The sequence below is a fragment of the Vulpes lagopus genome, chromosome 10 (assembly GCF_018345385.1).
Source record: "Vulpes lagopus strain Blue_001 chromosome 10, ASM1834538v1, whole genome shotgun sequence".
Lineage (NCBI taxonomy): Eukaryota > Metazoa > Chordata > Mammalia > Carnivora > Canidae > Vulpes > Vulpes lagopus.
This window is the reverse complement of record NC_054833.1, coordinates 19497610-19641788: the sequence shown is the minus strand read 5'-3', so window position 1 is coordinate 19641788 and position 144179 is coordinate 19497610. Positions and strand designations below refer to the sequence as shown.

The following is a 144179-nucleotide window of genomic DNA, read 5'->3' as shown; positions in this document are numbered from 1 at the left end:
TCTAAGTCACTGCAAGATTCAATAGAAACTCAAAGGGAACTAAACACTAATGGATTCTCAAAAGAAAAACACATTATAATTGAACCATCCTATTCCTTGGCACACATAACAGTTGGTCTGACCCCACGTGGAGTATTATGTTCGATTCTGGCGCCATGTTTTAAGAGGGACAATGATAAACTGGAATACATTCAGAATAGTGCAGCCTTTTCTAGAAACTATTTCATGTGATAAATGGCTGAAAGAATTACTGATCTATATCCACCAGTGAGGGAAATAAGATAACTGTCTGAAATAATAGGAGTGGCTAGCAAGTGGGATTAGAGTTATAAAGAATGGATTAGACCATTAACCAAGGAAAGAAACCTAATAAAAAAATGCAAATTAAAACGATAGTAAAATACTATTTCCACATTCCTGCACCTCAGGAAATTGGGGTATACAAGTACATATACTTATTTTTTAGTGGAAATGTCTAGTGTTTCACTGGTAGGAAAGGTAGGAAAAGCTTTTCTGGTAGTCAGTTTGGAAAAAAGAACCAAAAGACTTAAAATTGTATGTACCTTGTCACCAAAAGTCTTCACATCTAAGAAGTAATCTTAAGAAAATAACCAGAAATGGGGCAGCCCAGGTGGCTCAGCGGTTTAGCTCCATCTTCAGCCCAGTGCCTGATCCTGGAGACCCCGGACTGAGCCCCACGTCAGGATCCTTGCATGGAGCCTGCTTCTCCCTCTGCCTGTGTCTCTGGCCCTCTCTCTCTCTCTCTCTCTCTCTTTCTCTCTGTGTGTCTCTCATGAATACATAAATGAAATCTTTAAAAAATAAAGAAAACAATCAAATGTTTTCAAAGACTTTTGTAAATGAATGTTCATCAGAACATGAATCATGCTTACAGAAAAACAGGAGAAGTTCCTAAACACTCAGTAAAAATCTCAGGATTTTCTACACTCATAATTGTATAGTGTTTATAATTTACCAATTACTGCTAAATATTTTTCTCATAACTCAGTAATCCCACAAAAGTCTTCTGAAGAGGATATTATTAAACTCTTTTTATAGAAGAGGAAATTTTATTCAGGGTCTCACAGACAATATGTGGTAAAGTCAGAATTCCAAAATAGGCATCATGTCCCATACTCTCTACTCCACCAACACTATACTAGCTTGGTAACAACTTGGTTAAAAAGTCATGGCATGTTGGGAGGCCCTGCTGGCTCAGTCTGCCTTTGGCTCAGGTCATGAATTGAGGGTCCTGGGATCGAGCCCAGAGTCAGGCTCCCTGCTCAATGGAGAGTCTGCTTGTCCCTCTCCCTCTGCCTGCTGCTTCCTTTGCTGTGCATACTCTCGCTCTCTCATTCTCTCTCTCTGTAACGAATAAAGTCTTAAAAAAAAAAGTCATGGCATATAAAAATATGGACTATCATCTTTAAAAGTGAAAATTTTTAAAAAGGAATATACTATGCTGGTATTAGTCATTAATATCCACCTTAATTCCCTTTTTAGAAAACCAAGACCACATTTACCTTCTTCAGTCTTCTGGTCCCTGTCTCTCTCTCTCTCTCTCTCTCTTTTTAAAAGATTTTATTTTTTTTATTCATGAGACATAAAGAGAGAGAGAGAGAGAGGCAGAGACATAGGCAGGGGGAGAAGCAGGCTCTACATGGGGAGTTTGATGTGGACTCGAACCCCAAACCCTGGGACCATGACCTGAGCCAAAGGCAGACACTCAACCGCTGAGCGACCCACGCATCCCTCACCTCTGTCTCTAATATTTCAAAGACTTCACCCAAATCCCCTTCCAGATTCTTGAGATAAAATTCCTCCAGGACAGAGTGTCAGCCCATTGAAGTAGGAACTTGCTCAGTGTCTTTGGCTAATTTTTACTTTCTTCTTTCAAGGGCTAATGTTCTACAGGATCAATGGACACAAGTCGTTGTTTGTTTAAAACAAAAAGGTTTTCAGGCAAGTTCAAAAATAAGTTAATCACGGATTGTTGTTTTTTTCTTTTCATTTAAAAATAATTAGGAAAAAAGAAATTGGACGGTGGATATAATTACCAAAAAGAAATTTTAAAATGACCTAGGTCAATCTCAAGCACCTTTCAAATGAGGCCACGATTTGCATTCTTTTCCCTGGTCAAGCTGAATTGTTCCTTGCTATGCTGTAGAGACAAACAAGAAACACCTTGGATGACAAAAAACACAAATGCAGTTACTATTTCTTCTGTATTGGAAAATATCTTGGTTTAATTTTTGGCTCACTTGTAGATGTAAGCACATGTTTTAAAGTCATGCTATTTTTCTCCAATTCCCATTAAGGGCCAGATAAAAACATAAATGAGCAGATGGAGGGTTTCATAAATCTCTTTATTAATATCAATCAGAAGTAGAAAAAAAATACATAGGTGGAATTGCTATGAATAATGCAAAGAAGTTTGTTATAGCAAAATATGTATTATATCAAAAACGGTTCTGCTTACTCAGTGTTCTTCCAAAATCTGCAAGTTTGATGAATAGCCTGTGAGAACTGGCGAGAGCCAGGACTTACCCTGATTGTTTAGTTCCTTTGGCTTGAACAATGTCAAGATTTGTGGACAGTCTGATGTCCTGCCAAAGACTTATGTGACTTCCCAGGAGAGCCTTTCATTCTCATGGTTACTCCTGGCTGAAAGCACTTTATTTCTACAGAACTAGTTGTAAATGTGAATCTTATCATAATTCCCTACACGCCCTTCTATTCTGTACCAAATTAATCCAGATATGGAAATGGTGCTTTCTTTTTCACAAACAAAACTCACCAAACAAGCAAGTAAGTTAAACCATACTCACACCAATACTTCATGTGACAGATTTTATTAGAAGTTTGGGAATGTCAAAGAAATTTATATTACACCAAAGCAAACAACAGAAACTGAGCAGAGTATAATCCTTTTTCCAAACTGCTTTTGGTGGCCTGGTCATGAATTGTTCACTGGTTACACTAACACAAATAAAGTTCTGCTAAAACTCTCTCCTTCTCCTTACCCAAACCCTCTCTCACAGCAGCATCAGTGTTTTACTAAAAATGGGTTATTTCTATCATAGAACATTTAGCTCTTTCATTTCCTTTTCTCTTGCTAACCTCATATGACTTATTGTGTTTTTTTTAACACAAGGCATTTCCCTCTACAAGAATGATAATGTTGCTATTAATAATTTATGTCACACACAAAAAAATAATTTATGTCACTTCAGTTGTAATCATAGAATCTTAGAAGTCATGTAGGCCAAGACCCTTATCTCAGTAGATGAGAAATCCCTAAACAAAAGACCAACTGACTTAACCCAAGGTCTTATACCTTAGTAGTGGCAGATCTAGTAGGAAGAAAACAGACAAAAAACAAAAAAAACATATTCTGATTCTCTCTGGTGTGCTAAATACAAAGACTAAAACATCTTAATATTTACTAATATTCACCAGTGGAAGAAAGTGTTAAGTTCTATCTATCTATCATCTATCTATCTATCTATCTATCTATCTATCTATCTATCTCATTGTAAAAATAGTAGGACACTTATTTCATGTTCAACGCATCCCAGGAGCTTTGAATCATCAAATACTTTGGAGCACATAGGTGCACTACATTTCAATGTTGATATGAAGTACTCAGGTTGTGTAAAATGTCTTTGGCATATAGATCCTCTGTATCATGACCCCAAACTTCCTTTCCTAATCTACGGCTATAAATACCATCTATATGTTGGTGACTATCCAAATTCGGATATCTCCACTCCTGACCTCAGCAGCAGACTCCATACTTGTGCCCCTAAATGCTTTCTTTACAAAGCCAACTGGTTGACTGGTAGGCAAAACGAAATTCTTAAATATTTTCTCAGCCTCTCCTTAAATAGTTCCTTCTTTGAATTCTTTATGTCAGTAAGTAGCATCACAGCTGCCCAGTTGCTCAGGGTAAAAGTCCTTTGAATTATCTTTGATTTGGTCCGTTCAGTTGTAACCTGTGCCTACTCTATCAGCTCCTCTTCCAAAATACGTTCTGAATCTATTCCCTTCTGTCACAATCATAACCATTCCATCCAAGCTCCAGGATCTTGTGACTAGACTGCTATAATAATCTCCTTACTAGTTTTCTTCCTCCATTCCTACCCCTTATCTGTTATCTAATAAGACATACAAAGAGATTTTTCTTAAATATAAATCATATTAGGGGTGCCTGAGTGGGTCAGTTGGTTAAGCCTCGGACTCCTGATTTTGGCTTAGGTCATGATCTCAGGGTCATGAGACTGAGCCCCACATCAGGCTCCATGCTCAGCACAAAATCTGCTTGAGATTATCTACCTCTGCCCCTCTTCCTGATTGCTCTCTCTCTCTTTCTCTCTCTCAAATAAATAAATAAATACATACCTACATATGATTTTTTTAAAATATATTTTTTATCCTATTATAATAATCTTCTATTCAAAACCCTCCAATGTCTTTCCATGATACTCAGTATAATAATCAAGTTCATTTCTAGAGCCTACAATGCCCTTCATGATCTGGCTCTGCCTCTCTCTTTGTGGTTAAATATATCCACCTCTTCCTTTATGAGCTTTATTTTATATCTTGTTTAAGAAATCCTAGTGGAAAAAAAGAAAGAAAGAAAGAAATCCTGGTGGAGGAAGGGAGGGCTCCAAGCTGCCAGTATAGAAAGATCCTAAATGTACCTTCTCCCATAAATGCACCAAATCTATAGATACATATAGGTCATTTCCCTCTGAAAAAGATCTAAAAACTAGATGAACTTTTCTCCACAAAAAAGGATTAAAGGTCACATTGAGATCAATAGGAGAATCAGAGAAATGATCTCTCTCTCTCTCTCTCTCTCTCTCTCACACACACACACACACACAAAAAAAAAACAAAAACCCACTCCTGGTGTGGCAACATACAATACAGAGGGATCTCAACAGACAAGGGCTTCTCCAGGAGGAATGAGGGTTTGGGCATGCCAGCCCCTAGAATCTGCATCAGAGAGATGAGCCCCTGAAATTATTGGCCGGGAAAAATCAGCAGTTTAGGGGCTAATACCAAGGTTCCCAAAGTGCCATAGAAATTCCTCTTGGAGGGTCCACATGTGGTCTTGCTCACCATGAGACTCACCAGTTTGAAAAGTACCTAGTTTGAAACAGTACCTAGACTATACTTGAGGGACATTTATTTGCTGATGAGGGAGTGATGGCTGGAGGGGTGGGGGATCATGAAATGATCGGTGGAGATGGAGACACTGGAGGACACCATTGTTGTACTCTACATAGAGCAGGCAGCACAGGAGGGTGACTCAGACCCAGCACCCTTTCCAGGTAGGTGCCAGCGGTCTCAGCACTTGCTAAGGTCATAGAATGCAGGCAGTTGTAGTGCTTCCCTATCATCTGGCTGGGCTGGAAAACAATGGTAGTGGTATTGTCCCACTTGCAGCCTGAAGCCAGCAGAGGCACACAGACATGGCACTCTCTCATGGCATTACTGAAGCCATTGGGCACACACAAATCAAGACACTTTCCCACTGTCTTTCTGAAGCCAGCTAGCATGCTCTGCCCTCTACACCTCCCCCTGCCTCTCTAATGTCAGCTGGCATGGGCAATCCACTCAGGGCACAATGCTTGATCACCTGGCCCTGGTGGTCAAAAGGGCTGACATTTCAAAGCTCCACAGGACTGTAACAATCAGAAAGGAAGTTCTTGATAGGCCATGCCCCCCCTGCCCCCCAGGGCCCTGCACTGATAGGTCCTTGCATACCCCAACAATGGCAGCATACTAAGAATAAACCAAGCAGTTTAGATAATTACAAAGACCGAGAGACAATCAAGAGCTAGGGCTAAGTTAAATGAGAAGAATCATCACCTATAAGGCCACTCCTTCAAGACTGAGAGAGCTGTTTTTGCCTAATACATTCAAACACAGAGAATCAAACAAAACGAAAAAGCAGAGAACTATGAAATTTTTGTTGAACTATAAAACATTCCCAAATGAAAGAAGACAGTGCTTCTTGCTTGTCATTTTTAATATGACCTTAATGATTTGAAGTAATCTACCTGATAAATAATTCTAAGGAATGGTCATAAAGATGCTCCCCAAACTTGGGGGAAGAATGCATAAACACAGTGGGAACTTCAACAATGAGAGAAAATATAAGAAAGTACCAAATGGAAGACACAGAACTGAGGAGAGAATTGGAAAATACACTAGAGGGGTTCAACAGCAGACTGGGTGAAGTAGAAGAATGGATCAGTGAGCTGAAAGGTAAAGCAAGAGAACTCAACCAGACAGAGCAGCAAAAAGAAAAAAATAATTTTAAAAAAATGACAATAACTTAAAGGACCTCTAGATGATAGTTCTTTGAAGTTTTTCTACTTGCTCTAAGGACTATTAAATACCATGTTTTTGAAAATGCTGCATGTGCTCTTGAGAAGATGTGTTCTCCAGTTATTGGGTAGAGGACTCAATTTATATCCATTAAATCAAATTTCTAACAATGTTTTCTCATCTTCTCCACCTGTTTTTATGTATTCTTCAAATACTAGAGAGGTAGTTTGAAATCTTTCACTATGACAGAGGATTTTTCTATCTCTCCTAGAACTTATATAGTTTTTGCTTTCTACATTTTATATCCACTTTATTACTGCTTATAAGTTTAGAATTGTTATGTACTACTTGTAAATTGACTCTTTTGACATTTCATAGTTAGTCTCCTAGCCTTAATAATTTATGTTTTGCTTAACACAAACACAAGTACCCCGGAGTATTTTGTTTTGTTGTTATTTATGGGGTTTTTTGGACTTCTGTTTGTTTGTTTTGGCCTGGTTTATTGTTTTCTTTTTACTCTTTATATGTCCTTAATTTGTAGATTTATTGTTTCCAAAATTCAAATAAGTGGATTTTGTTTTTTACCCAAACTGATTATGCTCTGCCTTTTAATTGATAATGTTAGTCCTTTTTATTTATTGTAATTATGGAAATATTTTGATTTATCCAACCATTTCATACCTTGTGTTTCCTAGTTTTTCTTTCCTTTTATGCTTTTATATTGATTTAGCTTTGTTTTTTTTTCTTATTCAATCTTCCTTTCTGCTAATTTGAAAATTATAAACTTTATCTTTAATCTCTCAGTGCTCACTCCTGAAATGTCAGAATCTAATCAAATCTCTACCTTCCTCCCTGAATAGACACTTTTCCAAAGAAGACATACAAATGACCAACAACAGATCATTGTAAACACTTTTCCAAAGAAAACATACAAATGACCAATAGGTACATGGAAAGGTGCTCAACAATCATAAAGGAAACACAAATTAAAACTACATTGTAATATTACTTCACAACTATTGAAATGGGTGCCATCAAAAAGATAAGAGATAGCAGGTATTGGTGAACATGTGGAGAGAAGTGACCCAATCCTTGTGCAGTGTTCATAGAAATGTAAATTGGCACAGCCATTATGGAAAACAGTAAGGAGATTCTTTTAACAATTAAAAATAGAACTACTATTTGATCCAGTAATCCCACTTCTAGGTATATATTCAAAAGAATTAGAATTACTATGAAAAAGAAATACCTGTACACCCTTCCTTGTTGCAGTATTATTCACAATAGCCAAGACATGCAAACAACTTAAGTGTCCATGGATGGGAAAATGAACAAGGAAAATGTGAGGTAGTTAGATATACATATACATATACATATATATTATATACATACTTATTCATTGGAATATTTTTAATCATTAAAAAAGGAAGTTCTGCCATTTGCAACAGAACAGATGGAACTTGAGGGCATTATGCTAGATGAAACAAGTCAGAGAAAGAAAAATACTGTATGATCTCACTTATATGTGGAATCTAAAAAGAGCCAAATTCATAGAACAGAGAGTAGAACGATGGTTGTCAGGAACTAGCAGAAAGGAGAAAATGTTGATCAAGGGTACAAACTTCCAGTTATAAGATGACTAAGTTCTGGGGACCTAATATACAGCATAAACTATATAGTTAACAATACTGTATTATAAGCTTGAAAGTTGCTAAGAAAGTAAATTCCTAAATATTGACAGCACACACACACACAGATTATAATTATGTGAGGAGATGGAAATGTCAACTAACTTCCCTGTGATATTCATTTTGAAAAATGTATGTATATATCAAATCATTACATTGTACACTTTAAACTTACACAATGTTATATGCCTTTTATCTCAGTAAAGTTGGAAAAATATTCCTACCCTCCTCCTGAGAAATACAAAAACCTTAACTTCATTCCCCTCCCTCACAGTTTATATGCTATTGTTTTCCATTATTTTAGTTTATCCAGTTTTTTCAAAACCCCACAAATAAGATATTATTAACATTATTACTTTAAGCTGCTAATCACTGGCATTCTCCTGGTATCATTTTCTTTCTAAAGCATCCTTCAGAAATTCATTTAGTGTAAGTTTCTTAAAGCTGAACTCTCTGTATTCTTGTTTTATTTAAAAATGACATTATTTTGTGCAATTTCAGATGTAGTTTTATTTGAATTAGAATTTTAGGTAGTTATTTACTCATGTCACTTTGGAGATTTTGATTTTGATTTTTTACTGTCCTCTGATTTCCATTGTTCCTGAGAATTCAGATGTTAACAATTTTCTGTATTTTGTAGATGATTTACCTTTTAAAATTTTCTAAGATTTTTTTATGTTTTATACTACAATCTATCAATTGAAATACTGTAATAAAATATATTTTATTTACCCTGTTTGACTCCCCTATATTCATGGAAAAAATAGCTTTTATCATTCTGGAAAATTTTAGAAATCACCTCTTCAAGTATTGCCTCCCACCCACCATCCTCTCTATTACCTCATATGCATTCTGATTAGACATATGTTAGACCTTTACATTTTATCCTCCATGATTGCATATCTTTTACCTATATTTTTCCCCTCTTTGCTCTATATGGCTGATTTATCAGAAACATTCCTCTAGTTAACGAATTCTTTTAGTTTGTATATAACATTAGAAATATACTTTGAGCTCTAATTTCAATTACCATATTTTTTAATTTCTAGGTTCTGTTGGCTAATTTTCAAATCTTTCTAGTCATTGTTGATAGTCTCTTTTTCTTTTTTTAAAGATTTTATTTATTTATTCATGAGAGACACAGAGAGAGGCAGAGACATAGGCAGTGGGAGAAGCAGCAGGACTCGATCCTGGGATCCCAGGATCATGCCCTGAGCCCAAGACAGAAGCTCAACTACTGAGCTACCCAGGCATCTCAATAGTCTCTTGTTCTTAATTCATTTTCATGATTCCTTTTTTTATTCCTTCAAAGTTTTCATATTTTATTTTCTATATTTGAGCAATAGAAAAGTTAAAGTAAATTGGTGGTTTAAATCTGTTGTTTACTTCTGCTAATTCTTATTATCCATGGCTTGCTGACTTGAGTGCTTGTACTTTTAATTTTGAGCTTATATTTAAACCCTGGGAATTCAGAGAGGCTTGTAGAGGAAGGTGTCTCCCAGGAGGTATTTGTGTTTCTTCCGGGTGCCTGGAGGCCCTCAGATGAATACGTGTCCGCGTCCATGACATCTCCACTCACTCTTAGATCCCACCGTCACTTACATTGCAAACACAGTTGCCATTCAGAAACTAAAATATTCTGTCCCTGACAATTATCAAAGCCCTTTTCATTTAATGTCAGACCTAGTCTCCTCTAGTTACCTCAGAGGGAAATCTGGATCTGGGTATTGTCCCTCTTCTCCTTCACCCCCACCCAGGCATCCTTCACCTACCAGAATTTGCCAGCTTTAGTCCTTGATCCTCCCTGGATTAGGACCAAGGGAAAAGGGATTAGAAAAAAAGAACCATGCAGGAGCAGAGCCATTTTTGTGCTGTATGTGTGGCTGGATGCTTTTTTTCCCTCATAGACATTTTCTTGGGCACTTGAAAGATTCCCCCATTGGGTTTTTCCAACAGCAATTCCTGACCCATGGATCTTTCTTCCCATCTCAACTGGCTGTTTCCCCTCAGCCCTGAGTCCTCTGGCAGTTTGCCTTGCACAGACTCTCACAGTTGGAATCCATTATTTCCTCCAGCCAGGCCTCTTGAGCAGACCTTAAAAAATAGCTACGCGCCTGCTCTCCCTCCCATGCAGACCACATCTGGCCCAAGAAGGGCATCCTATGATCCTCAAGGGAAGCACAGTCATCTCCCCCATGCAGCCACAACTCCCCTTTGCTCCACCTCGCCTGCCAGTGTCTCTTTCCCTCCTGATTTCTCACCTGATAAATGTGGACTGAATACAACACATTGTGTTGTACTGCAATAGGCTATCTTTCTCCAGAAAGACTTCATTTGGCTTGTGGCAAAAAATCAAGTATATGAAAGCAGTCTGTCTACATCCTGGCAAGAATCGGGCCCTTTTGAACCCTATGCTGGATGTCCCACTCCTATGGCTTAATCTTTAGGGTCTCAACTGACAGTTCAGCGTTTTACAGGACTACTCCTCTTTGGTGGTCTGAGCTGAAAGTCAAGTCTACCCAACCCCAAGAGCACACCAGCAACTTTGCTCAGCTTTTAAGCCTCTTAACAGCTGCTTTTGTTTCCTTGCTTAGCCTTTCACTTTTCACAGGCACAGCTTGGAAATCTGGAAATGCCTTGAAGAGGAATTGCCTGCAGATTCAATTCTCTCTGGTTCCCTTTACCCTATGTTCATGGCCCATCAAGTCCTGGCAACCTTCTACTCTAAACTTCTTTGTGGCAAGCTATGAGCTACCACATTCTGTCTGGGTTCTGCACTCGTGACAGGACCTGAATTGGCAAATGCTCCAGGGGAACAAAACAGCTGTAAAGAAAAGACTCACTTCAATGCATTTCTCTCCTGTCTAGCATCTTGATCCTTTGAATCCTGGCAACCTTGATTGTTCTTTGATGCTTTCAGACTATTTTACATTTCATTTTATTCAGCTTTCACCATTCTTCAGCATGAGGGTTATTCTGACACAAACTACTCCTTCACAGAAATGGAAATCCCCTTCAAGCCTTTGTTTTGTTTTGTTTTTCCAAGAAATGTACCAGGTCATATATTTTCTTGTTTAATAAAAATGTCTTTCTGTTGGCTCTCAATGTGGAAGATAATTTGATGCAGAACAAAATCCTTGGTCCACGTTTCCTCAAAATTCTGTAGATGCTGGCCCATACTCCTACTGCATTTAGCATTTCAGAGGAAAAACTCCCCATGGGAGTTGGATTTTTTATTGCTTTATAACAGGTGTTAAAATTAATTACATTAATATTTTGGCCAAGACACCAGAAAGAACGATAGCTACAAAGCAATGTTTACACATATTTTCTGAGTAGGTGCTTAAGAAGGGATTTCACCGTTTGAACCCTCTCCATAACCGGAGGCCAGGGGTATAAGAAGTTGGGATGAATTGTGAGGAAGACCTTCTGGGATGCGTTTGGAGTGTTGTGAGTCCCAAAGTCTTACTGGTTCTCTTACTTCAAGTGTTTGGGGATAGGGAAGCTCATTGAACCACTCAGAAACCTTGAAATGCTTCCCATCTTTGAGATTAGGAGACCCTTTTCACATAGCTTTCTAGTAAAGCTTGTATACTCACCATACCCAATAATAAGTATTATATGGTCTCAATGTAATCAAACATGCACAGGAAAAAAAATGTTTTAAGGAAACACACCAAAAGAATTATAATGTCCTTGGAATCTGGGTGCTTTTTATTTTTGTCTTCATATTGTTCCTTATTTTCCAAAAATTTACAAACCTATATACTGCTTTATATAATTTGAAATTGTTTCTTAAGTACATAAATGTAAAAATTTTAACATACACTGTGTATGTTACATACTTTGCATTTTTAACATACAACTACAGCAAAAAAACTTGAACCCACCCCTACCCCACCCCACCACCAAACAAAACAAAACAAAAACAAACCCGAAAAACAGTGCTTTTCTCTAGATAATGATTTTCCTCTATTTAGCTGTATTTTTTTTTATTTTTTATTTTTTAAATTAACTAATCTCTACACCCGAGGTGAAGCTCCAACTCAACCTGGAGCTCCAGTCACACGCTCCACCCTCTGAGCCAGCCAAGCACCTCTATTTATCTGTATTTCCAAACTGTTATATAATGAGGGGGAGGCGGGACTTTAAGAAAATACCAGTTCTAGACACACAGTAGGCCTGTGTGAGGAGCGGCGCGGGGCTCTCTCCCACACCAACCCAAGTCAGACCTAGTCCTTGGTCTGCCTCTTGGCCAAGTGTTCAGCTCCTTTCCTTCCCCTTCACTACCTTCTGTACTCGCCCCCCTTCCCCCCTCCGGACCCCTGTGCTGCTCACAGTCAGGCCCACTTAACTGGCCCTGGGATACACACATCCTCAAACATCTTCATTCCATTGTTTCACCCTCACTTTAGGAGTCTTATTTCCCCAGGAGCTAGGACTCTCCTCCTTGAGGGCAGGGATGCAACTTCGCCCAAGCTCCTGCTCTAAGCTGAGCTCAGGTGGGGCTCTGCACTGACGCAGGTGCATTAAATGCAGCAGGTGCTTCTGCTATGCGGCTCTGCACTGACGCAGGTGCATTAAATGCAGCAGGTGCTTCTACTGTGCCTTTCTCCGCGGGCACCACCACGCCTGGGCCCTTCCATGGAATCCCCAGCCCCGGCTTTCCTGGGGAAACCAACCAAGGCCGACAGGGACCAAGAAGCGCACTGATGTGACCACCACGGTCCCTCCCGCGGGTCAGTGATTAGCGCGGTCGGGGGAGGTCCTGCATCCCCCCCTCCCCTCCTTGCGCACAGTCGGTCCTTACAGCTCCAGTCCCAGAGGCTGCCTTCAGGGAATCGCGTTGAAACATTCATCAGCCTTCCCAGGTGCACGGCCCAGACGGGCGCAGAGCACCTGACCGGGCAGGGGCAAGGGGCCCTTGGAGCTGCCGGGGCCGCAGATGAGGGGGAGGGTGCACAGCGCTTGCAGGGAGCGTGGGGCGCACGCGGGGAGGGAGCCCCAGGCCGCAGGAGCCCGCTCGGGCCTCGCGGGAGCCCGCCGCGCGCACCTGCCCAGGAGCGCACCTGCCCAGGAGCGCACGCGCAGGGGATGGGCCTGCGGGGCCGAGAGCCCTGGCAATTCTCCAAAATACCCAGGAGAGGCACGCCCTGGGCTGCCAGGACCCCCGGAGTGCGTGTGATTCGGCCCGCCCGGGGTGCCTGGGCCTCCCACCCGGCACCTCTTCCCTCGCCACCAGGTCCTGCGCTCTGGGCGCACGGGCCCCCTGGGGGTGCAGCGCGGCCGGAGCCCGAGGGCCCGCAGCCCTGGAGCTGGCGCGCAGAGGGAGGGGTCGGGCCAGAGCCGGAGAACTGCCACGGAGCCGCAGGTTTCTGGAGGCCTGTGCGGCCGCTGCCATCCGGGCCCCGCGCGGACAGATGCTGCGTGGGTCCCGGGAGCTCGCCACCTCCGCCAGCCACGCCGCTGCAGCCTCGGGAAGGCTCCACGTCGGGGGCTGCGGGGGGGGGGGGGGCAGGCTCGCCTGCTCCCCAAAGTCTCAGCATTTTGAAGTCATTTTCCCAAAATCAAACTTTAAATAACCACCAGTGACTTGCCTGTGGGCCGCGCAATACCGTGAGGAGCTCTACTCCGACCTGGATGGGATGCGCAGTATTTTTTTTTTTTTTTTTTCCCTGCTGTTTTGCTTTTGAATCAAACGCAGTGATTAGGGAAGTTTTAAGATTCAGGTCAGGTTTTCCTAGGACCTCCAGGCCAGGGAATGCGCTAGATTTTAGGGCAACGGCGCCATCTGGTGCTTGTGGTGCACAGGTGCGGGCTTGCGCGGGGAGCCCAGGCAGGTGATGTAATGGTCCATGATTGTCCCTTAGAGAGGGCTCTGCAGCAGGCCCTGCACTGCCAGGCAGTTTGTGCTTGATTCTCTTGTAAATGAGCCAAGGGGCTTCTCCAGTGGGCCACTGTTATGTGTCGGAACTGAAATTTCCCTCTTTGACTGCAATCTAGTCCAGAGCTACCAGATTTGAAAGTGAAGGGGACGTGGGGGTCACAATCCAACTTCCTGGATTCACAGCCGTGAAGTGGGATGCCGGTGACCTTTCCCATGTCCAGCCAAGTCAGGAGGTGAAGCCATGCCTTCGGGTTCCAGACTGAGGAATTGTTTCACTTTGCTACATTCTCTTGACCACCACCAGCTCTTCCATTCCCTCAGGCCTGAAGAACGGGCTCCTGACTTCCTGAAAAAAATTGGGGGATGTGATTGGAACAAGGCTCTCCTTCAGTGCCTCATCTTACCTGGGCTAGCTCCCTGTTGCACACTCTGACCTCTCCGCAGTTCCTCTCCTGTTCACCACCCGCCCCCCCACCCCCACGCTCACCCCCTAACCTTGGCTGACATCCTGAGCTGCATGTTCATATCTGGCACTTCATCCGGCCAAGACGAACAGGAGGTCACCATGCTGGGGACTGGGCCCGCAGCAAATTTAGGCTATTGGACTTTAGATGAACCCTCATTGCAACTCGGGGCTTTCAACATTTGTTGATTCCTGCATTGCAGATATTCCAAATGGTTTCTTCTGATCTGCAGCTCTTGCCCTTACATGCCTCACAGTTTGAGAGACAAATTCTCCTGCTTTCCAGAGAGGAAATTTGCCTCACAGAGAGCTTCCCTATGTTGCCTCTTTTGCACTTAAACTCTTATGTATCATCCTCTATCTTGTTGTTCTCTCTTACCTCAGGGGATAGAAGTCCTTAGTCTTTTCCAAACCAAATGCATCTACTTTTACTCCTAATATAAATTATTGAGCCCAAACAAAACAGAAGAAAGGAGGAACTTTGAGAAAAATATAAGAATCTAAGGGAAGCTTCAAGAAATAATCAATAATATTCTTGGGATAAAGAAAAAGAAAAGGTATTGCATCCCTGAGAAAAAATGCCATGAAGAAAGGATTATTCAGAGGTTGGAAAAGATGTCTGGGAAATTAAAAAATATATATATGATAGCAACAATGAAAGATTCAAAGAATTAGAATAGAAGTTTAGAGAAGCCCCCAGAAAGTCAAACACAAAGGCAAAAAGATTTAATTTTTTTTAAAAAAAGAAAATACAGAATTAGTCCAAAATCAGAAGCAGAAATGTAATTTGAGGGGTTTAACACAGAAGGGTAATGTAGAGTCTCTTATTTAAAAATCACTAAGCATTTCAAGATGGCTACAGCAAAGTGTTAACCCAAGCCAAGGGTTGGTGCACTGGGCAGTGTTGTCTGGTCCCTCCTCATTCCTCACAGTTCAGGGATCTCAGCAACCTACACCATGAGGAACCCTCCTGGTCAGAGTTTTGAGGCACAGGATCACTGCATTTTAGACTGTTTGGGGGTTGGTGGAAGGTGAGGGAACCATATCAGCCCCATGGACATAAAGCTCTACTGTCCAGCACAGGAGCCTTAACCACAAGTATTGAGACTCAGGTGTGGCTAGTCTGATGGACATGTGCTCTAAGTCCAGAATACCACTGGATTTCAAGAATTTATGTGGGAAAAAAAAGGAATGTCAAGTATCTCATTAATAATTGCATTATATTGGGCAGCCTGGTTTAGCACCGCCTTCGGCCCAGGGCCTGGTCCTGGAGACCCGGGATCGAGTCCCACGTCAGGCTCCCTGCATGGAGCCTGCTTCTCCCTCTGCCTTTCTCTCTCTCTCATTAATAAATAAATAAAATCTTTAAAAATAATAACAATAATTGCATTATATTGGTTACATGTGGAAGTGATAATGTATTGGATATGTTGGGTAAAATATATATCATTAAAATGAACTTCACCTGATTCTTTTTATTTTTTAAAAAATGTGGGTGCCAGAAAAAACGTTTTTAATGTGGCCCATGCTATATTCTCTGTTGGACAGCACTGGTCTAAAAAGGCTCATTATTGAACCACAGTCACAAACCTAGTTATGTCTGTGTTTTATTTCTTGCCCTCTTGTTGCTGGGTTTCAGGGCAGCAGGCCTGGACATGGCTGTAAGAAAGCAGAAACTCTAGGTATTTCAAAATGAAGGCAATCTAATATGAATAATTAGGCTACCAAATAGTTACAAGGACTGGAAGGGTGAAGGGGGAAATTGGTGTTTCCAGAAATCCAGAACTGCAGAAAGTTGCTACCACTCCCTATAGGTGCCCGTGCTCATGTGAGCCCACACCACTCACCCTACACTCTCGTGGGCAACTCCAAGAGCTCATAGTCATATTCTGGCTACTCATAGCAGGACCCTACTCACTACAGCTCCTGGAAGTAGTATTGAAACTGTTGGCAGTATTGGAGGAGCCAACAGTCACCCTTTGCTGTCACTGAAGGGGAGTCCCTGACACTATTGCTGAGAGAGGACCTGCCATAAACATAATGGCTTCTATCTTTTCACACCTTCTAATTTCTGTGAATGGCTGCAAGCTGGCAGACATAAAGTAGAATTCATCTAGCAAAGGAGTTGGAAAAATGTGGTTTGCAAGCTTCTAGTCCAAGAGGTGAGAAAGAAAGGATAGTAGGATGAGGCACAGAGATCTTCTTTAGCATGTTTTCTAGGAAATGAAACACTAAATGTAGTTGAATGAACTGGAAGGAAAGCCATTGCCTGAGTGGGAATGAATTGTTGATAGTGAAACAAAAAACTAGAGGAGCAAAAAAAAAATTTTTTTAATAAGTCAATTATAAATTCCACGGGAAAACAAAGAAAGTCATACATTAAAAGAAATAAAATTACAGTGCACTACTTGGTTCAGTTGTAAACAATGTTTCTGTAGACATAATAATACAAATTCTGAATATTAATTTAGCAAACATTATGCATAATTTTATTGGGATATTGAGGCAAGCAAGAGAGTGCATGTGAGGGAAGTAGGTGAATTCATTCTAAATCTTAATCTGCCATGATAGTAATTGAATACATACATTCACACATGGGGGATAAAATCAAGAAATATAAGTTGGCTATGTGTATGTTTGAAAGTTTATCCTTTTAAAAAAACAGAATAGTTAAAACGGAGAGTGGGAATCTGGAATGAGGTGTAGGCTAATGGCACAGCTCTACAGATTTATATAATTTGCCTTAATAATGTACATATATTCTTTTGAAAGAGATACAATTTAATAAGAAGTTTTTATTTTCATAAATAAGGAAGTCCCCTGCACCCAAAAAGCCCCCAACTTCTCATAGAGCTTTCATTGTATACACAAATGTATGGTAATGGTGAAAAGAAAATGCCATCACTGTCAGAGTAAGGCAATGCTTGACAGCTCTGAGTGGCATGATTTATTTATGGAAGAAAAAGTTGACTAAGCAAGAACTAATTATTATCTTTAGCCAGTATTCTGTACCATAAATTCACATAAGTTTTACTATTCTTTAGATGAGCAATCATGGTTGCAAATACAATTGGCCTTTGAACAACATGGGTTTGAATCGTATGGATCCACTGACATGCAGATTTTTTCCAATAAATACCATACTGTAAATGTATTTTCTCTTCCTTATGATTTCCTTAATAATGTTTCCTTTTCTCTAGCTTACTTTATTGAAAGAACGCAGCATATAATAATGCATGTAACATGCATCATATGTTAGTTGACTATGTTATTGATAAGGCTTCTGGTCAACAGTAGGATATTAGCTGGTACATTTGGGAGGAGTCAAAAGTTATACACAAATCTTCAACTGCCAGCACCCCTAACCCCTACATTGTTCAAGGATCAACTGTAGTGTTTCGTAAGGATACATGGAGCATATTGTTTTAGTCTTCGGCAAAGCCAAGATTGTTAGATAACTTTGAAATCTAAGTCCATTCTTTGAAGCAAAATTATATCTGGATAGAGATATTGACTGCTCACTGTATTACCCACATTCTTGTCATTAGGTAGGACCATGTGACGTTATAGCCAATAGGCTATGAATGGAATAGATTTGTGTCCCTTCTGAGTCAAAGCATTTAGGAGCTAGTGCTTAAAGTTTCAGCCCTCTCCTTCCTAGCTTTGGTGATTATTGAGGAGAATATTACAAGATGTTGGCAATATCTTGAGTTGCTGAGTCACCACGTGAAGGATGGTTGCCCTACAAATCACCCATCATTCAGTGGATGTTGTGTAGTTGAAAAACAAACCCTTATTGTTTTAAATGCCTGAGATTTTTTGGCATTTGTGTTAATGAGACCTAACCCAACCTACCCTGACACAATGTTCTCTTGTATTATTTCATTTACTGTATAATTTTAAAATGTGCTATATAGAGAAATAACTTACTGATCTACCATCATAAATCCATCACTAGATGTATTTAGGCCATACTTCTAATAGGAGCAATGGGCTATACTGAGTCCCACACACTCCCTTATAAAAGGATCCTAAGATTACTTTCTTTACAGCAATCACTGGAAAAGGGAAATGCAGCAGGTGGTCACATAACAGACCTCTCCTCCGTATGAATTTAACTCAACTTTGAGGGAACGGAACCCAGAAATGAATGACCACCGTGTTTTACCTGACAACTCACTAAGAAAACAGAATGAAAGAGGTTGGGCTGTAGACTGAGTCAAACATTTCAATCAGTCAATGCATCAGTGCAGAGCCTGCTGAGTTAAGTGTGTTGAGCCAAGTACAACATGAGACTGAAAATGAATGGGAGATATATTTATTCCCCCAACACAGGAAAGAAGAAACACCATGGGAAAGCAACGTTAAACATTTATATGAAACGGCATCTCAACAAATACACAATACTGTACTTCAAATTGCATGCTTGTGCTGGGGCCAAGGAATAAAGGAGATGATAGAAGTCAATCAATGGAGGGTGGTGTTTCCAGCTGGGCTTTGTAGGAGGCAAAGACAAGAATTAGTAGAAAAGTGAAAAGGATATATACCAGATGAAAATATTGGCATATAAGGAAGTACATGGAAGAGCAGGAAATGTGAAAAAGACAAGATCCATGTGGACAGAGGGAGAGTTCCCACAGGGAGACAAGAAAATGATATAGGGGTAAAGAGAAAATAGTGAAGGACTTGGAAAGCCAGTGATACACAAACTGTTAAAAAGAATTGTTTGCGTGTCTTGTATTAAATGATCTGGAAAAGAGAGACACTATTGATGGGAAGAGAAGATGTATTAGGATTTAATGCAATGAGTCAACTATGAAATTACGAAATAATAGTTTGGGGTTTAGAAGGGAAGGGAAGAATTCAAAAGAAGAACTCTGAAGGATTTGAAGATGGATTATATGGGAGGGTTAAAGAAAGAGGGATGATATGACTTATTCCAAGTTTTCAAGTTTGGGAAAAATGGTAAGTGGTCTGCTTTGGCGTAAATAAGGAGCCTCCAAATTCAACACTAGTATTCTCCTATAATCCCAAGGAGAATAAATTAGACCCAAGGGATAGATAGAAAAGAGCATTAGGAAATGGACCCTAATATCATTAGCTTTTTGAGGTCAATGATCATGCTTACTTATCTTAGTATCCTCTTCATGCATCTATTACAAGAGCCAGTACCTGAAGCCAACTAAAGACTAGTTAATGAGTGAAAGAATAAATTGGTTTAAAATGTATGCTTTAATTTAGCTTTCCCATATACCAAACCTGTCAGCATAATCTCTAACCTCTCACTACACAGCGTGGGTTGAGGTCTCTATTCAGGGATTACCAAAGGATTTCTTACGAGAAACTCTCCCTGGGAAAGAAGCCAGGCTTGCCAAGATTGACCTCATATTAACACCCAAGTAATCAAAGGGAAGTTATGATTCAGGGTAGATGGTTAAGTTGTTTCTTACAATTAGCTGCACACAGCTCTGAATCCTGGACCTTGAGTGGTTGAGAAATGAACTCTTATTGTTTCAAACCCCTTGAGATTTTGGCATATGTGTTTCTGAAACATAACCCAACCTAACTTTATACAATGTGCTCTTGTGTTGTTTCATTTACTACATAATTTTAATACTTGCTATTTATGAGAAATCACTACACCACCATCATAAATCCATCACCAGATGTATTTAGACTGAAAGGGCTGCTTCCCCATACAGCATAAATACAGTCTGTGATATTCATGTAACTTCAGTGGCTCAAGTCCTGGATTGGCCATCACGGAGGCATGAGAAGCTACAGTACCCAGAAGAGCAACCAAAATGAAAACATTCTGGCCACTTGGAAGAGTAACACGTCAGTAGCCTTGTCATGGAAATATGGAGACCATGGGAATATTCATAAATCCATTTGAAAATTCGTCCACGACCTCGCAGAAGTACTTGCAGAGGTGGGAGATCTTGCAAGGAGTTGAGGTCCAAGCATCAGTAAACTGAGGTCGCATGGGACAAAGTCAGGACATAGAGCCTTTGGCCGAAGTTCATGAGACTGTGACGGACGGCAGCAAAGCTGGTGCACATTAAAAACACTTGAAGGCGCATTCCAGCCCAGAGGGGCCCCCTCTGACCTAGGAAAGGAGAGGGATGCATTAATAGCCCTCCAAAGCTTCTGATTGGTAAAAGGTACCCCATATGTCATTGCCAATCTCTTACCAAAATAAAAGGAAATATGCACAGAATTGGAAAACAGTGAACTGCACCACTGAAACTATTGTACAGACCTCTACTCTCACTTCAATTTTAGCCTCTCAACATGCCTTGCACTTTCTTTCCTGTGCCTGTCCCACCATCCAGTCTCAGCCTCTTCTTTACCAATAGAGCCTCTGTTTTGTTCTGGGTGGTAATGTGCACAGCTAGTGCTTCCAGCTCGTGTGGGTGGGAAAGGCTACATTACACATTTCTAGGAGGATGCAGAAGTCTCTGAGTGATGTTTCCTTAGCAGCTTCATAAAAGTGGAGACTCCACTGGTATGTGCCCTTGCCCTTTGTCCTACCCCTTCTTGCTCTGAATGTAGGTCCCCAAGCTCACCCGAAATAATCTTGTGAATGCAAGGCTAAAACCCATGAAGACTAAAGCCTTGTGCCTAGGGGGGCTGAATAAAGAGATAGAAGGAGAATAGGACCCGAGTGACACTATAGAGCCACTATATCGACCATGGGTTGCCCACCTCAAGATTCCAGGCTATGAGAGAAAAATAATACTCCAATCAGATTAAGCCACCTGCTGGGTTTCGGTCACACATGGCCAACACAGTCCCTAACTTACCACTGCCTTTCCCTCTTTCTTAAGGCAGTCACTCCAACTGTACTGCTCTATTTCCTCTTCTCAACTGATGACTCCTTCATATGCCACTGCAAACCCCCCTCCCTCCCTGGCCTTCAGTAGCAGAATGATCTCCCTCTGCACCTGTTCACTGATTGTGGCACATGAGTCGCATTTCTACTTCCCTGTATTTCTATTAACATTTCCTTTGTACATGATGCACCTTCCCAACTACATTCTGATGGCAGAGATTATGTCTCACCCATTATTGTTTCTTCTTGGATTTCTTTTTTTCAACTTCTGCTTTTTGAATTTTTAAAACTTTTTTCACTTTACACTAAGCAGAACTTGGTCCAAGTGCTACCCTTATGAAATTCTGGTTAGCAATTTTATACTTGTTTAAGCAGTGTAGAGGGTGGGGGCAGGAGTGGGAAGCTTGTTTAAAATCTTTTAAAAATGTAATTCCAGAGGACTTTTGCACTAAAGTTAGTTCATGGGCTCTTTGGTCTCAACTTCAAATTTATAGTACACTAATTATGATTCATTCAGCATAATAACGCCAGACGCTGGCCCACACACACAGCACTAGACACAGCCAGCTACTACCAAAGCTGCTCAAAACACCATCTCGGGGCGGGCGGGGGGGGGGGCGTCCTTTATTTGAGCACTGCTAACTATTCCTGAGGAAGTGTTGAGTGACTCATCTACTCCCTTCCAACACCTCCACCTCTCCATCCTGTGCCAGGTCCATCTGGCTTCCTATGGTCAAAATAGCATCCTGGGATGACTGTCCTAGAACGCACCAAGATGGATAGACAGAATGGTGAAGGCTCCTCAGAGGCACTCAGGTGGTTTCCTGGAACAGAATCTTTGGTTTGACAGTGTCATAAAGTTTCCCTACTGCCCCCACCAGGTCCTCTCCACTGCATTATTTCTCAGTAACTGTAAAGTCTGTCCAATGTCCATCAAACATATTGGTCAAGAACTTCAATTTGTCTCTTCAGGTGTTCCTCTCCAAAGTTGAATGGATTGCCATGGTGCAAGTTGGTGAGGGTATTAGATACCTCCACTCATCTATGCAGCAACACAGCTGCTACTCAACTGAGGAGAATTATACCGGGGCCTCATCAGCCCTGACATGTGCAGCAGCACTTCCCACTGCCCCAGATGCAGAACAGAGCAGGCTCCCACCTCAGGACATCAGCTAGCAAAGCCAGCCAAGCCTGCCTCTTGGTTCGCCCTGGTGTCCCACCCTACTACATTAAAGTTGGACTCAAGTAGGGCCTGCATTAAAAAGTCTCTAAATTATTGGGTATGTGGCCCTCCAGATATTTGGATTGCTGAGATTCTAGGGGCCTTGCAAGCAGCTGCAGACCACCCAGATAGCCACTAGGGGGTTCCCCACTAGCATCTGCCAGAACCAGAGGGCTGGGTCCCTGGAGCTTTCTGGTATATTAGAACTTATCAAACTGCTATTTTCTCCTTCCATTAAGATTCAGAAAGCAATAAGAATGTGTAGATGCCAAATGTGGAGGAACTTTAATTGTTTTACTTTCGTTTGCTCATTTGAAAAAAAAAAATTAACTTTGGCCAGCAGTATCAAAGCAGGGTGGGGGTAGCAAGAAAGCCACCAGAATGGCCCTCTGATTCTCAAAGTGTAGGGCACAGGGATTTCTCTGTCTTTGAGGAAGCAGGAATCATGTTAGAGCTACCCAAACACAAGATTTTAGTAGGGAAGTCTACATATTCTTTTTTTCTAATTCAAGTTTTTATTGAGATAATCATAGGTTCACATGCAGTTTTAAGGAATAATGCTAAGAGACTTCACGTCTGCTTTACTCCAATGGTAACACTTTTCAAAACTATAGTAAACACGACAACCAGTATGCCGACACTAATACAAGCCATTGATCTTATTTAGATATTCCCCAATTTTACTTGTAATCCTGTGAGTGTGTGTGAATGTGTGTGCCAGTGGTGGGGGAGGGTGTTTAGTTCTATGCAATTTATCATCCGTAGGTCCATGCATCCATCACCCCAGTTCAAGACACTGAATATTTCCACCACCACAAGGTTCCCTTATGTTGTCTTCTTAAAAGCTCACCCACATCTCTCCTGAGCCCATGACAACCACTAATCTGCCTCCATTTTAAAAAATTTGTCGTTTCAAAAATATCATATGAATGGAATGATATAGTTTGTAACTCTTCAGGACTGGATTTTTTTTTCCCAGTATAATTCCCTGTAGATTCATCCAAGCCAGTGTGTGTGTGTGTGTGTGTGTGTGTGTATTCCAGTAAGCTTACTCATTCACTCGTTGAAGTACATCTGGGCTGATTAGAGATTTGGCTATTATAAAACTACTACAAACATTGGTGTTTTTAGCAGAGATGCTAGCTAATGGTGTTAAACATTTTTACATGCTTACTATTTAACTGCACCCCCTCTACAGTGAAATCTTTTCATGTCTCAAGACCATTTTGTGAGTAGATTGTTCATTTTCCGACTGTCTGGTTTCGAGACTTCTTTGTATATTCCGGTTGATAATCATTTGTCAGATATGTCTTTTACAAGTATTTTCTCCCCATCTGTGGTTTATCTTTTCATCTTCTGTATACGGACTTTCCCGTAACAAAAGGTTTTTTAAGTTTAATGAGGACTAATTTATCAATATTTCCTTTCATGATTTATGCTTTTAATATCAAGACTAAAAATTCTTTGCCTAGCCCTAGATCCAGAAAATTTTTTCCTGTTTTTTCTAAAGGTTTTATTATTTTATACTTACCTTTAAACGCATCATCCTTTTTGGTTAGCTTTAGGATAACAGATTTAGGTCAGTGTGTGTGTGTGTGTGTGTGTGTGTGCGCGTGCACACACCACGTATGTTGTGCACCTTGTTGAAAAGCTGTCCTTCCTCCACTGAATTGCTATTGTACCTTTTCCAAAACCACTTGGGCATATTTGTGTGGATCTACTTCCAGGTTCTGCACTTTGTTCCGTTGACCTATATGTTGAACTCTTCACCCATTCCACGTGGTCTCGATTATCATGGCTAGACAGTGAGGCTTACTATCAGAAAGATTGATTCCACCCCCCCTCTTTATTCTTCATCAAAGATGGTTTTACCTAGTTTTCTAAAGTCCATTGTGCTTTTCCACATAAATTTTAGAATAAGCCTCTTTGTTTCTATAAAAAGTTACATTGCTGATTTTGATAGTATTCTCAGTTTAAGTAGAATTAACAACCTTGCTCAACTTTGTTGAGGCTTCTAGTTCATGAACTTCTTTCCTTAGCATTTTTTTAAATTGTCAGCCTTTCCAATAGCATTTTTAAATTGTCAGCCTACAGATTCTATACTTATTTTTTATCACTAACCATTTCATTTTCTTCCAAATGATTGTAAGTGATACTGTGTTTCTAAGTTCAGTTTACACATGTTCATTGCTAGTATATAGAAATGTGACTGATTTTCATGTGTTGATCTTATATCTGGTGGCCTTGCTACATTCACTTATTTGACCTAGGAGTTTGTTTTTCATAAATTCTCCAGAATTTTCTGCAGAAACAATGATGTCATCTGCAAATAGTTTCTTTTTTTTTTTTTAACCTTTTTACTTTCCCTTATTTTTCTTGCCTAATTCCAGTGGTTAGAACTCCCAGTACTATGTTAAACAAGCATAGTAAGAGCAGACATCTTTACCTCATTTCTGATCCCGGAGGGAAAGCATTCAGTGATTTACCATTAAGCTTGATGCGAGACATCGACTTTTTGTAGATGCCCTTAATCAAGTTGCAATAATTCACCTCCATCCCTGCCTTGCTAAGAGGTTTTATCATAAAAGGGGGTCATTTTTTTCTACATCAATTGATATGATCATATGATTTTTTATCATGGTGTGACAGATTACATGATCAATTTTCAAATGTTGTACCAGCCTTGTGTAGCCATAATAAATCCTACTTGGCCAGGGTACATAATTCTTTTTCTACATTATTAGATTCAGTTTGCTAATTTTTTGTTAGAATTTTGCATGTAAGTTCATGAGAGACATTGGTCTATAGTTTTATTTCTTTTATACTATCTCCCTGGTTTGGGTATCAGGAAAATATTCGCTACAAAAAAAAATGAATCAGGAAGTGTTCCTTTCTCTTGTGCTTTTTGGAAGAGATTGTGTAAAATTGGCTTTAATTCTTCTCGGTTGTTTTGCAGAATTCTCCAGTGTGCAGGAAAGAGTTAACGTCACATACCTGAGATTGTGTTCCTTAATAAGACCTGCTTGCAAGGTTGACCCTTGACTGGGTCTAGAAACTTGGGTGGTAAATAGTTTCCTAAAGTGATAATACCACTTTCCTTAACTGCTAAGGATGCTACCTAAACTCTTCGTGTGATATGGCTTGTGTTAAACCACTGCTTTCCTTCTGGGCATCTGGAACCTCAATAAAAACCTTACTCCTAGGCTCAGATGAACTTCACGTGTGTTGTCATAACTCTTTGTTGGAGGAATTAAAAACTATTTCACTCCACTGAGAAGTGACTCTTGGAAACTTGCATTTGGATTCCTTAAAACTTCACCCCACGTGCCTGTCCTTTTGCTGATCTTATTCTATATCCTTTTGCTTCAATAAATCTTAACCATGAGTATAACCAAATGCTGGGCTCCTGGAGTCCTGCTAGAGAACCTGGGGATAGTCCTGAGGATCCTAAATACATGCTGTGAAACCGTCTTGGCCTAAGCATTTCTTTTTCAGGATGCTTTTAATAGAAAATTCAATTCATTTAATAATTCTAGGTATATACAAGTTAGCTGTTTTACCTTGGTTGAATTTTGGTAGTTTGTTATTTTCAAGGAAACGATCCACTTAGGCCAGATTTTCCATTTATGAGCACAATGTGTTCATAGCATTGCCTTGTTATCTTTTCAATAGCTGCAGGATTTATAGCGATGTCACCCATTTCATTTCCAATGTTGGTTATTCACTCTTTCTATTTTTGCCAATCTTGCTGGAGATTTTTTTTTTATTTTATTGAGTCTTTTTAAAAATACTAGTTCTTTTAATTCATAGATTTTCTCTATTATTTTCCTATTTTTTACTTCATTGATTTCTGTTTATTATTTCCTTCATTGTTTCTTTTGGGTTTGTCTTGCTCTTCTTCTAGTTTCTTAAAGTAGAAATATAGATTATTGTTTCAAGACCTCTCCTTATTTCTAATGTAAATATTTAGTGCTATAATTTCCCTCACAGCACCATTTTAGCTACATCTCACTTTTCTTTTTCTTCTTTTGTATCTTGTATTTTCATTTCTACCCAGTTCTGTGTTTCTAAAATTTTCCTTTGGAATGTCCTCTTTGACCTATGGGTTATTTAAAAGTATTGTGTTTAATTTCCATCTTCCAATTTTAGGGATTTTCCTGGTATCATTCTGTTATTGATTTCTAGTTTTCTTCAATTGTAGTCAGAGAACTCTATAATTTCTTTTTTTTTATATAATTTATTTTATTTTTATTTTATTTATTTATTTATGATAGTCACAGAGAGAGAGAGAGAGAGAGGCAGAGACACAGGCAGAGGGAGAAGCAGGCTCCATGCACCGGGAGCCCGATGTGGGATTCGATCCCGGGTCTCCAGGATCGCGCCCTGGGCCAAAGGCAGGCGCCAAACCGCTGCGCCACCCAGGGATCCCTATAATTTCTTTTAAATTTGCTGATACATCTTGGTGAATATTCCAAGAGAGTTTTTTTTTAAATGTGTATTCTGTAGTTGTTGTGTGAAATATTCTATATATGGCACCTAGATTCCGTTGATCAAATACCGTGGTTCAGATGTTCTACATCCCTACTGATTTTCTACTAGTTCTATCAGCTGTTGAGGAGGTGACGTTGAGGTCTCCAAGTATAATTGTGTATTTTCTATGTCTCTTTTTATCAGTTTTGATTCATGTATTTTGAGGCTTTGTTTTTGGTGCATGCATATTTAGGATCATTAGGTCTTTTTGGTAGATTGATTATTTTATCATTAATGTTATCTTGTCTAGTAAATTTTTGTTATGAAGTCCACTTTATCAAACAATAATGTAGCCACTCCTGATTTCTATATTACTGTTTTAATGATGTATCTTTTTCCTATCCTTTTATTTTCAATTTATGTATTGAATTTGAAGAAGTGGCGTTCTCAGAAATAACATATAGATTGGGAATTATTTTTTTCCTTTATTTACTCTACCAACATCTGTCTTTTGACTGATATGTTTGGACCCTTTACTTTTTTTCTTTTTTAAAAGATTTTATTTATTTATTCATGAGACACACAGAGACACAGGCAGAGGAGAAGCAGGCTCCATGCAGGGAGCCCGACGCGGCACTCGATCCCAGGTCTCCAGGATCACACCCTGGGCCAAAGGCAGCGTTAAATCGCTGAGCCACCCGTGGCTCCCCGACCTTTTACATTTATAGTAAATATTTGTATGTTAGTGTATAAGTTTGCCATTTAGTTATTTATCTGTTTGTTTTCTTTGTTTCTCCTCTCTCTCTCTCTCTCTCTCTCTCCCTCTCTCTCCCTCTCTCTCTTGTTTTCCTGTGGGCTATGTGAACACTTTATACAGCTCCATCTTTATTTCTAGTGTCTTTGAGTGCATCTCTTTATCTTGTTTTCATAGTGGTTGCTCTGAGCGTCATACATATATGTCTTATAACAATCTACTGCTGTCAGTATAAACACTTGGAGTGAAATATAGAAACCTCAGCACTATTTATGCCCCTCTGTCTTCCTCATTTTTAAATATTATTGTCTTGAGTATCAGATGGTATTATCATTTTTATTTCAACCCTCTACTATGATTTACACAGAGTCAGGAGTCCCCATCTTCTCACACTGACTACAAGTTTGGGGATTCCTGAAACCACATTTCCTTATTACACTAACTTCTAGTTTGGGCATCTCCAAGACTGTAGCAGACCTAAAAATTTTATACTCACAGTTAGTGTTTATCAGAGCAAAAGGATACAAATTAAAATCAGCCAAGAAAAGAGGTATATGAGTGGAGTCCAGGAGAGTTCCATGTGCAGAGTCTAGTTGTCATCTCCCAGTGAAGTCATGGAGAACTCTTAAATTCTCCTAGTAATGATCTGTGTCAACATTCAGAGTATTGCCAGCAAGGAAGGCTCACCTGAGTCTTAGCGTCCAGAGACTTTTTTGGAACTTATTTATATAAACTGGATGGCTGCTCTCAGTCTCCACCCCTTGCAGAAGTTGAACTAATACCAAATGTCCCAAGGCCTCTGCCACAAATCACTGTGAGCATAGGCTATTTGATGTGAACCAAGGTCCCAGGTAAACAAAAACACTCTTGCTAGTTAGGACATTCCAAAGGCTTAGAGAGTACCTCCAGGGGCCAAGTACAAAAGCCAGACTTCTCTTTAGGTAAGGTATATACTTTACCACATAATTTGCAAAACTATATACTAAACCTGTACTAGAAGATTACTACATACTCTTTACTACATAATTTGCAAAACCCTTGAGAAAAAAAATAGTCTGTGCAAGTATTTATATTTCTACTTTTTCTATTGTTTCCTCTTCCTTCCTGATGATCCATGTTGTTTTTAAACCATTTCTACATGGAGAATTTTCTCCAACCAATCTTTAAAGGTGGGTCCAGTAGCAACACATTCCTTTATCCTTCCTTTGTCTCAGAATATCTTTATTTCTTCTTTATTCCTGAAGGATACTTTCATCAGGTAAAGAATTTGTGATTGACAGTTCTTTCCATTCAGCACTTGAAAAACATTATGCTACTTCTTTCTGGCCTCCAAGGTCTCTGAAAAGAAGTCCACTCTCATTTGAATTGGTGTTCCCTTATAAATAATCTGTTGTTTGGTATGCTTTCAAGATCTTTCCTTTGTCTTTCATTTTCACAGGTTTTAATTATGGCATGTCTTGACATGGATTTCTTTTGGCTTATTCTGTTTGGGGGTTTTCTTATCTTCATGGATCTGTTCCTTTGTGCCCTTTGCCAAATCTGGGACATTTTTAGCCATTATTTCTTCAAATCCTCTTCTAGTCCACTCTCTTTCTCGTCTTCTTTCTCAGACTCCGGTGGTAAAAATGTTGAATCTTCTTTTAAAGTCCTATACTTGGAATCCCTGGGTGGCTCAGTGGTTTAGCGCCTGCCTTCAGCCCAGGGCGTGATCCTGGAGTCTGGGGATCAAGTCCCATGTCAGACTCCCTGCATGGAGCCTGTTTCTCCCTCTGCCTATGCCTCTCTCTCTCTCTCTCTCTCCCTCTGTGTGTGTGTGTGTGTGTGTGTGTGTTTCTCATGAATAAATAAATTTAAAATCTTAAAAAAAAAAATCCTATGCTCCCTGAGGCTCTGTTCATTTATGTCAGTCTGTTTTTTTCTTTGTTGTTTGTATTGGGTGAATTCCGTTTTTCTGTCCTCAAGTTCATTGATTCTATTCTCCATCATGGAAGAATGTTACCCCTGTTTGCTTATCATAGGTGGAACTCCTAATGGCCAGTAGTACTGAGCACATTGAATGTAGTCAGAGAGACTCTCCTTTGATGTGGGTGAGGAATCAGATTCCTGAGTCTACCTTCCATTGCTAGGATGGTGGATGGGAAATGCCAGATCTGAATGGCCTTCTGTTGGCCCAGAGACATAAGATGCTCTGTCTCTGTTTTGTTTTTCCAATCCTGGGACCTCTAACAAATTCATCTTCTCTCTTTCAAAGTTTTTCACTGGCGATCTCTTGCATTATTTCCAGAGCTTATAATTGTACATCAATGAGGAGGACAGGGCAAAGGGGATTTGATCGATTTTTGACATCCCCTTAAAAACCTAAGAAGGGCTAAGCAGAGATGCCCAGAGACCAGACTGAAGGCCTGTTGGTCAGAAGAGTCACTATAATTGTGCTTGTGTAAGAAACCAAACACACAGAAGAAATTTGATTGGGTAAAGAAAGGAATTAGAAGTGACCCAATAGCCAAATAGCATAGCATGACCTATGGGTTACTGGGATGTATTTGTGCATAAGGAGAGTAGTGGGGAAAACTTATTTGAATGGGAGAAGAGGGGCATCATGTTTTTACAGTTAGAAACTTCAAAAGCTATTATTATACTACTTTACCATTTATAAATAGGGAAACTGAGGCTCAGAGAGGTCAGTTAACACTTCTAAAGTGGCAGAGCTGGACTTTAAAGCCAGGTCTGCCTGTGTCTGGAATGCATACCTCTTTCACTGCACCTTTCCACCTCCCGCAAATGGGTCTAGACCTCTGTTTTTGGAGTCAAAGGCACTTCTAGAGCTAAATGAGCCTCGGTTCTTACTTTCATTATTCTGTCCCTTATTCAGACTTGGCAGCAGTGAAGCATTTGGGGTAAAACCAGCATAAGGAAACCGTAAACTTTCTTTAAAACAGCAGGGCTGAAGCAACCCACCTGAGCAGTATTGACCCGCAGTCCTTCCTCTCTGCCCACTGTATCCTCTTCTCTTTCAAGCACATGATGGGACCACTTCTGGAGTAGCGTGGGATTCTCTTCACTGTCCGCCTGCCAGCCTTCCTTAGTAAAGACTCCTCACCTTTGGTGCAAGCAAATACAGATAAATAAATGTGTCTGAAATTGGAAAAAAGCTGGATGGGGTGGGGTTGCCATGAGGAAATAGCTTAGACTGGCATGAATACAACCTGGCGAGGAGGAAGGAGAGGTCTGATTCCTTAGGATCATTTGTTTTATTTCTTATAGTTAAAGTCTGAAAAGGCTGAGTTCACTGAGACAAATTCTCCTCCCTTCTCATCTCCACTAAGCCCAAATTGAGACATTTATTAGAACTGAATTTAAAAAATTTTTAAGTCTCTTTCATCCTAGAGAGAAATAATTGTGTGTAGCTTGTGTGCCCTACAATAATAGCTGCAATTAATCTGTTGAAGGTCTGTACAATTCAAAATGCAATAGATGGGAGTGATGGTTGCTCCTTGGTTTTGTAGCCTTTGGCTTTGAAACAAAGACTGCAGGTTTGAGGGGAGATGATACAGCATAAAACCCAAGAGCCACCTCTGTCAGCAACTCTGCTATGTCTTCATCTACAATGTCCTGTGGATGTCAACTTTGGGGGGAAATGTTATGGTTTAAAAATCAACTCTCTCAAGTTTGACTATAAATCTCTTATGGAAATTAAAGATGAAAAACACATTTCTTTTTCACTGGTCTCATTTGTCTAATAAATGCCTTAGGGACTCACAGCTCAATCAATGCTTCCAATCTCCTGAATTAAATTATCTTCCTTTCGTGAGCTAGATAAAAATGATTTAAGTAGGTGGAATAATCTGGCTTTTATCTTAGTGTTATTGACTGAATGACAGTATCATCAATGTTTCTTCCCTCCTGTGTTATTTATTTCAAGAACACTCTGGAATTGCTGAGGGGGGGTGGGAGATTGTTTCACTGAAGATTATGTCTCCAAATTAGTCAGACTCAACAAATAAAGAGTGTTCCCATTTATCCTTTGGAGTAAAAGTCCAAACTTGAGGCCAGTGGCCTTCCTCAAACAAAAGTAGATTTAGTGCTCTTCAAATCAGAGCATTCATAATACATTTAAGAGCATTCTTATATAAAACAAGAGAGACACAAATTAGAATTACAGAAGAAACATAGGAAAATGTCTCCATCCTTCAATAAGAATAGTTTATCTTGGTATATTTCACTTATTTGTTTATTATACAAACATTTGTTTAGCAATCATTATGTACTAGACTCAAGACCAGGCTATGTGGGTGTAAAAATGAATAATGCAGGGGCTTGGAATTCATTCACTTTACAGATGGAGAAGAACCCATATAAATAAATGATGTTGATACAGTGTATAAATGCTGTAGCTGAAATATACAACTGTGTCCTATGTGGTTGGGAGTTAGGATAGGAGCAAACCTTCATGACATATAATTTAAAGCAACTCCATTCAATAGAAGTTTCTGGGATGATGGAAATGTTTGATTTCAACAATGTGTAATAGGACAGCCACTAGCGGCGTGTGGCTATTGAGCACTAGACATTTTTAGTTTTATTTCATTTTAACTACTTTTAATAGGCACATGCAGCTAGTACCTACCATCTTAGATAGCATAATACTAAAGCAGAGTTTCTCAAGCCTTCAGTCTTCAGCAGAACCACCTAAAGACCTCAATTCTAATTCAGTAAGTCTGGGGTAGAATGCAAGAATTTACATCCCCAGAAGCCCAAGTGACCCTGATACTTCAGGTCCATGGATCTCACTCTGGGAAGCACTGTTCTAAAGGACTCAAGTCCCAGGAAATCAGCACAGGGCAACACTTGTTCTTTGCTAGATAGACTTATGAAGTTAATGATTAATGAGGTGGGTTCTAGGACCCTCACTTTCATAGCCCCTTTCAACACCTATGAGAGGTTTCAGCAGTGTGTCCCTCAGGTCATAATTTATAAAATTTATAAAACCCAGGATTGGTTAAGACCACTCTGACAAACTCTCCATTACCTTTCCTTTTCTGTTGGGTCATGTGAAGGGCCCAATAGCATTTTGGGGATGGTGCTAAGGGGAGATTGAATTGGACATCTATTTTTTTTTCACTAAGAGGAGTATATTTTTGTGGTTTCCAGCCATGTGCATGTATGGAATTACTACAGGTGGTTCTGGAATACAAATTTTATTAAGAGTGCTCCTACCACTCACTCTGCTGACCTGGTGGCACTGAGCAGGAGGCCCAGGCCTATAGGTTGTTGCCTTATGTCATCTTTGCAGCACAAAATAGAAGTATGTGAATCATGGGGGGAAACAAGGTTAGAAATAGAATCTGTAAGAAATATTTTCAATCATCAGACATTTATAATTGTAACTGGAGGGTTCAGTTCTTTTTTTCTTTTTCTTTTTCTTTTTTTGGAGGGTTCAGTTCTTAAAGGCACCTAGTCAAAATGGAAGCTCCCTCCAGAGAAATATATTGATGACTCAGCAAATACAACTAAAAACAAACCATTCTCTTTTGCTTTATTTTTGGAAAGAAAACAATATTTTGATAAAGCTTGAAGATACTGTTTTATTTGTAATGTGGCAAGAGGTTTTAGGGTAGATCAACAAAACAAGTGAAAAATTAGAGTCCCAATATGGATATACAAAAGGGATATTTGTTTTGGTCATCATTACATTTACTTATTAAAAAACTAAAATCTGGATCCCTGGGTGGCGCAGCGGTCTAGCGCCTGCCTTTGGCCCAGGGCGCGATCCTGGAGACCCGGGATTGAATCCCACGTCGGGCTCCCGGTGCATGGAGCCTGCTTCTCCTTCTGCCTATGTCTCTGCCTCTCTCTCTCTCTCTCTCTCTCTCTCTCTGTGACTATCATAAATAAAAAAAAAAAACTAAAATCTAAAAATCCAACCAAAAATGAATGGAATGTAAAATTTATAAAGATGAGCACTGTGTTTAGTAAGGATTATTATGATATTGAGAAGTGATTTATAGCAAAAAAAAATATTCCTTATATTAAACCAAAAGTAGAAATTCATTTAGAGAAAGCAATACATTTTGAGTGGAAAATCAACTATGAAAGCTAAGAATACTAGACCAAGAAGCTTGGTACCATCCTGAGGGCAGAAAAGGGCATGCAAAGTGTTCTGTGCTTTGTTATCATGATATTGAGAAGTAATTTATAGCAAAAAAATATATATCCCTTATATTAAACCAAAAGTAGTAATTCATTTAGAGAATGTAATACATTTGTGAGTGGAAATAAAGTATGGGGTCTTTGGGTTGTTTGATATTCTAATTAATTAAGAAGAGCAAGCCCTACAGAAAAATGGGAAAAGACTGAACTCTTACTGATTTGAAACAAACCATGGATATTACCAACAAGAGCCTAAAACTCATAAGAAGCCACTAAATAAGAACCTTGGTGACAAAATATTTTATGAGTGTTGCCAATTCACAGATTTTTTTAAGAGATTAATCTCTGTACCAAAAAGAGTTTAAAATTTCTTACATTTCAGTTATTGTATGAAAAACCCAATAGACACTTTTCTAAATTTGACACTAATTCTAAAAATTTGCCAAAACAAATTGGGAAAATAAATAATCTTTCTTTTTTTTGTTATACTCTCAATCATTCAAAACAACTTCAATCAACAGTGCTAGAGGAGAGACTGAATTATCTTCCTAGTTTCTTTATAGGAAAATATTACCAAATTGCCATTTGAAGAGACTGAAGCACAAAGAATCTAGGAGAAACAAGTACTAGAGGAGAATCAGCTAATTAATTAAAAAGTTATTTTTATTTTTGTAGTGTTTGTGGTATTTGTCCACATTTTAAATTTAATGATTTTAAATTTAATGGTGCATTATTTCCTTTGTCATTTTAAATATTTAATTTAAATATTCATTTGTATTTGCAATTTTGTATTATTTTTTTCTTCAAGCAGACCCATGAATTATAAAAGCTTTAGGCCCCATGAAATCCAAATTTAACCCACCTTTTCCAAATATCTATGAAGTGAGTTGAAATAACACTTCTATGTAAATGGACTTAGGAAGAGCCTTCTTCACTACTTCAATGCTTACCACAGTGCCTATCACACAGTATCACAAAAATTTTTTAAAGAATAAACGAAGAGTAAAATTCATGTTCAAATAGTGGTAAGCAATTATCTGAGACAGAGCTATGTGCATCGAGAGGGGGATAAGAGATGGGTCAGGGGAAACTTTTTTTTTTTTTTTTGAACTTCGTATTTTGATGCTCTTCAGGAATTCAGACTTAATGATCTTGTGAAGGGGACTCTGCTAGATTTTGTAGGTCTAAAGCTATATTTGACAGTTCCTCAAGGAGCTCTAAGTCCAGATGAGGGAACAGAACCTATGTAAAATAGAACTCACCCTTCATTAAGTGTCATTGGGGTGGTAAGATAGTGCAATGGGTATTAGAGGAGAAAGACCACTGGGAGCTGATGTATTTGGGACAAGTTCATGGAGAAGTAGCTCTGAAGCCGAGAAAAGGCGAGGAGGTCAAAGGCTGGGAAAGACAAGTGATGGAGGTGGGAACACATGTGGTCTACTTAGAAGAGGACAGAAGGCAAACCACTTGGTTAATAGGGAGATTAGACAGGAAAGTCCTGAAGGGGAAAGCTGGAGCTACTTTGAGAAAACCAGCTATGAAAGCCAAGAATCCTAGACCAAGAAGCTTGGTACTATCCTGAGGATAGAAATGACACACAAAGGAAAACAAGTGTCTAGTGCAGTTCAGATCACTTCGTCCCTATGGCATAGAGGCGGGCTTGGAAAGAGAGACTCTAGTCAGTGAGAAGACCAGGTGGGAGGCGACCCCAGAAGCTCAGGCAGGAGGAGACACAGGACAGGACTGAAGAGTAACACAGCAGAGGAGGGATGAAACTGAGAAATGGGTCTGGGGGTTTTACAACCCTCACTGAATGTCTAATGCACAGCAGAAGCTTTTTTCTGGACCACTTCATTTAATTGTCAACAACTATCAGAAATAAAGGCCATCACCCCCACGATAGGGGCGAGGACACTGGGGCTCAGTGAGGTGAAGATGCTCATTACCAGGTAGGTAGATCAGGCTCTGTATTCCACAAACATGTCCTTCCCATATACCACATTGCCACAAAAGGAAAGAGGGAGGTAGAGTCAGTCACAGTTTCTAAGTTTGCATCATGGAAACTGGGATGAGTGGAAATAAAGAAGCATCTGTTGGAGAGCTGGTGGGGTTGAGAGAGGAGGAGAGGAATGGCCGGATTTAAAGGAAATCTTTTGTAGGCAACTATTTCTATGATTTCTATTTGAACAGCTGGAGGACAGTTTCTTTCTCCTTGTTCTCCCGGCCTGACAAGTATTTGGAGCCCTGGGACTTTGAGAGAATCACTCTGCAGCTGTCCCTGACATTTGAAAATCTGTTCCCAGTTTGAATTAAGTGGAGTCTTCAGTCTTGGTTATGAAAGCTATTGCAAAAAAATGCGGTAAAGAGCAGTTTATTTAAGCTTTTCTTCCTTGTTGCAACTGACCTTCTAAATAAAAATACGCAATCCAAACAGGCCTCTCTGTCTCTAGGGAGGGAAGGGCTAGGAGGTAAGATCCAGAGCCAACCAAAGTTCAGAGCTTCGTATCTAACTCTGCATTTCTCCCACACCGTGGTCACACTTGAGGTAAAACTAATAATATATGAGTACTGCTTCCATGTTATGTCCTCCGTTTTCTCTGTCTGAAGCTCTGTCCTTGAGGAAAATTCAAATGCTAGGGTATGCTCATGAGAGATGTGTTCCTTCTGTTCAGTAAAGGGGTAGGTATTTATGTATTTCCACAATTTACATTTTAACAAAGACATGTTGATTCATTTGAGTGTTTCCTGACTGGTCAGTTTTCTGTTTATCTTGTGTTCATCTTCCAAGGACGACTCACCATAGCAGCAAAACATCCCCCTCTTAACAGAAATTTTTAAAAAGCTGATCACTTTCAAAGTTCCTCTTGCTACTGAAAGTGTGAAAATCAGAGAGAAACACCAGTGCTTCTACAACAGGAAGCTGAGTTTGAAGACACTGTAGATATCCTCCTTGGTTGGAGGAAAAGATATTAAAAGTGAAAGTAACAATCTCTGCTTGCACCAACTAGTCAAACACTGTTTTAAAATGTTCTTCTTAAATTGCACTAGTGCTATGTGGTCACTGTAAAAGACACAAATGTTATAGAAATATACTCCTAGAATATTCCTTCACTGCTTATCACAGTTGATTAGACTGTTGTGAAAATGACATATACACATTTCAACATAAAATGTGTAGTATGTATTCCAGGTATAATGCAAAGAATTCAGACAGTGTTGTAATCGATCACTCTGGGCTCTGTGCTACTATAAAATCACCCTGGAATCATCAGCTCAGCTCAAAAAACCTTTCTGAAGTGATGGGCAAGGATTCTGATATATCTGTTCATAGACATGAGGAAGTGTAGAAAACGAAGCATTTTTTTTCCAGGCCCAAGCAGAATAAAAATAATATAAAGTCAGTGTGAGGTTGCCAACTGTCTTGATTGTAAAGAGCTCTTTTTAAATCTGCGAATGTGTCTTTCATGTTTTGCTGTTAAAATATCCTTTCTTTGAAATAATTTATACCCATAATAGATGATAATTTGGGTTTTTTTCTAATGTCATTTATTACAAAATAAAAAGTTAGCAACACTAGTTCAGTTTTTTAACCATTTCATATCTTTTAAGCGTACAATTAAGTGCCATTAAGTACATTTACAACGTTGTGCAACCATCACCACCATTCCCAGAATTTATCATGCCCCCAAACAGACAGACTGTACCCATTACACAGTAGTTCCCCATTTCCCCCTCCCCAGGGCCCTGGTAACCTCTCTTCTATGTTCAGTTTCCATGAATTTGCCTATATAGGAGACTCATAAAAGTTAAATCACAAATTTGTCCTTTCCTGTCTGACTTATTTCACTGAGCAAAATGTTTTCAAGTTTCATCCATGTTGTAGCCCGTGTCAGAATTTGGTTCCTCCTTTAAACTGAATCATACTCTATTCTGCGGATGTTCTAGTTGGTCTGTCTATTCATTTGTTAATAGACCTGTGGGTCGCTGCCCCCTTTTGGCTGTTATAAATAATGCTGCTGCAAACCTTAATATACAAATATTTGTTTGAATCTTTCAAGTCACTGGGCTGTATACCTAGAAGTGACACCACTGGATCATATTGTAATTTTATGTTTAACTTTTCAAAGAAATGCCAAACTGTTTTCCACAGCATCTGCACCATGTTACATGCCTGCTGGTGTGCACAAGGGTTCAAATTTCTCTACATTTTCACCAACACTTGTTATTTTCCACTCTATCATTTTATACATATGTAATGTCATTCTAATGTGTGTGAAGTGGTAACTCACTGTGGTTTTGACCTAAATTTTCTTTTTTTTTTTTAAATTTTTTTTTAAATTTTTATTTATTTATGATAGTCACAGAGAGAGAGAGATAGAGACAGAGGCAGAGTCACAGGCAGAGGGAGAAGCAGGCTCCATGCACCGGGAGCCCGACGCGGGACTCGATCCCGGGTCTCCAGGATCGCGCCCTGGGCCAAAGGCAGGCGCCAAACCGCTGCGCCACCCAGGGATCCCTGACCTAAATTTTCTTAATGACTAATGATGATGAGCATCGTCTCATGTATGATAGATCTTCTTTGGAGAAACACCTATTCAGGTCCTTTGTCTTTTTTTGAATTGATTTGTTTGTTTTGTTGTTGAGTCACAGGAGTTCTTTATATATTTTAGGTAGTATTCCCTTATCAGATATTTGATTTGCAAATATTTTTCTCCCATTCTGTGTGTTGTCTTTTTACTCTATTGTTAGAGTACTTTGATGCACTTTTTTTTTATTTTGAAGAATTCTATTTGTCTAATTTTTATTCTTACCTGTGCTTTTGATCCTATACCTAAGAAACTATTGCCAAATCTTACGTTATGAAGATTTCCCATCATGTTTTCTTCTAAGAGTTTTATAGGTTTTGACCCTACATTTAAGTCTTTGATCCACTTTGACTCGATTTTTATATATTATATAAGGTAAAGGACCAACTTCATCCTTTTCCATGTGAATATCTACTTTTTCCAGCATAATGTGATGAAAATCCTGTCATTTCCCTATGATTGGTCTTGGCACCCCTGTCAAAATTCACCATGTATGGGAGGGGATTTTTCCTGCAGTCTTTATCCTATTCCACTGGTCTAAATGTTTGTCTTTATACTAGCATCACATTGTTTTGATTACTGTGGCTTTGAAGAAAGTTTTAAAATCACAAAACATGAGTCTTTTAGCTTTGTTCTTCCCTTTTAAGATTGTTTGGCTATTTAGGTCTCTTGAGATTCCGTATGAATTTTAAGATGGGTTTTCTATTTCTGCTGAATATGTCATTGGGATTTTGACAGGGATTGCACGGAATCTGTAGCTCCCTTTAAGTAGTACTGACATCTTAACAATATTAAGTCTTTTAATCCATGAATATAGGCTGTCTTTCCATTAATTTATGTCTTCTTTAATTTCTTTTGAAAGCTTTATGGAGTTTTCAGCATACAAATCTTGCATTTCCTTGGTCAAATTTATTCCTAAGTGTTTTATTCTTTTTATGCTGCTGTAAATGTAATTAATTTTTAATTTTCTTTTCAGGGCATTAATTGTTAGTGTCTAGAAATTAAACTGATATCTGTGTGTTTATTTATATCCTGTAACATTGCTGAATTCATTTATTAGCTCTAACAATTTGGGGGGATATATTTGCATGGAATCTTTAGAGTTTTATACATTTAGGAATATTACCTATAAACAGATAATTTTACTCCATTCTTTTCAATTTGAATGACTGTTATTATTTCGTCTAATTACTCTAGCTAGAAGTTTTGGTACAATGTTGGATAGAAGTGGTAAAAAGTGGGAATCCATGCCCTATTCCTGGTCTTAGATTAAAAAAAAACTTTCAGTCTTTCACCTTCGAGTATGATGTTACCTATGGAATTTTCATATATTGGCTCCTGATTTTTACAAATTTACTGAGCTATGGAATCTACCATCCTGGAACTACTGGTATAGGGAAAGTACACCAGCTTGGAAGTCAGATAGACTCAGATATAAATAAGCCAATCTTCCAAAGCTTCTAGGGGCTTTTTGCATTAATGGAATGATGAACATCAAATTTACCAACTACTCTAAACAATTGTAAAGCTAGATAAGATATACAAACCAATTCTTTTCAGGAATTAGACAACAGGCAGCTTGGCACTGTGGTGCTTGAAACAAAGAAAACACAGATAAGATCACATCTCCCTGGTTTTCTATTGAGGAAGGGGAATACTTTCTGAATGGTGGCACAAGAGAACAGCACTGAAAACAGAGAAAAACAGTTTCATTGGCATAAGAAATCAGAAATCAGAATTGGGGCATGCTGAAGTACTAGATTTTCATGGGATCCTCTTAACTTTGTGGCCAAATACAGGGTAAAATTTTACAAAGCCTGGCAAAGAAAAGCTAAGGAGAGATTGAGAACTGATACAGATTCTGGCCATCTCATTGTTTTGGGAGACATTAGAGTTTGACCAGCCAGAGTGGAGAGACTGTTAGAATTCAACTGAAACCCTAAAAAAAAAAAAATATCAGCGACCAAACTTCCCTAGCCCCTGCAAGGCCACCCTTAAAAAAAAAACCTAAAGCCAAATTTTGACATGATCAAGCTGAGCTGCAGTGAGTTACTTGCTCAACATGGTTTTATTAACAAGTTTCAGTATTATTTGAAGGAGGTCAATGTAATTCAAACTCTCAACAATATAGTAGCCACAATGCCCAGCACAGATTAGAAAGTAATTAAACACTGTAAAGAAGCAGGGAAATAGAATATATATATATATATCAATTAGTAGAAACACCTAGAAATGATTCATATATTAGAATTAGCTGGGAAGGACTTTAAAATAGCTATTATAAATATGATTAGGTACTTTAGGGAAATTATTAACATAATGAGATTAACAAGTAGGTAGTCTCACCTGAGAAATGGAAATTATAAAGAGGACCAATATGGAAATTTTAAAACTGAAAAGTATGTTACTGAAAATAAAAAATATTAGATTTTGAATTTCAAATAGAAACTTCCTCAACTAAAAGAGATAAATAAGATGGAAAAAATACACAAAGCCTCAGTGATCTGTGTGGTAATACCAAATAGTCTAACATATAAGTACTCAAAGTACCAAAAAGAGAGGACAGGAGGAAAAAACGTAAAAATATTTTTTAAATTAATGGCTTAAATTTTTCCAAATTCTAGGTAACTTAACTTACAGTCCCTAGAGATTCAAGGAACTCCAAATGGGATAAATACAGATAAAACCATAACAATTCAAATTGGTGAAAATCAAAGATAAACAGGAAATCTTAAGTGCATTCAGAGTAAAAGAAACATTACACAAAATGAAACAACAATAAAAATAGTCCCTAACATTTCATCAGACTCAATGTAAACCAGAGGATAATGGAATGACATCTCTAAAGTGCTATAAGGGTAACTGCTACCTAAAATTCATTTTTTTAAATTTAAGTTCAATTTGCCAACATACAGTATAACACCCAGTGCTCATCACATCACGTGCCCTCATAATACCCATCATCCAGTTACTCCATCATCCCAGTTCAGGTATCCTTCAAAAATAAGAATGAGGTACACCTGGCTGGCTCCGCCCATAGAGGTTACAACTCTTGATCTCAGGGTTGTAAGTTCAAACCCCACTTTAGGTGTAGAAATCACTTAAAAATAAAATCTTAAAAAAAAAAAAAGAAAAGAATGAAATAAAGACATTTTCAGATGAACCAAAGCTGAGCGAATTCATTATCAGAAGATCTGCACTTCAGGAAATACTAAAAGAAGTTCTCCAGTTTGAGGTGAAATAATAATAGATGGAATCTAAGATTCTCACAAAAGGAAGAAGAGCACCAAAAATGGTAAATGGGTGGATGAATGTAAAAGATCATTTTTTTCCCACATTTCTTCATCTCTTTCAAAGACACCTGACTGCTGTGAGAAGAGGCAATCTGCCATGGGTTATGAGCACCCATGGAAGTTCTTACTGCATGTGCTAGATGGCAAGGCTTATCTGCCTTCTGATGAGGAGTAGCTAAGATAGCTAATCAAAAAGGCAAGTAAGCAGGTCATGGCAATGGTAGTAAATACTAGAGAATTGCTCACCCTACCAGCAGTAGGAAGACTGGATTATTCTGTTTTCTATGTCTTCTGCAATGTTTACCTCTTGCTCAAAATGTGCTAAGCCCTTGACCATGGGTCCTCTAGCTGCATCACAAATACTCTGGATGTGTCGCGTGCATCTGGGCTCACCACACTATGTGAGACTTAGGGACAGGAGGAATCAATGAACATATGCTGATGCTAATACCTTATACTATGAGTGATAAAGTCCTAGATCTCTGACCCAGAAGTTTCATGTCTTCTGCCAGCATTCATGAAACAATAGCAGGTTAATTTATTAGCTTGCGAGTAGGGTGATATCTCTGAAACTTCACAGTTCTTAACATCTGTTTAAGCATAAAATAAAGACTATATTATGAGGTTTATAACATACGTAGAAGTTAAATGTGTATTATAGAATAAAGAATGGGAAGAATTGAATGGAAATGCATTAGTGCAAGTTTCTTACAGATGCATACTAGAATCCCTAGAGTAGCACACTGTCTAATAGAAATATAATAAGAACAAATGCAAGCCACATATGTGATTTTAAGTTTTCTAGAAGCCACATTAAAAACATATGATAAATTGAGAAAGCTAATTTTGGTATTTTATCTAACTCAGTATCTTCAAAATATTATCATTTCAACATGTAGTTCAACATAAAAATCATTACTGAAATATTTTACATCCTTGTCTTATATTCATTTTCCAGAATAGTGTGCATTTTAAACCATCAGCACATCTCAGTTAGTATAGTCACATTTCAGGTGCTGATGGAGGCAATGGCTAGCCTGTTGGATGACGCCACTCTAGCACAACTACTAACAACACAGACAAGAAGGGATAGCTGAAAAGCCAAAAGATTAGATAAAATGGAATACTAAAGAAATGCTATTTTAATCCAGAAGAAGTCAGGAAAGAAAAAAAAAAAGTCAAAGAATAGACAGAACAGAAATCATTCCTAGCTATGGTAGGTTAGTCTCCCATCAGGAACAGCGTACAGAAAAGGTAAGCAAGAAAGCTCAAGTAGTGCAAATAGTTTTGGTCCCAAACCCACCATAATAAGCTTTGTGAATTTATTCCTTTACTAGAGAGCTTGTTTATCTGTTTACTGCAGCAGCAGAGTGTTGTAGTTGAAAAGAAAGATTTGGATCTTAGCCCTAGATTTGAGTGTCAGCTCGACCATTATGCAAATCTTAGACAAATTACTTGATTGCTCTAAACGTCAGTTTCCTTATCTGCATGATGGATATTATGTGATAACTACCTTATACCCATGTAAAAAATTACCTGGAAGCTCTCAAAAATATTAGTTGTACATTATCATCATTATCCAGGCAGCTAACTCTAAGGACCAAGAACTATGGGCTAGACACCATTCAAGACAGCAAGGATTCAAGGATGAATGGCAAATTATCTTCTTCAACACAGAAGTGGAACACATGATAGCTGACAGCCTACTTAAATGGCCATCATGAGGTGGAAGTGAGAGGTAGGGGGAAGCAGTAGAGTAAATATACAAATGTTGCTATGTCAGTGCTTACACTGTGATGTGTAATGTGTTTTCCTTGACAAAACTCAGTAACCAAGGAGCCTGGAAAAACCATGAGTATAGTTCTGTTACAGTCATCCTTTCCAAAAATTAGCAGGTTTTATTCTACCAATGAACGGAAAATAAATCATTCTCATTTAATTTAAAAGAACAGTTTCTACTTGTTCACCAAAAAGTTTAAATATGTTTTTATCTTACTATTAGGAACTAATATTTTATTGATCATTGTCTCCAATAGAATCTTTTTTCAAAAAATATGTTTGTTCGCACTATGACCCAACTCCTAATTTATAGAGGGTTATTCCTTAATGAGGACTACTAGGCTTTTAGTGCCAAATGTATAACAAACATTTTCCATACACATTTAACCTAGTTTTGTGTTCAAGCCGAAACATGGTGTTAGAAAGCTGCATTTTACAGATGACAGTCTGTGATGTGCAAAGGTCACATAGTGGTCAGTGTTGGGGCCAGAATGCAGTTGGTCCATCTTAATTCACTCACATCATACAACCTCTCCCTTATAGAAGTTCCTCTTCTGGTGGGAACTTAGGAGAGAGCAGTTGTTGAATAATAGTATTTCCTATTTGTTCAAAATGTAAGGAATTGGTCACACCTCTTCCACTGTTCTGACACAATTTTCAGAGGCTCTCCGAGGAGACTACACTTTCCAGGTGAGAGCAGCAGCCTGGGATCATGTGTTCACTGTCAAGAATGGCAGCTGAAACAAGGTAGCTGAGAATTCCTCTTTTCTCACATGACTTCTAAGTTAATCATCTACAAATATAAAGAAATTATCTGAGCTAATACAGTATCTTATATAAATACTCCTTTTTATGTATTTCTCTTTTTTTAATTATTTATTTGTGAGAGAGAGAGAGAGCATGAGCGGGGAAGAGTAGAAGAGGGAGAGGGAGAAGCAGGCTCCCCACTGAGCAGGGAGCCTGATCCCAGGACCCTGAGATCATGACCTGAGCTGAAGGCAGATACTTAACTGTACCACCCAGATGCTCCTGTATTTTTATATTTTAAGCATTGCGTATTTTACTAAGTCTGTGTCATCTTCTAAGTAAACTTAAGTCTCCAACAAATCTCATGGCAGGATCTCTACCTATACTATCTCGTAACACAGTTTATCCAAGGATAAAGAGCACCATGCAAAAAGGTAACAATAAATGTTTGTTGATTGGATTTTCACGAAAGCCTAAATTCAACTGTCTCTTACTTTCAGTTTCTTTTGTTTAAATTTGAAATCATAATAGAAAGATAGGCAATAGTCATGTGCAGGCATTTACAAAAGAGAGAAATACAAATGACTGATAATAATGTGAAAAAACATTCAACTGTATGAACTGAATGAAAGAAACATATAAATACAAGGAAAACCCAGTATTAATCTACTCAATTGACAAGAACAATTTTAAATAATAATGCCTAGCTGCTGATAAGATGGTTGTATTGTTCAATGTATCTGGAAAACAATACAGTAGCCTGTATAAAAAGCTTTCAAAATTTGGTAGTTCTTTACACCAAGCATTTCACTTTTAGGAATTTGCCTTAGGGAAGTGATCATGGCTGCACAAAAGTATAACAATAAACAAATTCACTATAGCATTGTCTCCTATTACTTAGCTATTAATAGTCTAAGTGTCTAAAGTATAAATTGATTAAATAAATCATGGTCAATCCATACAGTAGAATACAATGTAGTTTTTAAAAGTTGTGTCTTGGAAAAATTCCAAATGATCAGTATGAGTACTGTAGTATGTGACAGTAGGTATGGTTTGTACAATATGACAGTGTGTGTGTGTGTGTGTGTGTGTGGACTCAAAAAAGATCTCACAAAATATCAGTAATGTTTATCTCTGGGTATTGAGATTATGTATGATTATTTTTCCTTTTTCTTTTGCTTTCCTGCCCTATTTCCCTAAAAGGGAGGGTTATCCTTCATATCCCCAAAGTCCTTCAATTAGCGTATATTCCTTTAGGAATAAGAAGCAAAAAGAAAGAAAAGGAAAATGTGATATACTTTTGGAAAAAGATGGCATCATACTTTGCTAACTTCTTGAGGATAATAGCCTCTCAGAGGAGGCACAGAGCTCCTTGCTTTGCCTTACTTGTGAGAGCCCACTAGGTCCAGAAGCCCAATCAGCAAGGCCAAAAGGACAAGATTTCTGGGCCATCCCCCTCCTCTTCATTTCATCCATTCAGTCTAAAATATTTTACTGAGTCCCTATTACATACTAAGCCCTAGATGTATTATTATAGCCAAGGGGGAAAAGAGAGAAGGAGAAAGAAGGAAAGATTCACCTACATTGAATGATGGCCTATGAATAGTGCAGTGAAGAGGTGAGGTCCACAGACTTCAAGAGCCTACATCAGGGCCTTGCAGGACCAGAGAAGCTATCTTCAGGAAGCCAGCATTAAGCTGAGTTCCAAAGGAAGCATAGACATTAATTAATTAATTTAATTTTTAAAGTGGGGGAGGGACAAAGAAAAGGGGAGAGAGACTCTCAAGCAGACTCCCCACTGAGCATGGAGCCCAACATTGGGTGTGCCATCTCAGAACCCTGAGACCATGACCTGAGCTGAAATCAAGAGTTGGAAGCTTAACCAACTGAGCCACCTATGGAGCTCCAGAAGCATAGGCATTAAGACCAGGAAAGGGGTAAGAGAATTCCAGGGCAAGGTAACAGCATGTACTAGAAATGTGGGACAAGAAAGAGCCAGGTTGCTATAGGAACTGAGAGAGGGCAGGGGCTGAGTAGGGAAGACCAAATCAGGCAAGACCTCATGGACATATCCAGGGGGCACCACTGAAGGGCCTTGGCAGGGAGTCTCTTCACAGAATTGCATCTCAGCATGAAAACTGGGGGCCAACTGGAGCATGGATTTGAGGGGGGGCTGGGGTGGAGACCATGAGGAGCCTGTCTAGGGTGGCAGCAGTCAGGATAGACAGATACAGATGGGATGAAAGATTCTCATGCAATCAAATGGAAAGCCCTTGGTGATGGACAGACTATTTTTAAGTGACTTCATCTTTGACTCCCTGATGGGGAGTCTCCAATCTTCTGGTTCAAAAGCTTGAGCAAAGGAAAGACCAGCTTTTTGAACAAAAAGTGACAACTCGGGGCCATGGCTTTTAACACAATTAAATTCCAGGTGTGCAGAGGCCATAGCCATGGAAAGCACTGTTTTGCCTGAAAAGTACAAAGTGCCTTTTCCCCCTGCTTTATTCATCAATAACCTTACAATTGGAGCTGACATATCCAGGCTTCAAAGAAATAGCAAAGACCTCAATTTCTGAATATTAAGGGGCTTGCCATGAAATCATCTGACTCTTTGTTTCAGCAGTGTCCAGTGGAGAGAGGAAAGGTGCCATTCATTAGACTCTTTCAGGAGCTTGCTATTTCACTGGTCACCTTCCATGTCCTCTCTCTTCTGGACTTTGAAGGTCCTGCTTTCTATTGTCATGTCACATTTCTAATGGGAAGATATTCTTCTTATGAGAGATATTTATGTCCCATATAGGTCCATCCATTTAGTCACTGGCCATGCAGGATAGGGCCTGGCTTTGGCTGAGGAGCAAAGTATGCAAACAGTTTCCAAGTAGTGCAGATCATTTGTTTTGATATCACTAGAGGGAAAAATAAGCAAACAGAAAGGCACAATAAATAGTAAAGAGGCCTGTTTCTCAAGGGTCAATAACTTGGGTTCTGGATCCTGATTGGCTTTCAACTTGGCCCTACACATGTGTGATTTTGAACCAGTTATTCACTATGCCTCAGTTTCTTCTCCAGAGAATGAGGATCATCATAGAACAAGTTCAGAATCCCATAACTAAAATTTTTGTGTACAGATGTATTTTAAAATTCAGAATTTCTTGTAGAAAAGTAGTAAGATTTATATTTAGAAACACTTTCAGTGGGGTCTGGTCCCTGCACCCATCACACACTAATCAATCACAGTAATGTTTCTGCAGTGAAATCCAGGTAGGATAAATTAAGACTTTAAATTAAGACTACTGAACTGATGAGTCTATAAACTCTCAGTTTAGATCAGATACTTTACCAAAAAAATTTAAGAAGTTTTTCAAGACGTTGAGACTTTCAAGTTGTGGATGAGGATCCTAGAACTACAGCTTCTCCTTAAAGCTGTTATAAGGATTAAATAAGTAAGAAGGATCATATATTCAAGTTCTTAGCAGAGTACCTGGCACATAGGAGAGGTCCAGTACATTTGGCTATTTTTATTTGTTCCAGAGGAGAAAAAAAGCACAGGTTATCTTAAAGATTATTATTAAAGTTACTGCTGAGGAAGCTTACTAATTTAGGGAATAGAAAGCTCTCCATGATAACTTCTCCAGAAGAATTTTAGGTGCATCTAGCAGCCAGTGCCAGGAGACAGAAGTCAAGAAAATCTCCAGGGATCTGATACAAAGATAGGCACATTATTTTATTCCTATTACCACCTGCCAGTTCAGCAAAATGTACTCTCAAAGAATTTGGCTTAAATGTAATGAGTGTAAATCCTATAATGATCAGCAGAAAGTTCTAGAACCAGTCACAGTTGGAGGTACATATTGAAACCTGAGCCTAGGGGTCAAGCTGTAGCAGCAAATCAGGACTTCTCCTCATACTAGGTAAAAGAACTCCATCCCTCACCACATATCTGATTTCCTCTCTAATGCTTTTCCTTTGGCTTATTAACGTCACTTCCATCTTAGTAGAATGAAATCTTGAGTGTATTCTCAATTTAAGGACAGTTTTAGCTACAAGCTCTTCATTTATCTCATGCTGTAGAGAATTTAGGGGCAAGGTGCATCAGCCCTTTCAGACTAGACTTGACCTTTGTGGATCTTGGACCAATTTCTTCTGCCTTAAGCAGACATTACAATTTGTTGACCTTTCATTATTGGAAATTGATCAGACTGACCTAGAAAGCCCATCTTTTCCTGGGCTCACTGTACATGTTCCTCAGACAAGCAAAAATCATTTCTGTTTATACTTTGTCATAGAACTTAAAAACCCATTTAAGAACCAAATGTTTTGTATATTATGTCCCAGAATAGTTAAATAGTAATAATGAGAATACATGGGACAATACCAAGGAAACTAGTGGGGGAAGGGGCAGTATTTCAGATAGGTTTACTACACTTTGTCTGTGGGAACAAACAGTTATTGAAAAGCCTTGATAAGCTGCCTCATTTGTCTGGGGCAAATTAAACAAACAAACAAAAAAAAAAAAACAAGAAAAACACAAGGCTTAATGTATATATATGTAATAGCTGGAAATACTTCAGAAAACTCAATCCAATTTTTTATGTTGAAATCCAAGCAATTTTTCAAGAAGCAAAGTCTCTTTTATTAAACAATAGTACTATATTGTCTCCTTCCACTAGAAAGCAAGCTCACTGATAATAGAGACTGTGTTTGCTACATTCCCAGATCTTGGAACTGTATCTGGGATGCTAGTGTGCTTAATAAATGTTTGCTGAATAAATGAGTGAATGAATCTGAAGCAAGTAGACAAATAGCTGAAATTTCCTCTGTTTTCCATAGAAAGCAGGCTGTCTCTATACTTTTCTATATATGCATTCTATACATGCATACACAAAATGCATGAAAATAAAAATCCAATGGGGTTTCATGGGGAATCTCATACTTTCCCTGGGATGAATCTTCCAGAAGTCCGGGAGACTGTGGAAAGACTACCAAAGTTCAGTTGGCTGGAATCAACTCTTCAGCTTTTATGTAGCCCACATAATGATGGGTATGAAAATAGTGAGAGAGTAAGACCTCAGCAGGCAGCTCAGGAGGCTGCTAAGTGATGTTACACAGGAAGTAGCTTCCCAACTTCTACACACTAGCCATTTCTAGTCTTCGCTCAATCTGGAAGACAAAAGCAAGAAGAGATGAAACCTGACTCGTCCTGCTATAGTGTGGCAGAAACACGGATACAGGCCACAAAGAAGAGGAGCAAAGTGGCAGTACAATACAACAGGGAATTGTTGCCTAATGGAATGGATATTGGGGGGTCACTGAAGGAGAGCAACCATAGTTGAATACAAGTGTTGATGAAGACACATTTGCCATTGGAGGCAGTGCCACAGTATCAGTGCTCAATGAAAAAGGACAGGTAGGGCTCTCTGCCATCTGCTGGCACTTGAAATGTAGACAGAATTGCCCCGGAGCCCCTTCTGTGTACTGTGGAAGTGCAGTGCCCACCCCAAGATTGAATCACTATTCCCGTGTCCTCAGAGTCTTAACTTTTACTCTTCAAATCCCTGCTTAACCATTAAGGGTTTTCTTCGGAAGACCACTTACAGTGATAGCTATCCTAATAACAACATTTTACCTTTCAAGAAAAGAAACACAGAGGAAGAGGATTATTAAAAAAAAAAAAAAAAGTATAGCTTCTTTAGCTACAATTGATAAGGTGTTGGAAGTCAGTATGAAAGCCTGACAGTATATTTGGTTACCATTTACACATATAAAACCATATTTTACATAACTATCATAAACAGGTTCTAATTTTATTTAATAGTTATGAAATAAGATACTGTTAACAAGCTCTTTTGTGGTCTTTATAAAGCTTCTAGTTAAAGAATTCCTCAAGACATTTTGGATTGCTTGAACTTGGTGAGACAGAGCTGTTGATTTCAGGCAAATCCTGGTTCTTAGTAAGCAGAACTCCGTAGAGTAAGTGGCTCACTCTATGTTGGGTGTAGACTATGTGTTATACAAAATATTGTCTTCCATTTAGCACAAGAGTATTTTGATAAGAACTAAGATGATTTTAAAAACAAGGCAAAATTGTATACTCTACAACAGACTGTCTTATAATTTGGAGTAGCAGCGGTTGTCAGATTATGGCCCCTGGACCAGAAACACTGGCATCACCTGTGAACTTTTTAGAAATGCAGGTTTTCAGGCCCCACCCCAGACTTCCTGAATCTGCAATCTAGAAACCCTGGGGAGGTGTTAACATGCCCCCCAGGTGATGCCCGCTCAGGTCTAGCCTCCGCTGCTGTATCATTACCGTGCCTCAAGAGCCTCGCAGTAGTCCATTTGAATATTTCCAAACACCAATACAATTCCTGAATTATGCTTCTTTTCACTGCTAGGTCCTTTTATTCACAATCTAGAGCCGGGTCCTCAGATGATATGGTTTCCCTGTTGGCAGCCACTCACAACTCTCTGCCAAAATATCTGCTCCCTGCTCTGGGGTCCTCCTGGGTCCTTCCACTGGTGTGTTGGTCATGCTGTGCTCTGCAGGGGTGGAAGGGTTTATTCTCAATTACTCTGTTCATTCACTGTTCAGAGCTCTTGACACCTTCTGGGGCACCCAAAGGTCCCTAGAGACAGCTTCCATGTTCCTATCCTAGAATTACCAGTAGGCTTATTAAAATGCAGAGCCAGATCAGGGAAATAAAAATCTAAACCACAATGAAATACCTTACGCCTGTTTCACTTATAAGTGAAATTTAAGAAACAAAAGAGATGAACATAGGGGAAGGGCCTGGGCCCCACTCCAAAGTTTTTGTTTCAGTTGGTCTTGTATATAGCCCAAGAACTTGCATTTCTAACAAGCTCCTAGGTGAAGTTGATGCTGTTGTCTGGGGAACCACATTTTGGGAATCACTTGAAAGCCAACATCACTGAACTTATTTGTAGGTGAGTAAAAAAAAAAAAAAAAAAAATCAATCAACCTACACCTGCCCCTTCCCCCAAATGACCACTCTGTGATGTTTGCTAAGAAATCCTAAGTATTCGTCACTTAAGTCAGTTTATTTGCTTTCACTGGTAATTAAGTTCCACTTACTTCAAAAAAAGTTCTGAGGTAATGAAAGTTACCTATCAGCAGAAACAGTCAATTTACCCGGTGAGCTCAGAGAAACGCTTTTCCTCCCAGGGGAAATAGTGTTGCTATTCTGTTGTTCCTCCAATCTGCTGCCCTTGGCCCTGACTCTGATTCTCTTAAGCTAAGGTGAAGTGGGGTGGAGGTGGGGAACCAGGGCTGAGAAATTTTGTTTTGTCATGATGCAGGATGACAGAGGTAATGGAATAGGGGGACAGATTCTTAGCTTTGAAAAGCAAGTGGGATGTTAATTAATAATCCTGCCAATGACTAATACAATTAACCCCACACACACATATATACCATCTTAAAAGGGAGTCCCTCACTTCCCCATCCTTCCCCACCCCTTCCACCAAGCCAAGGCAGAAATAGAACACAGCTCTCCTCTCAGGGACATTCTCTCCACCTCATCTCCAGAGGCCGCGTCTGCTGCTCCCAGAACAAGCTCTGTTCTCACAGCTGCACAATTCACTGCTGAAACCCTATTCCTGAGAGTGAAGCTGGAGCCAGGCACAAGAATATGCCAACAGGGCAAAAGCCTCATTCCAGATCCCAAATGTTATTCTGCAGCCCTCAAAATGGCAACTGCTGCCTCCTGGCCCCAGCCAGGTCCCTGGTCCACAGCCCACATCAGGAGCCTACAGAGACATGGGGAGCTGCTGATGAAAACCACAGGGTGGCCTATGGGTGTTTTGCTTTCCTGAGTTCACGACTCCACCTGGGGGTGGGGGCTCTAAGGAGGCTGTTTGGAGGAGGCCCACGCCATAAGGTCTTGCATCACTTACTGGTTCCTCCCTGTGAAAACAGAAAGTTAACATCAAGCCTGCCCTAGACATAGGCTGTCCTCACCCTGCAGATGCAAGGGTCAAAGGTCCTGGGGGAACAATATTCAAATGCTTCTGCTAACTGCCTTTTGCATCTCACAGTGGTTCCTCAGGAGCATAAAATTCAAGAAGTGAAACTGAACATTCACCCCTGTTCAGTTGCCAGAGGAGAGGAGGAGCCCCGAAGGCCCATTGTATCGCACCCATTACTTTTCTGTCAGTCACACACTAGGCCTGGCCATGGAGGGTTTCATGGTGGCCCTCCTCATCTGGACTCTGATTTCTCCCACCAGCAGCAGCAACAGCAAAGCCTGGCCCACACACACAGTCTGCCGGGAAGGGAACTTGGAAGTGTTCTACCAGAGTTGTGGTAAGGTCTTTCAAAATGTGGTCATTTGTGTTTATGGGGAAATGAAGGCCACGGATGGGGGCTGAAGTGTTTAGTTGGGGTGAGGAACCAGTGAGAGGACCAGGAGCCAAACACTTTCTCCACTTGCAGCAGGTCTGCAAGGCCATTGAGAGCCCTCAGGAGAAGGAGGGGTACAGGGTGGAGACTGAGAAGGAGCCTGAAGAGAGCCATAAAGAGGACACGAAAAAGGCATTGAGTCTAAATGGAGCAAGTCACTAATACTGCAGTCAGAAAGCCCCCAAAATGACCAGGGAATCTACCAAATCATTACACTTTGTTAGCTCCCAATTAAGGAAAGGTGCTTCCAAAAGTCACCACCTCCCTAAACTGGACACCTGGGCTGCCTTTTCAGGTTACTGAGTTTGCAAATTGAACGAAAAGATCACGTATGTCAGGAGAGAAGCTTCCTGTCCTTCCTATGACACTCTTAGGGCGACATTGCTCTTTAATTCAGCACTTACTTTGTGGCTGTCAATGCCAGGGTTGTTTCTAGGGCCAGACATAACCAAAGAGCATAAGCCACGTTATAACCCCAGTGGGCCCAACATCTTTACAACAAACAGTGCGATTAATGAACAGAATGCAGGCAACTTCTATAGTCAGTGTCTGAACCAGCGCTTTAGGGTATATATTAGTCTACAAGGGCTGTTAGAGCAGAGTACCACAGACTGGGAACAAAGGTAATTATTTTTTTCACAGTTCTAGAGGCTAGAAGTCCATGATCAAGGTGTCGGCAGTGTTGGTGTCTCCTGAGGCCTCTCTCCTTGGCTTGTAGATAGCTGTCTTCTCCCTATGTCCTCACGTGGTCTGTCCTCTGTACCTGGCTGTGTCCTGATCTCTTCTTGTAAGCACACCAGTCCTATTGGATGAGGGCCCACCCATAGGACTTCATTTAACCTTAATGACTTCTTTAAAGACCCTATCTTCAAATAAAATCATATTCTAAGGTACTAAGAGTTAGGACTTCAATATATTAATTTGATCATGGCAGGGGGGACAGTGGTTTGCACACTTCAGTCCACCACAATGGGGGCCTGCGTGGGGAAAAATGGGCTCAGCTTCAGGATCACATCTTGAATGAAGATTAGAGGGATGGCCTCATGGAGAAACATGCCAGTGTGAAATGTGACATTCTGGAGATAGGCAGGAAGCAAAATGCACTTTGGACTGAAGAAGTTGGAAAAGTGATGCCCTTTAAGTATTTAAATTGGCTGCAAGATAAACTGGAGAGCAGTGGAGATATTGCACTTGAGCAGATAGATGATCCTGCAGCTGCCACCCAAGGAGTTGCCTTGGAGAGGCTGGGATGGTCAGGCTGGTCTCCAGGGCCATTTGTCCAACTTGATTTTACTCTTTTAAAAAGAAGGAACACTGAACATTGAAATGCACAAAAACTTTTTTTTCCCTAATGTAAAAGAGAATGAATGGCTAGATGCTGTAGATATTGATCTCATTATTCTTGCTCTTCCCATGGGGATGGGATGCTTTCTGCTGGCATCTATGCATTGTAGGTGCAGGATGAGAAGCAAAAGTTGAGATGAATGGACTGCTCAGGATTTGTTTTTCCAATTCATCCTCCCATAAAAGGTTGCCATGGCTGGTCCCTCCCCCAGACCAGCCTGCAGCCTGCAGCCAAGCCTGGCACAGTCTTTCAAGTTGCTGCCAAGAAAGGCAAGAGAAGCGGATGCATCAGGAGAAGAACAAAAGCATATCACTGCCTCTGGGGCTAGCTCCCCGCTCTGGGTAGCTGCTCCATGGAGTCAACAAATGTCTGCACAAGCTCTGCTCTGGGCACTCAGAGAAAAAGGATAGAGGAGACACAGTTCTCATCGAAGAGTAGTGGGAGGATCAGACAATTGAACAAGGTAAATACTCTGTGAAGGGCTGAAATAGAGCTACCTGTCATGCACCAGTGCTCATGCTGGTTGGAAAGGGTGAGGTTGGGGTCTGAACCTACCAAGGGAAGGGTCATAAGGTTGACCTCAACCTCAAAGAATGATAAAAATGGTGGGACACCTGGGTGGCTCAGTGGTTGAGTGTCTGACTTTGGCTCAGGGTGTGATCCCAGGGTCCTAAGATCGAGTCCCAGTCGGGGTCCCTGCAAAGAGAATGCTTCTCCCTCTGCCTCTCTCTCTCTTCTCTGTCTCTCATAAATAAATAAATAAATAAATAAATAAATAAATAAATAAATAATCTTTAAAAAAGAATGATAGAAATGGTAATTATAACACCTTATGCTATGTCCATGGAAGGTTTATATATGCCAGGTACCATGCTAAGTACTTCCTATGCATTATTACTTTATGGATGTCTAAATGGGAGTTAGAGATATCAGGCGACTCTTCCGAGGTCACACAGGTAATAGTAGCAGAATTATATCCTGGGAGTGCAAAGAAGGTATGGAGTAAATATCTGTGGAATTGAAATGACTTGATCACAAGGCCCAGCTGACTCCAGAGCCTGTGCCTTAATTTGCTGTTATCCGGAGTTTTGTCAGAAGGCAGGTGGATAGAGGTGAGGAGTGGGGAGGATACCACCAGCACAGAGAATGGGACACACGAGCCTACATAGGGTTCAGGGCGCTGCAGAAAGGCTAGAACACAAGAAATGAGAGATGAGGCAGGAAATGTGAGGAGAGCTCAGGGTGATGGTGAACTTATGTGTCCCTTTGGGCCACAGGATGCTCAGATAGCTGGTTAGACACTTTCTGGGTGTGACAGTGAGGGTGTTTCTAGAGATTATATTGAATTCAGTGGCCTGAGTAAAAGCAGGTCACCCTCCCCAGTGTGGGTGGTCACCATCCAGTCTGTTGAGGGCCTGAACAGAACAAAAAGGTGGTGGACAAAAGGATTCACTCTCTCAGCCTGACTGTAAGCATGGACTTTGACCTCCTGCTTAGAGTACTACAGGCCGTCTGGCTCTCTCATATCCTCAGATTGTACCACCAGCCTTCCTGGGTCTCCAGTTTGCAAATGGCAGATCATAGGGCTGCTCAGCCTTCATAATCATGTGAGTCAATATTTATGATAAATCTTTTTTTATTATATATATATTTTTCTAACATATGTATTTCCATTGGTTCTGTTTTTCTGGAGAACCCTAATTAATACAGTAAGAAACAAGGTTAGGCTGCATGCCTTTGGCAATGAGGAGATTGCATGCGAAGAGATTCTCTTAGGGAATGGGTAGAAGCATGGGTATTAGATTGAAAGCTGTTCGAGGCCATAGCCAGGGTTTGTAGCCTATAGAATCAATAATCCAGGAAAGAAACAATGGCAGGCCAAACTAGCATCATACCAACAGTCTCAACCTCAGAAAGAATCTTTGGTTTTACCTTGGGGTCAGCAGAAAAGAAAGTAGTGGGTGGGTCCTTACTCCAAAGGTGAGTCCTGTCTCATCTTTTGAGAGCCATTGAGTGATCAGGGACTGAATGGTCCCATACTCCTCCCCATATTGAGGTATGGTGTAGCTGGTGGGTTCACAGCAGGTTAGCTCCCCCTCAACCTCCAAGGCTTTCTCATTGATAACATAGAACAAAGGCCATGTGTTGAGACCCTCTATCCGACCCTGGTGTTCGGATTTACTTAGTGCATGTCAGAGACTTCTAGAATCCCAACACGCGCCCAGATATGGGGGCATCATCTGACAAAAATAAAGGATCTGCTGTGTCCTGGGTTTAGTGCTTCATTTTTTTCCTTCTTGTGTTGTTTTATAATTTTAGTGGGAAGGGGAGCTCTTAGACCAGACACTGTTCTAAATAAAACAAAAATCCTGGAGGAGAAAGAAAGAAAGAAAGAAACTCACAAGCAGTTGCTGGGCTCTGAATATGGACCAGGAAGTGAGCACAATTTTCTGAAAAAAGCAGAAGTCCTGCTCTGTCCAACTGTTAGTGCTACAGTAAAGAAAAGAGTAACAGCCTTTACAAAAGCAGAAGGGGGAACAAAAGCAGCCTGGGGCCTTTCTTTTGTTAAATCGTAGGACAATTCCCAGGGCTAGCAAAAGCCCAGAGACCTCAACCCTTCACATGACACAAATGTCCAACTTTATATGCTGCCTCTATCACACCAGCTCACAGGGTGGATTACAAAGGTCCATAGGATTGGAGGAGGGAGGAGGTAGTAGGAAAGCAGGGTGAATGGAGGGAGGGGAATACTAAATCCAGGAGAGATCAGGACACATATAACAGAAGAGCCAGTGTGAGAAATAAGATCTGAGGGTCTGAGGTCAACAAACCTCATTCCAGCCCTTGGACAATATTCTCTGTCTCCTACCCTTGATTGCAAAGTGGGCATATGTGAGTTTCCTATGGATGCACTAATGGCTACCACTTGGTGGCTTAAAATGACACACGTGTATTTTTTTAACGTTCTGGAGGTCAGACATCTGAAGTCAACTTCACTTAGTGAAGGGCCATGCTCCCTTGGGAACTCTAGGAGAGAATCTCTCTTCTAGCTTTCTCCAGCTTCTACAGCTGCATTGCTTGGCTCGTGGCCCCTTTCTTCATCTTCAAGGCCAGCAGTGTAGCATCTTGCTTCAACATCTTGTTATCACGTTGGTTTCTTCTGTGTCTACTCTCCTTCTGCCTCCCTCTGATGAGGACACTAAGATTAGGATAATCTCCCCATCTCAAGATCCTTAACTTGATCCCATCTGCAAATTCCCTCTTGCTATAAAAGGTGACATTTGCAGGTTCTGGGGATCAGGATATGAATATCTTTGCGAGGCATTATTCAGCCCACTATAATAAGAATAATAATTTTACCTACCTCCCAGCACTAAGTGAAAAGGACTGTATGAAAAGTATTTAGTACATACTTAGTATATAAATCTTTACTGCTGAGGACTTGCAAGGTGTTTTCTAGTCAATAGAGATATATTTGACTATGAGCTTCCTTGAAGCCAAATCAAACAAGGAAATTACATTGCTTACAAAATAAAATCAATTTTTCGGATGTCTAGTCTTTCTTAATATTGGGATGAGCCTTGAAAGGAATTTCTCCCTGGAGAGATGTGACTCCCATCCGTAGTTTATCATGGAAACAAGGAGCAAGGTTTCACCACCAAAATGCAGCTCAAGGTCAGTTTTGCAAAGGGCTGCAACAAAAACTTCTATGAATGGAGCACTTGCAGGTCTGGATAGCTCAAGGGAAAGTTACATTGCCTATAGGACTGAATGAGTCACATGTACTCCAGGCAGCCAGCCATGAATAATGTTGTTACCATTTGCTGTTTTGTTTTTGTTTTCTTTTCTTTTTTTTTTTTTTTGATAAGGATTAGAAAGCAGAGATCTAGGTTATATTTTTGACAAGAGGCTGGTGTGAACCTCACTGTTGTCATTTAACATACTTTGATATGTTTCACATGCTTTGACATCAACCAGGAGTAGAAGAGGGACATAAAAAATAAAAGACTAATGCCACATGCCTAAATGACTTCATGTCTCCCTTTTGATATCTCTGATATAGTCAATCTGCCCTTACCAGTGGCTCTGGGGAGTAGTCTAGGACAGGCATTGGCAAATGAAGCCCACAGGCCAAATCCCACATGCGGCCTCATTTTATATGGCCCATGAGCTAAGAATGGTTTTTACAGTTAGATGGCTAGAAGATTCAAAAGAAAAATTATATTTGTGACATGTAAAAATTACAGGAAATGCAGATTTCTGTATTCTATGAAGTTTTATTGGAACAAGGCCACACTCATTTGTTTCTGTATTGTTTATGGCTTTTCCCATAATTAGTTCAATAGTGACTATATGGCCACAGATCCTGAAATACTAACTATTTGGCTCTTTATAAAAAGGGTTCCTGCTTCCCTGGTCAAGGTTTAGGAAAGAATCTCTCAAGCTTTTCACTGGATCAGAGCCGCCAGTTCTGTGTCTTTTGGATGATTCTAGCTGTAGAGAGATTGTAATCTTGACACCAAAACTATCACGAGTACAGGAATTTGTAAGATATATTTGAGAGCATCATCATTTCCATAATAAACTCCTGCTTCTGCCTAACATTTTATAATTTATAATGTCCCTCCATTTATAAGGTCTCAATCAATCCTTATAAATAGTCCTATGAGGTGTGTAGAATGTTTATCTCCATGTTCCAGATGTGGAAACTGAAGCACATGCATATTAACTATCTTATCAGGTAACATACCTGAGCCATGATACAGCCCTAAGTGTCTGGCTCCATGCCCAGTGACTGAAAACTACATTGTGGAATTCCAGTATGGAGCCACCCAAGCCATCTGTTCCCAGAAACATAGGGTAGGGATAGGGAGAAGAAACAGCTCAAAAACTAAGACTTGGGTGAAGAAGTGAAAATGCTACACTAGCAAAAGAAACGGGAAGAGGAGGAAGGGAAGAAAGAAGGAATGAAGGAGGAAGAGGAGGAGAAGGCAGAAAGAGATTTGCCTTCTGGTTCAAGGATTGTTCCATCTTCCCACACCCCAGCCTCCCCTCTCTGCATGCATTCAGAGCTGGGCCAGTTTGGTGCCTCCCAAATATCTTTCAGGGACCTGTAACCATAGAGGAGAAGGAACACTCACATCTATTTTTTGAGCCATGCGTGCCAAGTTCACCTGGCTGTGAGGTGAACAACAAAGTGAACTGGAAATGACATCTATCAATTTTTTTAAAAAAGCAAATGAAAGGTCATTCTCTTACCGGCGTATTTTTCACCTGGATCCCTCCTGTGCAATTAGCTTACTTATTTTATAGGGAAACCCTATTTCCCCCACATTTGATAGCAATTTTCAGTGTGGAGAAGTTGGTGAGTGGGGAGGGGAGGGCTCCGGAGGGCTGGAGCCCTATATCTCCAACAATAAGTTGAGGGCTTTGGGTGGTTCCAAGAGACCAGGGTCAGCCACCTGGGAGGTTTCAGGGTCAGGGGACCATGGCATCTGGTCACCATGCTTCACACTTAATCAATACTGGCTCTTCTCTCCTTGACAGCAATCAGTCTTGTCCATATCTCTCTGAATAGGTTTTGCATGTGTGCTGAAGTTGGCAGCAGGGCAGGCACTTTATCTGACCTCCAAAAAAATCTTTAATTACAAAGTCAAAATCAGGTCACATGCATCTGAATAATCCATCAAGATAGTCAAACAGGACAACTAATCAGACTTTAAAAATGCAAAGCAAGGCTGGCAACAACTCCTCCAAAATAAAGCGTAAGCTGCAAATGACCTGGCTGCAGAGCAAAGCATGTTGATAAAATGTTCGTAGAAAAGTTATTTTGAAACTGCCCTTGGAGGAAAGGGAGGGGAGGGAGGGGGAACTGCTTTCCTCAAAGCCTAATAATTCTGAAATAAATGAAGCATAAAACAATACAAAAGAAGAAACATTATTAAAAAAATAATAGTAGTAATGGAAAATATCACCCGCCACATAGTCATTTAACAGCACTTTAAAATATTGTACACAGAAAGCAATTTCTCTCTTAGTTTATTTTCCTGGATTCATAGGAATATAAATACTGTGTAATTAGAGAAAAGTAGACAAATAGGCAGGGAGACAAGAATGCCATTTCAAAGGGATAAACGGGCCCGCAAGATTAAACAGTTAGCTGTTAGAGACATAGCGAGGTCTTTTTGCTCAGACTTAAAGACAGAAAGTTGATTTTAAAAATATATATTTGTAAAAATATATATTTAATATATATCATATATAAAATATATAAAACATTTTAAATAAATAAATATATATATATATATGAGTGTCAAAATTGAGACACAGATATTTAAACATGCGAACAGAAAAAAGTTGAAAGTGGACAGCAGCTAGAGGAGTGCTTGTAGGTGTGCTCCTGCCACCAAGCCCCTGAGCTCCCCCCACTGCTGTGAGGTTGTTCTCGCCAGACCTCCCAAGGTGTACTAATTCTCCAAGTACTTTAAAGAGATGCTGAGCCCCTTAGTGAATAGGGACCCATAGAAGGGAAAAAGGCCAAGAGCCTGTAAGTCTTGGAGGCTCTTCTGTGTGGGCAGGAAGTGCCTTCCTGGGGGGTGTTCATTGCTCTTTCCACCTTCAAGCAAAATCATGAGAAGCGGCTTTGCCCACGTTTTGGAGTGGAATCTTTGAAGAGGTAGAGGTAGGGGAAGACTGTCATCCAGCTCTGCAGCTATTTTTGTGCAAACTTCAACACAGACAATATACTCCCAAAGTCCCCACAGTGTGGGGTCCTGGGCAAGGCTTCAGACTCTGGATGGCAGAAGAGGGAGCACGGGGGACCAAAGCAGTTTGTTTGCTCTGGACCAAGGAAGATGAAGGTGAAAGACACCCCCCCCCCTTTCCAGCCCCAAACGGTACAGCTGGAGACCCCGACAGAGGCCAGCAGGCACCAAGCTCCTGGTGATGAAGGAGCACCCAGCTGGCAAAGCCCTCTGCAACGCGGGTAAAAGCAGGCTAGAAGGCGCAACACAGGAGCAGCGCTGGTCACACATGCTGGGGGATGGAGAGGCAGGTGCTCCCTTCCATAACTCAAACAACAGGGCTGGCATTTTAATGGAAAGAGAAGGGTGACCTGCGCAGGAACTGCGTGTGGTGTGAGTTGGTGTTCGTTCTTTATGGGATGCTTTGTAAAGTAATACTCCGGGCCCCTGATCCAGTAGCTTTGTTCTGGAACCCTAGAGGAGCCAAGTGAGCATCGGAAGAGGTGGCCTGGGGTCCACCAGAAACAGCGCTTTGATCATCCATCTGGGTGCAGCCGATGGATGACTCATGTGCAGTGGACAATGTGCAAGTCGCATCTGCCAGCTTCCTCGTGAGATCCAAGAAGGCATCATTGTGTGTCCCTTCTTGAAATTCTGTACCACTTCCCTCCGTGGCTCTCTGCCTTCAGGACAGAAGTGTGTGGTAACCAGTCCAATGGCTAGCAGGAGAAAGAAAAGATCCTCAGCCCAGAAAATGCTGCTGCGAAGCACAATTTACAGTCGAAGCAGCGCTGCCAATGGGCTCCTTATTTGAAGCCTGACATGTCCCCTTATGGCCAGGTGGGCACTGAGCCAGCCCCAGTGAGAAATCCAGAACAGAATGATTAGCGTTCCCTCTGCTTATTAGCCACTAGAATCTTTCCCCATAGCTGCGATCTTTTCTATTCAAGGGTCCTCCATATACCTTAGTGCTCAATTTAATCTTCCTATACCATATTATAAAATCCCTTTGAGCCATTAAATGCTATTTATACAATTAAGTCAAAATTTTGTAAGTTAAACAAATTAATTTTATTGCAGACATACATACATTGGTCACACTTTTATTAATCGAATTATCTTGAGCATTTAACCTAAAACAGATTTCCTTAAATGCTTTAAAATCTGCAAAAGCAGGCAAAGCAGACACGAATTATCACAATGATTTATTCTACTGACTATTCTTTTTTCTTAAACTACAGTATCTTTCAAAATATTGGTAACATTGGTTTACATTTATGTCTTTAACATGGTTACATTGCTGTTTACTCTTTCTTGCATTCTTTTATCTTCCTGGGGTTATAGTCATACTTAATACATCTATTTTCCTAGGTGTCTAGGATGCCCCAGACCAAAGATATCACCTCAGACTAGCCAAGGACACAGGTTCCAAGTTACCAATCCATTGATTCCGGGATTGATGTCTGGTCAGCAAGTCCTCTTTACTCAAACTTGACCTACTACATCCTTAAGCCCCTTCCTTGCACAAAGTTCCCTGTATCCTGGTGCCTTTCCTTCAAATGCTGTGTGTTTCCCAGGGTCATTGGAATGTTCTCACTGTCCTAGCATTATTATACATTAACCTAGTCTGTCAGCATTGCAGGAAACTTACACCACCCATGTTAATGTCAAATATATAATTAGAGGGGTTGTTTAGAGGAAATGATGGATTTGGTTTGCACAGTTGAGACTCATCTGCACAATGTTTAGCTGACTCACCAGCTTAGAACATAGCACTGAATTGTCCTTCTACTTGTATCTTCTGTGCTGATTTTGTATCTGGTGCTGATTTGATTGTCGTCCAGCTTTCTATCCAAATTTTATATGAGGTCCCTTGAGCTCATCAGTCCTTCTGTTTCATTTTTTTTTTTTCTGGTTCAGTCACAACCCCTGGTCCTTACTCTTACCTACTTCCAAAGGTAGAGAAAAGTGCATTGTTTTCTCTAGTTTATCCATATGGGTGGAAACACTGAATCTCCAAAAGAACTAAGAATGAGGCTACGTGCTCATCTAGTGCTTGGGATGTGACCCGACTTCCTTCCTGCCATTGTTAGTGCTGCAGCCCCCAGACATGCTTGCTAAGTAATTCTCAAAGACAGAGTCATGAGAGACAAGGCCTTCAAGTGCTCAAAACAACACTCACTGTCTTTCTGCCTCTTCATGGAAACCATCTAGTATTGCTAATTGCGTTTCCCCAACCAGCAGAGAGCAAGTCCCCCCACCCTACCCTCTCCTCAAGGACAAACATGACAGGCCACAGTAGCACTTCCTTGCTGTTAACAGTTCTGTGGCCAGGGTAGTTAATCACAGTTTGAAGTGGTGGGACAGCTACAAATAGAAGAGAGGGACATATAGGGTGAGGTTCCTGGAGTGGCTCTACTCCTCTGTGAGGCCAAGGATCAGTTTCTAATAGTCTGCCTTATGGCATCTACTGTGGTCGTGGATGTCATGTGACCAACTATCTCTCCACAAGCCCGGCATTTGCAGGCACATAGAGAGAGGTCAGCACTTTGCCACTCTTTGTCCACAGGCTCAGAGTAGACTGGGGACCTCTTACAGATTTGGGAAATATCCTGGCCAGACAGAATCTCAGGGCTTCAGTGCAACTGTCTCTTTGTTCGGAATAACTTGCACTAGAGAGGCAATGCATCCTAACCATGGCCACAGAGCTTCATGGCCACTGAACCCAACAGGACCTCCCAGGTCAGCTCTGCTTCCTCTTGCAGCATAAAGGCCATGATGGGTGAACTCACCCAATTTCAAGTCAAAGATATCACATACAGCAAGATCAGACCTCCCTTTCCTCCTTTCCTATAGATTCCTACCTATATCCCCAAAGTGCAAAAGATTCTCTTCCTATGCAGCCCTTTTCTTAAGGCAATTTTTCCACACCCTTTCTTACCCGGGATCCTATAAGACAAGAGCCCTTGTATATACAGAAGACCTATGACCTATGATGGCTCACTTATAATACTAAGACCAACAGCTCCATAAATGTACTCTGATTGCAGATCCTACATAGAAATGACATGGTTTTATGAAACAGTGAAAGCAAGAGCATGTTTAAAATAGGGCTGCCTTGTTCTGCGGTATGAACCTCATAAGGAATCTAACAACAGTTAGTAAACGAATAACGGGACAGGGTGACATCTGATTAAACTATTATAGATGACTTGGGCCCCCAAAGCCCTAAACCCTGATGCCAGCTTCCTGCTTCTTCCAAGTCTTTACCCATACATAGAAAAGCTTGCTAAGTGCAGCCGACTTCAGCCATCAGGCAAATGCCTAACTGCCCAAATCCTTCTGCCCCCATTCCATTGGAGTCAGCTGGTTTGGGTCTGAATCATGAGTAAAGGCTATTGGGATCCCTGGGTGGCGCAGCGGTTTGACACCTGCCTTTGGCCCAGGGCGCGATCCTGGAGACCCGGGATCGAATCCCACGTCGGGCTCCCGGTGCATGGAGCCTGCTTCTCCCTCTGCCTATGTCTCTGCCTCTCTCTCTCTCTCTCTCTCTCTGTGACTATCATAAATAAATAAAAATTAAAAAAAAATGAGAAAAGGCTATTCCAAAACATATGTCCTAGGAGCCTTCACTTCCCCCAGAGAGTCTCATTTCTAGCCTCCACTGACCTCTACTGAGCTGTTTGGGATCCAAGTAGTAAGAAGAGTAGGCAGGAAGATAATTTTTCCAGGGTGAACAATAGCTTTTCTGCCTCACACTTGGCTTTGCTTTTAACTAAAGTAAAGAGCGGTTCTTATGAGTGTGTTCATAGAAGAAGAAGAAGAAGAAGAAGAAGAAGAAGAAGAAGAAGAAGAAGAAGAAGAAGAAGAAGAAGAAAGAAAGAAAAAAGAAAAAGAAAGAAATAGAAAGAAAGAAAGAAAGAAAGAAAGAAAGAAAGAAAGAAAGAAAGAAAGAAGAAAGAAAGGAAGGAGGAGGAGGAGGAGGAGGACGAGGAGGAGGGAGAGGGAGAGAGAGAGGGAAGGGGAGGGGAGGAGGAAAGACTTGAAGAAAACTTGTCAATGGTTCTTAGTTTATTTGAACCAGCGGTTGAACAAAGCACAGGCTTGCTAGCAAGTATCAAATGCTCTGATTTTTTAATGCATAGCTGGTCTTGCAAGAAAATGTGGGAAGTCTCCAGGAATGAAAACAAAGAGAAAGCCCAAATGCAGAGGAAAACCAGCACTGAAGCTATGTCCGCCCTCAGAAAATTTGTCTGTCTCCAGGAACCAGAACTCAGGCTTCCGTGGCTGTGTGGGTGTCTGGCAGCATAGTCCTGTGCTGTACAAGATGGGAAATTGACCCCTCCACGAAGCTTGGTCCTTCAAAAAGTTATATCCACAATTTTAAAAAGTGAGTAAGAAGAATTTCAGGAAAAAGCAGAAGACAAGAAAACTTATCTAACTTACCTGGCCTCTGGAGAAATAATTTTTCTCTGAGAATTAGTAGCTGCAGATCAGACAGCCTATAGGTTTGGGGCCAAAATATATATTATCTTCATGACCCAGGAAACTCTAAGCCTAGAAATTAAATTATAGACTTTTTGAACAAACAAAATCTAGAGTTTGCCCCCAAAAGAGTCTCAGTAAAGAACCTTTCCAAGGGATACTTCAGAAGGAAATAAAATGATATCTCAGAAGTTAAGTTCGGACATGCAAGATGGAATGGCAAGCAAAGAATTAGTAAATTTGAATAAGCAATGAATGTAAGGATGATGATAATGTCCAATTTGCAAAGGGCATGTATTTGTTTTCCACTGTTGCATAACAAATTACTCTAACACTTAGCAGCTTCAAACAACAAACATTACGAGCTCATGGGTTTTCTCTGCAGGAGTTCAAGTGTGGCTTAGTTGGGTGTCCCTGACATAGGGGTCTCTTGAAAGGCTGAACAAGGTGTTGGTCTGGGCTGCAGCCACCTCGAGGTTTGACTGAGAGAAGGTCTGCTCCCAAACTCCTACGAGTATGCGGCTAGAGTCAGGTCCCAGAAAGGTCACTCCACGCTCACTCACATGACTGTTAGCAGGATTCAGGTCCACAGTAGCTGTTGGCTGGAAGCATCGGTTCTTTGGGATGCTCGGAACATGGCGCCAAGCTCCCAAAGAGCAAAGTCTCTAAGCAATAGAGTAAGAGAGGACGAGAAAGGTGTTTTTTTGTTCTTTTTTTTTTGGGGGGGGGGTGAGGGGGGGTTGTTGGGTGTTTTGTTTTGTTTTGTTTTGTTTTTGTAGCCTAATTTCAGAAGCAACATCCCAACACATTCGCCATACTCTACTGCTGAGAAGCAAGTTGTTGAGTCTCAGGGAAAAGCTTCACATAATGGCGTGAATTAGGAGCAGAGACCACTGGAGGTGGCATTGGAGGCTGCCTACCACAAAACAATAATTCAGCACATACTCCAGGATAATAATAGCACAGGAAGGAAGGAGCTGGGGATGGGGCAGAAAGCATTCTAATGTCCTTGTCCTCGAATTTCTCAGGGAGAAGATGAAAATCATGTTTACTTTTGCAAAATGAAAAAGTTCTGTTGTCGTCTGGTTATACAACAGTGCGAATAGACTTAACATAACTGAACTGTATGCTTCAAAAAGATTAATATAATAAATCTAAGGCCATGTGCTTTTTTTAACCACAATAATGAATGAATGAATGAATGAATGCTAAGAGAAAAAGTAAAAAGAAAAAAAAGGTAATGTTTCATTTTAAACTTTATTAAGTAAAATTTTCATGTTAGAAATTCAAAGGTCACTATTTAAAAACCAAGCAATATAGTATATCACTTTCAAATTAGGAAAAGGAAAAAAAACACATTTAAATATTTGAATCAATTCAAAGGAATGTTGGGAAGAAGGGGGAAAAGGAGCATAGAAAGATCAGGACATTAAGGAAAGAAAACCCAAATATAAATGAGAAATAATTATAAATGCATCAAAGACTCTATTTTATATGAATTGACTAAGGTAAACTGATTTTTTTTTAAAAAAATTAAAAAGCTTCTCTCTCAGAGCACCTGGATGGCTCAGTCAGTTAAATGTCTGACTCTTGATCTCAGTCAGGTCTGGATCTCAGGGTTCTGAGTTCAAGCTCCATGTTGGACTCCATGCTGGGCATGGAGGCTACTTAAAATAAATGAATAAAACATGGACCTAAAACATACCTTAAAATATAGACCCACAGCGAACATCACATTTAATGGTGAAACACTGAAAACATTTCCTTTAAAACCAAGGAGACAAGCAAGCCTACCATCCCCACTTCTATTCAACACTGCACTGAAGGCCCCAACCAGCAGCATCAGACAAGAAAAATAAAATATTTAAGGACCTAAAAGGAAAAAACAAAAATGTTATTATATGCATACAATAGGACTGGCCATGCAGAAAAACCTAATCTAAAATTATTGGAATTAATAAACGAGTTGCCCGAATAATTTCTTTGGGGACCAATGCATGACATTATTCCGGACGATAGCTAGCATGTGTAGCTTTGGTTAATTCATTTTCACAGCTGCAGAGTATATAATTATTTGTATAGGCTACAGTTGTATCCATTCTCCTTTTGATTAATATTTTGGTTGCTTCCAATTTTTTATAATTACAAGCTGTTGGCAGCACCTATTATTTATTTCTCTTTGTGTCAGAAAAGGTTTCCCAGCTTAGGACTTTTCTTTCCACTTCTCGCAGGTTTAAGCCCAGGCAAAGGTATTTGGAATTGCTCTAGGTTCACCAGTCCTGCCTAGCAATGTTACCACACAATAGCAGTTTTCAAACGTTATTTTCTGAAAACACAAGAGCAGATGGCAAGAAAAGGCTGAACACTATCCAAATGGTTACAGCAATGACGTGAAAGAGAAAGGTGAAGCGCTGAGTCAGGGGTCTACTTAAAACATTGCTGTGAGTGATCAACATGTGCCACATTTAACCTAGTATTGGGGGGTGGGAGGCAGGAAGGCCGTGGGCATGCGGCAGGTGCCCTGTTCTCATTTATTAATCTGAAGTCAGGTTTCTCATCTTTCTTGTCAGTTTGCTATTTTCCAATATAATTCTTTTTTTTTTTTTTTTTTTTTTAGCAAAAGTATTTTTAATCCTCAAACCAGGAGGGAAGTAATAGGATTGTGTTGATTTGGGAAGCAGAGAAATGAGCCCTTTCTTTGCTTAGGGGGTTTATTGTGCCTGCAGAGGGGCTGCCAAGCCAAAGGCAGCTGGTTCTCTTCTCTTCTGGCATCGACCTGTAAGTGCTTGTAGTCCTATATTATTCATGCCATGGGGTCTTATTCCCAGGGTGGTCTGTGTAACACAAGCGACAAAGTGCTAATGAGAAGTTTCCCATAGAAACGTCTCCCTCCTCCCTCTCAGGGAGAGCTCTATTGCAGAGCTGGGGCGTGCAGCAGACCTATTCTGGCTCTGTCTCACAATGTGGGGGATACAGGAAGAAATGATGAACTGGTTTAGGGGGTGGGGAATTCTGCTTCCCCGATTTCAGTACAAGACCCTCTGGTAGAAATGCCGGGACCCGCTTTACAATCTCAGGAAACCTCCATGGTATCTTTCAGAAAAGTTGATGCCATGTCCTGGAGACAGTGTGTCTCTTATTCTTTGATGAAGAAGGAGCCGGTGATCCTCCTTGAACACTTCTTCCTTCAGATGCTTCTCTGTGAGGGTACTATTGTCTTCATTCTAAATCAAGGTGGTCACATCTGCAGACAGTGTCACTGAATGGCTCCTTTGTCAACCTGCTAAGTGAAGAGGAGGGTCTTTACACATGTTATAGATGGAGTGTTTGTGTCTCCTCAAAATTGATAAGTTGAAGCCCTGAACTGCAATGGTATTAGGAGGTGGGGCCTGGGGGAGTTGCTTAGGGTTGGATGAGGTCATGTGAGGGGAGTGCTCCATGATAGGACTAGGGTCATTATAATAGGAAGAGACCAGAGCAAGCTCACTGTCTCTCTGCCACACCAACACACACTGAGAAGGTGGCCATCCGTAAACCAGGAGGAGGACCCTCACCACAAACCGCATCAGCCAGCATCTTGGTCTTGAACATCCAGCCTCCAGAACTGTAAGAAATAAATGTCTGCTGGTTAAGCCACCCGATCTGTGATAGTTTGTTACGGCAGCCCGACAGACCTAAGACGACGCGTCAGCTCTGTCGATAGGCTTGCTTCCTAGGAAAAGTGTAAATTGATTTTTTTTCTCTTGTGGGTCTGATGGGGGATTGGAGGCAGCATGGACTATTCATTACCACATGTGGGGAGAGCAGTACCTGAGGGGGATGAAAAAATCTATCAAGTTGATCTCATACCAGAAAGCATTAGGGAAACAAATCTCAAGAATTAACACTTGTTCTGCAGACCTCCATATGATGGAGTGTGAGCCAAAACTGCCTCAGGGGTCCTGAGTGTACAGCACCGGGAAGGGAGGCTGCTGGCTAAGGAAGGAAGCTCCTTGCCACAATCATCCAACCTGACCCACCCCATACAGGCATTAACAATAATTCACCATGACTGCCTGCGCACCTCATGGCTCCTAGTATTTGAACCATTCCTGGGAACATTCTCGTCCTGTCACTAAAGGAGTCTTGTCACACTCTCCAAAGCTGAGGAGGTATAGAGATCATTGACCTCCTATTGGACTACAAGCTCCTCCTCTGATTTTTCCCCTAAAAAACAAGCTTTTCTAGCAAGAATTTTTCTTTAAGAGGACTTGCCTACATTGCTGGAGAGAATGTAAAATAGCCACTCTGGAAAACAGTGGGTCTGTTTCTTAGAAAACTAAATATTTACTATATTACACGGCCATCCCAGTCCTGGCTATTTATCCCAGAAAAGTGAAAACTGTGTCTATATAAAACCTGTATGTGAAAGATCATAAAGACCTTTATTTGTAATAGTCCCAAACTGGCCAAATGTCCTTCAGCAGGTGAATGGCTAGACAAGCCATGGTTCATCCATACTGCAGAGTACAGCTCCGCAATAAACACAAATGAGCTATTGATACACACCACGGCCTCAATGATCTCAAGGACAGTATGCTGAATGAAAAAAAAATACTATCTTAAAAGGTTACAGACTTTTATATTATATATATATATATGTATATATATACATATATAATATACACATACACATATATTTATAGAACATTTTCAAGATGACAAAATTATATTGATGGAGAACAGATTAGTGGTTGCTAGGGGTAGGGAGGAGGATAATTTTCAAAGGGAGCATAAGGAAGATCCTTTGTATCTTTTTTTAAAGATTTTATTTATTTATTTATGAGAGACACAGAGAGAGGCAGAGACACAGGCAGAGGGAGAAGCAGACTCCCTGTGGGGAGTCCGATGGTGACTCGATCCCAGGACTCCAGGGTCATGCCCTGGGCTGAAGGTGGTGCTAAGCCATTGAGCCCCCTGGGCTGCCCTGTCTCTGTATCTTGACCGTGGTGGTGATTACATGCGATAAAATTACATAGAATCCCACAGGCACATGTGTGCACATGGATACACATGTGAGCACCTATAATAACTGGTTACATCTGAGGGTGGTCTGTAGGCTGTATGAGTGCTGACGCCTTGGCTTTGAGATCCAGTTGTGTAAGATGCCACCGTGAAGGGAAGCAGGTGAAGAATACACGGGACTTCTCTAACTCTTCTTTGCAGCTTCTTATAAATCTATCATTATTTCAATATAAAAAGTTAAAAAAAAAAAAAAAAGACCCGGCCTCTAGGCTTGAGCCCAAAGCCCACATCCCACTTTCATGGGTTCTGTCCGCAGTTGAGCTTCAATGGCCCCAGCCTCTAGGGCATCTGAGAAACTGGTACCAGAAGAAAGTGTGAAGCTGAAAATGGGGCCAAGTTACTCCTTCTCCAGGTGAGGAAAGAGAACTCAGTGAGGGGGGTGATGGCTAGCTGTCACCTTGACTTAAATTCTGAGTTAAGTAGAAATAGCTATTCCTAGTACGTCTAGAAAGAATCCCCTCCAACGGTTAGCCTAGGAGGCCAAAGTGATACAGAGATGGGATTTTGTTTTTGTGGAGTATGTGCATTGGGGCGGAGGGTGTTTAAGGGCTGCAAAGGGTAAGCCGGTTTTGTGTCAAACTGGACGTCCACGGCATCGTCATTTAGTTCCACATGACAGGCAAGTGTCCAGCAAAGTCAGAGAAAGGGTGAAAACTCAGAGATTACCTGCAAGACATAGGCCAGTGATTGACAGTAGCGACTCTTCTTAACCCGAACAACCCCAGAAACGTGGGCTTCATTAAGGTTGGCTCCGTCTTGGGAATGATATGGGAAGAAGACAGAAGTCTATCTTTCTGGTACCATTCTAAACAGTAGAAGAAAGAAAATTAAGTCTTCTGGCCTTGTCAGGATCCTTCCAGAGGTGACTCTAGGATCTTTACGATCTAGAGTGTGCGTCATGCAAACATCACCCACCTCTGACCTCAAGTTTTCGAAGAACCTAAACAGACTTCATTTACCTTCTTTTAAAGATATTTATTTATTTATTTATTTATTTGAGAGAACAGGGAGAGGAGAAGAGGGAGAGAGACAAGCAGACTCCCCACTGAATGAGGACCCCGCTGTGGGGCTCTATCCCACAACCCCGAGATCATGACCGGAGTGGAAACCAAAAGTCAGATGCTTAACTGACGGAGCCACCCAGGTGGCCCGGATCTGGCTGCATTTATAATATTCAAGGTGAACAGGGGAACAAATGCAGAACAGGCTTGATTACACGAAGGGCTTTGCTGGCAGATGTGACGTTCCCAGAAATCACATGCTCTTTGGGACTTCAGTTTCTATATAGTCATTCTTTCTAGCCCGAGTTTCTTGGAAAAGAGTACCCACAGACAGACAATCGACCTGGGTTCATACTCCAGCCCCTTCCAGTTGTGTGACCCTGGACACTTTCCTTGAATCCTCACCTCAGTCCCCTAGACTCTAACATGGAGATTATAAGCCTCTGAATCCTTTGCAAGGATTCAAGCTGACACACATATAGTGCTTCGAACAGCACCTCTTGTGGTCAGAGCTACAGAGGGGACCACTGATGACACTCGCCTTCAGATTCTATGGCTAGCGAGTCTCAGCTCTGACATCATCCCCACTTCATGGCCATCCTTGACCACCCATGCTGGATTACACACACCTCCCTTGTTCTTCATCGCACCTTCTAGCTATGCTGTGTGGAGATTGTCTATTTACCTTTCCTTTCTCCTTCTATACTCTGTGTTCTAAAAAGTTGGGGGTTTGGGGGCAGCCTGGGTGGCTCAGTGGTTTAGCACCGCCTTCAACCCAGGGTGTGATCCTGGAGTCCCAGAATCGAGTCCCTCATAAGGCTCCCTGCATGGAGCCTGCCTCTCCCCCTGCCGGTGTCTCTGCCTTTCTCTGTCTCTCTCTGTGTCTCTCATGAATAAATCAATAAAATCTTTAAAAAAGATAAAATTTAAAAAGTTAGGTTTATACCTAAAACTAACTTGTCTTTGTATCCCCAATTCTTGCCCAGTGCTCGGCCCATGGTAGGAACCCCAAACATGTTTGTGATTGGATCAATAGATGACTACTATTAGGTTTCATGTCCCCCTGTTGAAGTAGCATGTCTAACTCTGTTCTCTGGGCATCCACCAAAAATAAGAAAAGTCCAATTGCTAGCAGGTTCTACTGGCTGCTCTGACTTCAAGTATGTGCCCTGAACACAGTCTCACTGGAGTAATATTTACACCCCAGTTCAAGTACTGAGAACTAAGGGGTGAAAGTGATTTATACGTCCTTACATTAAGAGAGGATGAACTGATATTGAGGCTTATTAAAAGGGAAATGTGTTAGCAAAACATTTGAAGATGTAAAGGAGCAGGTGAACCATTTCCAAAATCACTTTGGTCCCTTCTTCCCCCTGTCTGATTGTGTATCAACATTCTTTTATTCACTCAACAAACAATTATCCAGTACCTATTACATAGTGCAATCAGATGAACACGATGTTGTCGGGGTGGGGAATTCAGAAATAGCAAAGGGACTGTGTGTTTGGGTTGTGTTGTTGTGTTCTCAAATTCTTATGGAGGTATTGTCTGGAGAGTTTATAACTTAAATACTATGTGTCTTCTGAAAAATGAAGAAGCTGTGCTTTCTGTGTAGCCTGCATTTGTGCCTGTGTCCCGAAACACAGGCAGCCTCTTAAGGAGAAAAAAAGTGCTCAGTAAAATGTAAGTGGAGGAGTTGACATTCCACCCCCAAAGGTCGCGGAGGTTTATGGAGAGACACCAAACCTACACAATGTGACACACTCTGCCCAGAGTGACATTCAAAGCTTCAGAGGCCGACCTTGAACCTTGGTCACCTCTATGGACACAGAGGGCAGAAGAGAGTAATGCCAATTAGGCCACAAAAGACACAGCTGGTCTCTTAATCATTTCCTTAATTAAGGCAAGAAAGTCTTTTATTCACATCACATTAAAAGTCACATTCACTTTTATTCACATCACATTAAAAGTCACAGTTTTTGTTTTTTAATTTTGGGGATCGCTTGGATCCCTACCCATGAATGATTGCTTCCACCCCAGTGAAGAGGTCTGAGCCCCAGCAGGTGACCCACCTGTCCTGATGGCCAGGCTTCTCCCAACCCACGCTTCCCACTTCCCCTCATGTGCCCTCCACCTTATGCTCCCTCTTCCCCCAACAGCCCTCCATGTCCACCTTTTTAGCTCTATCTTCTTAGTCCCTGAACTCTCAAGCCTTTCCATGTCTCGGTTAGTGCTTGGCCTTGAGTTGATGTTCCTGAATTAAAATAGAAAAAATTCTCTTAGGGGCTGTTCCAAGAATTCTAACTGAGCAGAGCCCTGCCTTTCTTGAAAGAATTCCTTTACAAGTCACTGGGGTAGCTGCTGAGGCCCGGGGGTGCCTGCTGTGCTTCCAAGACATCAGGACTGAGATAATGGGAAATATTTTGTTGTTTCTCTAGAGAAAGAAGTTAGAGAGATGAAGACAGGGAGGGAAGTAGGGAGGAAGCCAGGAATATGGTGAAACCTTCCTCCTGCTATTTTTACAAAATCTGTAAAATTTCTTCGGAAATTTTCTTAGGAAATCCATGAAGAGGTTAAATTTTCATCCTGAAGTGATACATTGTAGATCAAGAAGCCCACCCATGTGATCCTAAGCTCAGGGAATGAGCACAAAACTTGGTGTGGCTTATGACACTGGTTTTCAAACGAGGCTGGACAATAGAATCACCTGAGGAGTATATGACTCGTGATGCCCAGGCAGTATCCAGAATGTCTAGGGCGGGAACCAGGCATCGGCATTTTTACAGAGCTCCCCAGGGGATTCCAATGTGCAGGCAAGTTTGAGAACCCAACGGCTAACCGTGTTCAATGCAATCCTATTAATATCTCAAGGGCTGAGAGGTCCTAGCTGACACCTAGGTTTTATTTCAGAAATATCTATTGAACTTTACTAAATTATTTTAAACCTCGAGTGCTCTTAACATGAAAAAGAAAATTTTAAATAGAAGTTGGTTTCATTTTGTATGGTCACAAAAAGTATAGTCAACATTGCCCTCCTAACAGAATCCACCTTTTTTCCCCTCCAATGATTGAATATCTACCATGTAGCTACCGATGCTTCATGAATTGTGTTTCTTAATTCCTACAAAAACCTTCATGATGCTTCATGAATTGTGTTTCTTAATTCCTACAAAAACCTTCTAACGCCCTGCTTTGTCATCTGTGCTTTAGCAGGGTCCTTTAGGTTGGGAAACAGCTGCCTCTTTGCCGATTAACAGTGACCTAGGCAATCCTAGCAAGCAATCCTTGCAAGCGAGCCTACCCAGCAAGCCCTGCAAAGCTGGAGAGTTTGTCCCCCCTTGCTATCAACCTGAGACATAAGAGGAGCAGAGTCTTGGTGCATGCGTTTGCATTCATTTTGCCTCTGTCCAAAGCTCTCTTTCCTTCTTTTAGTAGTTGACCTTCCTCGCTGAGTGTTTATCTCTCACACAGTGTCAGGACGGAGCCAAAGCAGGCTGAGTCTGGAGACTCAGTCACTTTGCTGCCCTCCCTCTCAGCCTCTTCAATCACAAAATGGGGATATTAATACCCGAAGTCCTGGTCATCCACAAGACAGGAGACAGAGTCAATGATTCATATATATCTTAGAACCTCCTGATACTTTGGGTTCAAATCAAGTTCTATAAATGAACAAAGACAGGGCTGATGTCAGATGTCACCTCTCAGCCAGTCAGTGAGCCACTACTCACTAATACTTCATATTCCACAGCACCAGACACCAGGGACAAACTCCTCAGCTTTTTCTTTTAAACCATACCTAGATCATGACTTCTAGAAGCAGGAGTAAATTCCTCTCCAATGTGCCCAGCATTTAAAAAACAATCCCAGAGTTAGGAGTCTTTATGTTCTGTCTCTCTTCCTGATATTTCCCAACATTTCTTTTCCCTTCCTTTATATTCCCTTTCACTATTATTTATATTCCCCAAATGAATGAGAACATACACTGTTTGTCCTTCTCCGATTGACTTATTTCACTCAGCTTAATACCCTCCAGTTCCATCCACGTTGAAGCAAATGGTGGGTATTTGTCGTTTCTAATGGCTGAGTAATATTCCATTGTATACATAAACCACATCTTCTTTATCCATTCATCTTTCGATGGACACCGAGGCTCCTTCCACAATTAATTAAAAATAATAAAATAAAATAAAATAAAATAAAATAAAATAAAAATAAAAAACAATCCCAGAGTTCATCTTCATAGCCACAGACAATCAGATAAACCACCTGTACATCATGGCCTGGTTCTTGTTCCATGTCAGAAAACAGATTTGCAGGAAATGCAGAAATGAAATATGAGGCGTATCCTGGTTGTGTCCCGGTGTTACCGAACACTGCCATGGTTTCCAACTTCCTAAACTAAGGAGTGTGAAGCCTTCTGTGGGCTCCTTCCCTGGGAAGAGGTTTACCTGTAGTGAAATGCAAATCACCACCCTTGCAGTATAGTGGAGATGCATGCTCTGAAGTCTAATTTTCCATTAAAAAAGAAGAAGAAGAAAGGAAACAATCTAGTTTTTTCTACCTTTCTATCCCATATAGGTTGACTCCACGTTAGTAACAGAAAGTCAAATAATTACCCATACCAAATAGAACAGGCAAGTTCTTTAGATACTTCTAGACTTGGGGAAGCCCTGGCAATTTGGTCACTACTCAACAATAGTAGGGCACTGGGTAAACTGACCTGGTCAAAAGCTTCCTACTCCACCCTAGTCCCATAGCAGCTAACAGTGTCCAGCACATATTAAACAGTTAATAAATACTTTTGAAAGAATGAATGGCAACACTACCAGTAAGCCTGAGTTTTAAATGAAGAGGGACCAGGCCAGGTAGTATGGAGTGTGTACACAGAAGACCGCAAAATGATGACCATGCATTGACTGTAAAGTAAGAGATTTAGAGTATACATGTATCTTTTATTGAGGCTATTTGGTCTTGTAGTATTATAATTAGATGCTGGAAGTGTTATCATTCAGATGAGAACAGAAGCATTTTCTGATTTGCTTTGTATCCTCAAGATCAGGCCCTCTTCCTGCCATATGACAGGTACACAATAAAATGAATAAGAAGCTAAGAAGAAATTCCCATTCTCAAGCCACTAAGATGCACTCTCTGTCAGCTAGGAGACAGATTCAAGTTCCTCTCATCTTCAGGTTAAGATACTACACTATGGGATGCCATGGATAGCACACAGCAAAACTGTGTATTTAGGGTTCATTGTTGATCTATCCCTAAGATGCAGAAGTTCAAGCAGAACAGCTCCAAATTATTTTTGTATGTGTGTGAGACATTGGTCCATGTCTTTTGGATCTAAGTTCATCTTCATTACCATTTATCTCTTTACGGGGTAAGATTTCTATTATGGCTCAAAAACCATTGCCTCCTACTGTGACGGAAGCCAACCTCAGGCTATTCCAGGGGAGTGTGATTCAGACATCAAGGCGGCAGTGCAGGTTCACACCCCTTTTCCGTCAATAATGAATTTCCATGTGAGTTTCACAGAAGCACCTAAGTAAGGGACCCAGAGCTTTAAATTTGGCAACACAAACACATCTTCACACTCAAGAACATAATCATTAAGGTTCCCAGGCAGCTGCAGAGTGTTGCAGTTCTTGGCTTCTTATATTACAGTCGATGTCCCATGATGATGATGCTCATTCCATTTTTGTTATGCTCCATATCAAGAGCCATGTTTAAGCAGTTTGAATACACCATCTGCATATCCAAGATAAAACAAGAAGCCAGATCATGTATCTGACCTTGGCGTGTGGATCAATTCCCAAGGAAATGCCACCCAAGGCTCTGGAACAGGGTGGACCTGCTATTATTTGAAATAATGTCCTGATATGGGGGCCTCCCTGTGCTGTCCTCTAGTAGCAAGATTTGAAAGGCAGAAACCAGGAAATAACAGAGCAACATAGCCAGAATACATTTACCACATTATAAGTCACTTCTTTATCTTCAAAGGCAAGGAAGGAGTCTGAGGGAAGGGGTAGAAGGAAGGCACCACGGTGGCATCAAGGACAGAGAGGAGGAAAGTTAATTTTATGTTGCCATGGTAATGAGTTTCCAGCAAAGGCATCTCTCTTGCACATGAAGCCTTACACACCATCCTCTTTTTAGGGATCCCCAGTGACCCCTTGAAAGTTGTCCTACAAATCACATAAGGCAATTAAAACACCCCAAACAAAATATGGCTGTGTAAGAAAAGGAACTCCCAGATCCATGTACAGGTAAGCCTATATAGTAAGCAGAATACAAACTTGCAGAATTGGTAATCATCTAACTTAAGTGAAGAAGTCAAAAACAAGGTCGGTTTGTTATTTTGGTTTTTTTGAGAAAAGAATTGAAAAAGATGACAGAGGAACATCTGTTGCTATTTGGCCTGGGCCTAGATTTTCGACTACACTCAGAAACTCCATCCTAAGTGCCATAGCAAAATTCCCATTATTGTGATGACCTCCCAAGCGAACCTCCCAGATATAGGGAGAGAGAGAGAGATTGATACCACTGGCCTCACAACTCAGACTTACTCAGTAATTCCTGGTTCCCACCAAAGCTGGAAGTAAAGGCTCAACTTTCCTTCTCCTAACATCAAACTATCTTTCTCTCCTTTCCATCTATGTATCCAACCATCTAGTTGGATAGTTGTCATGCCCATTAGACTAGATGCTGGTTATCTGATGACGAATAAGCACAGCATAGTTCCTGACCACTCACAGCTTATACCCTAGTGCAATCTACTAGGTTGCAAACTAGTGACTATTGCCACACTTGCAATGATGGAGCTACACACAGGCTGCCATGAGATACCAGGGAAAGGACAGGTGAGGGAACCCGAGCTGGAATCCTGGGTGGGGTCAGTTGAACTGGATAGTAGATACAGGAGGCCAAAAGAACAGGCAATCAAAGGTTTCCTATGTGAGGTCTTAACCTCTCCCAAGACATTTACTGAACATTGGCCAAATTGATTTTTACACTGCAGATAGAGCTAAACATGTTTTCAGAAAGTAGAAAATAAAAGCAAGAGCCATTTATCCAGCAAACACTGAGTTAGCACCTGCCATTGGAGGTACATGTTAGATATGACAGGAAGGGGAGGAGTAGTCAAACTATAAGAGAATAGACTATGATACAATAATATATAATAGAGCGGTCCTGCCCTTGAGGACCTCACACTGGATGAGGAAGCAAGGCATTATCATAGAAAGCATTGAGTAACTACACAATGTAGTCCATGTTACATGCTAAATAATTGACATAGATCATAAATTCATAGGAATAAAAAGAAAGGAGCTGTTGGAATGAGGCTAATATTTCCCAAAGAGGTCAGGGTTAACAGAAGAGAGAGAAATTATTGCAGGTAAGGAAAGCACAGATCAGGTCATGCCATCCTCTCCCTCTACAATCATCAATGGCTCCCAAGTACAGTCACCTGCTCATTCTTTGTGATTCCATGGGTCAGGACATCCCTACTCATATGCTCCTGAAAACTCAGATGGCATCTTCAAATCTCTGTATCCCAAGCATTCAGCATAATGCCTGCCACTGGTAAGGGGTATATATTCATCCCAGAAACATATGGAACCACTCAGAGAAATCTGATTCCCAAGTTAACTACAGACCATATAAGAGCATTGAGGATTGCGAACATACAATTGGAAGGACTATTGAGGATTCCAGCAACACAACACAAAAGGCGCCCTGTGATGATGAATTCTTTGCATTAATTGGCTAGCCTCTGGTGCCCATCTGCTTGGTCAAGATGTTGTGATGAAGGTATTACCTGGATGTGATTAATATTTACTTTGATTAAAGCTGGTTATCCTTCATAATGTGGTGGGATGCATCCAATCAGTCGAAGGCCTTAAGAGAACACACTGAAGTTTCCAGAGGAAGCAATTCAGTTGCAAGACTGCACCACAGAAATGCAACGTGAGTTTCTAGCATGCTGGCCTGCCTGCAGATTTTAGACATGTCAGCCCACACCCACCCACAGTCACTCAAGGGAGAGAGAGGAAGAGAGACAGAGAAAGAGAGAGAGACATTGCCTTCATGCAGCAGAAAGAACATGGGGAAACCTAGGAATGGGCTTGGCAGAGACATGGCTAGTGGAAGTGAGGCTTGAGGAATGTCAGCTCTGTTTCAGGGGAGCACTGCTGTAAGAGCAGGAAAACCAGTGCTTCACCCATTTTGCAACAGTTTGTAAAATCTTTTTTTTAAAGATTTTATTTATTAATTCATGAGAGACACAGAGAGAGATAGGCAGAGACATAGGCAGAGGAGAAGCAGGCTCCATGCAGGGAGCCCAACATGGGACTCGACCCATCACGCCCTGGGCTGAAGGCAGGGCTCAACTGCTGATCCACCCAGATGTCCCACAGTTTGTAAAATCTAAGCAATCAAACTATAAAGGCATGCACATGCACCCATGCACACACACACACACACACACACACACACGTACATAAAACCTGGTACAGTCTGAATAAGCTCTGTTCACTGGACCAACGTCGATGTCCTGGTTTTGATATTATACTATATTATACCTGAGATGTTACAATGTGGGAAAGCAAAGTGAAGGCTAAATGAATCCTCTCTGTATCTTTTTGAACTTCCTGTGAGAATAGAATTATTCAAAATATAAAGTTAAAAAAAAAAAAAAAACCTCAAGCAGACACATGAGATACAAAAAATAGTAGCATGAGAGTTGGCCCCTCTGGTAACCCTCAAACCACCCAGCAAACAGGCTGCAGGGTGCCTGCCAGGTGATGCCCATGGACTCCAGGATTTAGCAACCCAGTCCTGAGAGCACACTAACAGGGAACCAAGCAGAGGGCACCCCTTGACCCGGCAAAACCCATCAAGCTTGTGTCCCCACCACCCTTCAATGAGGAATTACATATCCAGAGCCTGTGCTGTTGGGTTTGGCATTCTATTCCCTGGTTCCAGTTGAGGCCCGCAACTGGCTAGAAACTACCAAGACAAGTTTGCCCTCCCCTGGACAACTGCCCAGTTCCAGCCCAGACCAGGAGAGCACAGCCCACCAACAGAGCTTAATGCACAAATATTGCTCTGGAGCTGAGATTCATTAAGACGCTGCCCACACTTAGCCCCACCTGTTCATCTAAGTCTACTCCACCCTATGAATGAGCAAGGAAATGGCTTCAGGATGCACTGGACTGTCACTGCCCTTGATACTACAAGGCAGATGCAGCTGGCTGCTCCCCCGGATCCTCTTCCTCACCCCTAGCATGATTTTCTCTCAGCTGTTTAGAGGAGCCTGCCCTCCACACACACGTGTCGCAGAGGCAAGGGACTGTGGGGGGCAGTTTGGGAGCTTGGCTGGGCTCACCCACTGCAATCACTACCCTCCCTTGGTCAGAAGCCATAATGCATGTTGACAGAACAAATAGAAGGGGGTTATAGCACAGAGGCTAAGGAAAAAATGTTTAAAATGAAAAGATTGTATATTGCACGATGAAGCTTTATCTTCTTTCCTCAGCTCATTTGCTGCTCGACAATGAAGTGTCTAGAGGAAACATTTATCTCTGCCCTCACAGCCCGGGAACACCAACTCTCATTAACTTTCCAATTTCATTTCTTCAGAAGATCCAAGTTCAGATAATCCAATTTATATGTATTAAAAATTACTTGTGGCAAGTGTCCAAGGGAGTCCCCCCACCCCCTCCCCCCTCCAGCAGTTCTCATATTACATAAGAAGGACTACTTAAAAATGCAACCCATCATCTTTTATTTTGGTACAGGAGTCTGAGGCACTTGACTGGTGATTGAGCAAGTCTTGAAAGCGGCGGCTCTCCACCAGAGGCGGGTTGGTCCCCAGGGGGGGCATTTGGCGACATCTGGAGGTTTCTTTGGTTGTCACAACTGGATTGTGGGGGAAGGAGGGGTGGCCTGATGGTGTTTGGCGGGGGAGAGGCCAATGATGCTGCTAACATCCTGCAATGCATAGGCCAACTCCCACAAAAAAGAGAATTATCTGCAAAATGTCCATAAGTGCCAAGGTTGAGAAAATCTGCCTTAACGTTCTCTACAATTTACTACATATGTAACCTTTATCGTTGATTCTGCAAACAGTCACTTGGAACTTAGCATAATCTTCAGGCATTGTGCTAGGCCCCGAGGCTGGGAGCCTGCTCACAGCATCTAGTAGAGGAAGAGCAAAGGTATAAGGCAAATACAACACAATTTAGAGCCTGAGTGGAACTACGTATTCACACTGGGAAGGACATGCCTCTGTGAAGATGGGACTGGGAGACGGGAGGAACAACAACAAACTGCATATTCAGTCCCAAATATAAAATCTCATCTCAAATATGGAATAAAAATAACTGCTAGGAAAGATCACCAAGCCCCGAAGCCCTTTGAAGCAATCTGCCTTAATGCTTTTATTACACACACGTATCCTCAGAGAGAAGCAACCTACTGCTTTCTCCGTGACTTTATTCCCTATTAAGATTATTCTCCTAAGAATATTTTCCCAGTACCGAGGAGATGTTTTATTTCCTTCTCCTGCCCTTAGTTTATGCTTTCTATCTACACATTTAAAATATGGATAAACATGCAGTGTGATACTGTAACTGCTAATCAGCTAAGGGATACATATGTAGCCTCCCCTATCTTTCCTCAGACAGCAATCTGAATCGATTCAGAATTCTGAGGATGCACTTTCCTGAATGTCTGTCTAGTTGGCCTCACTTTTTTAATACTGAGTGCCAGATACGTCGCAGGGACCATTGTCTCCAAACCTCCCGCTCCCATTTCCCAAGCTGAACGAAGCCCGGGACCGCACAGAAGCGCTTATGAAGAAGTAAAATGAGCATACGAGAAAATGGCCTTTCCCCAGGAAAATTAACAGCCAGATCCAAGAGGGTTTGATCAAACAAAAGCACACCTTAGATTAGATTTGCAAGGCAAAATAGGCTAGTGATCATTTCCACGGCAGATACCACAGACAATTACATATCTTCCAGGTCAGCAATGTGGATGATAAAACTGTCTGGAACACCATCATTGACAAATGTGAGCTCATAGCTAAGCTGAAATTAAAACCAGTTATGAAACAGAATTATCACATGCCATATGCCCGCGCACAAAATATTCCAGGCCATCTTACAAATTAAATCACTAACATACAGCTTTGAGGCTCAACTTTGTGAATACTTCTGCACAATCCTGGGCGGTTAATTTTTGGTCTGTTGGTAAGTCTGGGTTCGAATCTTGACTCTACAACCTTATAGTTCTGGGACCCGGAAAACTTAATTTAACCTCTTGGAGTCTATATTTTCCCATCTGTGAAAGGAGGAAAATCATAGCTATCTCTCAAGATTGTCGTTGGTTGTAGCAGTCTGGGTCCCACGGGGAAAATGCAGACCTTGTCAGTTATTCTAACTGGACAGCGAGGAAGCTGCGACCACACTCAGGGTTAGGAGAGCAGAGGGCAGAGGTTGGACTTATCAGACCCTGGAGGCTTCACAGGAGGGCCTTGTGGAGCGAGACACAGACTGCAGGGGAGAGGAAGACAGTGTCTGTGGCAGAAACTGTCGTAACAGAAGCTTAGGAGCCCACACAGCTTAGCCTCGGCTGATTCTGGGAAGATGCAGAAGAAAGCTGGACGCTGGAACCAACTGCCACTGCCAGGGTGACAGGCCATCTCCAGGTGACACTCTCAAGGACCAGCAAGCATGCAAGGAGGAGCAGGTTCTCTCCCCTGCTCAGTTTCAGTCTCCCCCTGGCACCTCTGCTGGCAGATGGCAAAGGAGAAACGTGATTGTGGAGAGCCCCTGCTGACACAGCAGACTTTGGAGGCTGGATTAGGAGCTGAGGGACAATAGCTTAACCCACGACCCATTTATCCATTCCTTACCTACACGAATGGGGTGCTTTCTGTGTGTCCGACTGCGGGGCTCTGCGCTACACACTGGGGAGTTTGGGGGATTAAGCAGGAAAGTCTTACAAAGCTCACAGCCTGACAAGGCCGCACAGTTAAATATCAGTTCTCTCTCAGGGCCAGTGGGAAACATAAAGGAAAATGAAATAGAGACCAAAACAAACTGAACAAAAACCCAGCTCCTGCTTTCAGGAGTTTTGTGTTTAGATTAAGTGTTATAGGATGAGTCCAAGCGCAGAGTACAAAGTAATACGTGTTTATTTGCTTTGAAAAAATATTTCAGACGTAATTCTTTTAATAATTCAGGGAAGCCCTGGTGCCCAGGTGGCTCAGTCAGTTAAGCATCTGCCTTTGGATCAGGTCATGATCCTAGAGTCCCAGGATGGGGTCCCAGAGTCTGGCTCCCTGCTTGGCCAGGAGTCTACTTCTCCCTCTGCCCCATCCCCACTCGTGCTCACTCTCTGTCTTTCTCTCAAATAAGTAAATAAATAAAATCTTTTAAAAATAATAATAATTCAGGAAGCCAGAAACTATGAGAGGGGTAATCAGCGAAACCCTCACAAAAAAAAGATGGGAATGAGCAAAACCTTACTTAATATTTAGTCCACAGCCAAAAGGATAAGACCATTGCACGTTAAAGAAAGTGCATGAGCAAGTAACCATGGTGGGAATTTTCTGGTTGATTACCTGACCTCAAAACATGGAGGATGGATTCATGATGTGGATGATGGATTCATGATGTGGAGTATGGAACGTGGGGTCGTCAGGAGGACATTTCCTGACTGTATTCTGAGGCATAGATGAGTCACCAAAGCTTTCTGAATGAGCAGAAGGTATGTGTAAAAGGCATTACGTTGCAGTCCTTATCATATCTAGCACAATACCTAGCATATAATGGAATATTTGGGGGGAAAATATTACATTGACTGAGATGGGATGGGATGAAATTATAAAGGCAAGTCTTAACTATGAAAATCTGCATATATTTCCCTGTTTTAATTATGATAATAAATATTTGTGAAATGTTTTGAATAATCAATAAGCAATGTTAGGGCCAAAAGCTCAGGAACTGAAATAATTCAAGCAATGATAAAAATGTTAAGTAATAGTGTAGCCCACCCATCAAGATGCTGTGCTCATTTCAGATCGAGAGCCTGCCTTTAGAACGTAGCCTTGACCAACACTGACTTTGGAGAGACTTGGAAGGAATCTTGATGGCATCATGAATTTATGCAAAAAAAAAAAAAAAGTGCTGGTCAATAAGTTTTTGAATCAATTTTAGTGATTCATGTAGAAAAAAATGATATCGTTGGTATGAATTTTTAATGGAAGTTTCCAGAGCATACAATGTACTCACACCTAATCTGTTGTGTTCTTCTTGGCAGATCCGTTACAAGATTTTGGCTTTTCCGCTGACCAGTGTTCTAAACATTTAAAGCCAAAACTCAACATTAGATTTGGAATGATCCTAAGTAAGTAAAGAGTACTGACATGAAATAAAACATTGCATAATTTCTTCCTGGTCCACATCCCCAAATACTTACATTAGCTACATTAATTGCAGTAGCTGGCTAAGTGGCTGGCTAGGCCACTGTCCCCACCACTCTGTGGAAGCAACTCTATTTCCATCTTCATTTTTACTTCTCTCTTGGTGACATCTGGATACAATGGAACTCTCACTGAATGCTGTGCTCTTATACTAAAAACACTCTAAGCATTCGTTTGGATGATATCAGCACCTGGAATCAGTATATCCAACAACAAAAAGAGATAATGTGGCAAGCCTAAATATTGATATCTCTGTGGGAGAGAGCTTTTGCTTTGTTATCTCAGCAACAAACAAGTCTACCACGAGTAGCATGGCTTATCATTTGCTTTATATCATTTCCCAAACAGCTGATGTAAGTTCTTAAACCTTTGACAAAGGCAAAGATATGTAATATCTTCTCCCTCCACCCCAATCAATGAGGTAGGATGCTGATTGTTTATTTTTATTTGGCCATGCTTTTACAGTCTGTCATTATATTGCTATAGCTACTAGAGTATCTCCCTTCTGAAGCAGTTTTATCAAAACCAGAACAGAAGGATTTAATAGACTTAGCGTGTGGAATCATTCCAGAGAAATGGAGAGAACACTGCTGGGGACAAAAAAACTCTCATGCATCTTCGTATTTTCAGAACCTTGCCCAATATCTGGATTCTACAGCAGGAGTTGAGTAAAAGGGGAATGAAAAAAGGAGGAAGTGGAACATGAAAAGGAGGAATAGAGAAAAAGGCAGAGCACCCTAAAGCTTCCTGTGTAATATGATACAACACCTAGCAGTTGTGGGGGGTGACCCCACCCCACCCTCTCAGGGGAAGCATGCAATACTATGCAGCCAAGAAGCTGTAGAACCCAGACTGTAGCCATCACCTCGAGGGGCAAGAGCCATCAGGGCAGGGGAGCACAGCAGAGTGTCTACCTTGCTCCAAACAGATAAAGTTCATTAAAAGGGCTACATTCATCCCTAGAGCTGTTGCCAGTATCCTCTGTAGCACTGCCTAAGTGCCGTTTTACCAAGAAGAAAGAAGAAAGAAGAAGGAGGAGGAGGAGGAGGAGGAGGAGGAGGAGAGAGGGTAGAAAGAAGGAATGAAGGAACAAAGGGATAGAAGAGAAAGAAAAGAAGGGAAAGAAAGAAGAAAGAAGAAAGAAAGAGAAAGAAAGAAAGAAAGAAAGAAAGAAAGAAAGAAAGAAAAAAGAAAGAAGAAAGAAAGAAAGAGAGAAAAGAAAGAAAAAAGAAAGAAGAAAAAAAGAAAGAAAGAAAGAAAGAAAGAAAGAAAGAAAGAAAGAAAGAAAGAAAACGGAGAAAAGAAAAAAGGAAAGGAAAGGAAGGGAAAGGAAAGGAAAGGAAAGGAAAGGAAAGGAAAGGAAAGGAAAGGAAAGGAAAGGAAAGGAAAGGAAAGGAAAGGAAAGGAGGGATCCCTGGGTGGCCTAGTGGTTTAGCGCCTGCCTTTGGCCCAGGGCGTGATCCTGGAGACCCGGGATCGAATCCCACGTCGGGCTCCCGGTGCATGGAGCCTGCTTCTCCCTCTGCCTGTGTCTCTGCCTCTCTCTCTCTCTCTCTCTCTCTCTCTCTCTGTGACTATCATAAATAAATAAAAATTTAAAAAATAATAAAAAAAATAAAAAATAAATAAAGGAAAGGAAAGGAAAGGAAAGGAAAGGAAAGGAAAGGAAAGGAAAGGAAAGGAAACTGTCCCCATACAAGGCAGGTTTCTGGAAATAAAAGGCCATTTGGCTCAGACCTCTATAAATGTTCAGTGCTTTGATACGAGGCAAAATCCACGCTGATAGTGAAGCTGATCTTTTCCTTCCCTTTAGGAGAGGACATCAAAGAGCTGTTTCTTGACATAGCTCTCTTCACTAAAGGATCATCCATTCTGAATTTCTCCTATCCCATCTGTGAAGAGGATCTACCCAAGTTTTCTTTCTGCGGAAGAAGGAAAGGGGGTAAGCTGTCTGTCTTGCTGCTTGTTGAGGTCCAGAGAGGAATGAACAATGGCTTCCAGTTGAGGCGGGAGCCCTGGTTCCATCTCTCACCTTTGGACAAGCTGAACCTTGCTTATCAGCATGTGTCATATAAAATAATCATGAATGGGGCACCTGGGTGGCTCAGAGGTGGAGCATCTGCCTTGGCCCAGGGCGTGACCCCAGGATCCTGGGATCAAGTACCCCATCAGTCTCCCCACAGGGAACCTGCTTCTCCCTCTGCCTGTGTCTCTGCCTCTGTTTCTCTCTGTCTCTCATGAATAAATAGATAAAATCTTTTAAATGAACAAATAAATAAATAAATATAACCATGAAGCCCATTTCCCAGAACCTAACTCCTATAGTATGAAAATCAAATGAAACATGCACGTGAGGCACTTTAAAAACAGAAAAATGTCACTCTTTGTGGTTGGAACCATGTTAAAAAAATTTTTTTTAAAGGCTAGGAGCAGAAAGAACCAAGAGCTTCCCCAAATCCACGGAGACTCAAAGTATCTCCAAGTTTCTCCTCTTTAGTGACAGGGTCTCCTGGATATAGCAATGGGCCCTGAGGAAAACAAAAACAAAACAAACAAACAAACAAAAAAAAACAATGAAACTTTCTAAATGTTTTCTGTGGTCTTGCCCATTTGAGTTATGGACATTGATGAGGACATTGATGAGATGAGGACATTGGTAGCTAGACTCAGAGCACAAAGCATAAAACCATGACATCATCTGCTCCTTTTTTTCAATTTGCTAACCATGTGCCCCCTACTACATACACCCCAGGGAGCACAAGAACCCCACTCTAACTGGTCCTCACCTCCCTCACCACCTCTGTGCCTTGTCCTCCCGCAGAATCTTTACCAAGGCCCTGAGATGATGCTCTGCTTATTTAACTCATGGGTCTGATCTGTGACTGTCCTCCCAGAAGTCACTTTCCTCCTCCTACCCAGGGCCCCCTTCTCTGTCCCAGTGGCCAAGGGGGAGTGCACCCCTAGCCCCACACACCAGAAACATCCATTTCTTTATTTCCTCATTCGAGGAAGGCAGAGTGAGATCATCCAATTATGCTTTCTAAACAAAGGATCTAGAAGGAATTGGGGTTCCCTTCCCACAACTAAAGGGTGTGGACAGAGGAAGTTTGTACAGGAAAAGAAAGCAGGGAATTTTAAAAAATCTCGGGTCCCCTGAAACTGAGTGAGCCTTGCTGTACACATAGATGACAGGCCTCAGCTCAGCCCTCCCTCCTCATCCTCTTCTCTGTTCCCCAAAGTGTGGGGTGCATTACCATATTGTAGCACTCTCCATATTAGCCTTCAATTATTTACTCCCACTTGTCATCTCCAGTGGACTATGAGCTTCTTGAGGTTGAGGTAGGAGCATCTTAGTCTTTATGCCCAGGACTTCAAATGTGCTCCGTACTGAGCCCTCCAGCACACATCAGTAAGCACTCGTGCCAGGCACTGTTCTAAGAGTTTCACACCCAGTAAGTCATGTATGTACTTTCTACCCCAACCTCATGAGTCCATACCATTAATACTCTAATGCACAGAGAGTTTTAGCAAAGTGTGCCAAGTCACAGAGCTGGTGAGGGAGCCATGGCTCAAACCCAGGTGAGCTGCCTCTGGGATCCATAATCTTAGTGGCTGAGGAATGAATAAACAGAAGAAGAAACAAGGAACGGTGCCTTTTGGCCAAGACTTTATTTAAAGTCATCATTTAAGAACTCTTTCTGGCCAGTGATCTGACTTTGTTTCAAGCAGGGACATTTTTTTCTTCCTAGCTAACCTACTATAAACTGATGAGGCAGTTTTCCTCTCTGAACTTACTAGAAATATTTTTGATGGATTGGGTGCGTGCAAGTCTTTCCTCAGCATGGTAAATTCTTCATTACTTGGTCCCTAGTTAACCTTTTCTATAGCCAATATTTACAGTTTTATTGTAAGTTTTATTGCTTATCTTTCCAATTTTTCCCCCAAATAAGTGTTCTTGAACCCAAATGTGAAAACAAGTATACTTGGAAGCGCTATGAGCTTAGTAAGAAAGAACATATATGGTGCCAACCTTCATTCCTACTTCCTTGTATTCCCTGAATCAAGTTCTCCCTCGCTCCCTCCTGAATGATAGAAATGGGGTCCTCCCTGATTTTCCTGCCTCCTTACGGGTGCCAGGTAGTCTTCTCAAACGCAGATATGGTGGGGCTGGAAAAGCAGGCTAGACTCAGCCAAATGAATCACTCCCTCTGGATGTTCCTGGAGCATCACATTCCTGCTTAGTTAGAATCATACCCGTGTGTGCGTGTGTGTGTGTGTGTGTGAGTGTGTGTGTGTTTCTCCTTCCTTAAACTGAGAACTCCTTGAAGGCAGGAATATCTCTTGCTCCTCTCTGTTTCTGGAGACTTGACAAAGACAGCCTGGCACAAAATAAAGATGCAATAAATAATTGTTTTATTGGATTTTTTTATATGACGGATGAACGCACGTACACCAGTTCACCTTAAAAGCAACTCTCTAATGATGCTTCTACATACTACAAAGATACAAGTGCATCCAATCCCAGCAAACAGTGAATTATCTTGGTTCTCCAAGTTTAATAAAACCTGGGGTTTTCCCCCCATGAATAGTTTTGATAGAATTAATAAAACAGAAGAGATACTGTTCCCCCAAACTGAGATGTCCAATTCAATTCAGCCGCTCAAAAGGCTGGTGCTTGCCTCATCGGAATGCCAGGCAGCCCTATAGCCATTTATTTGCTTTATTGCTGCAGGGCTAAAACCTGCCGAGGCAGCCCGAGAAGCCGGCACTCAGGGAATTGCCAGGAAATTTCATATTGTATAAAGCAGTCGCAAAACTGATATACAAATGCTGCATGAACAAATAATTATGTAAATTATATAAGCCAGAAAAACCAACATCTTAAATTGAGAGGCTTCTTGGGTTATTGCGTTTTTTGTAACCCACCCATAAACCCATTGCAGGAATGATTCTATTGAAAGAAGTGATTAATTCTAAGCCTGGAGGGGGAGAAAGTGGAGAGCTGTAGCTAGTTCAAACCCAAGCACAAGCTGCTGTTGACATATTCGGCAGGAAGCAGAGCCCCTCTGGGGTTCGCAGGTCCTTCTTAGCAGAGCAGTGAGAAAACTTGGTGTCTACTGCAGGTGGCGCATGAAGGTGTTTCATATCGTTCGTTTGATATCATTTCCAAAGTATTACTATGCATTCCCTTGCACTCTGCACCCTGCTGGCTGTTCTCCAAGCAAGACAAACTACAAAATGGGTCAGGCTTAGTGAGGCTGTGTGGATAAAATGTGTCCTCTTGCTCGCAAAGGTGCAGAGGAAGGATCCTAAGCAAGCTCTAAGTCAAGAGCCCATTGGATTGAAAGACCAAGCAATTTTCTTTTTGACATTAGCACTTATGGTGTGAGTAGCAAGTGTGAGGGCAATAGCCTATGTGTCCAGTTATAGGGCATTGATTAAGCAGATCATTGTTGAGCCAAACACAGTTTCAATATGCTGTGCCTTTAAATGATATTGTAGGAAATTATTAAAGTGCTTGAAAATATACTCAAAACTTTTGTGAAGTGACAAACAAGCTTGCATGAAAGAGTACTTACTGGGATCCCTGGGTGGCTCAGCGGTTTAGCGCCTGCTTTGGCCCAGGGTGTGATCCTGGAAACCCGGGATCGAGTCCCACATTGGGCTCCCTGCATGGAGGCTGCTTCTCTCTCTCTCTCTCTCTCTCTCTCTCTCATGAATAAATAGATAAAATCTTAAAAAAAAGAAAGAATACTTACTATTGGACTATGTTTTTTAGTAAAATGTGTGTGAGTGTATGCACCATAGCATTCTGAAATAGCATTCACGTGGGTGCTAATTGTGGTTATCTCTAAGTGGTGGAACTACAGATCTCCGTTCTCATCTTTTTGGAAATCTCTTTTGCTTTGTAAATAAATTTACAAAGTTATTCTATTAAATGTTAGTGAGTATTGTAGGATGGAACAGAGAGGATGAATTCTCTTCTTCCTCTTTTCGAAAAAAATCATAACCCACTTAATATTCAATGATATTCAGAGTTAGAACATTTTGAGTCAACGTCTGGCATAGGATGTCAAGGGATCTTTCAATATCCATTCCATATTTTTTTCTGGGATACCCACATCCCCTTTTACCTAGCTGTGGGTTCATTGAGAAGGAACCAAACAGGTCACTGTTTCACTTTGTTCTCAGTTATTTTTCCCTTACTGCCTTTCTCATTCTGGTAACTTTGGGTCATGTAGATTCATTTGCTTTACTTGATCTTGATGCTTTCAAACTGACATCAGTTTTTATTTTTTTTTTAATTAACTTTTATTGGTGTTTAATTTACCAACATACAGAAAAACACCCAGTGCTCATCCCGTCAAGTGTCCACCTCAGTGCCCGTCACCCATTCCCCTCCAACACCCGCCCTCCTCCCCTTCCACCACCCCTAGTTCGTTTCCCCGAGTTAGGAGTCTTTATGTTCTGTCTCCCTTCCTGATATTTCCCAACATTTCTTTTCCCTTCCTTTATATTCCCTTTCACTATTATTCATATTCTCCAAATGAAGACTAAACTGGTATTAAATCAAATGTCCTGATGACCATCCCTGATGGCTACCCCTAAGGAAAGAGGAGTAATGTCAGCAGAAGTTCCATAGCTTTGGGGCAGGTCTGCAATGGCCAACTGTGCCCTTACCCCAGTAGATCTCAATCTTGGTTGTACATTGTAGTTAGGCCCACACTTATCTTTGTGGTGGCTGCACGTGGTGACCCGGCCACAGAAATGTAGCCAGTCTAAACTGAAATGGGCTATAACTCATCAAGTACAGACTTGACTTCAAAGACTAAATATGAAAACAAAGAAAGTGAAATATCTCAATCATTGTTATATTGGTTGTATGTTGAAATTATAATATTTTAGATGTATTATGTTAAAGATATAATTACTACATCATTTATTATTTATCAACAATAAAACATTGTTGACATATATCAAAATTAATTTCACCTTTTTAAACATGGCTACTAAAAAATGTAAAATTATACATGTGTCTGTCATTATATTTTTATTGGGTGGTGCTCCATTATAATTTCCCTTTACAATTGTGAGGATCCTAACACTCCACACCCCAGACCAGTTAAATCAGAATCTCAAGAGGTATGATCCAAACCAGGTGATTTCAATGCTCTGTCGAGGTTGAGGTGAACTACCTTAGCCCTGGGTAGGGATGGCTTGATGACAACTGGCATTATTATAGCATTTAATGTATGCCAGGGACCTTTGTGGGTATGTTATGTGTATTAACTAATTTACTGCTTGCACCAACCTTGTGAAGGATAGAAACTATTGTTATGGTCCTTGTGTTAACAAATGAGGAAACTGAGTCCCAAAGGGGTTAAGAAACTTACCCAAGGTCGCAAAGCCAGCAAGTGATAGAGCTAAGTTTCTCTCCAGGAAGCTGAGCTCCAGGAACTTGCTCTAAACCTGTTATATATCCTCTTTGAACATCAAGAAAATACTGCTGGAGAAGTATGACTCATTACAGCCCTCCACTAGAATTGGAAACAAGGATTGTAAAGGCACAACAAAATTATAGGAATCAAATACTCATTTTGGGCACAACCAGTCATTTTATAAGGTGGTGGTTCCCAAAGTGTGTTCCCTAGACCCGCAACATTAACATCATCTAGGGAATTATCAGAAATGCACATTTTTGGTCACCACCCAGATTTATTGAACTAGAAACTCTAGGGTCGGGGCATAGCACTCTATTTTTACCTTTTGAGGTCACAGGTCAGCAAACTTTTTCTGTAAAGGGTAAAAGGTAGTAAATATTTTAAGCTTTGCAGGTCATATGTTCATATAATCTCTGCAGCACAAAAGTAGCTATAGACAATATGGAAATGAATGGACATGGCTTTGTGTCAATAAAACTTTATTTATGGACGATGAAATGTAAACTTGATGTAATTTTTCTGTGTTGTTAAATATTATTCTTCTTTTGATTTTTTTTTATCCATTTAAAAAATGTTAAAGCCATTCTTAGCTCATGGCTGCTGAAAAACAAGCACTAGGGGTATTTCGCCCACAGACCATAGCTTGCCAGCCCTGCTCTAGATGGTTCTGTTGCATGCTGAGGCTTGAGAATGACTGCTATAAGGAAAATAAAAATTCAGTGCTCTTCACCAGAATTACTGAGCACAGGTATATTCTGGCTTTCCCTGTGGTAAATACTCACCTGGGGTTCAGCATAAATTCTGATTAGGTTACTTTGGAAAATGTTAACAACTTTGCTTTACACGGTGCTTTGCCAGTGCCAACAAATGAGATTTGGGGCGATGAAAAGGGACTTAACCTAAAGACTTATGTGAGATAGCAGGGAGAAAAGAGCACTGTTTGAAAAAGTCAGAGAGCAGGACTGATGGTCTCCTCCCCTCCCATGGCTGCCATTTACAGGCTGGGGACAGAAGGCCCTTCCTTCTGGAGGATCATGATCTCTCTGGTACTCAGTTGCTTCATCTATAAAACAGGAGGAACCATACTTCTTTTTTAGGTAATAGTGAATACTAAAAAAGAAAGATGTATAACATGCCTGGCACATTAGAAAGCAATAACCATGGCAATGACATCTCTCTGCCTCCTCCTCTACCTCAGGGACCTTGAGGCAGGGGCTGGGGCAACTTGAGGGACCTGCAGCAGTTTTACACACCCAGGCTAGGGTCTCCCACAGAAACAAGCCTAGTGAGGATCTTGACTCAAAGCAGCTTACCCAAAGCTGGGGGCAGCCGACCTAACGCTCTGCCTCCTGCTTGGGATCCCAGGATTTCCTGAGGAGTGAATGAGAAGTCTCTTCTTGCATCTTTCTGTTCTATTTTGTTTTCCTATCTCGGTCTAAGGTCAGCCTCTAAAGTTATCACTTTCTGCCCCTGGTTTGACTTCCTTCCAGAGTGAGTGGCGGTGGAAATGTCCACTTCCTTCCTAGAAGTGTGATATCTGTCCACAGAGGTGTGGTTTGTTCCCAGGGCCCCAAAAAGACTATCCCAAGTCGTCTGACATAGAAACTTCTTCCAAAATTTGGATTTGCCGGTGTTAAGCTCCACCACAAACGAGACCTCAGAGTGCTGTCTGGCTTGGAAATGAGTTGGGTTCCCCAAAGTCCCTTTCATTCCCTTCTGATTTATCATGAGGCCAATGTACTTTGATGTCCATTCTCAGCAAATTGGGGTTCATTTTGTTCAGCGCCTTTCCCAGAATATCCTATCTCAGGAAGATGAGGATGAAACAAAAAATAGAGCATAAAACTGATTGTGGGACTTTACTGTTAAACATGAAAGTGAAGCATCAATCTAGGAAGTAGGATGAAGCCCCTTTAGGACACACTCCACCCAAATAGAAAGTGGGGTGGGAGTCCTCAAAGCAACAGATCAACCCATGCTTTGGCTGTCCAGAACATAGTGTGTAGGGCTATGTAGAAACAAGATTCTCAGCTGATAATGAATCTGGAGATTTGGGCAAAACCTAGATTAAGACCATAAGGTAAATAGAATGAACACAGGATTGTCACTCTTGATGACAAAGACACCTCAACTGTCAGACTCAATTCTGGGCAAACCTCTAAGAGTTCTGCCAGCTGTAGGTCAACCTAGGCAAAGGGCATTGGTTTCACAGTCCTTCACCTGGATTGACCTACATATTTCAATAGGTAATATTTGGCTTTTAAAAATGATTTCTTTGTTGTTTCATGGGTTAACTTGTGAATATTGGTTGTACCCAACCTCTTGCCAAAACCAACTGAAATTAAAATGAAGGCTTGAAAGAGTTAAGTAAGTACATGCCCTCTGTGTGTGTGTGCACGCGCGCATGCGCATGCATGTGAGTACACTCAGGATATATGATTTTATGATTTTAAAGTAGGAGACAGTAGGTCAAGGACTGCCCTTTGAGACCTTGGCAGGTAGGATTGACATGGCTGAAACACAATGAAAAACCAGGAGGACCTGATGTCATATTCATGTCGGAATCCCATGGAGGTACAGAAGTCAACAGTCTCCACAAAAGCTGCTAATGCATGGTGCACCTGTCTCAGTATGTGTAGCTAACCACCTTGCAAGAGGAACATAATCTGTTCTGAGATACACACAACAGATACTGGCACAGTTCACGCAATATGTGAGCTATAGAAAAAAATTAGTTGTGGACTTAATTTTAGCTGCATCTGGAAAGCCTGTAATTAAAATAAATATTACAGTGACACCTTTTACAAGCTAAAGAACCCTTTAGTCAAGGAAATAATTGCTCCCTGGTTTATCTTTTATGTAAATCTGAATGTTCCTGCTTTAAGTGTTTGTCCAAAGTGGGGAATGCATTGTAATTAGATGAATTTCAATATACAGCAGAGTAGATCCCCTGGGAACTGTATATAAAGTCTGACATGACATTTCCCACAAGGCAGATATTATCTCTGACAGCAGCCGTGGGACTCTGCTATAATATTCATTGATTTTACATATACAAATAAGACAAAGGCAGAAGCGTAGGGGATGCTCATGTTGGCTACCTGTCCTCCCTCCCCTTTGTTAGCTCGGGTGTCTGTCATCTGTCCTGGTCTATGCTGAACAAGTGCACCTGGCCATCTTCCAAGCATCATTAATATTAATTGCAGAAACGTCTCATCCTCACTGCCTATAACGATTCAGAATTTGGTCTGAACAGTTTTATCTAGATGAGCAATTCAGATTCCATCAGCTAGATTTCTATTGCCCCAGCGCTCTGTTTCTACGTGCTCCTTTTCACAGGTCTGTGAAATGGAGGAAATTTGGAAATTGGCTAGTTTTGGAAAAATCCCCACAGATCCTTTCTGCAATGCCTTGCACTGCTACAGTAGAAGACCTTCCAGGCAGGTGCTACCTTCAAGAGTTGCCACCATTAATCTATGCCGATGGTCCTGACAGTCTCTTTAAAGCACGCCCACAGCCAGGCACCCCCACCATGAGCCTCACTTTTCAACTGTTTCACAGTCACCACACATGCACGAAGGAACACAAGTCCCAGGAATGCGGTCATTGATTTCTGCTGTAAGGGAAGGGGAACAAGCGGCTTTATCTGAAGACTCAATTTTAAAATATGTCTTCTCTGGGATATGACATCCGCCCCACTTTTTTTCTTACCTTTGATTTCTGAGCCATTTTAGTCCACCTGCTTCTACGAGTTCCTTTGCTTCACGCTTTCGCTCTGCTGTCCCTATAACTTCCTTCTCAATCTCTCCCGAACCCAGCTTCTCATCCTCTTTTCCCAGTTGACAAAGTGGCTTAGATGGGAACTCATATGTCCTGGTTCCACTTCCATTGGATGAATCAATAGACCCATGGATGGTGTGCTGGTTCTCGGCCACCTGGGAAATTGCAGTTTCTCCTGCCATTACCATCCCCACTGTCATTCTGTCGCTGCAGAAACCCAATATTGTTCTCCAAGAAGTTTCTGGGGCCTGCCCCCATCACACTGCCAGTGCTGTCTTAGAGAGCAGGAGGCTTAGCTCAATCCAGTGGTTCTGAAACTCAGACATATATCACATCACCTGGAGGACTTGTCAACCTCAGATTGTTGGGCTCACTCACAATTTTCAATTCGTACATCTAGGGAGGAGGCTTAAAATTTGCATTTCTTACAAGTCCCTGGATGAGGTTGATGATGCTGATCCAGGGACCATGCTTTGAGAACCACTAGTCTAGTTAGGGATAAGCACAGAGTTTGAGGCTAAACCTGCACAGAGTTGGACGATCACTGCCACTTGTTTTTATGTGACTTCAGGCAAATTACTCAATCTCTCTGAGCATCACTTTCATGTGTACAATAAGGAAAATACGAGTGACCTCGTGGGACTGCTAGAAGGATGAGATGGGATAATATATGCAAAGCCCTTAGAACAGGGTCTGGCACAGAGTAAGCATTCAATGCATGATAAATGGAAGCTACTCCATGCAGCTGATTAGGGATTTCTCGAGCAAGGCCTCTGGGCCCCTGAGGTCATCCATCTCAGAGTGGAAGTCTGCATTTTAACAAGGCCTGCAGGGGCAGTGGAGCCTTCGAGGCTTGAAAGTTGAAGACCTCTTTCCTCAGAGGTAGCAAGAACATGACTCCAGTCCAAGCTGCATACCCTCTGGTGGCTAACACAGTGGAGTCTCCATGGCCCCCTCACGACTCTCGGGAGAGACCGCCATTTGCATTTCTCCTGGAATTGGACATTTGAAGCATCATCTTCTTAGCCTTTGGCCCTCCTTCTCTTTATGTTTTATTCTTTGTCTGCATCCTTCAAGCAGCTGTGAATTTGTTGGCCAGGCACCACTGCTGTAAACTAATGGAGAGTCACTAAAAACACTGGCACCTTATGGACTAGCAGAAAACCCCCACTCTTAAACCACAAAAAAAAAAAAAAGAAAGAAAAAGAAAAAGAAAAGTAGGAACAATGATCAGTAACAACCAAGCAAAGGAGGACTTTTTCTTGGGAAAAAAAAAAAGGGCAGAAAAAGAAAGGAAACATATTGCTTAGTAAGGAATCCTACAGCCCTGGGAGATTTCTCTCTATCCACAAATTCAAGCCCATCTCTAAGAGGCAATAATGTGTTGGAACTGTCCTTTGACATTAGTCACATTTTCGCTTTAGCTGAACCCAACATATTTAGATTAATTATGACCTAGGACCAAAGCATTTTTAATTTTCTAAGACAATACAAGCTCCGTTACAAATTCCCAGCCTGTTGTATATTTTCATAAATCTGGCTCAATGACTCCCACCTTTCATGTAATAATCATTTACAAAGCCAATTAAGAAGGCCAGCTCCCAGCTCCCTGGACCACTCCAAAACTCTGATCCCACGGTTTGCTGGTATTTGCATTTTAACAAACATCCTGAGAGTTCTGATGTGCATGGACCTCAGAGACCCCCAATCTGAGAAAGGCCACCCTCTGCAATGTCTATTCCATTATTTCCCATCACAATTGCTCTTTCCTGTGTCTGCCCCAGGTTTCTGGAGATCAATTCAATTTCTCCTCTTTCTCTCCAGCACTGTCTTCTTCATTTCCATTTCTGGAAATCCAATCAGCCCACCAATTCACAAGTTATATTTTGAGAGTTACATTAAGTATTTATCCACTGAAATTCAGAAATAAGTTGGTAGAGAAGAAAAAACTTAAATTTTCTTTCCCTCCTCATTGCCAGAAGTTATGTATCTCTTGGAAGGAGCAGCAAAGACTAAAAGGTCTTGCGGGAGGAATAAACTTGGAAACTAATCATTTCACTTTCTAGTCCCCAGTTCCTCATCAATGACTTAATAATTGGCACTGTTTCAGGGGCATCTGATTGGCTCAGTCAGTTAAGCGTCCCAATCTTGATTTGGCCCAGGTCATGATCTCAGGGCTGTGGGATCAGGCCCCACGTTGGGCTCTGTACTCAGGCAGGAGCCTGTTTGGGATTCTCTCTCTCCCTCTCCTCTTGCCCCTCCCCTGATGCATGGGCGCACGTGTTCTCACTCTCTTTCCCTAAAACAAATAAATACATCTTTTAAAAAAATAAATAATTGGCACTATTTTGTACAGCAGCCACTAGCCACATGTGGCTATTGAGCACCAGCAATGTGGCCAGTCCAGAGTGAAATGTATTTTAAGGGTACAATACACACTGAATTTTGAAGACTATGTAAAAAAAGGGGGAGGATAAAAAGAAGATGTCTAAATATCTTGTTAATATTTCTTGTTAATATTTTTTATATTGGTTACATAGTAAAATTATAATACTTTAAGATGTGGGTTAAAATATATTTATATTCTTAAACCAATTTCATGTGGTTCTTTGCCTTTTTTGTAAAATGTGGCTACTAGAAAATTTTAAATTATGTATGTGGCTCATGTTATATTTCTATTAGACAGTGCTGACCTAAAACTATCCAATATGGTAGCCAGTAGTCATATGTGGCTATTTAAATCATTTACATTTAGATGAAATTAAAAATTCAAGTCGTCAGTCACACTAGCCACATTTAGCTAGAGGCTACCATATTTAATGATGCAGATATAAAACATTTCCATCTTTGCAGAACGTCACTAGACGTCACTGACCTAATAGTTTCTATGTTGCTCTAATTTTGTTTAACAATCTGTCTTGAATTCATATGAATATTGATGTTGAATGTAAATTGGAAATTTCACTCTCTAGCCCAAGCTGATTACCCAAGTACCTTCTATTTTGCTAAAATCTTATGCTGGTGTGATGGTTCTGAAGGGCCCTTTGTTGGGAACCCAAATTCAAACAAGCCGTCACTCCTGGCCCCCTCTCAGGTCAATCACCCAGAGCCTCCTCTCTTAATTCAAGACCACCATGTTAGTTTCCTACTGCTGTTATAACAAATGACCACAAATACAGTCACTTACAATACAGATTTATTCCTTTATAGTTTTGGATGTCAGAAGTCTAAAATCAAAGTGTCAGTAGGGCCATGTTCCTTCTGGAGGCCTCAAAGGAGAATCCATTTCCTTGACTTTTTCAGTTTCTAGAAGCATTCCTTGGCTTGTAACCACCCTGTGATCTCACTGACTCACCCAGAAAATCCAGGCTAATCTCCCCATCTCAAAATCCTTAACATAATTACATCAGCAAATTCCCTTTGCCATGGAAGGTAACATATTCAGAGGCCCTGGGGATGAAGACATGGTCATCTTGAAGGATGGGCATTAGCAGACTGCACAATTCTCAAATAGAAAACCAATCCATATCCATCTTGTCTGACCTCTGCATAGCATGTAAAAAGGCCAAATAATTGTGCATAATCCAAACTCTATGCTTTCAATGCAAATGCCCTCACAAATGTCAAGCAGTTTGGAAAACTTCACAGATGATACAGTTACTCATTTGTGAGAAGAGATACAAGTTTTTCTGCTAAGGGATCATATCATTGCTCAGAAAATATTTGCCTCGTTGGACCATTACTGTCTGAGACCCATAAAGTTCCCACCTGTTATGGACCCTACTCACAAGAAAAGCTATTTGGCTAGAAGTCAATTCCATGACCCAGGCGTTGGAATCATTCCAGCAGAGAAAGAGGGAAAGATAGCAAAGAGTCTTTTATAAAAGTTTGTTGTAAAGAGGAAGTCAGCATGCTACTGGGGGAAAGAAAAAGGATAGAGATAACAAGTGCATCTCTGAATCACCAGAGAGGTGTAACTAGAGGGAACATGAAAAAATAAGCCCTGGAAAGATTCTCACTTCATAGTTTTATAAATGCTCCATTGCAATGACACAATGAATGCTTTCAAGTTGTAAATAATATTAAGTTTCTCTAGCAGTCAAAGATCAAAACAAAGATCTCATAAGCCTGTTTGAATGAACAGTAAAAATAATCAAAGTACTTCAGACAAAGCTGAGATGTAGTAATCTAAGCTCTAGTCGGATACTTATGAGCTCCGAAGTATGGTGGTAATTCTGAAAAGGACCACAACTTTGATGCCTGGAACGGACCAAAGGGGCCAAACAACATGCTTGACATCTTAAGATACATTTAGGAATAAAATTGAACATGTTCTAACTACTGACCTCCCAGTAGCAAGAGGAAAAATTCTCCCAATGAAAGGGTCATCTGACATGCCAAGAAATCCCAAAGCTTCAAATCAATTTATAGAATACACTTTGCTTATTACAGGTTAAATCATATTAGCCCACACTGACCCACTGTTCTGTGATAGTAAGAGTCTGTACACAACTGAATGAAGACACTAGAAACCAAGAGACCAGCTGTGCACCTCTCCCCCTCCCTCTCTGCCCCCTCTTTCCCAAGTTTGCTGGCTCCCTCATAGCCACCCACCCAGTGTGGCCTTCACCTCCTCTCTCAACTCCTGTCTTCTCCAAAGTATGAGGCTCTGGGCCTTCTCTAGGACAATCCAGGACATTCATTCTTCTTCCTGCTCTTTGGTGCAGAAGTCAGCTTCCAGGATGTTCAGATTTATCTTCTAGGCTGCATGGCTCCATCCTCACAATCAAGTCCAAATATATCAGCAGCCAGCTTTCTAGGACCATCACTAGCTCATATGTGGCCTTGGTACAAATTAGGAGAAGGTTCACTTTCTTCTAGGAAGCATTCATAGTTTGAGGTCCCCTTGCAAAGCCAGAGACAAGGACTTGGGGGTGGGTAGTTATTAAGAAGCGATGCCAGAAAGCAGGCATGAGAGGAGCTCGAGGGACTCAGGGCAGGAGGAGAAGCAAGGAAGGGAGAAATGGGCAACTGATTCCAAGAATGGGAACTAGGGCTCGGCCCCACTGGGATCCTTGAGGAACTACAGCGTGCATGTCAGATTTATCCCTCTGAAGGTCAGGAGGTTGTGGAATTTATACCCAGGATCCAGTCCACCTGGGTTGGGGGCTTGGAGAGGATAACATCCCGGCACTTCGCAATTGTCCTGTGTGGGCCACTGTGCAATGAGAAAGTATGCAGAGGGCTCTGGACCTGGGACAATGTTCAAGGCATGGCTGATGCTATCAAGGTTGCCCTGATTTCCCCCTTTTTTTAAATTTGAATTCAATTAATTAACATATAACATATTATTAGTTTCAGGGGTAGAAGTCAGTGATTCATAGTCTTGTGTAACACTCAGTACTCATTACATCACCTGCCCTCCTTAATGTTTATCATCCAATTACCCCATCCCTCCACCCCACTCCCCTTCAGCAATCCTCAGTTTGTTTCCTATGATTGAGTCTCTTTCCTATGATATGAGTCTCTTATGGTTTGTCTCCCTCTCTGATTTCATCTTGTTTTATTTTTTCCTCTTTTCCCCTATGATCCTCTGTTTTGTTTCTTAAATTCTATATATGAGTGAGATCATATGATAATTGTTTTTTCTCTGATCGACTTATTTTACTTATCATAACATCTTCTAGTTCCATCCATGTCATTGCAAATGGCAAGATTGAATTTTTTTGATAGATGAGTAATACTTCATTGTATATCTATACCACATATTCTTTATCCATCATCTGTTGATGGACAGCTGGGCTTTTTCCATAGTTTGACTATTGTGGACATTGTTGCTATAAACATTGGGGTGCAGATGCCCCTTTGGAACACTACATCTGTATCTTTGGGGTAAATACTCAGGAGTGCAATTGCTGGTCATAGGATAGCTCCATTTTCAACTTTTTGAGGAATCTCCATACTGTTTTCCAGTGTAAGGCTGCCCTGAATTCAAAACTGGCAAGGGATGTGGCCAGGACACCAGAAGAATCTGCAGGTGGGACCCAGTCCAGCCTCAGGCTGCAGAGTCTGGCCCTGTGGAGGAGGAGCTGGATTTATGCTTCCACCCACCCACTTGGCCAGTCAACCTATGCAACTGCACGCAGGAACTCAGATCACTTCCGAGGTGGTACAGGCATGCTCACCACACTGAAGTCCTCTGGTGGCCAGCCCTCAGGAGAGACATAAAGAATGCATATACAGGCTCTGGAGAATAGAAATGCCCAGGAGATGGAGAAGCTGACAAAGTTGAACACACACACATACATACACACATAACATAAATATTTGGGCCTGGGCCTAGCCTGGAGCTACCTGCCCACACTGCCTGGAATCCATCCATTGAAACCAAGTTGAAACCTCAAGGTTTTCAGGCCCACAGGGAGCCTGTCTGCAGTCACACTACCCCCAGAGGCAGGGCACACTCCTCTAAGTCCCCACGCAGGCAAGCTCATTATGTATTTAAATAAGTGCCCTAACCGGCAACTAGCTCAGTGCCCTGTGGGACCAGGAAGCATTTTCTACACCCTGCAGGGTCAGAGGCTGAAAAAAAGCAGAGCTAAAATCAGGAAAGAGATGAGCAACAATGGCCAGGCCTTTGCCATCTGCCAGACTTGGGTGTCTTAAAGGAAATGCCCAGAGGCAGGGAGATGACTGAAGAGTATATTTAGAGCTCACTGAAATGAAGTAATGTGCTCACTCCCTCATACTCCAGAGATGAGGCTCTTGGTCTGCTTGGAACACTCTCCCTATTCCATCTTCACTGTGGGACCACTGCTTGGGTCCTCCTAGTTCAACACAGCTCTCAAAGAGCCCCCTCAATTGGGCCTAGCAGGCAGGAAAAAGGCTCAAAGCTGAGAAAATAAATAAATGATCATTTTTTAAAACTTTGTTCTGAATATACTAATTGGCCTATTTATGATAAATTATAACTCTCAGTATTTTTACACTGTTGAGCACCCTCATAGTGCTTAAATATTGATGACATTTTTGTAATAAATTTGGAAGACTGGAGGCAATTGCAGTAAGATACTCGGAAGGGCTAGGAAATGGAGAGAATGCTTCCTCAGAACCCACGCATTCAGGGGGCACCTCCGGACTGGCATCCGCGCTGCTCCCCAGGGGATAAAAGGCTGTAAGAGCAGGAAGGCAGCCCTGAGTCTCACCTCCATCTAATCCAAAACCTTTGGGGACCTTTTATTTCCACATTTTAAAAATCAATTTCCTTTCTGTAAAAGACATTATGTGCCAACCACACAAAGATCTGGGTCAAAACAAAGCCAATTCGCAGAAATGACTTCATGTGTTCAGAACCGGGGAGGTGGATTTCTTTAATCCACAGCACACTAAAAACTGATAAAGATTTCAAATGGAGGAAAGGAAGGAGTGGGTACAGATATACTGGGGCTCTTTTTATAGTACTGGAGTGTGAGAATGTTAATTAAAGGAATCTCAGAATCAGGGAGGATCTAAGAATGGAAGGGGCGAGAATTTAATTTTAGGTGTTATTTCATTAGGTTAAAAAAAAAAGAAGAAGAAGAAGAAGATAGTTTCATGAGCTACCTGAAGCAGTTCTCAGGAACTTCATAGACCCCTCCTCCAAAAGGTCCAACTGAAACTGTAAAGTATAAGAGACAGATTGAATGAAAACCTCTCTGCCCACTAAAGAACCTCTTCATTTGAAACAAATTCGCAAGTCTTGGAGCATAAAATGAGCATAGTAGAACGTTAGATATCATTCTAATGTTATTCTTCAAAGAGCTATCCTCATCCATTTTTTTTTAAACAAAAGACACCAATAGAACCTACCAGCTGTTGCCTCTGCTCAGAGGTTCCAAAACCTAGACCTGATGTGTTCCTCAGCATCCAAGTGGGTCTTCATTACATTAGCCTTCTTCCCATCCACTGGATAATAATACAACTAATAACTACTGGCTCTGCCCTGACTGGGGATGCCACTATTTTCAGCAAGTTTGCATATAGCCCTCTGGTCCTCTCAACGCCCTGCAGGAGAGACATTCCCATTTCTATCTTGCAAATGCAGAAATTGAGTTGCAGGATGGACACCCGGCTGGTGAATGGAGAGCTGGGTCATAAACTCAGGTCTTTCTGCTTCCAAGGTCAAGTCGTTTGCACTATGCCAGCTTAGAACAATCAGTAGAAGCATGAAGCAGGGGGAAAATGCGCCCAAGGGAACCCACCCACACCCAACATGCAGACACACTCCCCATTCTTGGGTTCTGCTCCTGAGCCACACTGTGTCCCATACCTTGATGGCCAGCGTGAGTGATTTTGACTGGTTCGTGCCCATAGCATTCAACAGCCCTTGAGTTGTGAGCATCAGAAATCCATTCCTGCCAACAAAAGCAAGGGGATTTTCTGAAAGGCTATCTGAGAGTCACAGAAGCAGTGTGAAGGCTGCAGCACCACACAGAACGTGAACAGCCCTAGATACTGATAAGTTGAAATAAAACAAGCCATTTCTTGCCAGAATAAATTGGCCCTGGGTCTCTGTCTTCCTGCTCAAATTGTTCTGGCTTCGGTCAGAGAATATCCACTGGAGAAGAGAGAATTTCCTCAAAAGGAATGGTATACTGGTAGCTGGGCCACTGCCTCGCACAGCTCTAGGGGCCACCACTCACATAGATTATAACATGAATGGTATGCCCTCGGGTGGTGCAGCACTCCAGCACTCCAGCTGAACCCCAGGCAGCCCCCTCTGAACTCTCTGCACTTGTTAGGTGGGATGCACTGGGTGGCTCAGCGGTTTAGCGCAGCCCTCAGCCCAGGGCGTGATCCTGGAGTCCCGGGATCGAGTCCCTCATCGGGCCCCCTGAATGGAGCCTGCTTCTCTCTTTGCCTATGTCTCTGCTTCTCTCTCTGCCTATGTCTCTGCTTCTCTGTGTCTCTCATAAATAAATAAATAAATAAATAAATAAATAAATAAATAAATAAATAAAATATTTTAAAAAATACATTGCCCGCATACACCACTCACTTACACAGTTAACTTTCTGTATCGCTAGTCACTGGATCTTTCCCAGTGGCACTGGAAGATTCTTAAGGATAAGATCCAGAACTTCAACATGTCTCTTTTTAAAATCACATCATACAGAAGAATATCTTTGCATTAAACTTTTGCTTCTATCCACAACCAAATATATATTTCCTTTCAAAAATAAATGGATCATTTAGTGCAATGAAATAGGGACGTTGTCCATCTGGCATCCACCAGGTTTGCACATTATCCTTGCAAGGTACAAGAAATTGACCATGGGAAGGAAGGATAGATATGTTGGGGGCATGAGCATTTAACAGAAGCCAAAGGCCATGCTAAGGATGGGTCTCCTGGTAGAAGTTGAGGTTCAGATTGCCTGAAGAGGCCTTTTTCAAAACAGGTTACTGTCACACCCTTGACATGATTCCATGTGGGCAGCCGCTCACTTACCAGCCATGCTGTCCCTGCTCCAAAGTCCCTTTTCATGGAGAGAGTATGGTCGGTCAGTCTCCAAATATTTCTTGAGCAATGGTTAGATACCAGGAGCTACGTGAGGCAGGTAGTCACTGTGCTTTTAAAAGAGCTCAATAATTAATGCCATCAATAAACCAATAAGCATTTATTCAGCTCCATCATCCTCTACCATCCCTCCACCCTCATCACCAGATTGCCACTCCCATGGCTCATTCCCTGCTCCAGGATCTTGTGTCAGCATAACCCAGGCCCAGAGCTTTCCAGCAGGGAGAGGATCCCAGTAGCAGGAGCAGGAATGAAGTTGGTTGGCAAACCCACATCCTGGCTCTGGATCTGCTCATTCTACAACCCCTATAAGAACCCTATATTGCACCCTGCTGTGTGCTAGACTTTGCAATGTACTGGGAGCTATGCAAATAAGAAGGCACAGGCTGCTGAAGGAAGCAGCCTGTAAACAAATGATAACAATTCTGGGTGCCCAATGATTCAAATGGTTTGTGTAATATTCTCATCTACTGTTGTTACCTAGCACCTGGCACAGCACCTGGCCTGTATTGGGCGGATACTCCATTGTGTGGACTGGTCAGTGATGTATTAATGGCAAACACTCATTGACTACTCAGGCTCACCATGTCCCAGGTACTGGGGAAAGAGCTTTACTTGCATTAACTCATTTGATGCTCATGACAACTCTGTGAATATTATTATAACTCCCACCTCGCTTCCTGATGAGGAAACTGAGGCACAGAAAGATTAGGTGACTTGCCCAACTCATAATAAGAAGAGCCAAAATTCAAACCTAGCTCAGACAGTCTGCCCCCAGAGTCTGTGCTCCTAGGCAGTGTGCTTGTAATGTGTCAAGTGTACAGGGCTGGGGAGTCACAAAGATGGCAATCACCATATGAGGAGCTGGGCAAGGTTTTGGTACTCAATGTTGGCATGAATGGCCCATCTATCCCCATAACGTCCCAGCGGCTTGACCTCCACTAATGTTTTACAATATTCCACCTCAACCACTGACTCCCACATCAACCCTGTGTGTTGTCACCATCAGTAAATGCACCACTTCTGAAATCTCAGTGTCAAGGCTTCTACCCTCTGGCTTCACCATGACCTTCCAGCACACCCATTCTAGGACCTTGATAGCAATGATGCAATCTCCATTCAACTGACTTTGCCAGTGTTTCTATTATCAACCCACTCCGCCTTCATTTACTTCCTTACCCTCCTTAGATTCCATGATCTGTAATCATAAGCTTTCCTGAATCTATTCCCAACAGCCTGGAGTTTCTCGCCTTATCATTCTCGCCCAGTAAAGCTACCCAATCATCTCCCCTCTCCATTCTCATATCAGAGCTACTAAACATTAGGGATGCCTTCGCTGGCCGGCCACCCAACCAAACATGGCATTTCCTAGTTCGTTATTTTAGCAAATTATTTATTCAGTGCTTTCCAGACATTGTTATTAGTGCTTTACATTGACTAACTCTGATTCTTCAGAGCTCGAGGAAGTGGACACTGTTATCGTCATTATTATACCCATTCTTAAAAAGGAAACTGAGCCCAAAGGAGAAATGACTATCCAAGATCAAACAGTTATCATAGGCGGTCACAGGATTTCACCCCACGCAGCCTGGTTCCAGCCTGGCTTCTTAACCATGACACCATCTGCCTCTCACGCGGCCTGCATGTCTTCTTCTAGCACTTTCTACAACCCAAGTGACTTATTTAGTTATTTACAGGTTGTCAGTGTCCTCCTTAGAACGTGAGCAACTGTGTAGATAGAGACCTTCTTTTCCATCACTGGATTCCTAGCGCATAGCAAGCACCGATAATATGAATAAATCATTTTTGTTCATATGATTGAGTAACATTATGTCTGTTTTGTATGTTTCAGAACAGATCTATTATGCCGGTCCCATCAATAATCCTGGATTTGAAATTTTCGAGGTAATGTCTTGGCTTTCTGTTTTGCCCTGTTACTTAATTATTGTATTGAGCAGTTTCTTAGAGGAGGAGAGGTGGAGGAAGGAATTAAATTTAAATCTTTTCCATTTGCCATCACTAAGAAAACCCTTCTTCAATAAAGCCATTACCTCATGGTGGCCACTTAAACACTGATTTTCCCATTTTAGTATTTAATATTTTATGTCCCGCTGGATCCTCAGGGAACCTCTGGGCAAACAGCTCCCACAGAGGAGGATGCTCATGTCCCGTCCTGTAGGATTGCTGTGTCTGTGAGGACTACCTGGGACTGTCAGGGTGTGGGATGTCGATGAGGCTGGCTCATCGGAGAAAGGAGGCAACACACACAACTATGAAGGCTTAACAACACCCAGGTTCCAGCCTTGCACTATTATTCACGGGCTGCCACCATGTGAATAAAATGCCGCCATCCTGAGTATTCAAGGGCAAGGCTCACAGCTAAGAGTTGAGTTTTCCACTAATTCCTTCTACACAAAATAATATGACCTTATTAAATGGCTGAATTCAAGGAGCTCTGGCATAAGCAATCTGCTACCCCTGAGAAAATCTCATAGGTCATCATAAAAGGAATCACAAAGATGTAATACATTGATATATATCAATATATCTCAGTTTTCAAAAAAAACAAAACAAAACATGTGACTCTGGAAATGGGTCTCCTTCTGCAAAGAGAATTTGTTTAGCTTTGTTTCATTTCTTGTGTGTGTGTGTGTGTGTGTGTGTGTGTGTGTGTCTGTGAGTTTCCTTTCTGTCCAAGCCTCTGGGTTCCTCAGGTGCAAGCCCTCGTGTTTCTAGAACATTCTCTAGTGTTTCTCTTGCAGATGGGAAGTATCCAGCTATACCTTCCCCCTCTGGGGTTCTCCAGCGTCTTCCCTGCAGGCCTTCCAGTAAAATATTAATCTTGCAAACTCCCTTCATTTCCAGGATGTGGTGCCGAAATTCTCCCAGTTAATTTTTTCTTTAAGTCTTTGCTATTTGAATTTTTCTCCTTCCCCACATTCCTTCTGAATCCATCATCCTCCCCTCCCACTGGAAATTGACTTAAAATCTGATTGATTTTCATCTTGCCTTATTGGATTTTTTTTTAAAAGCAGTGCTCTTTAGGAGTTGCTATGAAATATAAGGGAAAAGAATTTCTTAAAGGCACAAAATCCCTTTGAAAGAAAAGTTTCATAGAAATGGGGGAGGGGGACCTTTATTTCATTCCCCTAGGATGCTTGGGTGAGTGCAGGACCTGCATTCTTTTCAACCAGTGATGGTGCTCTGCGATGTTGCCCAGCTTGAGGGCAAAGCCAGGTTCAGGCATCCCGGCCATGGGCATGGTTGCTTAAGCATCCCCTGGTCCTCTTCGGTTGGTCCTCCTACCTCATCTCCATCTGAGATTTCGACCTAGGAAGCAGAAACCTGGCCAGGTCTGACTATGCCCAACCTACTGACACCTGGCCAGAATCGACAGGGGACATAACCCAAGTGGGATGCATGCAACCTGTCACGTATGCAGCAGAGGCAGCTGCTGGCCTTAATCTCAACATGAGCTCCCACGCTGGCTGAGGACCAGCTGCAGCCAGCCCAGGCTTCCCTGGCTGACAGCCAGCCAGCAAGGCTCAGAGACTTTGCTTCCTAATATGGGACAGAGACAGTGTGAAGTCTTCTGGTTTTAAAAGACCTGCCCCGGATCCCCTCCTCCCATCAAATCCCCCAGAGATGGGCTCTGTGCTAATTCCATCCTTGCTTGGCTGGAAACTTTTCCACTCAGCAGTCAATCTTCAGTGTCTTAGTGTGACTTTCTTTTTAGCACAGCCAGTCCCTTGGCCCCGACCGAAGTCCTGCCTGGAGCCCTGCATCTCTATGACTGCTGTTTTCTGAATTAGAATTTAGAGATCCTTTGGGCTTCCAAAGTACTGGACAACAATTTGTAGGTACAGCCTAATCTGTGTAAGTGCCAAGGATACAACTATAAATTCCTGACTCACAAATTCAGCGCTCTCCTCAACAGCAGAGGCTGTTGTCCCTTGTCCCTTGTCCCTCCTCCACCCCTCTCATCCTCCTAGCTAGTCCCTCCACCTGCCTGCAGGTGAACACAGTTGCCCAAATACTCTTGCCTCCTAAACCAGAGTATGCATATCTTGTACGTACGCAGGTTTGTATGCATGTACGCAATGTAAGTACGGAATTCATAATCTAAAGACCTTCCTGCAAATAACATCTTTCCTTAGGCTTCTAAAGCAATAATGAAAAATTCATTAGGTTTTTAGTAATTTTGTAGGGTGTGTGCCTCAAGGCACATGGACCCCGAAAGTGAAGAAGGTGATGATGAGGGGGACACAGGGGGTGCACATTTGAACTCTATCCTTCACCCTGCTTTGGTTTCTTCCTTTCCTACACTCCTGAAATCAGAGCTGCTCACGTCTGGGCCATCAGCCTCACAGGAGCCTCTGCTACCACAAAACCTCAAGCTCAACGGTGCCCAAGGGAGCATTCTGAGCACCCGTCTCACCCCAGCCACCGTCCAGAGTGCAGCCCAGCTCTGCCAAATGCAGTTTTCATTGCTGGGGAACCCGCTCGCTCCTGGGCCTCTGCTAATTGGTAGAAAGTCGTTCTTCTCTCACAAAAACTGCCTCTCATGCAACCTCCATCCAGTGGTCTGATTTATTCCTTCCCTCTGGCTTATACAGATTAAACCCCTTTTCTTCTTTGGGTGACAGGCACTTCAAAGATGTGCCAGGAATCTCTTGAGATCCTTCCGTCTTGGGCTCTTTGCCTGCTTACCACTACCTCCCACCGCTCAGAGCATCTCTCTCCAGACTGGTGAACCCACAGGCATGTCACCCCCACCCCACATGGCCTCTGAGGGCTGGGGCAGGGCTTTGGCACTGAACAAACACATAGGTTTTTCTGCAATTTCCCATTCAGCCCAACCACTAACCACAGACAGAGAGAGTCCTCTGTGGAGTGTTGTTGCCAGAAACGAACTCTACAATGTGGCAATACTTTTTCTGATAGAGCATTTCGGTTTCTTGTTTCCGCAGAGGTCTTGTCCATCTCAGCAAATGACACTTTATCCTTCCAGTTGCTCGGGCCAGAATCTCCGGTGTCACCCTCAGCCCCTTCCTTTCTCTGCCACCCACATGAGTTTCCTTGGCAAATCATTATTGGCTCTTCTTCCAACCTCCATCCAGAATCCGATCCCTCTCCTCATCTCTGCATCTACTGCAGCCAGGGTGGTCTCCTACCTGGTCTCAAGTGCTTCCACTCTCGGCCCCTACAGCCTCTTTTCAGTGGGCGGCCAGAAGGATCGTAGTCACATGTATGTGTCATCAGGTCACTCCCCAGGGGAAAGTGCTCTCATGACCTGTGTCCCTTTCAGAGTGGAAGCCAGCGTCCTCACCATGGCCCGTGAGGCCATCACTGTCTCATGTCCTTTCTCTCTTCCTGTGGTTCTCTCTCCCTGCAACCCCATGGGCATCCTCAGTCTTCCTCAAACTCAGGGTGCCATCCCTCAGAGCAGCTGGTGTGCTCCCCATCTTCTTCAGGTCTTTGCCCAAAGGCCACCTCTGTAACAGGGACTGCCTTGACCAGCCTAGTTGAAACTGCTAACCAGCACTAGCCCAGCCCCACCCAGCCCTGCCGGGCCCAGCACTGTGGCCCCTCCCCTCCTCCCCTCCCCTGTTCTGTCTCTGGCATCAGCATATGCACAGCGCACATCCTGAAGTATCGTGTGCATTGACTGGCTGCCCCAATGAGCTCATGTAAGCTCCACGAAGCGAGTTTGCTTTGCCTGGTTCTGCTTTATCCCCAGTGTCTAAAACAATGCTGCACATAGAAGGTGTTCGATGATCACCTGTTGAATGATCAATTGCTTTGTGGGCCACACATCTCATGCTTTCCCTGTGTCCCCTCCAGGGAGAATACCAGGTTTTGCTGGAACTGTATAATGAAAACCGCTCCACCGTGGCCTGTGCCAATGCCACCGTCATTTGCTCCTGAACAGCTGAAACTTGGGGCACCCTGTGTCTGGTGGGAACCAAGAGCTGCTCCAGCTGAACCTGCTCTGTAAGAAAAACCAGGTGATCACAGAGAGGCTCACCAGGGGTGCAGATGCAGAGTTTAGCCCCAGGACCAGATGTCCCCAGACTCCACAGGTGTATATTCTTCTAAGGCATGTCCTGGTAGCCACAACGCCATCCAGGGGGCCCATCCTCCTCCAGATGGCTCACCTGCTCCTCGGCTCCTCGGGAGCCCTTCCCCAGTCACCCAGAATAAAGAATGCTGGCCCACAGTTGTTCCTCGTGGTTTGTTCAAAGGCTCTTAGGGCAATAAGATGTTAAAATGCAATTTCCTCCAGACAGGGTGCCAGGTGCTGGTGCAGCTTAAGTAGTTCTGAGGGATTCGGGAGGATGGCCGCCTGGCTGGAATTAGAGTGCTGGCGAAATGTGCCCCTCGTCCTCCTCCTTCTCCTGAGCAAGATCCAGGCCCTTTTGCTCCAAGAGCTGAGGAGCCAATAAAACCCTACAAAGGAGTGACATCTAAGTCCTGCTTGACCAAGCCTCATTATATCATCATCCCCCAAGCATGGCTGTCCCTCACTCAGCATGCCGTGGCTCTCATTAATGCTTTCATTAATTCTCAGGGAGTACCAGCTGAACATGTAAGTCCCAGGCCCTGTGCTCAGCACCAAGACTACTCCAGGGAGCAAAGCAGACAGTGCTGATCTCACGGTCCCCTGAAATATTAAAAAGCCATGTCAATCAGTGGACACCTTCATTTGCATACAGAAACACCTTCAGTGCCTCTATAAGCTTGCCGGTGGCTGTCCGTTGTCAGAGCCAGTCTGGCAACACTGTCTTTTTCTGTCCCAGGATGTCCAGAATCTCACGGGGGGCTCCACAGCCCTGACGTCATCCCTCCTCCCCATCCCAATCCTTGTAGTGTCCATGGGCCCAACATCTGGCCCTCTTGCTCCTCCTGGGGGACTGGGGTCAGGTGACTAGGTTGGCTTTATCATTTGCAGGTCTCTACTATCCATAAAAGTGCCACTATGTTAGCAATTAAAAGGGGAAAAATCCAGAGCTTGAAGATATTCATTGCTATTAATTACATAAGTACATAAGTAAACTACCCAGAATAGCAGGCTGTAAATGTCTGGTGAATTAAAACTTTCAAACCAGCATCTGAAGATTTTGGGGTTATGGGGAAAGAAAATGATAGTAGTGCCATTACCTACACCCATTAATGTTCGAGAAAGAAGGCATACTGTGGTTATGCCCGGCCGGGGAGCAGACCCGGTGATCCTGTTGTGCACACAAACAGCAGAATGTATTTCTGATCCTTTGCCATTCCCTCTAGTGAGACATTCCCCTACTCCCTTTCCCATGAGTATCCTCACGTGTAGCAAAGGCCGTGCGGAGGTTCCAAGTGCTCACTCGTTCTGACAGCTCAGGACAGCAGCCACAGCCTCCCAGAGGCAGGGACAAGGGATAGGAAATAAGCTTACTTTTTATCCTCCAATTCATCTGTTCCCTTCCCCTTCCTGTTCTTTGTCATCTTCTTGCAGTTCATTGACAATATGTGTACATATGTGCATGTGTGCATGCGTGTGTGTGTGTGTGTGTGTGTGTGAAAGAGAGAGAAACGGAGAAAGAGGTTCAAACCTATGGGTTTAGGTTAAGCAGGGATTTCCAGGCACAGGGCTGGCCCGAGCCATGACTGAGTACACACAGTACCCAGCAGCTGCACTCAAGGATTGATGTGAGAGGAAAAGAAAGTGTTTCTCTGTCCCAAGGTGTGTTTGTCCTTAATGTCCCATCATGGGCCTTAAATTTCACTATGAGTCTCACTCCTGCAAGTTGAGAATGTTTTTCACTGGCTCCATCCGTCTTGGCAGGAGAAATGCCAGAATCATTACTGCTACGTGACACTCTGGAATACACAGTAAAAGAAGATGAAGTTTGGAGCGGCCATCCGGGGAGGGGAAGGCTGGGAGGGGGAGGCAGGGCTGGGCACCTCCGGGCGGGGCGGCTTGGCAGGCCAAGTGCGGTGGGCGCATGACAACTTAGATTATGTCTCGTTTTCTCATAAGGAGAGTTGCTGCTGTTTCAAAATCACTATAAAATATTCTACACATTTCTCCTCAATAGACTTCCCTTAAAAACAAAAACAAAAAAACCAACTCAGTTTGATTCGAGATGATGCTATGTTCCCAAAAATCTCCTGTGGAAATCAGACAGCTCCAGTCATTTGGGCATCCATAGTCCTCTCCTTATTTTTTTTTTTAAAAGATTTTATTTATTTATGAGAGAGATTGAGAGAGAGAGAGAGAGACAGAGGAAGAGACACAGGCAGAGGGAGTAGCAGGCTCCGTGGAGGGAGCCCGACGTGGGACTCGATGCTGGGTCTCCAGGATCAGGCTCTGGGCTGAAGAGGGCACTAAACCACTGAGCCACCCAGGGATCCCCCCTCTCCTTATATTGTAGAGGAAACTCCCTGTATCTACATGTACAGTTAACCCTTGAACAACACGGACATTAAAGGCATCAAGCCCTCGTTCAACTGAAAATCCACGTATGACTTTTGACTCTAAAAACCTAACTACAAAAATAAATAAATAAATAAATGCTTAACTAAGAGTCTACTGTTGACCAGAAGCCTTTCCAATCACACAGTCAGCTAACACGCATTTTTCATGTTCTATTTATGAAATATTGTATTCTTAGAGTAAAGTAAGCTAGAGAAAAGAAAATGTGAAGAAAACATAAGAGGGAAAACATTTACAATACTGCACTGTATTGAGAAGCGTCAGCATGTAAGTGGACCCTCACAGTTCAAACCCATGTTGTTCGATGGTTAATTGTGTGTGTGGATGTGTCTGTGTGTATTGTTCCAGGGTCCATATATATATATATATAATATATATAAATCTTATATAAATATAAAACATATATAAATATAAAATAATATATAAATGATATATAATATAAATTTATATCAATTATATCAATATAATATAAATTTATATATTATGTAAATATTTATATAAATATATATTTTATACATATAACTTTATATTTATATAAATATAAATTTAAATTATATATATGTATATGTACATTATATATATATATATAAATGAAGGAAATACCAGTGCCCAAGAATAGATAGGGCCCAGGCAGAAAGCTAAAGATTGACTTGGGCAGTGTGATCACGTCAGTTAAAATGTTTGGGCGTAAGGAACAGACCGTCAACCGAGTCTGGCTTCCACATACAGGGACCTCCTTGGCCTCTGTGATTGCTGAGCTCCCACGCATCTCTGGCATCACCCTCGGTTTGCTACAGAGGTTCACACTTGTCATCAGTGCTTCACCTCTATTTCTCTGTGATTCTTGCACCTCTGGCCTCCCTGAATATTGGTTTCACCCTCTCTCCTGTAAGAGCAAATTGTTTCACACTGGTCCAGCTACCAAAGGAGAGAGACAGCTTTGTCCCCAAGCCCTGCATTCATCCTGAGAGCTACGATTGGGTCACATGACACTCCCGACCAGTCCCTTTGGTTCCACACTGATTGGCTTAGCCTAGGTCAGGCAACCCGACCCTGCGCTGGATTGACATTAGCTCCACTGGAACCACACTTGTCCCTAAGTGGAAACTAGGGGACTTGGAAAGGGAGAAAGGGAGAAAGGGAGAAAATTGGGAAAGATGATGGGAACATGTCTGGAATTAGACAGGCCAGCCCTGCCTGCAGTTCTAACTCTCCCTCGCTGCGAACAGAGTGACTTGATTCTCTCACCTTGGCTTGTTCACCTGCAGGTGTCCCAGCAATAATACCCTCCTTACAGAAGAAATGAGAATTAAATGAGAGGATGCATGGCAAGCACTCAGAACAGTGCCTGGCATACATCTCAATAAAAGTGAGTTATTACTCTGCTGAGGTGTGCCTAACTCCTCTGGGCTGCAATGACAAGACTACCGTGGCCTGAGTGCTTTATAAACAATAGACATTCATTTGCCACAGTTTGGGAGGTTGGACAGCCCAAAATCAAGGTGCTGGCAGATTCAATGTGTGATGAGTCTCTGCTTCCCGGTTTACAGGAGCTCTGTTCTTACATGTGGAGGAGGAGCAAGGCAGCTCTCCAGGATCTTTGTCATAGAGGCATTAATCTCATCCCAAAGGGCTCCACCCTCATGACCCAATCACCTCCCAAAAGCCTCACATCCAAATATCATCACACTGGGAGCTAGGATTTCCCCGTGACTTGGGAGGCTACAGACCACTCTCTCCATGAGAGGTAGGTATTCACCTTGGAGCCAAAGCTCTGTTCTCTAATTTGCCTCTCTGGTCCCTCCTACATTTCAGAGGCCAACGATCTCTGAGCCCTGCCTTCACCCATAAGCCCACATTCCTTTTTAAGTGCTAAAGTGGTTCCTTGGCATCTTGATTTCTTCTAAGGAAGAACGGACAGGGTATGTTCACAGAGCTCCCTACTGGAACCCTGAACTCTGAAGACGATGTCAGAGAAACATTCAGATCCAAGTCCCCACCCGCCCCCCCACCCCAAACAGAAACATTATAAACCAGGCCAGACAGGCCCTAGGAAAGAAAGTATGTGTCATCGTTAATTAAACTTGTTTCTTATTAAAAAAAAAAAAAGAAAAAAAAATAAGATACACAACCAAGACGGGAAGAACTAAATGTAACATCTGCACATTTAACAATTACATCTGCTTTCAGCAAAAATAACCCAAAATAGCCGGTGAGAGAAGGAAAGGGCCACATCCTGATTCTAACCCGGATTTGTTAGGGGGAGAGTTTATCATCTCAGTGGTTCAATTTCAGAGTTGAATCAACTGCATTTTTCTCAGTCAGCAAAATGAGTTCCTCTGTCTAATTTCCTGCTCATTTTCTCTGGCAAGTGGTAAGCAGGGGTTTTAGGGGAAATGGGAAAGCACGATTTTACCTCCAATTTGTAAACAGCTCCAGTGGCTCCATTTGGAACTGAAGCCTTGGGCTGCCTTCAGATGTACCAGCCTGAACTTTTTACTTTTTCCCTCTCTCAACCCTCTCACCCAGCTTTCCTTTCAAATGTGTGACAAAACCAAATCCTTTCCTCCAGCATCTTGGTCTCCCCTCTCCTGTGGAAAAGAACATATGCACTGATCTTAGTTCAGCTGAAAACAGTGATTTTTACCCCCTAGTTGATATTTCTACAGATTCCCTGAAACCCAACCTGGGTCTGGACAGAGAAGACATCCATACTACAAAAGGCTGTACCATTCGATCGTGGCTTCCCCTCCTTTTCTTCTATTCAGAAATGGTGGAAGAAAAATTGAGAAGGGCCCAGAGCATATTACTGAAATGATCAAAGGATACGTATAATCAGGTTTCCTCATAAAGGTAAACTATCACTGATTAAAGTGCATGGTTAGAAAGACAACATCTGGGAAGTCAGAACAACAGTGACAACAACAATAATACAGTTGTTTGAAAGCTAACAATTATTTGAGCATTTGCCATGTGCCAGGCATTGACACATACACAGGCACTTTCCCTAACTCAGGAACAGCCCCGTGGGTGGGTGATACGGCAACCCAAGAAAGTTGGTGTGACAGATGAGAGGTACCCGGCCCCCGGCTCATGAACTTTCTCACTCTCCCGGCTTTCTCACTTTCTCTATTCCTTTCTTTCCTCTCTTCTTTCCTTCCTTTCTTCCATCAGTAAGTATTTATCCAGCACCAACTACTTGCTGACCACTGTATTAAGCACAGTACGTAAAATATAAAAATGAATAATACATAATTCCTGTCCACCATCAGCTTATATTTTAGGAAAAGAAAAGAAGAAAGGTATCAAAAATATTTTATGATGCGTAGCCCAGGGTAGGTAACGAGACAGAGGAACAAAACACTGTGGCTTCATGGGGAGAATGTATGGGTTGGCTTTGTGGTGGAAGAAGTCATGAGCTGGCCCTCAAAGGATGGAGGGGATTACAGACCCTGGTGCTCATGAAGGAAGCAGTCTCAGCTCCGGTTGCCCGGCTATCAACCTGGTGTTGCATTCCCAAAGGACTGGCCCATACTGTATTTCTGCTGTCATTAGGCGATGAATTCAACTTTAGATGAAATAAGGTAGAAAATAAAAGAGATTTTCACCTGAGCACCGGCTTTTCCATTAATGTTTAGCTGTGATCCCCGAAAATCAATGAGTCAGCAAGGGTTTATTGAAACTGATTGTGAACCCGGATTCCAGTTCAAGCCCATCTCCCCGCCAGAGGGTCCACTTGTCACCCTCCTGAGCAACTCCTTTCCATCCCTCCCTGGTAGGAAGTATGCCCTCACCCCTTTCATGTTTGACCTGTTGTCAGATTCCCCTTCAGTGGCGAAAGTATGGGACTGGCCCAGTACAGCAGGGTTCTGTGCCAGGTTCCCGCAGATGGGATGGATGAAGGAAGGAGAGACAGTGGGTGGTAGCCTGAGAAGGGCCTCTGAACAAGGAAGACAGCATGGAAATCTGAACAAACTCAGTGAGAGAGGACCAGAGACTGGAGAGGCAGGGGGGTGAGGTGTGGGGAGCAGCTGTTTTGAGGATGATGAGCAGCAGGTGCTAGGAAATTTGGGGTAGACATAGTGCCCACAGCAGCCAGGAGGCCCAGACGGGCAGAGCCCAAAGCCACCTGGCTCTGTGCCCTTCAGCTTTCTTCTCACATTTGCTTTCCAGAGCCCCAGAGTCATACTCATGTTCCACAGTGTTCACGGGAGCCAAGATTATGGTCTTTGTAACTTCTCCTCTAGTTTCCATCCTTTTGGACTGTAGTAACGAAAATATCATAGAATAAGGAGCTTAGAAGCAACAGAAATGTATTGCTCACAGGTCCGGAGGCTGGGAATTCGAAGATCAAGGTGCCGGCACTTTCAGTGTCTGGTGAGAACCAGCCTCTTGGACCACCGACAGATGTCTCCTCACTGTGTCCTCATGTGGTCGGAGGGGCCAGAGAGCTCTCCAGGGTCCTTTCTATAAGGGCACTAATCCCATTCATGAGGGCTCCACTCTCATGACCTAATTATCTCCCAAATATTCACCTACAAATACCGTCATCCTGGGGGTAGGTGTCAACATAGGAATTGGGGAGGGAGGAGGGGAGACACACACAGACCACAGCACATCTTTTCTTTCCTTTTCTTACCTCATTTTTGGTAATGAAACGGAAGTAACTGAAAGCTTAACACAGAAGATCCTCCTACTAATGCTTAATTATATGAACCACTTGGAAGAAAGGATAATTATATGTGATAAAGGAGCTAAATATCATTACCATGGCAATCATATTACAGTATATAAATGTTTCAAGTTAACACATTGTGCATCTTAAACTTATACCATGTTATGTTAATATATTCAATGACAAAGAAAAGAAATGAAAAGAAGAAAGAAAAGAAAGAAAAAGAAAGAAAAAAGAAAAGAAAAGAAAAGAAAAAAAGAAAAGAAAAGAAAGAAAAGAAAAGAAAGAAAAGAAAAAAAAGAAAAGAAGAAAAGAAAAGAAAGAAATGAAAAGAAAAAAGAAAAGAAAGGAAAAGAAGAAAAGAAAAGAAAGAAAAGAAAGAAAAGAAAAGAAAAGAAAAGAAAAGAAAAGAAAAAAAGAAAAGAAAGAAGAAACTCCCCTATTGGTCACCTGGCGTCAAGCCCAACTTGGCTTACATCTGCAGTTCTTCAGGATGACTCATTGCACCAACCTAGTGGCAAATGTCAAATCCAGAGTCATTGAGAAGAGAAACGTGATAATCACCCCTGCCTTGTTCCCTGGACATTTTTAATGATAATGTTGGATTTGCCCACTGTTACCTCCTGATGTAGCAAAAATTTTCATTTGTATTTATGGGTTATTCTTTTTCCATCCCAACCATATCCTGAGGGCTGTCTATCTGCAGTTATTTGTTTTGTAAAATTCTTTAATTGGATTTCATTATCCAATATTCTATTCATTTTGACTTCAATATTTCACAGCTACATTCAAAGTGCCCAGAATGTTGGAATCAGAAAGAAGCCACTGAAGTTATCTGCTGAGATGGGTCACACCTGTTCTTGCTCTCAGGGAGCTTGTTCCCAGAGGCCTTTCAAGGCTGGAAAAGCAGCTCTTAAAAAAAGTAATTTAAAAAATCAGCAAACTTTGGAAAGAACCCAATCCTCACCATACCAAAGGACACCATATCATCTCTTCCGGATATTTTCAGGGTGGAAGTCATGATGCTGGCATTACGTTGAGGCCAAGCTCTTAAGGGCAAAGACAGAGTCAAAAGGAGGACCTGATGTCCCCTCTCCCCACCCAGCCTCTTGGATTTCTGGCAAAGTGTCAAGGAGAAAGAAGCTGATCCAGAAGCTGACTTTATAGGGGATTCAGGCGAGACGTGGCATTTTTGTAGAGCCCAATGACTGTGTGGTACATGGGCAACTGTGTAGAACACCGCATGGCTTGCTCCACAACCCTGAAAGGACCCAGTACAAAGTGGGGGAAGAGAGAACCAGGCTTGGACATGGCACCATGTGCCCCGAAATACACAACAGAAGCTTTAAGAGGCTGGACAACAGTGCCAGTGGAGGTGGTAAAGAATGAAACAGCAAAGAATTGCTCTGGAGCTACACACATAGCACCCAGAAGAAACCAGATTCAGGTAAAAAGAGAATCTGGAGAGGTTCTGTAACATGCAAGTGGAGCACTGACTGGGTTATATAAGACTGATGAAGCACTGACCTCTACCTCTGAAACCAATAATACATCATATGTTAATTAATTGAATTTAATTAAAAAAATACAACTGGAATGCTAAGTCAGTCACTGATATTTAATTAAGTCCTGTTTCTTAGAGAGTCTTCATATGAGAATCCACAGACTGACATAAGAATTCCAATTTTATTGGTGGGCAGGGTTTCCCTTCCCCAGAACCACATGGGAATCACATCTCCTTACCATGTGATCCCACTGCCAGCGCCTTCTGTTTCTCCACTGACATCTGGAACTCCATTTGGATCTACTTGTAGCCTTCGTACCGCCCCCATACTATTGTTTTGCCCTCTGCTGGAAGACAGACAGGTGTATTGTTCCTATTGGGAGTAGAGTTCCTTCTTCACCATCCTCCTGACAGTAGCATCAGAACCTATTGTCTGTTTATGTTCTGGCCTAGATCACACCGCTCAACCGGCATAGCAACCATTTACCTTACTCACAAAGAAAATATGCCATGGCATCTGGAGGAGAAGAAACTCCAAAGTCAGGGAGACTTACGAAGCATTATAATCATGTGTATGACAAGAATGAAGTTTGTGGAGAACCCTGTCCTGGCTGTGCAGATAGTATTTAGAACTAACATTTATTATCTGACTGCTTAGAGGTTTATTATGTCCTTTCCTCTTTAGACCCCACAAAAATCAGATATGGTCCCAATATCAGGGGCATGAGCCAGAAGCCATATAGTAAAGGTTCAGACTAGCAAGATAACTGAGAGGTAGTAATTTAGCTAATGAGATGAGAAGACAGAGTTGCTGTGGATCCGGTCTCTAACTGTGTAGCAAGGACTCCTTGGGCAGCCTTCCAGCATGTGCAGCGAGCTTTGTTTCAAAGGAACAGATGCCTTGTCATGTTAGCAAGATCAAATGGTGTGCTTGGGACTACCATGCGGATTGGTGGCATCCATTACATATGATTATAAAAAATTATATATGATTATATAAAGGTTCCTACTCTGGTGAAACCAGAATCAGTGTCATATGACTTGGTAAGAAGATGATACTTCTGTGCAAAGCAAAGGAAAGCTCGCCTTTTGGGCAGACATAGGTCTATGCCCAAAAACATGGCTTGGTTAGGGGGCACACACAGGATTTCTGTCCTCTGTGTTCTTTTGTGCAGTCCACAACCTATGCAACCTTACCCAGTGGTGCAGGCCATGCTTTGGAATCTTTTCCCATTACATGGCATGTGTTGAAGACAGAGAGATAAGTAAAGGGAATATTTTGCCTCACAGAGACATCGGTCTAGGCCTGTTGATTAATGGTGCCTGATCTCATCATCATTCCACCCTACCCTAGTCCCCATTCAGCACTACTAATAACCAAACCTAGGAAGGAGCCACCCCAGCTGAAAGTTATTCTGGGGGCAAAACTGCTAAGTGAAACAAATACATGGGCTTCCCTCTAATCTTGCTTGTCCCTGTCACTTTTCCTATCAACTTAGAACTGAGATTTTTCCATTATAACAACAAAAAAAGTTGTTGACATCCTCGTTCTGTGACAGCCTTATCCTTATCTAAAATGCCACTATTTCATCATTTTGGGGATATCACTGCCTCCAAGTTTTCCATCTCTGATGCCCAGGCTAGGTTAAAGAGGCTCCTCTAGCACCGTCTCCTTGCCTTGACCATTCTGACCACGTTCTCCTATAATTACTTCTTTACTTTCTGTCTGTCCTAATGAGGTAAAAGCAATATGGGAGCAGAAAAAAATGACTTATTCACCTTTGCTTGGCTTAAAATATTTGTAAAATGAAAGGTTTAAGGAAGAAAAATAATGTTGATTGTGCACTGTATTGGTTTGCTAGGCCCGCTCTAACACAAGTACCACAAGCAACAGAAATGTATTGTCTCACAGTTCTAGAGGCCAAAGGTCCAAAATCAAGATATTGTCAGGGGCGCACTCCCTCTGAAGGTGCTGGGGAAGAGCCAGTCTGTGTTTCTCCCAGCTTCTGGTAGCTCCCAGGCCTTCTCTAGCTTATAGATACATCACTTCAATCCTCTGTCTTCACGGGTCCCTCCCTGCGTGTCTTTCCATCAATTTCCCTCTGTGTCTGTCTCTCTAATCCAAATTTTCCCTTTTATAAGGACACCAATCATTTCGGATTTAGCCCTGCTCTAATGATCACATTTGAATTTGATTACCTCTGTAAACACCCTATTTCCAAATAACGGCATATTCTAAGGCGCTGGGGTTTTGGATTTCAGCACATCATTTGAGAGGCTACAATTCATGAAATCTGTGATATGTGCCTACTATTTAGCCAACATTTCCATGTGGTAATTTTACTTAATCCTCATAGAAACCCCATGCAGTAGGTAGTATAATTCCCATTATTCATGATACTGCAAACTTAGACCCTGTGGGAGAGCACTAGGTAGCAATGAGTGAAGCCATGTTTAGTACCTGTGTGTATGTGGCTTCAGTACCAGACAGAGTGTCAAGGTTAAATAGAGATGATGTTAAATAGAGATGATGTTAAATAGAGATGATGACAGAACCAGTGTTTGTGTCATTTGGAGATGTACTACAAGAAAAATGATTATCATATAGTATCTATCTAGTACAGACTGACGAAAATTAGCTAACATCATATCATGATATGACTCTAACTACGTCCTCCTGAGAAGGAGCCTCAGGGACAGCACCAGATTTCACCTAGAAATGAGCCATGAGTCTCCAACTCACCCAGAAGGGTGAAACTTTTCTAGCAAAGTCCACTCATCCTTGTGTTCATGGAGAAGCCATCTGTTTCCTTTCCAGCACCCCTTCCTCCAGCTCTGATATGATATTCTGAGCAAAGCAGGAATATCCAGGAGCAGCAGCCCAACCCAGACATCCTCCTCTCTGACATACTATTCCACTGCCGCTAGCTTGCTCATCTGTCCCTTCCCCTTCTTTGTCCCTATTGTCACCATTTCACAATGACATGTAACAAAGGGGTATGTTACATGTAACCATAAACCACAGAGATCCTCTAGAGATCTTCAATCAAAGGATACCAGGGACAGGAAAAGAGTTGCATCTTGAGTCCTTAAAAATCTCCAACAAAGCAAAATCCACACTTTTTGGAAGGTTCTTTTTTATTTATTTATTTGTTAATTTTAAAGAGAGACAGAGAGGTGGGGAGGGGCAAAGGGAAAGAGAGAATCTTAAGCAGGCTCCACCCCCAGTGCAGAGCCCAACAGGGGGTTCAATCTCACAACCGTGAGATCATGACCTGAGCTGAAGTCAGGAGTCAGTCCTTAACCAATTGAGCCACCCAGGTGACCCTGGAAGGCTCTTTCAACAACTAGAAACTTAACAACAGTCCCAAGTCTGCATCTTACCCAAACCCCTTTCCTTCTTTCCTTTGTGCTTAAGATGGTCTAAACTTGAGAGTGTGGTGCCAGAAAATAGATCAGGATTAAGCACCAGCAACATCATTTCCAGGCTATGTGACCATGGGCAAGCTACTTAATTTTTCTGTCTCCCCTTCTGTAAAATGGGGTAACAATTTCTGCTTCACAGGTCCTTGTGTGGAATACACAACACGTAGGGCTTAGTAGGCATTCAATACATATTTTCTCTTCTCTTCCCATCTTTCTTTGCGTCATTTGTAACTGTTCATATGCAAACACATATTTATATAGAATATTAGAACAATTCTATGTACAGACTGGGAGATAATATGGACCCTAAATCCACTGATGCAACTTGTATCTTAAAATCCAAAAGTGTGTTTGGTTAAAAAAATTCTGGAGATGGACAGTGGTAATGGTTATACAACAAAGTGAATGTAGTTAATGCCACTGAAACTTAAAATGGCTAAAAGTGTATATTATGTATTGTTCACCACATTTTTTAATTTGAAAAAAATTAAAATAAGTTTATTCTGAGTCTATTTTCCTTAGTGCGCAAGAAAAAAAAGAATGGAACCATAAATGTTTAATGCTTGACATGGCTTCTCCATTAACTAACATTTTTCACAAAGTTTTCACCATTGTATAAATCTTTTCAGATTTCTTTGATCCTGAAATTTTGGCAGACATTAGCACTATAATAATGTGTTCAAAGGCATTGTTTAAATTTTTTCTCAGGATGCTTTGTTCTTTGTAAGGGTAGCAGTCCCTTTAACTGAAGCTGGGAACAGATTCAAACTCTGGTAATGGGACAGGAAAATATCTCTTATCAGTGAAATGCAGAAAGGGAAGATCTTGGCCCTCTTGAACTTCATATTCCTAAAATGATTTGCCACCTACCTCTCCCTCTCTTTCTCTTTTTCCAAAGGAAAGAAAACAGAGAGGGAAGATCCCTGACTGATGGCAAAGCAAGTAAACAAATGTGTTCAAATATCCCAAAAAGAGTGAAAAAGGGAGAATATTTCACTGAGAGTCAGTGGCCTGGAGCATGTTGACTTTGGATTTATCTGAAATGGTTTTTTCAGGCCTTATTATAGGCTTGCTTTTAAGACGACTGTGCTACATAATTTCTTATGAATTAGATCATTTAAAAGTCACCATGACCCTGTGAACTAATACTATCCCTCTTTAAAAGACTTTTTAAATCAAGTACAAAGAGGTTAAAATCAATTACCCAATTATGATGACTGAAACTGGTACCCAGTCAGTAATTTCAGAAAGCTATTCTTAGCAGAACTACATTTTTGATAAAGTATGGAGACCAGGCATATTAAGTGGGGCAGGATGTCAGCCCCCAACCAGGGCTGTTGCCCAAGTTCCTGAAGCTCCGTGAGGGTACAGCCTTACTGCCCTCGTGTTTTGGGGGCAGCGTGGAGTCCTGCCTGGGCCTGGCTTGCCCTTCCTCCCTATTCTGCTGACATACTTGTAACCTATTCAGCTGTGTTTCTTCATCTAGTGTTCATCATGTCTCTCCCACCAGGCCCTGGGATAGAGGCAGAATCACTGCATGAACAAGGTGGGTGCAGTGTTTGCTCTCAGGGCACTTCTGGTTTATAGGCAAGAACAACAGGAAAAGGACAAACCTGTGAACACAGGACCCTACGGTCCACACATGTATTAGTCTCCTGCCTCTGCTGCGCTAAATCACCACAAACATACTGGTTTGCACAACCCTAATGTACTATCTTCCAGTTCCAGAGGTCAAAAGTCAGTAAAGGGCCTCCAGGTCTAAAACCAAGGTGAATACAGCCTTGTGTTCCTTCTGCAGGTTCCAGGGATGAATGTATTCCCTTGCTCTTCAGCCACCCACATTCTCTGGCTCACAAATGTCTCTCTCTCCATCTTTAAAATGTTGCCTCTGTGTATTCTTCCAGAATCACATCTTCCTTGGAGTTTCTCCTACTTCTCTTGTCTACTTTAAGGGACTCCCGTGATCACATTGGACCCACCTGGATAATCTAGGATGAACTCTACATCTCAAGGTTCTTTTTTTTTTTTTAATTTTCATCTCAAGGTTCTTAATCACACCTACAAAGTCCTTTTTACCATATAACACAACAGATTCTGGGGATTAAGACAGAGACGTCTTTGGGGATTCTTACTAAGACAGAGACGTCTTTGGGGATTCTTACTCTGTCTTCCTCATCAAACCAGACTGAAGGACACACCCAAGCTCCCAAAGGAGGGGCTGACTTCAGAAAGACCCTTTCCATGAAAAAAAATAAAAAATTAAATAAACCCTATGCCAAATCAAAATTCAAACCCAGCACTACCAAGTAACAGCAAACCCCTAATAATCTTGAATCATTCATAGTTAGTTACAGAGAGATAATGACTTTGTCTGAGCTGGCAGGGTCAGTGTAAAAGTATTTATGTATCCTAGAGCAGTTCCTCAAAAAATTAAAAACAGAATTACCACATGATCCAGCAATTTCCTTCCTAGATGTGTACTAAAAAAAAATTGAAAGCAGGGATTCAAATAGATATGTGTAAACCCATATTCATTGCAGCATTATTCACAACAGCCAAAAGGTGGAAAAAACCCAAGTGTCCATTGACGGATGAATGGGTGAAAAAGTGTGGTCTATACATACAATGGATTCTTCAACCTTAAAAAGAAGGGAATCCTGACACAGGCTATAACATGGATGAACCTTGAAGATATGTGAATTGAAATAAGCCAGTTACAAGAGGATGAATACTGCATGATTCCACTTATATGCAGTACTTAGAGTTGTCAATTCTTAGAGACAGAAAATGGAATAGTGGTTGACAAGGGCTGGTGGCAGGTGAAATGAGTTAGTGTTTCATGGGGACAAAGCTTCAGTTTCAGGGAAAGTGACAAAGTTCTGGAGATGGATGGTGGTGATGGCTGCACAACAGTGTGAAGGTCCTTAATGCCATTGAATGAGCAGTTAAGATGACAAATTTTATGTTATGTATATTTTACCACAGTTTAAAACAAAGGTCTTTGTGGATTTTTATAAACTTCCGATCATGAAAAAATGAAACAGAAATACCAACCAGAGAAGCTCTGATGAAAGTGTACAGTGTTTTGCTCAATTCTTTGCATTTTTCAGCTCTCCTAGTTCCCAAGCTTGTGTTTATCTAAACGGTGTCAGACAGGGAGAGACGGCACAAAGTGGCCAGGCAGTCTCCAGCATTCCATCCCAGGCTATCCCCAGCATGCTGTCCTCTTTCTTGGAGTCCAGGCCAGGATGTTCTTCCTTTTTATTTTGTCACATCCCCTCACCCCCACCCCACATCTCCCATTCTAATAAGCTTGTCAGAAGTTCTTTGATGGCCAGCTGCCCAATAAGTACCAGTTGCCATAGCTTCTCCATACCACCAGCCCGCCTTTCTCAGAATCCAGGGCAACACAAGATTTTCCTGCCATTTGTTCTTGTGAAGGGACCACACAGGTGTAGACTATAACTCTCAACCACTTATGTGCGCTTCTCTGCAATGTGTTTGTATCTCTAGAAGATTGCAGTTCTCTTAAACGTTTTCAATTCTTTGTGCCTTTATTCTTCCCTTCTCGTTGAAATCGAAACACACATCTCTCTCAAGCAGCTCACCAACCTTGCATATAAGCTGACACAGAGAATCGAACCCTTGTAAAAAAGAAATTATGTGCTGGACAGAGTCCAGGTCTGCCTCCCAAGAATTCCAAAGGCTCTCAAAGCCCTCCAAGACACAGGCATGTGGGGTCCCTGGGGGGTAGAAGAGAAGAGATGGCATATTGAGGGAGCCACACAGAGCATGGCAGCTGATGGTGGCCCATCAGCCACACAGTTCCATACAGGCCATAGGGGCCCATGTGGGGGGAAAAAACACATTATAAGGTAGAAACTAGTAAACCCTTAGAGCTGCTGTAAAGTCTGTCAATAAAAAGGTAGCACCTGTAAAGTACTCAATGCCCATATTTGATGTGTATACAGCAAATGCCCAATAATGAGACCTATCACCACCCATTATTATTATTACTACAAGACTTGGGATACATTTTGATCCAGTCATAACTGTGTATTGGGCTTAGCATGTCGCTCAAAGATAATATGCCCTAACTAACTGTTTATGGCCTGAGGAAAGACCTAAGGGTCTTTTTTCATGGAGTGTAGAAAAAAAGAAGCAGAGAATCAGCATCTGTGTATCTGAAAGATGGGCCCACGGGAGATTCCCACGTGTTTGGAAAGTGTAATGAGGCTCTCATTCTAACTGCAGGACTGTTAAGCAGTGTTCCAACTGTGATGTGGTTCTTCACATAGACTTTTCTGCAAAACTAGAAGTGGAGTAGAATCCTGGAGTCCTTACATAAAATGGGAGTGAGGTCAGAGTTTGAGTTCCAACCAGACCACGGATGATGGACGAGCTGCCTCATTTATTGAGTATGTGTTTTTAGCTTTCTGGATCACAGCTTCCTGGACTAAATGATCTCAGCTATCTTTCTGGCTCTAATAACCTATGTGCTGGGGCACTCTAGCCCACTGGCAGTTACGTTTTTCAAGGCAACTAAATAAACTCAGTATTTTTTTTTTACAAATTCATCTCTCCTGAGTTGAAAATAAACTACTTCCTCTGATCCTGGTTATTCCATGGATAAATGATAAAAATTTGGTTTCTGGATTTACCAGCCTGACAGCAAAGCCCCACATCATGGAGAGGGACCCAAGATAAAGTCTTTTTGTCTTCAAATCTCTCAACTGTAATATGCTCTAGCCTCCTCTTTTCCAACTACAAAATAAAGGTGAAGTCAAACCCCAGTTTGCAAAGAAAGATTGAGCTTTAAAAATAAAAAAAAATCATGAATTATACATTTAGATACACACAAGCCATGCTATTCATTTATTTTCCAAGTGTTGCTCGGTAGCAAATTTACACTACCAGTCAAATAGGAAGAAAAAATGTGGTCTGTTTCTTTTGGATCTATACTTGATTCTGTTTTCCTCCTGAAAGCTCCCACCTACCATGTAGCAGAGGAAAGATAATTAATTATGACTGAGTTTCCATCTTAGTTAGATGTACTGACTTAAACAGTCTCTTTGGTATTCATTCATGGGGGATTTATATCTCAGTCCCTCTCCTGCCACACCCACCTCTTTCAAGTGGTACCTGGTATATGGGGGAGGAGGCCTCCTGTGACCTCATGGTGGCAGAGTAAAGGGATTCAGGGATCCAGGAACTACTCAGCCCCATTGTATCTTGGACAATATGGCATTAATGTGGTTTGATCTTCTCTGTTGGATCTGCCAGTCTGCTGATGACTTCTGTGCCTCATAACCCTGTGGTCCATTCCATTTCTGTAATCCTCCCACTGACTCAGCCTCCTTTCAGTCTGAGTTCCCTCCCCAGGCTCTGTGGTGGGGACCAGCCGGCCCATGACTTTCAGAGTAGTATTTATGCTGTTTGAAAGACTAGCTAGGGTTGAGAGTGTCAACCAGATTTTTTCCCCTGTCCAACCATGTCATACCACCATGCTGGATCACACTCTGCTAGTATAATCCCTGCATGGCATTCTCCTCCAGGGTTTCAAACGGTGAAGGGGGAAAGCAGGCCCCACCCTCTGCCCCCCATATTCCTTTGATCTATCTAAGTACTATACTGGTAATTTAACAACACGCTCTCCAAGAATTTGAAGTATTTGCCAATTATCATGGTACAGATATCCTTATCATGTCCAATTTCAAGCTGCAAACTATTTTAACAATCAACTTAGCAAAATTCCTGAAATTTTTTTTAAGATTTTTTTTATTTATTCATGAGAGACACAGAGAGAAAGAGAGGCAGAGTCATAGGCAGAGGGAGAAGCAGGCTCCCTGTGGGGAGCCCAATGTGAGACTTGATCCCAAGATCCTGGGATCACCACCTGAGCCACCCAGGCACCCATGCAAAATTCCTGAAATTTTAACAGTTAGCTCTAAAGAGCTGATACAAAACCAGATCCAATCCACCTCTGACACTCCAACACTCTAAATACTCCCCAGCATAAGTAGAGAAAATTGCAACATATTTCCTGCCTCCTTTTCACTATTTTTTCTTTCATCATCTTCCAGGATAGAGAGGAATGGATTTTCCCTCGTTCTGCTACCCAGAGCAGCAAGCTGTGCAACCAAAGCAGCAGCGAGCACAGGATGCACAATTAAGGCATCTTTTCTAAACTATGGAATGAAAGGAACCCCTCCCAACCAGGCATGGTTCTTGAGATGCTAAAAAATATATATATCATTTTTTCCTTTACCAAAACCTATTGTCAGGCTGGAGATATCAATTTTGAATGTCAGAAGCTGAAAATTCAGCTATTCAGACATTTCTATCCATCTGTCTTCAAGTTCATTGGCTCTTTTCTCTCATTTCCATGAAGCCCACTTAGTTTTTAAAATTTTGGTTACTGTATTTTTCATTTTTATAATTCCCATTTGGTTCTTTTCACTATTTAGTATTTTTTGTTTGCTGAGACTTTCTACCCTTTCACTCATTTCAAGAGGGTTTGCCATTACTTCCTGGAGCATTCTTATAATTGCTGCTTTAAAGTCTGTGAGAAAATTCCAATATCTGTGACATCATGGCTTTGGCACCTGTTGGATCTTCTCCAATGCAAGTTAAAATTTTCCCAGTTCTTTGTATGCTAAGTAATTTTAGATTATTTCTTGGATATTTTGGGTTTTATGTTATAAGACTCCAGTCTTATTTCAAACCTATGGGGAATGTTGATGGCTTTGTTTAAGCAGGGAAACTGTTTAGCAGGCTTTGTTGAGTTCAGGCTACAATTTTGGAGCAGCCTTCTGCCCATGTGGTTTAAGGATCAGTACCATTGTCAAAGCTTTTGAAGCATTATTCAGATGTTTCCCACATGTGTGTCATCCAGTAGGCAGTCTGAGTGCTGGGCTGTGGTGTATCCAAAGGGTCAATTCTCAAAGTCTGTGACATTCTGTTTAGGTTCAGAGCCATTCATGTGCAGCCCAGGGGTGAGTCCAGCAGTTCAAAAACAACTTTATAAAATTGCTTTCCTGAGCTCCTTCCTCTCCATGATCTCCCCAATATTTTCTGGTCTTTTCAGTCTCCAGCCAGAATGTGGGGATTTATTTACTCAATCTAACACACAGTTGGTGCAACTGAAGTTATGCCTGTGACCAAGCAATGAAAGAAAGTTTAAAAAACAATAACAATAGTTCAGCCCACCTTCTTGGGACCACAACTTTCCCTGACTGGTGAGGAAGTTTTCCCCTCCCACACACTTTTGGGGCTCCCATTGTTATCACTGTTCCTACTTGCTTAGAGGCTGAAATGAAAAAGAATGGAGAAAAAGAGGGAAAATATGGGGATTTTCCCACTTCCTGTTAGCATTAGGAGGTCCCTTATCCAGTCCTCAAATCTGAACCAGAGAGCTTCTTCTGGATTTTTCTTTGTGTTCGTGCCACCTTCCAGGTTTCAAGTTGTGCTGAATCCAGGAAATATTGAAAGGGAAAAAATGTAAACTCATCACTGGCTTAGTGGTGCTTCAAATGTTGATCTTCTCTGATCCACTTACTACTGTTTACCTTCAGAGTCCTTAAATAGCTGCCCCATGCATTCTGTCTGGGTTTTATACCTGATTTAAGGAGGAGAGACTGGATGGGGTGTGTTTGATTCATCTTATCTGAAACTAGAACCCTCACAATATAGTCAGAGAAATCTTTCTAAAGCACAAATCTGGTTAAATTACTCCTGTGCTTAAAGTTCTATAAAGTCCCCTGCCTTGTGCCCTGTGATGCCATCTGCTCTGTGATCTGGCCTCTCGTCCTCTCTCCAGATTCCAGCCACTCCACCTTTCAGTCTACTCTGAAACAACTGAGCACTTGCAACTCCTGGAATGCACAGTGCTCTCCTGACCTCCCTAGCCTTTGCCTATGTTGCTCCCTTACCTAGAATCTCCTTTTCCTTTCCTGGATATTTCCCCATAAATCTCAGTTGAGTTGTTGCTTTCTCTAGGAAAATGTCTCTTACTCACAAGAATGGATTAGTTTTTTCTACAACAAGCTCCCATTGTATTTTATCACAGTACTTCACTCTGTGCCACAGTTACCTGTTTGCATATCTGTCTTTCCCAATAGACTGTGAGCACCTTGCAGGCAAGCATAATGCTTTCATGAGTTTCTAATAAAGGTCTAGCATATGGTAGGTTCTAATCAATATCTGTGGAAATGAATCATGTCTGTATCAGCAATGCCCCTGAGAAGTGGACTTTTCACCCCTGAACTGCTGCCTCCTTGGCATGTGGTGCTCTGTCAACAATGTGCTCTACCCTGGATCTTAGACTCCACCCCAGATCCTGGTTTGCACCTCTCCAAACTTCCATTGTCTGAACTCCCATGTTTTGGGGCCCATCTTTAGATTCAGGTAACTGAGTGCTGCTCACTCATATGATCACTCCTTGACCTCAGTCAGTATCTATAGACCTGATTAGTATAAGTATTCACCATGCCCTAAGAAGTAGATTTCCTCTGCTGGACCTTTGTCCAAGCCCCTGTTAGCTACCAGATACTAGTCACATGGACCATGATTTTTGAGTTCACTTTACTACCCCACCCCATCTGCTTACCTAGGCCTGCACTGTGCAAAAGAAATCCAGTATGCAAGCCACAGGTATAATTTTAAATTTTCTAGTAGCCACATTTTAAAAAAGGAAAAATAAACAGGTGATATAACTTTCAATAATATATTTTATTTAACACAATATATCCAAAATTTATCATTCCAACATTTAATCAGTATTTAAAAAATTATCTAGGAAGTGTTTCATATTCTTGTGTTCATACTAAGAATCCAAAATCTAGTTTGTATTTTATACTCACAGCACATCTCAAATTGGAATAGCCTTATTTCAAGTGTTTAATGGCTACCCATGACCAGTGGATGCTATATCGGACAACTTGTGACTGAAGACTGGGTATTAAGTTGTTAGTAATAGCTAATGTTTACTGTGTACTTACAACATGATCAGCACTCTGTACTGAGCCTCTAAGATTTTTCATGCATTGTCTAATTTAATTCTCATTGCAATCCTATAAACTAGGGACTATCACAAATAAGGAACAATCCAAGAAATTAAGGCCAAGATGATACAAGTGGTTCAGTGGCAGAGCCAAAGCTAGAACCAGACTGGTGTATCCAGAAGAGATCCCTGTTCTCTTCTACTGCCTCCTAACTTGTGGGACACTTAGTAAACACAGAATTTGCTAACCTTCAGATTGTCACACATTGAAAAAACACTTAAGAGTCAAAAATGCTATGGGTAATATAGTTAAAAAGTTTAGATGGGAAAATTCATGTTTTGAAAGTCAGAGAATAGCCATATCCCTTCCAGAAAACATCCCATGTGCCATTACAAAGAATGGTACCAGGTTAAATGAATAACAAGCTGGGTGAAGGGTAACATTTATTATGTTCTCAAGCTTTGAAAGCTTCAAAAGGAATTAGTTTAGAAAAAGTTAATTTTTAGCAGATTTGACAGACAATTAAAATCAAGCTGGTTTCCTTCTTGGTCCCTTCATTCAGCCAACTCTGTTAGCCTGGCACACAGTGTGGGGGGGTTTAAGCTGTTTTCTCACATGCTGTTTTCAAAGACTTCTCCCTGATGAACATCAGTGGTTTCCTTCTCTTATCCCTGCTAACTAAGAGGGTGCCGTCCTAGCAATAGGAAGGTGGGATCTGCTAGTTCCCCCAGCCTATGGAATACATTCTATCTCCCAGTCACAGTCCTGGGTGATTAAGCTTTTCTTTGTCCCATCATTTAGCCCATGGGAAATATTTACTCCTTTCGCCTTCAAACCTTATATACAAAATATAGATCCTTTTTTTTTAGGATTAATTCTGTGTTGAGGGACAGAAAATCAAGCAGCAATTTACACAAGTTAGACATTTATTTTTCTCTCCCATGAACTTAGGTTGTCCATGATCAGTGGGGCTTGAACTTCTCTCATTTTGTGGCTTCATCATCTTCCCATAGAGAGCTCCTGTCTCATGGTCCAAAATGGCTGTTCAGGTCTAGTCATCTCATAATAATCCATCCAGCGAGAGGGGAGAAAGAGCAAGGAAGGGGTGTACAATCCTCTTCTTTTAAGAGCCATTTCTGAAAGTTGTTTATGCAGCTTACACACATACCATTTTGGCCAGAACTCAAGAGATAAGACAAGGAGTATAATCTTTGCTCTAGGTGTCTGCAGGAGCAATGAGAATGTGCCTCTTGGATCTGTGATGGCAGGAAGCACAATTGTCCAAGGGGCCCCAGCTGCTACACTATGAAATCCATCACCATATTTGCAACGAGGCCATGTTTCCCACAGGCTGCTCCTGGCCAGTGATTGGGTACATCAGGGATACCAAGGCAGGCTTATTTCTAGGAGTCATAAGACTTCTCTGTTGGGTGACATTGACCAGAGAAATGTACTACTTATCTGTTGCTGCACAACAAACTACTTCAAACATAGTGGGTCCAAACAACACACATTTATCTCACTGTTTCTGGGAGCCTGGAATTCAAACATAGTTCAGCTGGGGGCTCTGCTTCAAGACCTCACACAAGGATGAAGTCCAAGTGTCAGCCAAGGCTGTGGTCTCATCTGAGGCTTGGCTGGTGAAGATCTGCTCCCAAGCTCATCTAGCAGTTGTGGTCGCAATTCAGCATCTCACAGGCTGTTGGACTGAGGGCCTCAGCTCTTTCCTAGCTGTTACTTGTTACACAGGACTTTGCAACATGGCAGTTTGATTCATCAAAATCAGCAAGAGAGGGGGTCCAGGGAGTTGGAAGTCAATGTCTTTCGTAACAGCATCATAGAAGTAACATCCATCACTTTGTCATATTCTTTTAATTAGAAGCTAGTCACTAGATCTAGTCCACCCTCAAAGAGAGCGGATTTCACAAGGACAGACATACCAGGAGGCAGAAGTCACTGGGAGTCATTTCTGGAATCTGCCTGTCACAAAGATCCCCTATAGCTTTGCCTGACATTCCTTAGAACTGCACTTTAGTCTAAGATGCTCCCAGCCAGCCAGCCTGCCTTCCCTTTCCTTTCTTCCTTCCCTCCTTCCTTTTTCCTCTCCTTCTCCTCCTGTCCACTTCCTTCTTTCTGTCTCCTTCCTTCCTTCCCACTTCCCTTTTTTCCCCTTTCTTCCTTCCCCTGCCCTCCCTCTTTTCTTCTCTCTTTCTGCCCTTTCTTCCACTTATTTCCTTCCCTCCTTCCTTCTTCCCTCTTTCTTCCTTCCCTCCTCTTCCTTTCCTTTGTCTTTCTTCCTTCTTTCTCCCTTCCTACTTCCCCCTTCCCTACATCCTTCCATTTTCCTTCCTTCCTTCCTTCTCTCCTTCGTTGCTTCCTTCCTTCTCTCTTTCATTCTTTCTCTCCTTCCTTCCTTCCTTCCTTCCTTCCTTCCTTCCTTCCTTCTCTCCTGCACTTGGAGTCAGACCTGCATTGTGGTCTGGTGGCCCTCCCAAGACTTCCTCTAGCTCCCTTCCCATCTTCTCTAACAGGTGTTCTCCTTAACAAATCCCTTCTTGGCATCTGCTTCTCAGAACACCTGGAATAACACAGTAGCCCCGGGGCAGCTAGAATCCTGCCATTTCTGCTATTGAGGAAGAAGGGGAGGGAGGATTCTGAGAAGGCTCTGCCAGCAGCCTTAATTCTACTTATCAAATCACCCATCTGTGGACCCTAGCACATTCCATATTAAAGCTAAACTACAACCTCCCCCTCACCACCCCACAAATAAAATCTAAACACTGGAAAACTTATCTCTACCTCTGTCAATATATGTGTATTGTGTGCTTTGATAAACTTTCACCTAAATTAGAATTTAAATTTCTAAAATTAAGATCCTAAGAATAATACCCAATGAAATAATGAGGACAGATATCAAACTTGGTATTTGTTATTGTACAGAGAGGGGAAGATTATGGCAGAGTAGGAGGACCCTAGACTTGCCTTGTCCCATGAACACAACTAGATAACTAGTAAATTATTTTTTTAAGATTTTATATATTTATTCATGAGAGACACACAGAGAGAGGCAGAGACACAGCAGAGGGAGAAGCAGGCTCCCTGCAGGGAGCCCAATGGGGGGCTCAATCCCAGGACCCCAAAATCATGCCCCTAGCCAAAGGCAGATACTCAACCACTGAGCCACCCAGCGTCCCAGGCGCTGGAGTTTCCCAGACACCCAGGCGTCCCCTAGTAAATTATTCTAAATGCCCCAGAAACCAACTTAAATACTGGCAGAACAAACTCCACAACTAAAGGTAGAGAAGAGGTCACATTGAAGTTGGTAGGAAGTGCAGGGGCAGGGCTCGGGGAGAAATGGATCTCGACTGTTTGGTGGGGAGAGAGCTTCCATCACATAGAAGGGCCAGAGACACACTAATACACAGAGAAGCACACAGGAAAAATGAATTCCCATTCTCACCTCAGAGCATGTCCCAGAGAGGCAGCACTCACAGAGAGACCCCTCTGGAGAAAAAGGGAGTGGCAGGTGCCATTTCCTTCCTGCGCTGTTTAGTATAAACACTAGGCCACCTGTGAGAATCAGCACAGCACTAACACTTCACTAACTAACTTGCTTACACCCCCGTACCCCAGCGTAACCACCCTTCTCAGTCATGCTTGCCTCAGTCCCAGTGTGTCAGGCCCTTTCCCCAGAAGACCAGCCCAAACCCCTGCCAACACTGTCTCCTGGGCCAGTATTGGTTGTAGTGGTGGCAGCAACAGGTCTCATTTCACAAGCAAACCAGAGCACATCTAGATAAAACATGCAAAATTCGGGCCAGCGACCAAACACTGCCCGAAACAGGCAAAGAGAGCCGATAGAGATGACTGGCCTAAAGGATAAAGTAGCCCGGATACAATAGCAGAGCATATGCAGCACACATTGGAGACTGTCCTGGAAGTGCCAGGCCCAGCGGAATGGGACATTACTACATTGTAGGGTGGCATAGGATGTCTTCATAAGACCATTACCCTCAGGAACAGGAGTTATGGCTGACTTTCCTAACACAGAGACTTAGACAAAATGAGAAGACAGAGAATAAGACAGAGAATCTTATTCCAAATGAAAGAACCAGACAAGGCCATGACCAGGAATCTAAGCAAAATAGATATAAGTAACATGCCTGATGGAGAATTTATAGCAATGATCATAAGGATACTCAGTGGATTTGAGAAAATCATGGAGGACATCAAAAAGACCATTAACACAGAGATAAGGAATAACACAGAAGAGATAAAAGACCCAATAAGTGAAATGAGAAACACGGTTGATGGAATGAACAACAGGGTTACAGAAGCAGAGGAATGAATTAATGACCTAAAAGAGTAATGAAAAGTAATCAAGCTGAAAAAAATGAACTATGCAAAATGAGAACAGACTTAAAGAACTCAGTGACTCCATCAAATGTAATAACATCTGTATCATAGGAGCCCAGAAGAGAAGAGACAGAAAAGGAGGCAGAGAATTTATTTGAAGGAATAATAGCTGAAAACTTCCCTAATCTGGGGAAGGAAAGAGATATCCAGATCGAGGAGGTATGGAGAACCCCAGTAAAGTCAACAAGAGCAGATCCACACCAAGACATACTGTAATTAAAATGGCAAAATATTGTGATATAGAAAAAATATTAAAACCTAGACAAAAGAAGATAGTTATATACAAAGGAAAAACCATAGACCATCAGGGGATTTTTCAGCAGAAACTTTCCAGTCTGGAAAGTCATGGCATGATATATTCAAAAAGTTGAATTCAAAGGAAAAATCTACAAAGGAATATTCTATCCTGCAAGGCTATCATTCAGAATAGAAGAAGAGATAAAGAGTTTCCCAGACAAACAAAAACTAAAGGAGTTTGTGACTACTAACCAGCCCCACAAAAAATATTAAAGGGCCGCTTTGAGTGTAAAAGAAGGACCAAAAAATGAGAGTATGAAGGTAAGAAACTCAAAGACATTAAAATGAATATTTCTGTAAAAAATAAGTCAGAGAACTCATAAAATAAAATAATGTAAAATATGACACCATATATATAAATGTGGGAAGGATAGGAGTAAAGGATGGATTCAAACTTAAATGTCCACCAACTTAATATAGACTGCTATATGCAGAAGAGGTTATATATAAACCTAATGCCATAAATTTAAAAACTTCTTGTAAATTTGCAAAGAAAAAAGAGGAAGAATTCCAAATATATCATTTAAAAACCCAGCAAACAGTGAAAGAGAGAAAGACAATAAAGGATCAGAGGAAAGTTTCAGAAACAACCACAAAACAGGTAATAAAATAGCAATAAATAAATATCTATCAATAATTACTTTGAATTAAATGGACTAAACATACCAAAGACATTGGGTGACAGAATGGATAAGAAACAAGACTCATCTACATGCTGCCTACAAGAGGTTCATTTTAGACCTAAAATTACCTGCAGATTGAAGCGAGAGGATGGAGAAATGTCTACCATACAAATGAATGTCAAAAGAAAGAGTAGCAATATTTATAACAAACAAAATAGACTTTAAGACAAAGACTATAACAAAACACAAAGTAAAACACTATATAATCATAGAAGGGATGATCCAAAAAAAGATATAATCGTTGCAAATATTTATGCACCCAACATGGGAACACTCAAATACATAAAACAATTAATAACGAACATAATGGAACCAACTGGTAATAATACAATAATATTGGGGGACTTTAAGATCCCACCTACATCAAAGGACAGATCATCTAAATAGAATATCAATAAGGAAATGATGGCTTTGAATGACACACTGGGCCAGATGGATTTAACAGATATATTCAGAACATTTCATTCTACAACAGCAGAATACACATTCTTTTCAAGTGCACATGAACATTCTCAGAATAGATCACATTTTAGGCCACAAAACAGCCTTGATAAATTAAAAAGATCAAAATCAGACCATACATCTTTTCTGGCCACAATTCTATGAAACCAGAAATTGACCACAAGAAAAAAATCTGGAAAGACTACAAAAACATGAAGGTTAGGTAACATGCTACTAAGCAATGAATGCATCAACTAGAAAATAAAGGAAAGAATTAAAAAGTACATGGAAACAAATGAAGATGAAAACACGATGGTTCAAAACCTTTGGGATGCAGCAAAAGCAGTTCTGAGAGGAAAGCTTATAGCAATACAGGCCTATCTCAAGAAGCAAGAAAAATCTCAAATAAACAACATAATCTTATGTGTAAAGGAGTTTAAAAAAGAATAACAAACAAAACCTAAAGCCAACAGAAGGAAGTAAATAACAAAAAGCAAAGCAGAAATAAATGATACAGAAACAAAAGAAGAAACCCAGTAGAACTAATCAATGAAACTAGGGGCTGTTTCTTTGAAAAAATCAACAAGGTTGATAAACCTCTGGCCAGAATTAATAAGAAAAATAAGAGAAAGGACCCAAATAAATAAAATTACAAGTGAGAGAGGAGAAATAACCAACATCACAGAAATATAAAGTTATAAGAGAATATTATGAAAAACTATCTGCCAACAAATGGACAACCTAGAAGAAATGGATAAATTCCCAGAAACATATAAATTACCAAAACTGAAACAGGAAGAAATAGAAAACTTGAGCAGACTGATTACCAGCCAAAAAAATTGAATCAGTGATCAAAAACCCTCAACAAAGCAAAGTCCAGGATCAGAGGTCTTCACAGGCAAATTCTACCAAACATTTAAAGAATAGTTAATACCTATTATTCTCAAACTATTCCAAAAAATAGAAGAGAGAAGAAAACTTCCAAATTCATTCTATGAGAACAGCATTATCCTTATACCAAAACCAGATTAAAAAAAAAAAAACACTAAGAGAGAGAGAGAGAACTACAGCCCAATATCACTGATGAACATGGATGTAAAAATATTCAACAAAATACTAGCAAACTGAACCCAACAATATATTTTTAAAAAATCATTCACCACAATCAACTGGGATTCACTCCTAGCTGGCAAACATGGTTCAACATTTACAAATCAGTCTGTGTGATGCATCACACAATAAGAGATAGGACAAGAACCAGATAATCATTTCAATAGACAAGAACAAGCATTTGGCAAAGTATGACATCCATTCATGATAAAAATCATCAACAAAGTTGGTTTAGAGGAGGCATACCTCAATATACTAAAGGCCAAACATGAAAAACATAGCTAACATCATCATCAGTGGGGAAAAACCAAGAGCCTTTCCCCCAAGATCAAGAATAAGACAAGAGTGTCCATTCTCATCACTTTTATTACAGCACATTACTGTATGGCTAAGTCTTAGCCACAGCAATAAGACAACAAAAAGAAATAAAAGACATCCAAATCTGTAAAGGAGAAGTAAAATTTTTCCTATTTGCCGATGACATCATATTATATATGTAAAAAACCCAAAGACTCCACCAAAAAACTGCTACAACTGATAAATGAATTCAGTAAACAGAGGATACAAAATCAATGCACAGAAATCTATTGTGTTTCTATACACTAATAATGAAGCCGTAGAAAGAGAAATTAAGAAAATAATCCCAATTACAATTGCACCAAAAATAATAAGATACCTAGGAATAAACCCAACCAAACAGGCCAAAGATCTGTACTCTGAAAACCATAAACATTAATGAATGAAATTGAAAATGACACAAAGAAATAAAAAACATTCCATGCTCATAGATTTAAAGAACAAATGTTGTTAAAATGTTTATACTACCCAAATCAATCTATGTATTCCATGCAATCCCTATCAAAATACCAACAGCATTTTTTACAGAACTAGAACAAACAATTCTAAAATTTGTATGGAACCAAAAAGACCCCAAATAGCCAAAGCAATTTTGAAAAAGAAAAGCAAAGCTGGAAAAAAAAAAAAAAGCAAAGCTGGAGGCATCACAATCACAATTCTGGACGTCAAGTTATATTACAGAGCTGCAATCATCAAGGCAGTGTTGCAGTAGCACAAAAATAGACACGTAGAACAATAGAACAGAATAGAAAATCCAGAAATAAACTCATAGTTATATGGTAAATTTATTTTTGACAAAGTCGGAAAGAATATCCAATGGGAAAAAGACGTTCTCTTCAACAAATGGTGTTGGGGAAACTGGACAGTAACATGTGAAAGAATGAAACTGGACTACTTCTTTACATCATAGACAAAAATAAATTCAAAATGGATTAAAGACCTAAATGTGAGACCTGAAACCATAAAAAGTAATTTCTCTGACAGTAGCCACAAGAACTTTTTTCTAGATAGGTCCCCTGAGGCAAGTGAAACGAAAGCAAAAATAAGCTATTGGGACTATATCAAAATAAAAAGCTTCTGCTCAGCAAAGGAAACAAACAATAAAACTAAAAGGCAACCTACAGAATGGAAGGAGATATTTTAAATGATATATCTGATAAAGGGTTAGCATCCAAAATATATAAAGAACTTATACAAATCAACACCCCAAAACCAAATAATCCAATTTAAAAATGGGCATAAGAAATGGACATTTCTCTAAAGACAGTCAGATGGCCAATAGACACATGAAAAGATCCTCAACACCACTGATCATCAGGGAAATGCAAATCAAAGCTGTAATGAGATATCACCTTATACCCGTCAGAATAGCTAAAATCAAAAACACAAGAAACAACAGATACTGGCAAGGATGAGGAGAAAAAGGAACCCTCTCACACCACTGGGGGGAATGCAAACTGGTGCAGCCACTGTGGAAAAACAGTATGGAGGTTCCTGAAAAAGTTAAAAATAGAACCACCCCATGATCACATTACTGAGTATTTACCCAAATACAAAAACACTAATTCAAAGGAATATGTGCACCCCTATATTCATAGTGGCAATGTCCACAATAGCCAACATATGGAAAGAGCCCAGATGTCCATCGACAGATGACTGGATAAAGGAGATGTCGTATATATATATATATATATATATATATATATATATATATATATACAATGGAATATTTCTCAGCCATAAAAAAGAAAGAAATCATACCATTTGCAATGACATGGATGGAGCTAACCGAAATGAATGAATCAGAGAAAGATAAATACCATATGACTTCACTCATATGTGGAATTTAAGAAACAAAACAAATGAGCAAAAGGGGAAAAAAAGAGAAAAAGAGAAGCAAACCAAGAAACAGACTCTTAAATCTAGAGAACAAACTAGATGATGACCGGGGGTGGGGGGGTGGGGGGGGGTGGGGGGGATGGATTAACAAGTGCACTGGTCACGATGAGCCACCAGTCTGATTAAAATTAAAACTTTCAAAAGATTGATGTTTGCTATTGTATGATTAAAGACGTGTATTACACCCAAAATTTTTTTAGTAGGTAGTAATTTTCACTTAGGTCCCTAATTTTATGATGATTTTCCAAAATGATTGATAGATTAACAGAAATTTGCTAAGATATCAGCTTTAGACAGTGGACAGGAGGTCTTGGAAACTCCAATAAGGGCTAACCACCTTTATGTTAAATAATGACTGCTGATTCGGAAGGTATAATAAATTGCTTTTACCTATTCTTTTCCCTATTGCCTTAAATGCAATTCACTATATTTTTTATTTTTTTTATTTTTTTATATTTTTTATATATTTTTTTATTTTTTATTTTTATGTCATGCTTCTGTCTGCTTTGCCATTGTTGCTAATATGAAATACAATATACCAATAAATAATCTATTTAAAGAATAATTCTATTTCCCTTTTGTGCCACACGGAGCTTATAAAATGGGGATGCTGGGCAAAGTAAGCTTTCCTAATACAGCCCCTGCTGTGTCGTTCACAAGATAAGCCAGAAGGTGGCAGGAGTGACCAATGAGAAAATCCTGATGTTCAGCCTCTTTCAGCTTTTCATTGTCCTGGGGATGCTTCCTGGATCTAATCTGATGCTTATGAAACCGATTTCCTTCTTACAAAACACCAGGCCCAAAAGAAACTAACCTCATCCTGCAGATAAAGAATGTTTGTGCCTTACAAGTTGTCAGACCCTCTCAGCTACAGCCAGACCTTCAATAAATATTTTCCCAGCAAAAGGCAGCTGTGCATTTTAGGAAGCAGAGTGGGACACACACAGGCTGCACTGAAGGCCCAGCCCTTATCAGATGGGCCCTCTGGGTGGTGGGAAGGTGCATAAAGAGGAGGACCCGGCCAGGCAGCCAGACCCAGCCCGACCCCAGGCAGGCTGAGCCTGGGGAAGGGATCCTGCAGGAAATAACCAGAAACGACTCTGTCGAGGTGGGAGTGCCGTTCCCAAGTTCTGAGTCACTCACACTGAGGGTTTTCCCACCAGCAACACCCAGGTGTCTTTCTTGTACAAACACGAGCCTGATAGTTTTCTTGAGAGATACTGAATTGAGATGGCGTGATGGCTACAAACCATAGTGCACCTGCCCAGACGACGAAGGGTTCCAGAGGATTTGGGAAGCTGCTTACGGGCTTAAGATCTGACCCCCTGAGGGTACCAGGTGCTACTCAAAGTTCTTAAGCAGAGCAGGAGAGTGGCTAACCGAATTTATTTTTTTTAAGATTAAGATTTAAGATTTAAGATTTTAGTTATTTATTCATGAAAGACACAGAAAGAGAGAGGCGGAAGGAGAAGCAGGCTCCCTGAAGGGAGCCCGGTGTGGGCCTCGATCCCAGGACTCCAGGGTCACACCTGGGCTGAAGGAAGACGCTCAACCGCTGAGCCACCCAGGAGTCCCTGGAATTTAGAAGTAGCAAGAAAAGCAGCGGGTGAGAAGTCAGGAAACAGGTTTTATGTCCCTGAATCCCCTAGTCTCCTATTCCTACTGCACCCTTGGAAAGCAAGTGGTCCCCACTTCTGTATAATCCCCATGGAGACAAATGATGGCAGAAGAGCTCATGGGCTGTGGTATCAGAGGGACCCAGCTTCCGGATTTGAAAAAGTAGCACAAGTTCTCCAACTGGTTTCCTCATGTGTTAAATAAGGATAACAATACTGCAGGATTGTTAGGAGGATGAAATGAGGGCAAATATGCAAATCCTCAGAGCAGTGCTCGAGCCAGAGTAAGTTCTGGATAAGCAGTAGTTATCATGGACAGAGACTTGGCCTGGGGAGTGGCCATAAAATAGAGCAGGCTTGCTTACGAGCAGAGGGAGGCTAGCAAGCTCTGAGGTTCACCATATCCAACAATCTATAAAGATCCTTGCAAGCACACGTGCACACACACACACACACACACACACACACCAGGTCTGCCTACAGTCACTGCTTTCTTCAGCCAAGAAGCCCTGGGGTTAGTCCTTCCTCCACCTGCATGAAAATACTTCTGGAAGGCCCACCCTGCAGCTGAGCCTGCTCTGGTTCTGCACCCCTGGCCCACCACCCAAGGCTTACCTGAGCAGGCCTCTGCTTTCACTCTGGCCAGAGAAAAGTCACCTGCTGATTTTGATAAGAATAACAGAAATGTTTGCTTATATGGCATCAGAAACCTTGACACCAAGCCAAAGCTC

General features: G+C 41.5%; 1 protein-coding gene across 1 annotated transcript; it reads left to right on the top strand.

Annotated features, from left to right (window-relative positions):
• The first annotated feature begins 52355 nt into the window (after positions 1 to 52355).
• Positions 52356 to 112868, top strand: LY86 (lymphocyte antigen 86). The gene is made up of 5 exons (XM_041772475.1): positions 52356 to 52539; positions 84606 to 84692; positions 86582 to 86710; positions 107399 to 107451; positions 111391 to 112868. Exons 1-5 carry the CDS (start codon positions 52410 to 52412, stop codon positions 111472 to 111474), a joined length of 483 nt encoding a protein of 160 aa, XP_041628409.1. The 5' UTR covers positions 52356 to 52409; the 3' UTR covers positions 111475 to 112868.
• Positions 112869 to 144179: the final 31311 nt, after the last annotated feature.

Excerpts from the sequence above, each read along its gene's own strand:
- LY86 (XM_041772475.1), top strand. The coding sequence starts at position 52,410 with ATGGAGGGTTTCATGGTGGCCCTCCTCATCTGGACTCTGATTTCTCCC. Across the intron at positions 52,540-84,605 it reads AGTGTTCTACCAGAGTTGTG|ATCCGTTACAAGATTTTGGC; the intron begins GTAAGGTCTTTC and ends TCTTCTTGGCAG. Across the intron at positions 84,693-86,581 it reads TAGATTTGGAATGATCCTAA|GAGAGGACATCAAAGAGCTG; the intron begins GTAAGTAAAGAG and ends CCTTCCCTTTAG.